The 126,234-nt window shown below is 43.1% G+C and overlaps 5 protein-coding genes across 10 annotated transcripts in view; 3 read left to right on the top strand and 2 right to left on the bottom strand.

Annotated features, from left to right (window-relative positions):
- Positions 1–10,663, top strand: part of LOC308476743 (lysosomal acid lipase/cholesteryl ester hydrolase-like) — a 17,898-nt gene extending 7,235 nt beyond the window's left edge. For all 3 annotated transcript variants that reach the window (XM_081004574.1, XM_081004576.1, XM_081004575.1), the window contains exons 3-10: positions 74–191; positions 1,931–2,129; positions 2,285–2,394; positions 3,581–3,717; positions 4,833–4,973; positions 6,446–6,517; positions 9,076–9,147; positions 10,120–10,663. In XM_081004574.1, the coding sequence (XP_080860700.1) occupies positions 74–191; positions 1,931–2,129; positions 2,285–2,394; positions 3,581–3,717; positions 4,833–4,973; positions 6,446–6,517; positions 9,076–9,147; positions 10,120–10,353 (1,083 nt within the window). In that variant the 3' untranslated portion in view covers positions 10,354–10,663. The remainder of the gene's footprint in view (positions 1–73; positions 192–1,930; positions 2,130–2,284; positions 2,395–3,580; positions 3,718–4,832; positions 4,974–6,445; positions 6,518–9,075; positions 9,148–10,119) is intronic.
- Positions 10,664–17,483: 6,820 nt separating this feature from the next.
- On the bottom strand, positions 17,484–34,457 carry ANKRD22 (ankyrin repeat domain 22). Its single transcript, XM_081004637.1, has 6 exons — positions 34,238–34,457; positions 25,756–25,951; positions 24,030–24,133; positions 22,351–22,428; positions 21,538–21,636; positions 17,484–17,903 (listed from the first exon to the last, which is right to left on the bottom strand). Exons 1-6 carry the CDS (start codon positions 34,256–34,258, stop codon positions 17,826–17,828), a joined length of 576 nt encoding a protein of 191 aa, XP_080860763.1. The 5' UTR covers positions 34,259–34,457; the 3' UTR covers positions 17,484–17,825.
- Positions 34,458–47,785: 13,328 nt separating this feature from the next.
- STAMBPL1 (STAM binding protein like 1) lies at positions 47,786–79,592 on the top strand. Of its 2 annotated transcripts, none has more exons than XM_081004571.1 (11): positions 47,786–48,042; positions 60,487–60,555; positions 61,977–62,194; positions 66,236–66,311; positions 66,817–66,912; positions 68,376–68,709; positions 70,473–70,597; positions 71,850–71,987; positions 74,160–74,272; positions 78,099–78,198; positions 79,272–79,592. In XM_081004571.1, exons 1-11 carry the CDS (start codon positions 48,040–48,042, stop codon positions 79,326–79,328), a joined length of 1,329 nt encoding a protein of 442 aa, XP_080860697.1. In that variant the 5' UTR covers positions 47,786–48,039; the 3' UTR covers positions 79,329–79,592. The 2 variants fall into 2 exon arrangements, with proteins under 2 accessions (XP_080860697.1, XP_080860696.1); XM_081004570.1 differs by having other exon boundaries at positions 60,487–60,567.
- Positions 79,593–79,714: 122 nt separating this feature from the next.
- On the bottom strand, positions 79,715–93,607 carry ACTA2 (actin alpha 2, smooth muscle). Its single transcript, XM_081004619.1, has 9 exons — positions 93,453–93,607; positions 88,196–88,366; positions 86,167–86,295; positions 84,557–84,667; positions 83,814–83,898; positions 83,561–83,722; positions 82,861–83,052; positions 80,790–80,971; positions 79,715–80,063 (listed from the first exon to the last, which is right to left on the bottom strand). Exons 2-9 carry the CDS (start codon positions 88,322–88,324, stop codon positions 79,920–79,922), a joined length of 1,134 nt encoding a protein of 377 aa, XP_080860745.1. The 5' UTR covers positions 88,325–88,366; positions 93,453–93,607; the 3' UTR covers positions 79,715–79,919.
- An 11,732-nt stretch (positions 93,608–105,339) lies between these two features.
- Positions 105,340–119,096, top strand: FAS (Fas cell surface death receptor). Of its 3 annotated transcripts, XM_081006583.1 has the most exons (10): positions 105,340–105,494; positions 107,543–107,717; positions 108,412–108,552; positions 109,578–109,689; positions 111,088–111,152; positions 111,668–111,760; positions 112,730–112,785; positions 114,546–114,582; positions 118,004–118,275; positions 119,017–119,096. In XM_081006583.1, the coding sequence occupies exons 1-10, from the start codon at positions 105,366–105,368 to the stop codon at positions 119,023–119,025; spliced, it is 1,089 nt and encodes a 362-aa protein (XP_080862709.1). In that variant the 5' UTR covers positions 105,340–105,365; the 3' UTR covers positions 119,026–119,096. The 3 variants fall into 3 exon arrangements, with proteins under 3 accessions (XP_080862709.1, XP_080862708.1, XP_080862710.1); XM_081006582.1 differs by having other exon boundaries at positions 118,004–119,096; XM_081006584.1 differs by lacking the exon at positions 111,668–111,760 and having other exon boundaries at positions 118,004–119,096.
- Positions 119,097–126,234: the final 7,138 nt, after the last annotated feature.

Raw genomic sequence — 126,234 nt, 5'->3', positions numbered from 1 at the left:
TGGACGGATGGATGGACAGCACTTAATTACAAACGAGATGCCTTCAAGCAAACCCATTCTGTTTTCTCCCCAGAGTGAGATTATCCATTATCATGGATACCCAAGTGAGGAACACCATGTTGAGACAGAAGACGGATATATACTTACAATCAACAGAATACCTTGTGGAAGATACTGTGATGCAGACAAAGGTAATGCCATGGGAAAGGGTAACACCATAACACTGACAAGCCCTACCCCATCCCACCCTCAGTTTTGCAATTTTTGGCCATAATCCTAATCCCAACTAATTAAGCACTGTTTAATTAAATAGGAATTAAGTGTTGAGTCCATTAATTAGTCCCTTCATTGATTATCTGGTAAGTGAAGGTTTGCAGCTCAATGCTAGAGTAATGTTGACATTTGCAAACAAGTTAATAATGGACATTGGTATGCAAGGGCAACACAGGAAAAATGCATTGTCGTGCCATATGTGAAGCAAAGCCTCTTGAACATTGTGATCTACACATTTCAAATGAAGTGTCTTGGGCAGAACAAGTAAAGATGTGAATTGGACTAACTTCTATTGACAGTTAATTGGATGATCCAGATCCATTTCAATCTGGTTTCAGGCCTGGTTATGGGACAAAAACAGCTTTGGTCATCTTAGTGGATGACTTACACCAGGAACTGGACAAAAGTAGTGTGTCCCTGTTGGTTCTGCTGGACCTCTCAGTGCCTTTCAGTCCCATTGACCATGATATCCTTCTGGGTTGCTTTGCAAGGATGAGATTGGGAGGCAATGTTTTACAATGGCTCTGTTCCTTCCTGAAGGGGCAAACCCAAGAGATGGTGCTGGGGATTCCTGTTTGACACGATGGCCATTGGCCTTCAGTGTCCCTCAGGGTTTTCTTCTGTCCCCCATGCTATTGAAACATTTACATGAAACTGCCAGGAGAGGGTGTCCGGCATTTGGGCGCTCAGTGTTACCAGTATGCTGATGACACCCAGCTCTATTTTGACTTTCCACCTAAATCCAAGGAAGCAATCTTGGTTCTAAACCAGTGTCTGTCATCAGTAATAGATGAGGGTGAACAAACTGAAACTTAATCCAGACAAAACAGGGGTACTTTTAGTCAGTCAGAAGGCAGAACAGGGAATAGGGATTCAACCTGTGAAGACACAGATTCGCAATTCGGGAATGCTCCTGGAAGCATGGATGCTCAGGTCTCTGTGGTGGCCAGGAGTGCATTTGCACAGTTAAAGCTAGTGCGCCAAGTGTGCCCATTCCTTGAGATGTCTGATTTGGCCTCAGTGACACACGCTAGCAGAAGGACAGCAATGCAATGTACTGTATATGACCTATAAAGCCCTACACAGCTTAGATCCAAGCTATCTGAAAAAAATGGTATTCCCTCATATTAACATGCCCAGGTTTTGAAATTTTTTGGAGGGGACTTTCTCTCCATCCCACCACCCTGACAGGCATGTTTGGTGGTGACCTGGGAGAGGGCCTTCTTGGTGACTGCTCCCAGACTCGAAACTCCCTAGGGAAGCTAGACTGGCTCCATCCTTGCTGTCCTTCTGCCAGCCGGTGAAGTTAATCTTGTTCCAACAGGCAATTGGGAATTGGCTGCTTTTAATGAAAGGGCTGGTGCCGTGCCATTTTTCTTGTAATGGCTGATATGTTTTAAACAGATTTTATATATTTATATAGTTTATAATTCTATCAATATTTAATTGTATAGTAATGGTTGATTTTTCTATGTTTTAAGCAGTTCTTGGTTTTATCTGTAAGTTGCCTTGAGACCCATCATGGGAAAAGGTGGGGTATAAATAAATAAGTTAATAAGAAGAATACATCAAATTGTTTCCTTCCCACACTGAAAATTGGAGTCCCTTATATAGAATATAACGGGCCATTAACAAAGCATCTCTTACTATTTTACAGGTCCACGGCCCAGTGTGTTTTTGCAACATGCTTTGCTTGGAGATGCTACCCACTGGATTTCGAACTTGCCCAGCAACAGTTTGGGTTTCATATTGGCAGACACTGGGTATGATGTTTGGCTTGGAAACAGCAGAGGAAATCCTTGGTCTTCAAATCATAAAAAAATGAGAAGAAACAAAAAGAAATTCTGGGAGTTTAGGTAAGAAAACAAAGATGGTGGATTATGTCATCACATTATCCATGTAGATATTTTTCTTTGGTTTGTGCTAATCCTTGCCTCTTGTTTATCCATTACTAATGCTAATACATCACCAATGCTTGCTCATGCATTATTGTGTGCATTTCTCTCTCTAGTTTTCATGAGATGGGATACTATGACCTTCCAGCTGTTATACACTTCATTCTGAATAAAACCGGGCAGGAACAACTATATTACATAGGCCATTCTCAAGGCTCCACAAGCGGTATGTTACAGAATGCAGGCTGTTTTCACATGAGCATCACAATGGGATGTGGAGATATTGTTCCAATGACACACTGAGAAAAACCAGGTCTAGAAAGAAACAAGGCTGTCAGGGGGAAGCACAGCATACAGCCAGCTTCTGCTATGATTTGGGTGTTTGTTTGTTTTTTGAATTGGGTGCCTTTTTCTGAGGCCAAAAAGGTGCCAGATTCAAAAAGTGCAGTCCTGGGATGGAAGAACCACTGCGCTTGGAAGGAACTCCCAGTTTGTTCTTTGAAGAAACTTGATTTCAAATTGTGGCTGCAAAGAGAGAATCTTCCCCTACAGCCATGGCTTGGTTTAAATGCAGGGCTGTAGAGGAAGAAAGCGAAAATCTGTGCTCCTGATTCTTCCTTTGCAGCTGCAGGTTTCAACTTGGTATCACTGGCATTCAAATGTGCCGTATCGGGGAGTGAGAATGTTGAGTCTCTAACTTGTCAGCAGAATCCACTTTCCCACCCCTGGTTCAGTAGGAAATTGCCTGATACAAACCGTGGATGCACATAGCTCAGTACTGTTCACACCAGGGATGGAGAACTTGTGGCCCTCATAATGTTTGTTGTTACACTGTCACTCCCATTATACTTGACCATTAGTCATCCAGGCTGGGGGTCCAACATGTTCTGGAAGGCAACAGGTTCCCTATCCCTAATCTATACTGGATAGGAGCTTCTCTCCACATTCTTGGACAGGTATCTCACATGGACCAATGTACATCATCCTAGTTAAAAAGGGCAGAGCAGCAAGTGGAACTGAGCTATCCACCCCCTTGCATTCAGCAAGGCTCCCCTTCTTTATTTAAAAGATTTATATTTTGCTTTACAATCAAAATGCTTCCCAAAGTGACTTACAAAAATGAACACAAATAAATCATAATACATTTTAAAAACCAGATTAAAAACAGGCATTGAATTCCATTTTAGACAGTACAAAATATTATGAAAACCAGCATAAACTAACATGACCATTCCAACCCCCCAAGACACCAACTAGCCATTGAAAGGCCCAACAGGAATGGAATATAAAGCTAAAGGCACTCAACACGAAGGAAGACAATTACATTTTTATCAACTGTAAGGGCTGTGAGTATTCTAGAAAGGTGAAGAAATTGACAGCTTGCTGATTTAGGATAAATTTTATTTTCTCAGGTTTCATAGGATTCTCTACTTGGCCAAAACTGGCTGAAAGAATCAAAGTATTTTTTGCTTTGGCACCTATAGCCACAGTGACATTTTCCACAACCCCACTCATAAAACTAGCGGATATTCCTGACATGTTCATGCACGTAAGTCTTTCTGGGCACTATTTATATGAGCACAGATTAGGCACAGAGTTGAGTAAAGATCTATATTCATAGTCCGTGTGTGTGTGTGTGTGTGTGTGTGTGTGTGCGCGCACACACACACACACACACACACACACGTATATGCTAGTGCCATCACCCTGCTCTCATTTGTTTGCCAAACTCAGCGTGCCCCGCTATTCTTCCCTAAGGCCCTAAGAGTGCTGTAACAGTTTCTTATAATTTACTAAGGAGTGTCCCATTAGATCTATGGTGGGGGGAGGCAAAGCAGGAAGTGGCACTGTCAGGTACGGGGGCTCTCTTGGGCCCCTTCAGCACTCTGGCCACTATCCCCAGTCACAGCAGTTATTCTCCTGTCCAACCCAACCTGCCATATTTGCTGGTCCTACTGCAGTCTCATTGACATTTGCAATGAAGAAAAAGGCATGCAGCCCGGTTTGTGTTGCATGTCGGGAGCTCTCCCCTATCCAGTGTGGGCAGGAGAGTTTGCATAGCAAATGCTCTTCCTCCCAAGCACAGTACCACTGAGGGAATTGTGAAGCAGCTCCAGCTGAGGTGTCATCTGGAAGCAGCGGAAATGCCCTGAGAGGAACCTGAGCTGGAGAGCAGGAGGTGCTTGAAGCACATCTGGGCTCTCCTTCGAGGGCTTTGGAGCTGCCTCCCTCCTTCCCTCCCTCCCTCTGCTCATTGGCAGCAGGACTGGACTTGTGGCATCAGGATTTTAAGCAGCCTTCTGTCTATTTGAAAATGATGCTAATAGAAAATAGGAAATGAGCTATACTACATAATGACATAGGAAGCAGGAAAGGCACTTAAGTGCTATGGAATGATGCAGCTTGGCTGGCTCCTCTTCCACATCCTGGCAGTGCCAGTTGCAAAATGGGCATCTACTGGCCACCCAGACTGCTGCTGCTGCTAGCTTAGAGGCAAAGGTAGATCTGCTGAGATTTTGGCGGGCGCAGCAGCCTGAGAAACCACTATAGACTTCCTTCCCTCCTGCCTCCATACACATTCCACAACAGTGGGACTCTGTGGGAATAGGGTGTTGATCTTTATTTGGTTTAGTGGTAGCTAATTTCAAATATATTATTTTTCAGGCAATATTTGGCCAGAAAAATATTTTTGATTACGCTATACGTTGGAAAAAGCCAGTCTCTTGGTTTTGCACTTATCAGCCTAAATATTGTGGCAAAGTTCTTTCCTTTGTGGCTGGATATAACACCCCCAATTTCAACCTGGTAAGTTATATTCTTGTCTTTGTAACACTTAATGGAAATTTTAGGGGAGCTTGTGTTTAAGTAGGTTAGGTATAAGGGAAAGAGACTGATGACCCTGGAAGTCAAGCTGGAACCATGACACATACCAAAAACAACAACAAAAGAGTTGCGGGCAGGGACAGCACCAGATTGCTCTTGGCTCAGTGTTATTGATGGTCCCCAGAACACACACAAAGCAATTTCATAGATTTATGGGAATTAAATTTTAGGTAAATCAAAATGGCAGGTGGCCACTGGGGGCGGGGGCAAAGCTTGGCTCCCATTCAAACGTGGCGCTACCACCCACTAACCACTAAAATGGGTTCGCAGTGAGCTGGGTAGATACCAGACAGACAACACGGACCTGGTTCTGGAGCTTTATGCACAGTCACTATACTGTTGTCATTGCTTATATGTTACACACCCAATCCCCTGAAGTGAGTTGTAGTCCAAATGGCAAGGGCAGGGCAAGACCTTCTGCCCCTGAAGGGTGATTCTTTCTCTTGAAAACTAGCCCTGCAATCCTAGGTGAGTTTATGATGAGCAAACATGCATAGGCTTAAGCTTGGGCACATGTGACTTTGAGGTACTTCCTGTTGTTGGATTAGAAACAACAACAACAACAACAACAACAACAAATAAATAAATAAAAATTTCTACCTCATCCTTCCTCCCTAGAGGGAGCACATCAATGGTAGAACAATAGAATTTAAAATAAATTAAAAGCATATTGTAAATAATTAAAAACATCTATAACATATAGATTGTTCGGGGTTGCTGGAGTTGAGGATATATTATATCTAAGCTTAATGAATGCTTAAGCTTTGTTATGTAAAAGCTTCCAGGTTGAAATTATTGAAATGTGGAAATGGATTACCAGTTCTCTCCTCTGTCTAGGGGTAGCAAAGAATTCCCATTCCACCTTTATGATGAACATTTGTTTCATCACACAAGTTCTCAGGAAGGAACACAGATCTGCATCACTTTCCCTCTAATTCTGTGCACAAAGTATTGTTACGTATTATGTATTCATGGAGAAGTCATGCAAATGCATCTAATCCAGGATGGCAATTTTGTTGACCCCTGTCAATCCAAGAGGCTTCCTGTAGGTACACATGCACTCTAGCGGTATGGATGAGAAGCTGAAATGGATAGGCAGGAAGTCCTAATGGACTGTGAGCTTCCTGCAGCATGTCTGAATCACTAGATTCCAACAAGTCCCCTTTGAATTCTAGTCCTACAGTCAGACTGGGCTGGCAAACCTGTGGTCCTCTAGTTGTTGTTGGACTCTATCTGTACCTCATCTTCAGACATCATGACTGTTGTATATTCATTTCTCTGGGAAAAAGAAAGGTCTTTGCATGCTGTTGAAAAGGGAAAAGTGCAAATATCAGGTGAGGCTTCCAGAACAGAGCATCATAGCAGCATAAGCCATGTAGACTGTTCTATTTCAGAGCCGAATGGACGTGTATGCAAGCCATTCTCCTGCTGGAACATCTATGCAAAATATATTTCATTGGAAACAGGTATATTGAATTTTCAAATATTATGTTTCTTCGATATTTATTAAAATGCCATTGAAGAAATTCATCATAGTGCTGTGTCAATTGATCTGGCAAGACAAGCATTTTGGTTTACCAGACAAAATGATCCCCACTCTCCTCCTCCCCCCAAGCGGTTCCATGGGTCCTCTTGACACACACACACACCCTGAGCCAACTTGAGAGGAAGGGGGAGGCATGCAGGGGGGAAATACCCCTGTTTGGGAGTTTCCTCCCCATGTGTAATTGAAATTTCAGAAAGGTAGTTCCATGCAAGGACTTTCGTGCTAGCCAGCTTTACAATTCCCTTCCCCCCCCCAAAAAAAGATTATATATTTTTTAATGACTGAAGCGCGCGCACGCACACACATACACACACACACGCATACACACAAAACTATGGGGTTGCAGCACTCATCTTGCTTTCAGGCCAAGGGAGCCGGCATTTATCCACAGACAGTTTTCCGAGTCATGTGGTCAGCATGACTAAACTGCTTCTGGCACAACGGGACACCGTGATGGAAGCCAGAGGGCACGGAAAGGCCGTTTAGCTTCCCGCTGCAGCAGTACCCATTTATCTACTTGCACTTTGATGTGCTTTCAAACTGCTAGGTTGGCAGGAGCTGGGACAGAGCAACAGGAGCTCACTCCGTTGTGGAGATTTGAACCACCAACCTTCTGATTGGCAAGCCCAAGGAGGCACAGTGGTTTAGATCACAGTGCCACCTGCACCCCTGTTCTGTTCTGTATATGTATTGGACTGTGTGCAGTTTGCTCACAAGACTTACTCACACATGCACAGTGGTGGAGGAAGGGGGTGCGGGGTGTGTGCACACCACCCTGGGTGTCATTACTGAGGGTGTGTGTGACAAAATGAGGGCTTTTTTGTTTTTAAAAATGGCCTCACGAAACTTTTAAGGAGTGACCATGGTGGCTTAGGTGCCTGCAGGTTCCACGCTGCCTGAAATGGCAGCGTGGGACTTGCTTCTGCCTACCGCCTCTCCCTCAGCTGCCCTACAGCTGAGGGGGAGGCGGTGGAGAGGCTCCATGCGGCGGAGAGGCTCGCCCCGCCCTTATGGGTGGATCGCCCCACCCCCGGCTGCAGGACACACACCCCTCACCAAGCACCCGAGCGGCTAGCTACACCGCTGCACATGCATGCATACAAGATAGAAGTACTAATAAGGAGAAGTACATGAAGCAGAATGCAGCTATAAATAAACCTTACCTTAAAAAGTAGGACCAAAATGAGGGATAGTCGTAAGGGAAGTGTGACACCACTTATGTAACCATAAGGCTAAGACAAACACATCAAACTTCGCATACACACAGACACAGGAATCTGGGATTAATTGGGAATGGGGGAGGAGAGAGAGAAATCAAAGGTTGGACAAAACAGAGGCTGGACCAACTTTTTCTAAGAAACAGTGTGAGCCCTGCAACTGGAGAGTGTTGCTGAGATTCTAGCCCTGCAGCTCTGTGTCAGCCAAGTCCAGATCCCCTCCTCCCACCATGGCATTTTCTTTATCTGATTGTCTTTTGCAACATTTTGGAGAAGGCTGTGTAGGGTCTTATGCATCAAACCAGCACCTTGAACTTAGCCTGGTAGCTAATTTGGCAGGTCAGTTCTTTGAAGTCTGGTTTTCTTATCTAACTTTTCTATTCCATGTTTCGAAACAGTTAACCCAACTCTTCCCCATTCACTTTCTGTATTTCTCCCATCTCACTTTCCCTTGGGCTCTGACTTTCCCACACACAATTAGAGTCTCTTATCTCTGTCATTTTTCAACCCATGCTTTCTACCTGTTTTAAACTGTGCCGAACATCCTATTCCACTTCCCTGCTGCCAATCATTCTAGCTTTTCTGTCACAGCAGGATGTTTATTATTTGTGTCTGCAGATTTTGTAGTTATCTACAGAATGGCTGGAAGCAGCTTCCTCCGATGTTTGGAATCAGGGAAAGGATCATGTGGCACATGAAATCTGACTCTATCTAGTACTTCCCAGAAAATAATGCAATGGGATTCCATCCATGTACTCATGTGGAAATAAAGCAACATTTTAAAGAAGCAGTGTATTAATCCATACAGTGGTACCTCGGGTTAAGAACTTAATTCGTTCTGGAGGTTTGTTCTTAACCTGAAACTGTTCTTAACCTGAAGCACCACTTTAGCTAATGGGGCCTCCTGCTCCCGCTGCGCCGCTGCTGCACGATTTCTGTACTCATCCTGAAGCAAAGTTCTTAACCCAAGGTAATATTTCTGGGTTAGCGGAGTCTGTAACCTGAAGCGTATGTAACCTGAAGCGTACGTAACCTGAGGTACCACTGTAGTTGATTTAAAAAATGTTTTCTGGAACTATTAAATGATTATAGACGGATATTCATAATGAGACCATTATAGCAATCTATCCAAAGAACAGGGATAAATAACAGCAGCCTATCTTACAGGGCTGTTTTGTCAAGATTGCTGAAATCCTACATATGACACTTTTTGCATCTTTGGAAATTATACATTTTACAAAAATGCACAATTTATTTCTAGCTGCGTCTGAGAAAACAATTTGAAGGATATGACCATCGTTCAGAGGAAAAGAATATGGAGAAGTACAATCAGGTAGGGCAGTGTTTGAAATCAGAATAACATCTCTGATAGGTATATTTCACATGGAAACTTTTTTGATACTATTTCCCACTTAATACAGGTTAGAGGGGGACCACATTAGATTTATGTTCAAAGGCATGCCTATGTCAGGGAGCTGAGCTCAGCCCCCATCCTCGCATATTTTTTACTGTTATCTAAAGTCCATTTTATTATCTTGGATGTGTTCAAATTTACACACTATTTTAGCAAACATTCTGTTGTGTGCAATTTGGAGGTATTTTACAGGGTTTTTTGTAGTTTGCTTGCTAGTTGACTGAATGTTTTTAAGTGTAGTTTAAAATAGGTTTCATTTCCCTAGTTTTTACATTACTATACATAATGTGGAATAACGTCTGGCTGGAATTGTAATTTACAAGTGTAATAATTGAGAGGTAGATTATGAAAAACTATATATGTTTTCAGAAATACAGTGTGCTGAGACACAGTTTATATGCCACTGACAAATGGATTTTGGTTGTGAAAATGGTTCAGTTACATATATAATACCCCAGTAATCTTGCCTTTGGATATATTATACTATATTGCACCGGTAGGCAAACTAAGGCCCGGGGGCCAGATCAGGCCCAATCACTTTATCAATCTGGCCCGCGGACAGACCAGGAATCAGCGTGTTTTTACATGAGTAGAATATGTCCTTTTATTTAAAATGCATCTCTTGGTTATTTGTGGGGCATAGGAATTCGCTCATTATTTTCCCCCCAAAATATAGTCCGGCCCCCCCAAAAGGTCTGAGAGACGGTAGACCGGCCCCCTGCTGCAAAAGTTTGCTGACCTCTGCTATATTGCTTCAAGATTCCTGGCCAGAGGGAAGTTATGAGCAACCTGTGTATAGTCCTATTTTGTTTTATAGGTTGCCTTGTTTTTTACATCATCTGCTTGGAAGGAAGTTTTTAGTGGTCATTACTGTTGTTGTTTTATCCTCAGACAACCCCTCCTGTATACAGGATAGAAGATATTCAAATACCGATCGCAATATGGACTGGAGGGCAAGACTTGTTTGCACACCCAAATGATGTAAAACTATTACGCCCACGGATTACTAACCTCATTTATGAAAAGTATATTCCCGAATGGAACCACCTAGATTTTATCTGGGGAATTGATGCAACTGAGCGCATGTATATGGAGATCATAGAGATAATGAAGAATTATCCATAGTGCTTGTCACTGATGTTCGGAAGTCTTAGGGAAGGAGGACATGTACACAGAAATCATGGATAAAGCAATTAGAACTGCTGTAATTGAGTTGACCACTGAGAATATTCATATTCTTGTTCAGGGGATATCCATAATCTTTGATGCAACTGTACATAGAAATAACTGAGATGATGATGAAGAAGAAAAATCTATATACTACACTCAATGCTGCTTTGGAGATGAAGAAATTAATCCCTCTTTCGCAACCTCTTTTCTTTGCAATACCTTTGTAATTTGGCAAGCGTTTAATAAAGGTGTGAGCTGAGAGATATTTAGTTAGTTTGTCCTTGATGCAACTATGTTGTTGTAACAAGTTACATATATGGCAAAACAGCACAGTGCTTCCCAAACTTGGTTTGCCTGCTGTTTTTTGGACTACAGTTCCCCTCATCCCTGACCACTGGGTTCTGCTAGCTAGGGATGATGGGAGTTGTAGTCCAAAACAGCTGGAGACCCAAGTTTGGGAAACACTGACATAAATAATCTTGGGATTTCTTTTTATTAGTGCTTTTCTTCTAGAAAAAAGGTTCTGGTACTACATACCCTTGAGTACCCCCAAGAGGGGAACCCACTGCTTTCTACTTTACTATTGTGTTGTTGGTCAGAGAAGAAAACAAACTTAATTAGCTGTTTCCTGGGTTTCTTCCCAAACTTGGGTTGCCTGCTGTTTTTTGGACTACAGTTCCCCTCATCCCTGACTACTGGTTCTGCTAGCTAGGGATAATGGGAGTTGTAGTACAGCTGTAGATGGGAAGATGTATCTGTTTGACATTTGAAATGCACAGGGAGAGAGAAAAAAATCCAAACAGCACAATCTAAATAATCTCTGGGCATCTAAAATTGCTCGCTTCTTGGCTCCTTCAGTCTTCCGAAGAAAAGAATGGCCTGTCAAGACAGCTAGCAGCAAATACTTCCCAGATTATCTTTTAATAAACATTGAAAAGAAAATGATATCTTCTATTATCATTTTGTAGATCTCTGCTGTTCAGTCTTCTGTCTACTTTCAACCTGTCAACCACCCTGTCTGCATTCCCTCTTCCTTTATCAGCCTACTTCCCAGGTCCTTATTTATTTATTTATTTACGGCTATTAGCCCATAAAATATGTACAAACATAAAAGCACAGAGGCATAAAGCTGGTATATTCGGCACCAGAAGGTGAAAGCCAGAAGGTGAACACCATGATGCAGGGGTGGGTCATTGAGCAGAGCCAGGTAACAGCTTGGGGCCCGGATAGCTCCAAGGGACGGATCCCAGAAAAAGGAAAACTGAAGACGAGATCCGACATGCACTCTCTTCAAAACTGTCCGATTAGTTTTTGATGTTGTTGTTGTTTTTGGTGGTTTTTGTGTGTGAGATAACCGCATTCAGGAATCTCGCCACCTGCAGAGTTACAGAAGGATCTGTATCCTGCAAAAGTAGTGCGGCATGTGACTCAACAGGCCTGCCAACCAAGCGTAGTAAAGCAGGACCCAGGAATTTAGTCCTGGCTATGCTATGTAGGGGGCAGTTGAACATTATATGTGGGAGAGAATCAACAGTTTTCCCGTCACACACGCATAGCGGAGACACCAAACCCTTGGAAAATCTGTGGCTCAGCAGGTTCGATGGAAGAACATTGAACCTTGCACGAATAAATGCAAGTCGGTGTGGTCCAGATGAAAGAGATGACATGTATGATGGAAGGCCAAGTGGTGGGGTTATTCCGTGATACCTGGGGGAGCAGACACCCCCACCCCCGGCGAGGTTGTGTTGGTTTTCAATGTCTGCTAATCTTTGCTCAATAAGGCTTTTGGCTGAGCGTAAGTTCATCTTTAAGGAGTCCGCTGGAGAAATTCCGATGCTCAGAAGTTTGGCATGGATTTTTCCTACCCACGGATTGACAAAGTCGTCCCGCCAGAGGCACTGAAAAAGGTAATGGTCGGGAAGCCTATGCCAGCTGGACAGCCAATAACCAAAGACTCGCTTCCAGATGACAGTCTCCAATGATGCAATCCTTAACTCCAGACGTATGGCTGCGTTGCTCACACACATGGGGAGTTTCAGGAGGCGACGGAGAAACTGATTCTGCAATGTCCCCAACGATGTTAAATTGGACCCTGGGGCCCAGAGCGGGGCAGCATAACAGAGGGTGGAAACCACTTTTGCATGGTACACCTTCAATGCAGAAGGGATGTGGGAGGCTCCGTCGGCCGCAAAAAATTGGAGTAGAGTATAAAGTATCGTTTTCCCTTTGTTTAGTAAATACTGTATCTGTGGCTTCCAGCTTAGGTTGTAGTGAAAAAAGACTCCCAGGTATTTAAATTTGAAAACCTGTTCTAATTGGACTCCATCTAACTTCCAGCTGTAAGTTTTCCGAGACCTGGTAAAGACCAGGACTTTAGATTTCCCATGATTAATTGTCAAATGGTTGAGTTTGCAATAAGCCGCAAAAATCTTTAGAGCTCTGCATAAACCGACTCTAGAGTAGGAAAGGATCGCTGCATCGTCGGCATATAGGAGCAGAGGGCAGCGAAAATCAGCTAGGCGGGGGGCATGAATGTTGGCTTGAGACTCATTCAGAAAGAGCTTCATATCGCTAATAAACAAGTTGAAGAGGAGTGGGGCCAAAATGCAGCCTTGGCGCACACCTCTATTTATTGGGACCTCGTTGGATAGGTTTCCCGCCGGTGTGAGTCTCACTCTAGCCGACGACCCATGGTGTAATTGGGTTATAAGCCATAACAGCCTTCTATCTATGCCCCATCTCTCTAATTTCTTCCATAGACAGTTTCTTGGGATACTGTCGAAGGCGGCCTTTAGGTCTATGAAAGCGACACATAGGCGCCCCCGACTCGGGGCAGAATATTTTCTGGCAAGATGATACATAATTACCATATGGTCAGTGGTCGAATAATTGTTCCTAAAGCCCGCTTGCTCGTGGCCAATCAAATTTGAGTCGTTTGCCCAATGGGACAGCTTAGACAGCAAAAATTTTGCATAGATTTTCCCGATGATAGACAAAAGGCTGATGTTCCGATAGTTCTCCGGGTCAGCAGGGGGACCCTTTTTATGGACTGGCACGATCACAGCCTCCTTCCATGACCTAGGGATAAGCCCCGTAGAATTAATTGCATCAAAGACTTTGGCCAGGATTTCAGCCCACCACCTCGGTTGCGCAACAATAGCCTCAGCAGGGACTAGATCCGGCCCAGGGGCTTTGCCCGTTTTCAGATCTAATATCAAGTTCATTATCAGGTCTGGGTCGGTAGAGGGCCACAAAGGTAGATGGTCGGCTCGGAATTCCGTGGATGAGTTGGATTCCTCTGCCAAGGAGAAATATTTACTCAAGAATTGTTCCCATGTGGGCGCAGGGATAATCATCAGTGGGTACTTCCTTCCTCTTTTGTTTATCAAAGCCCAAAATTCCTGTGGTCTGCGGGATCTAGAGGCCGCAATCAAGGCTCACCAACGCTTTAGATACCACTCACGTTTGGCCAGCTTTAAAGTCTGTTTGTATGCTTTTTTGGCTTGTAAATAGGAGGATGGTAGAGCCTGGGCATTAGAGTTTTTGTATTCATTATAGATGGAACGAAGAAGGGATCTTGCTTGTTTGCAAGAGGTGTTAAACCAAGGGGCCCCAGCACTGCAATGCGCCACTTTCGCCTTTTGGGGAGGTAATGTAAAAAAAGTGGTAAGGTTTGTTGTAAGAAGGTTAAAAAGTTTCAAAACCGAATTGGAATCTTGTAAATCAGTAGTTATTTGAGGTAGATAGGCAGTGATTTCCCTATGGAAAAAATCCTGGTATTTTTGGGCCACAGCCTCCGACCATTTGATCCCTCTTATTTTGGTCGCTGATGAGGTTTCCAGAGGGACTGAGTGTTTATAGTCCTTCTGGTACCGGAACAATGACAAAGTGGTCACTATTGGGAGGTGATCACTGAAATGTTGGTTTTCAACTTGGAAGGAAAGTACATTGACGGCCAAATTTGCGGAGATCAAGAAGTAATCGATAACACTGTTAGATGCTGGTCCCAGGTGAGTGAACTCCCCTGGTATATCGGGGGGGAAGGTGCCGTTCAAGAATACTAGATTCAGGCGAATGGCCATTTGGTAAAGGGTCACTCCAGCTTTGTTTACTCTGTTGTCCTTTGAAGTTCTAATTCTAGCATGTTCCAAGTCAAAGTTGTCCAAACATGGGGGAGTCCACCATTTGGACTTGGTTAGTAGGTCCCAATTTGTGGCAATTCGAGCATTAAAGTCTCCCCCAATTAAGGAGTACGAGTTAGGGCATTTGGTATGACATGACAATAGGTGATTTTCAAATGATTCCCATCTCCAATCAAGATCAGGTGCTGAGCCTTCGGGGGGGAGATAAACATTAGTAATTAGTAATGAGGACTTCCCTTCTGCGATCAGTCCAGAAAGAGCAAAAGGCGGGGAAGCCCGTAGCAGAGTCAATTTGGCGCAAAGTTGGAGTGAGATCCCAATCAAAAGACCCCCTTTGGGGCGACCACCTTTCAAGGAAGGGGAGGCCGGAAGTGTTAGAAGATCAAAGCCGTCTATGGTAATCTCTTCCTCATCCCATGTTTCTTGGAATAGGATGATGCTAAATGAATTTATGTACTTCCTGAATTCGGGGTCTGATTTTTTGGTTCTCCAACCAGCAATGTTCCAGTTAAGTATTGATAATGTCGGGTCCTTGTGCTGTCCCGGTAATTGTCACTTTGAGTTGTTTAATGGGTTCTTGGAGGTAGAACGAGGACCCATAAGGAAATCAGTAATTTTAGTTTGTGCGGATAAAGTCTTCTTCTGTGTTGATTGAATCCGTGATTTGGTAACATTAACAGGCAGGAAGGGCTTTGCCGGGGAGGAAGAATTAGGCAAAGTTGGTGAGGTCGGATGCTGTTCATTGAGGTGAGTAGTAGCAAGTCTTTGATGGGCTATACTAGTAGATCCATCAGAGTTATCAGTCTTAACCAGGGTAGCGCTAAGAGGTGTTCCAGTCATCACTTGTAGTTGCTGCGCAGCTGGAGAAGAATTATCACGCAGGTGTATAGAAAGACGTGAACGTGGGGATGGTACATGCATAGTCATTTCCTGGGGATCTTCAGACAGGGTAGATTCTAGCTCAGGCATTGAGGCAAAGGAATCATCAACTTCCATATTTTGATTGGACATAAGGTCTAAGACGGGAGTATTGAGTTTATCGACTTCCTCCACGGTAGAATAGTGCTGTTGGAGCTGTTGGTCAACAGGTGATTGCTGATTCAGATCAGTAGGGGGTAACAAAGTAGCAGGTTGAGAGATTATCAGGGCATTTGATGGAGACGCCTTGTGGGACGTGGAGCGCCTGCTCTCCTCTCTCATCGACATAGAGGGGTCCCCTTGCGATAAGAGTCTTTGTTTGAGTAGATCCAATCTATCGAGAATAGCCTGCTGTTCTTCTGAAGGGAGTTTTCCATAAGAGAAGATAAGGTTTCTCTCTTCAAGGATATTCCAATCTCCGCTTGCAATTGGATCATTCCTCAGTGTAGCTAGATGGGCACTTGAGGTCGCAGATGGAACAGGGGGTACCCGGCTAGGTGTTTTCCCCTTTATTATAGGAACAGAAGGAGGAAACGAGCGTTCATTGCCGGTTAAGATGTTGGCAAAAAGAGGTTTAACACTCGTGTCCTTAAAGACTCTTGTTGTTACAATCTCCCAGGGTGCCAGCCGATCTTTCTGTCTTGCAAGGAGATGTGGGATCCTTGCAGACTGGAAGGAGAGCATAAATTTCCTTGACCAGGGCGTGGCATTTAGGGGTACTACAGATATAAGATCTATCTGGAAAAAAGGAATATTTAACAAATCACGTAGGTACCCTTTAGCCATCCTCAGGTTATTCCACCTAAGTCTGGGGGCGTCACGGGAAAAAATAGCTAGACATATTTTATTAGGTTGAAAAATCAAGGACTGCCTATTCCTTTGGGACAGTGGCGGCCTGCATCTTGAGCTCTTAAGGTGAGATTTCTGGTCAGATTGTCTCTTTAAGGCACTTACAAGCTGCACAGGAGACTGATGCAAATTAGATAGCTCAGTTGAGGAAGGTAGATGAGCCAGAAGGGCCCGTGAAAGTTTATTCAATGACAAAGAAATCCCCTCCAATTCCTTGAAAATGAAGCTTAAAGTCCTGATTACCAGTTGTATTTGATCAGGTACTAATTCATGGGCAGTTTGCCCTAATGCGTCCCGTTTCAATGACGGAGGTGTAATTAGGGTGTCAGGGAGGAGGGCTTCCCTATGGCTTCCATCCCCCGCTGGATCAGCTAGCTTTTCCGGCTCTCCTTGATCATACAGAGGCCAAAAGCGGTTGTATGTTTCGACCGCAGAAACAATTACTTGCTCTGTTTTGCTGTTATTGTTAGTAAATGGTGGGGGAGATTCGAGCTTCGACTGCTTTACTCTTGGAGGTGAGCAACCTTTCTCAGCAGATCTTGGTCGCTTGCCATGACCCATTTGTCGCTGTCTCACTAACTACGGAGGTTCAAAGTAGAGATAAATGGAGATAAAAGAGAGAACTTATCTTTTATGGGCGCAACTCCTCTGCTACTCCTCCTCCACTTCTCAACATAACCCAGTCTTCAAGGTGGCGTTACTAATCAGCGGCAGGCTTTCTCAGCAGAGGGTTTGAATATCCTTGTTGATACGTATATTGGCCCCAACAGGCCAACCGTAGAAGTAAAACGATTAAAAACTTCTAACAGAAGTAAAATAATTTAAAAGTCTAATAAAACAGCTATAAAAACGGCAGTAAAAGGCTATAAAAGGCTATAAAAGGCTATAAAAGGTTTGTAATCTGGAGGGTTCACGAAGGAGAAGTTGTTACAGCCGCCATCTTCCTTCTTCAGCCTAGGCCTTCGTTCCCAGGTCCTTAGTGTGGTTTTGTTTCTACTGGGAGTGGGAACAGTACAATGTAGAAGAGACAGAGATATTCAGCTTCCCAAGCTTTCTGCTCCTGCCGAGGCATGCCCACACAGCCCTTTGTTCTGCCATTTATGATGCCCATGTCATAAATTGGCAGCTCTTTCTAATTCTATGTAGTTGAGAATGTACACCTTGTGTTAAAAAAAAAAAAAAGATCTTTACTGATTAATCTGTTTCCAGTTGCAACTGTTACAGATAGTATACATCAAATAAATAGTATTGTTCATACTCTTTACAAACATTCTTTGGTACAGGGGGAATGAAAATAATGAATAGCTCTTAATGTTCATAATGTTAACCGTGTGCTTCTGGTCAAGTCACATCAGCTATTCATACGGAGCGGCAGATTTTAACACAGTCCATCTATGCTGTATAAACTTGGTAGCTGCTGTAAACATGAGGTTACTATAACATGTCAGTGCTGTGGGACTTATTATTGCCCTCATAGATTCCTCCCCTGACTCGGGCTTGACAACATCACATTATGGGCTAAGTATCCTTCCTTAACATGTTTTCTATGTTGGTGAACTTTAATCTTCTTGCTATGTCAAGTGGAGTCTCTCCTTCCTGGAAAAAAAAGAGATAAAATAAGCAATGATTTGTATTTGTGTGTGTGTGTGTGTGTGTGTGTGTGTGTGTGTGTGTATTAATAGATATTGCTGGGCAACAGGGCTAATCTTTGAATATGGCTTCTTGTGTGAAATGCAATTCCTTCAGATTAGGGATGGAAAGATTTCCCCGTTTCAGTTCTCTCAAGTTTTTGAGTCTTGTATTCAGTTCTCCACATTGCTTGGCAATTTGTACATTTATTTGGAAAATCTTCATGAAACTCCACCAGCATTTCAGTACGAATCTCTCCTCATAAACACTTGTTTGTATGCAGCTTTGACTTAATATGCATATTTTTGCCAGCAATTTCTCCTAATATAATTCATTTTTGTATGTTATTTTCACTGGTATTAACTTTTAGGTACACTTTTAGATACACTTTCCCCTAATATATGCATCTCTGTAAATAATGGAGAATGAAATAATGAAAGATGGATTAGTGAGAATTTTGAAGGGTGGCTGTATTTCAGCTCTCACATTTTTTCAGAAAGTGCAGATTGGATAGATTTACCTTTAATAATGAACAGAATCAATCTTCTCCCCTATTCCTACTTCAGATTGTGCCAGCTGTCGCCAGCTGTGGGTTCTAGAGTGAAGGAGAATTTCTCCACTGAAATTAATGGGATTTCTCTTAATAATTGCCAATTGTTTATCCATTTTGAGATCAGTACAAAAGAATTGCCACTGGAGGAAGCAATTTTGACCAAAATATTCCCAGTCTTGCTAATATGAACACTTAATTCTTTGTGCAAAGGAATAAAATACTTCCGCTGTTACAAAAGCTAATGACAGAAACAACACACACAAAAAGGAAACAAGTCAAATGCTTTTCTTCAACAAAGGCACAGCTTAGTATTGTGGGTCTCTGAACATGGAAAAAGCATATTTGGTGTCTTCATACTGCAATGCAATATTGCTCACCTTGCAGAAGATTTGAGATTATTCATGGCCAAGAGAGAATGGTCATTTTTATGTGAATTTACAAAAGGATTTCTGAGGGCTCCAATTCAGCTGGTGCAGGTGCTCTTGAGAGCAGATACAGTGTGTGGAAAAAAAATCATTCAAAATGAATAGTATAATCCTGCATGGTCCAGCTCTTACATCTCTCCCATAATCAGCTGCACATTTCAGTTTACAGTGGAATGTTTTTAGATGGTAAAAATTAAATTAGAATGCCCAAGGGTTGAGATTGTTTGCAAGATGTAAATCAGGGATGAGAAACATAAAGCTCTCTAGATATTGTTGGACTTCAAGCTGCATAGCCAGTAGATAGGACTCAGGGGTGATGGGAGTCCAACAACTAGTGTGCTCGCTTCGGCAGCACATATACTAAAACCGTGGGACTCAGCGGGCACCTTTAGCGCCCCCCCCAATCCGCTAAGGAACCCACGAACGGGCTCCGAAGTGAGGAGGGGGAAGCGGCGTGGTGCTGTGAGTCAATCGCTATTTCCGTGGAGCAAAGCCGCATAGCTGCTGCCGGAGAACACTGCCTTCTTTCCTGGGACAATTTGGACTTTAAAACAAGCACCCGTGAGTACTTAGAATTTGAACAAATGGGATATCAAATAAAGATTTGTGAAAAGGACAGAATCGGACTATAAAAAAAAAATCTATTGAATTTGGTACGGAGCGGGAAGGGCTAAACAGGAAGTCACCCTTCCGTTCTTTTGTAAATAGAACAAAGCAAAGGCAATTTACACTAAAGCTCAGAAAATTGTCTTTGAAAGAGTGGATTTCAACATTTTAAATTGGGAATCCTTTTTTTTTTTTTTGGACTATTTGAAGCAATCGCAAAAGGAAGTTATTTTCCTCCGTCCTGATCCTGGAGCGGGGGTGTCAGGACTGACGTAAGTTTACCAAGATAATTGTTTTTTGACAGACAGCTAAAAGAAGAGAAACTTTGTGATTCCACTGTTCCCTTTCGCATTCTAAAGGAATATATATGGACAAAGTATCTTAAGTATTTTGGGGGGAAAAGGAAACTTTGTAGCAAAACTAAATATAAGTCTTCCCCGTAGGGGGAGCTTCCGAAACTGTAACTAACTCCAGGGAATTGACAGCTGTTATAAAATAACTGTGGGAAAGTGTTTGACTGTGCAGGACAATGTTTTCAGAAGCCTTGGTGTGTGTTCTTTACAAAACAAATGCTCTACTGGAAGAATTACACGATAAGGTGAACCGGATGGCCATTTCGACTAGAAATCTTAAACAGGCAGTGGAATGTTTAGACCAGATTGTGGGAAAACATGTGGAGCCCACTCAGGATTCAAACCAGGAGTGTGTTTTGACAGAACAGGAGTTTGTGGCATTAAATCAGGAGTGTGTTGTGACAGAACAGACCCAACAGGAGTATGATCCTTCGGACTGGACAAATGAATTTGGAAAAAGCCAGATCTGGAAAGGGAAAGTTCGGTGTGGCTTGGAAATGGGGGGTTGGATTGACCCCCTATGTTGGGATGTCTGGACTTTTTAAACATGGTAATGGGCTGCGATATGTTTGGGACTGTGGGGACTCTCAACTTTGGAGGGCCCTTGAAACATGCTTTTAAATACTACATGGAATGCAGCGATGAATACGGAAAAGGGTCTGATCTGACGAGAAGGGTTAAAAACATTACTAAGTTGGAGTTACCACGAGCAAGAGACATTGTTAAGCTGGAGTTATCACGAGGAGATAAGGGAAATTACAGCTACAAGTATGAAGAAGAGCCGCGGAAGGGCCATGGAAGTGACCTGAGGGCCTCGGACATAAGGTTACCGGGTTAGACTGATGGGAAAGGACTGACAAATCCCGGAACCAGGAGGAAGGGACGCTGGATAGAGATTAGACTTGTCTATATCTTGCTTTCTCTTTTTCTTTTTCTTTATTATTAGAATGTTTTACAAAGTTGACGAATGATAGAAAAATGTTGGAAGAAATTACCTGGCTCTAATAAAGATGCATAAAGAATTATGAAAGAATATTATGATTACAAGAAGCTGGTAAGGTTAAGACTTAAGTTTTAAACTTTAAGGTTTATTTTATTATAGAAAGATAGGATTAAATTAGTCGAGGGCAATGTAATGATAGAATTTTATGAAACATGGAAAGGAAAGGATTTGCTGGGATAATTAATAACTAGAATACAAAGGAAGGGAGGAGGAGGAGGTCTAAGAAAGAAGGCAATGACAGTTAAGGGTCTGAAAAGAATGAACTTGTTTTGTTTCTTTCTTTATTCTTTTTTCTGTATTTTCTATTTTCTTGTATTTTTACTTTTTTTATTTCTACTTTTTGTTTTTGTGTAATTTTTGTATCCTTTGAAATTTTAATAAATATTATTTTAAAAAAAACAACTAGTGATATACCTGATATATGGGGAACTATACAAACATCAAGGCTTTCCTCAATCAATTACATGAGAAACAAATGATGAACAGCCTGGGTCTTCCAGAGGGACAAAGCATTGCTGGCCTTCATTCTAGAAATGGACAACTACTTGGGACAGCAGGTTCTCCCTCAACGATAGTTGGTACCATCCAGAAGAGAGGATGAACCAGAAGCCTAGTCAAAGTCAGTCAAAACTATAGCTGTATTAAGCTCTGACTTTCTTACCTTGTCCTTTATAGAGAGATCAGAACCTGCTCCTACAAGCAGAGGAACAATGGATGGGTTCTTCATTTCACAGGCATAGTGGAGAGCTGTCCTTCCTGACTGAAAAGAACCAAACAATTACCCTTGGAAAGATATGCATTATTATAGAAGCAGACGTTTCAGTCATGTCCTAATGCTTCTCTGTTAACGCATCCTTTATTTCCAGAGGAAAGGAGAGCTGTGAGCCTTGTAACTTTGTAGCTGTGTTATGCTTCTAATGATTTGGTCTCCCCCCCCCCCCACACACAATAAACCCCTAACAGTTTACTCCAACCTCTGCAGTTTTCCCTGTGTCAAAGTTTATCCTTCAGCTTTCACAGGATGTGGACCTGTCCTCTTACACTTTCTAAAACAACTTGCACCCTGATGGAATGGTGGTGATGATTAGGAATGCATGTTACTGTCCTACAACTAGTAAGTGAGGGCTGCTGAAACAGAGTAGGGTGCCACAAGTGCTATAGAAAACAAATGATTTAAATTAATGGCCTCTGTGAGTCCAAACTACAAATTTGCAGAGGATGCCCCACATGTGTTTTTTCCTGCTCTGGATATTTCCACACACATCCCTCTCTTCTTTGGGTATGGTTATACTTTTGGCCTCCACAGTTGCTTACAGACACACCGTTAAGACCATATCCATAGAAGACAATCTTACTCAGCTACAAGTGATTGCCAAAAAAGAAGATGACTTTTTGATCACTCCCAATGCAAAGAGCTGGGGATTCCACTATATCATTGTCCTAGAACCCTCCAAAGATATCTATGTCCACTTACATCATCTGTAACATTAACATCGACACCAGCTCTAAGTAGCATCTTGATAAGATTTTCATTCTGCTTACTTCTGGATACCTGTTCCACAGATGGGCAATGGGGCATTGTTAGAATGACAGTTTATATTCACAATGAGAAAACTCTCATACTGGGTTGTACAACAAAGAAAACTTACTTCTATTCATGATGTGGAACTTTTTAAACATTTTATTGGCAAGATTGTATCAAAATGTTTGTTTTCCCCCTAGCCTTCACCACTGAAATAAGCAGTTACTTAGTGAATGCAGTCTGTAGTGATCAAAGTTTAATATGCAATGTCACCATCCTATGCAGGTATACTGTGAAGTGGGCTCCATTCATTTCTGTGCATTGTACTTGCAGTTACAAGAATGCACTACATCATGTTATATAAATTCTGTGTGAGAAGCATGCACATTTTTTTTTAAAAAAAATGTCATGTGCATGCCTATTTGCTAGGAAGCTGTAATTGGCTTTGTGGCTTTCTAGTATGCATAGGCAACCATAGAAAACAAGTTCTATTGTCACATGTGTGGTGTGGTGCCAGTGTGGTGTAGTGGTTAAGAGCTGTAGTCTCGTAATCTGGGGAACTGGGTTCGCGTCTCCGCTCCTCCACATGCAGCTGCTGGGTGACCTTGGGCCAGTCACACTTCTTTGAAGTCTCTCAGCCCCACTCACCTCACAGAGTGTTTGTTGTGGGGGAGGAAGGGAAAGGAGAATGTTAGCCGCTTTGAGACTCCTTAAAGGGAGTGAAAGGCGGGATATCAAATCCAAACTCTTCTTCTTCTTCTTCTTCTACATGTGACAATCACTCAAGGCCTATGGGTGCACACTGGCTTTTGGAAATATTTGAACGGGCCCTGGTATGCAAAGGATGAGGGTCACTTAGGTCAAGGTTGCTATCTTTGGCACACAAGCCAAGGTTGATATCTAATGGCTACAAACCAATATATGTATACAGTGGTACCTCGGGTTAAGTACTTAATTCGTTCTGAAGGTCCGTTCTTAACCTGAAACTGTTCTTAACTTTAAGCACCACTTTAGCTAATGGGGCCTCCTGCTGCTGCTGTGCTGCCAGAGCACGATTTCTGTTCTTATCCTGAAGCAAAGTTCTTAACCTGAAGCACTATTTCTGGGTTGGCCGAGTCTGTAACCTGAAGCGTATGTAACCTGAAGCGTATGTAACCCGAGGTACCACTGTACTTTCTGTTCTGAGAGTGAGACAATGGGATTACCCACTTGAGTTGATTTACCTTTTAGAGCAAGGGAGCACAAGTAATAGTTGGGCCCATAAAGTATGTTGTGAGAGAAAATATGTCCAGAAAATGGGGTGTGGGGCCAGTGAGGAACCTTGGCACCTCAAGTTTCAGTGGCACCATGTGCAATGCCAAAATCCAGCATTCTGCTTTTCGCCTTCTATTGGATGTCATAATTGTGGCAGCCCAGAAGTTCTGTGCCTGGTGTGACCAAACCCGTCATGCTTCCCTAGATCTGCTGATATCTTACAGATTTCACCAACCTGCTGTCCTCTAGATATTTTGGACTACAACTCTCATCAATCCCAGACAAGGTGGCCATGCTGCTTGAATGTCACCAGGTTGGTGAAGCTTTGTGAAGGCTGGTATATAAAGATGCTATTTTCATTCTTTTGCTGAACTTACCATGAGAAGATACCCAAGAAGCATAACAGGCATTAAGATGATAATGAGCAGGTAATCAAGGAAGCTGAACCGTTTTTTGACAGCGTAATGTAAACATGTTCGTTCTTTCTAGAGAGAAGCAGAAGAACTCGCATTATATTAGGCAAATAGCTCCAATTCCCTTCCATTTTATACACAGAGTATGTTAGACATGTTGGCACGCGGGTGGCACTGTGGGTAAAACCTCAGTGCCTAGGACTTGCCGATCGTATGGTCGGCGGTTCGAATCCCCGTGGCGGGGTGAGCTCCCATCATTCGGTCCCAGCTCCTGGCCACCTAGCAGTTCGAAAGCACCCCTAAGTGCAAGTAGATAAATAGGTACCGCTTTATAGCGGGAAGGTAAACGGCGTTTCTGTGCGCTGTGCTGGTGCTGGTGCTGGTTCGCCAGAGCAGCTTTGTCACGCTGGCCACGTGACCCAGAAGTGTCTTTGGACAGTGCTGGCTCCCAGCCTCTTAAGTGAGATGAGCACGCAATCCCAGAGTCGGTCACGACTGGCCCGTACGGGCAGGGGTACCTTTACCTTTACCTTTACCTTTATGTTAGACATATTTGGGGCACATTTTCCTTCTTTTTCTCTATTAGAAATTGCCTATGAGAAATATGCCTCAGTAATGGACTGAATGAGAGCCAACAAACTGAAACTCAATCCAGATAAGTGGTCCCCTAGACAAGTTGGGTGGGATTTAACCTGCTCTTGAAGGGATTACACTTCCTCTGAAGGTGCATGTTCGTAGCTTGGGGGTACTCCTGGATCTTTTGCTGTTGCTCGAGGCTCAGGTGGCCTCAGTGGCCTGGAGTGCCTTCCATCAGCTTCAGCTGGTGACCCAGCTACGCCCCTATCTGGCCAGGGATAGCCTAAATACTGTTGTCTATGCTCTGGTAACCTCAAGGTTAGATTACTGCAATGCATTATACGTGGGACTGCCTCTGAAGACAGTTCAGAAGCTTCAGCTAGTGCAGAATTCAGAGGCCAGGTTGCTCACCAGAGCAAGATGGTTTGAACAGATTACACGGATCCTGGTCTGATTGCACTGGCTACCAATTAGTTTCCGGGCCCAATTCAATGTGCTGGTTTTGACCTATAAAGCCTTAAAGGGTTCAGGACTGCAATACTTCAAGGACTGCCTCTTTCCATATGAACCTACCTGGACTCTGAGGTTGTCTTCTGAGACCCTTCTTCATGTGTCTCCTACTTGAGAGGTCCAGAGGATGGCAACACAAGAATGGGCCTTCTCTACAGTGGCTCCTTATCTGTGGAATGCTCTCCCCAGGGAAGTTTGCCTGGCGCCTTCATTATACACCTTTAGGCACCAGGCCTTTGGTTGATTTGATTGACATCCTATGCCCTTTTAAAATGTGGCTCTTTGTGGGGGGGTATTGGGTTGTTGTTATTTTGATTATATATTTTGTGGTTTTATAGTTTGATTTTATTCTGTGAATAAGAACTGTGCACGTGGGAAAGATTTTGCTGAGACATACCTTCTAAATGTCTAAGCTGTGTCTGGGCATAAAATTTTTATGTATGGGAAAAGTGAATAACAGCATCTATCTTTTTCTGGATATCTGAGGATTTTAAGCTAATCAAATAATGAGTGAGAAACTTACCCCCTCCACTTCAAAGTATAGATCACATTATGACTTTAGTAACATAAAGGAAGACCTCATTGGGTATACGTTTGCTAAAACTTGCCTTATTTTTTATGTTTACATCAGCATTCATTTTCAGAAGATAACTGACAATTCTGTTGTGCCCCTTTTTGCAGGCACAAATCAATGGTGTGTCTCCTCCAAAGCTGTCCTGGACATTCAAATAATTACTGTCTTCTTCCAGAAGGAGCTGCAGTTGATTGAAGTCATTATTATAAGCTGCCTGACAAATGGGCTGCAGAAGAATAAGAGGTGGGAAATGAAGACAGTTCAACAAAGTGTCTTAGGTTAACAAACTTAGACTTAGACTTGTGGTGTTTTGCTGACTAGACATGAGCATGCAGAGAGCTTTCCATCTACCCTAACCAGATTACTACAAAACCGCACATCTAGATCCTTCATAGAATTGAAGTGTTGGAAGGAACCCTGGGGGTCAACTAGTCCAACTCCCTGCAATGCAGGAATCTCAACTAGATCACACATGACAAATGATCATCCAGCCTCTTCTTAAAAACATCCAAGGAAGGAGAGTCCATCACCATGAATGTAGCTGCGTAAGATTTCCAACATGGCCAAGCTTAAGAGGAGTCTGGGTGTGCAGCAGAGTAGACAAATGAACACTTCACTGGCAGCTGAAACTCACCTTCACTACAGTGTAATAAAAAAAGGTAAAGGTAAAAGACCCCTGGGTGGTTAAGTTCAGTCAAAGGCGACTGTAGGGTGCAGCACTCATCTCGCTTTCAGGCCAAGGGAGCCAGCGTTTGTCCGGAGACAGTTTTCTGGGTCATGTGGCCAGCCTAGCTTAACCACTTCTGGTGCAATGGAACACCTTGACGGAAGCCAGAGCGCACGGAAATGCCGTTTACATTCCCGCTGCAGTGATACCTATTTGTCTACTTGCACTGGCATACTTTAGAACTGCTAGGTTAGCAGGAGCTGGGACCGAGCAACGGGAGCGCACCTTGTCACGGGGATTCCAACCACCGACCTTCTGATCGGCAAGCCCTAGGCTCAGTGGCTTAGACCACAGCGCCACAGTGTGAACTGCCCCACATGAAAGAAAATTGTTACAGAGCATACACCCTTACCACCACACAAGTTTTGGGAATGCAAGAAAACTTAAATATAGCGAGTAGAGAGCAAAACCAGATGAGAAACTGCTACCTTAGATTGCATAATCAATGCAAGTAAAGCAAAAACACAAATGCAACCCCACTACCACCACTTCTTGATAGAAATGTTTGGGCTAGATCTGCCCACACAGTTTAACTTGCAGTTGCAATTCAAATCCACAGAGTGGGGCTAGCAGATTACTCTTTATAGCCTCCGTTCAAAGGAAAAGTGACAGTCTCATTTGGGGATTTGGGGGATATGTGTCAGACTTGCTTCCTTCTGAATTCCTGTTTCAACAGCAATGCCCACCCCAAAAACAAATAGAGTTCTGTTGTTGTTTTTTGTGTCTGCCAAGGCTGTACACTGTACATTTAAAGCACATGTGCTAGTGAATGTGCCTATATCAGCAGATTTTGTACATTCTCTGGTCTTTAGGCATAATCCTCAACAGTTAATAGTAATAAACAACAACAACTATTTTGTTATTTATACCCCCTCCATCTGGCTGGGTTTTTCCCAGTCACTCTGGGCAGCTTCCCTCATATATAAAAACATAATAAAACGCCAAGCATCAAAAACGTCCCAATACAGGAGTGCCTTCGGATGTCTTCTAAAAGTCATGTAGTTCTTTATCTCCTTGACATCTGGTGGGAGGGCATTCCACATGAGGTACACAGTAATATTTATCTGGAGCCCCAACCCTTTGTTCTTGTTGCTTATCATGGAGGAGTCTGTGGTGTCTTTGTGAAATATGGCTTACTTCGTAAAGACTCCACATTTACATGTATTTACACCTGAGTTTTGATGGAGGGAGTGCAGAATATTCTGAGTGCCATGAAATCAGATGATACTGTATACTCAACTCCTATAAAGCAAAATATAAAGCAAAAGCCTCCCACCCTGCCTAATGTTTCTAAGTGAGGAGAAGCTAAAGAAAGAGTCACGTGGCATTCAAAATTGCAGTCACAGTTTAAATCCACAGAGTGGTGATAGCAGATTAGTCACCATTGGCTCAATCCAAAGGAAACGTGCAAGAGTCACAGCTGAAACACCTGACGCTAAAACATGCCGCGCGCTTCCTTGTTCATCTCACATACAAGAATTCTGGCACCCATGTGGCACCTGAAACAGACCTTTGTATGTAGCAGCAGGAAGAGGAGGAGTGCTGTGGCATTTTACAGACAAACTAGTTTATCATTAACTTTCACAAGCAGTAAGAAGACTGAGAAAGTAGTGAGAGAATGCATACTACGTATTCAGATGGACTGGATTCAAAAGCCACCTGAGCTCACCGTGCAAGCACAAAAACCATACATATGGAAGTCTGGAGAAAGAAGAATTGAGAGTAGCTCAGGGAATGGGGGCTGAAGTAGCATCAGTCTATTTTTTGTCTCTCTCGCTTTCACATCTATCCTCTGCCATGCCCTGTATTAAGCTGTGACATATTTTTTAAAATGCATTAAAGTGTTTATTTAAATCATTGTCTATTTGCAAATGTCTTTAATTATTATTATTATTATTATTATTATTATTATTATTTATTTATACCCCGTCCATCTGGCTGAGTTTCCCCAGCCACTCTGGGCGGCTCCCAATCAAATGTTAAAAACAGTACAGCATTAAATATTAAAAACGTCCCTAAACAAGGCTGCCTTCAGATGTCTTTTAAAGATAGGATAGCTTTAGGATAGTTTTGAAACACACATTTCAAAAGAAATTTTGAGATGAAAACTCTTTGGGAGACATTTGGGAATTCCAGAACCTCGTGGGGGGGGGGAGCCATTCCTGGCACATTAGTCTGGGACAAGGGTAGCCAATGTAGTGACCCTCCAAATGTGGTGAACTACAACTCCCATCATGCCTTATCATTGGGGCTTCTGGCTGGGGTTGATGGGAGCTGAAGTTCCAAGACAGCAGCCGAGCACTACACTGTCCCAGACTGGAATCAACTGAAAGTCATTTATACACTGGCTTTTGCAGATCCCAGATGTTCCAAATGGGCTGGGAGCTGAGACTCAGGCTTCCTTTCAGAATTTGCAGAGATCAGATTCCCCGATCACCCCTCATCTCTGTTCAGTGCTGTTCATGCTGTTCAGTAACAGCAACAGCAGCAGGACACCCTCTTTCCTCACATGTGTAATACATATTACACTCATGTCCAAATCTGGAAGGGCAGCAGGGTTGCATCAGAGAAGCAGTAAGGCCAGTGAACCAAAAGTAGTACAAGACCTTAGGCAACTCAACAGGCTTCACTGCTGGTCACTGACAAACTATGGAGTCATCTGTCTTCAATCTTAGTTGAAGGGAATTTACTAAAAGAGCATTTTTAAAGGATATTTATTACACTAGTCAGAGCTCAGACCCTCAACGTGTCCCTTTTTCCAGGGACAGTCCCAGATTTACAGAAACCGTCCCAGTTTCTTACTGATCCTGGAATGTCCCCCTTTTTCTTGGGACATCCCTATTTTCATTGGAGAATTGTTGGAGGGTATATAGCTATGCGAACCCCGAGCCAAGGAGATAAGTAACTGTACAACCTTTAGAAGACATCTGAAGGCAGTCCTGTTTGGGGGAAGAGTGTGTGTGTGTGTGTGTGTGTGTGTGTGTGTGTACTATATATATATAAAATGTTTTTATATATGTTGGAAGCCACCCAGAATGGCTGGGACTACCTAGTCAGATAGATGGGGTATAAATAATAAAATTATTATTATTACAATTATTATTACTATGGAATGGGATGTACCTATTTTCATTGAAAAAAATGTTGGAGGATATGAGAGTTGATTTGTAGCTCACTTGGAATCATTTAGCTGCCAGCAAGCTTCAATATTCTGCTCTTACATAGGTTTAAGATTAAAATACAAAAAAGGGCATTCTTATGAACATTTGTCATGGTCACTATTTTATATGCTATTGTAATGATTTAAACACTTTATGTGGGGTTGCCCCTACAGAGGTTTCCCTAAATGGCAGTGTGGCGCTGGCAGTCCATTTGAATGTGACATTGTGGGGCACTGGGGATGCGCCACTACTCAGCCTGATAAAGGATAAAGGTGGAGTGGATTATGCAAGATGGCAAGAATGACTGGGAAAATCAGAAACCAGGAGGACCAGAACTTCAGCAAAGAATGGGAGAAATTTATATTATATTTGACAGACCACTGTAAACACTTGAACTCTTTGGCAGGTCTTAAATAACTCTTGTAATGTTACATAGACTTTGGACATAATGGAGGACTGGAAAATTAGGAGGGCTTATAGTATGCAGTTGAAAAAGTTAACTAAAGAACCCACAAAGGGGCAGAGGTAAGTCTAGAGATTTGAAAGAATCTTGTGTAATTTTTATTATTTTTGATTTTGAGTGTGAATGAATTTGTAAAATCAAATAAAAATTATTTATTAAAAAAAAAGTGGGGTGAAAAACACAACGGGTGTAGGTCCCAACTACCAAGGAAGAAAAGGGGAAACTGGTGAACCAAAATACAGGCAAGGATGAGTCAGCAAAAGAGTCGGCAGCAGAAAGAATGAGGATGAATGGAAGCTCATGAGAGAGAAGAAAAGCAAAAGGCAGCATGTGAATGAAGTAGGGAAGTCAGACCATTCTGGTGAAAATGGAAAAGGGAGCTGAAATTGCTGCAGTTCGCATGTTCATCTGTGGTCATGAATGGAAATCAGCCAAGCAAATTATTTTTAGGAGATGTAATTCTTTTACACACTGTTTTGACATTTCCTTTACATTGAAATCAAGGTAAGTTACATAAGAGGTTATGTAACTTACATTGAATAGCGGATGGCAAGATGTTGTTGCTGGCATCCGTCTGTCTTGAGAGACAATGGAGTGTACCTCCAGGGGTGAAGTCAAACCACTGTGTTATATAGCAGCACCAAAGTGGCCTCCCTGTGACACAAGCCTGGGCAGTGTGTGTAGAGATCCTGGGCTTCCCAAACGACAAGACCCCCCCCCCCCCTCAGGCTTGCTGATGTGGTCCAAAGGAAAGCAGAGCAATACATTAGGCACCAGTTTGGCTGCAGGAGTCGCCAGATGGAAGTGTAGAAGGTGCCATCCAACTCTGTTAGGACTCCACTCCAGATTTGTTGAAATATACTCGGAGTCGAGTGTGGATTTCATGCTCTTTATTCAGCTCATAGTAGTGAGGAATGGGATTTCCCCCGAACTGTCTGCTTTATATACATTATTTACACAATGGGCCCCATGTGATTGGCTAATTCTGGGATTCTCCTGTAGGCCAATCAGGTTGCGGATTCACTTCCACCTGGAGTTGGATTGGGTGGCTCCTGCGGACCAATCAAACTCCTGCATTCTGAATCCTTTTGTTCTAGGACCAATCAGACTGCTGCAGTTTGGATCCTATTCAACTCAGTACATAACATTTGTATAGGTTTTACTCCTCAGCTTTTTCTTCTCCCGAAGATATCTGGCAAGGCAGCAGAGATTTAGAATCAGAACTTTCCTTCTCCTAGATGAGCTACCTTCCCAGGTTCAGGAGCCCCATCTGCCCATCACTTCCCTCTCCAGCACATGCAGAAACTGCCTTCTTGGTTGTTAGTCTTGGCCACTCAATCTGCCAGAGCTTGTCTTCGCATGCAGGGGAAGTCTCTAACTCACTGAGTGTTTGAGACCCATTGGCTACCCTCACCTGGTTGAGCTGGCCAGTCAAAGCAGTTTCCTAGGGAGTAGATGCTGTCGCATGCTGACAGCTTCAATAATAATAATAATAATAATAATAATAATAATAATAATAATAAATTTTATTATTTATACCCTGCCCATCTGACTGGGTTTCCCCAGCCACTCTGGGTGGCATACAGAATATATAAAACATACTAAAGCATCAAACATTAAAAACTTCCTGATAGGGTTGCCTTCAGATGTCTAGGAGTCACAGGTGAGAGCTGAGTTCAGAGTGGGAACCAAAGGTGGACAAACTACCTAAGAAGGAGCAGGACATGCCCCCCATCAGAGGTACTACCCCTCCCCTAACACTCCATGCACACTGTGAGATGAATAATGTAGTATTTTGTGGAAGCTGAACTGCAGTAGAAAGGAGACAGTGCTGATTGTGACAAATACAGGTCAGAATGGAAACTGCGGCCTTCTCACATCCCTAGTGTGAAGGTAGGGTCAGAGGCATACATAGGGTCCCTTGCACCCTTGGCAAGCAACTGTATTGGCACAGTCCCCTGGGAGGGGGGGAGAGAATCACTTCACCACAATAGCCACATTAGAAATTCCTACATTTTACATGGCCCAAGTACGCAAGGCATCCAGAGTAAGAGACAGGCAAGGAGGAAGAGTGAAAACATTCATATGCCTTTGGGCCATGGTGCAAGAAGGATGGGAAACTTCTCTCGTGTTTGATCTCACTGCAACAATGGCAGCACATCACCAAACATCACCAAACTCCTATATGTCAAACACTCCATAGTCTCCAGTGGTCTACCCTGCCATTTCACTTACTACTTAGCTCCCAGCTCTTGTCTAAACTCACAACCTTGCACAGACAACTGGAGACAGATTTCTGGGGTGATTTTTGCACCCTTACTGGGCCTGTACCCCCAGCAGGGACCAATTTCACCAATCCCTAGGTATGTCTCTGGGTAGAGTGGTAGTCTGACATGAAGGAGAGAATGAATACGAGAGTGCAAAAGTGGAAGAATGGAGGACAGAAAGGGAATGTGTGAAAGAGTGTGAAATGGAGAAGGTGGGGTGACAAGCAGAGGCAAAACAACAAACACCAACAACCCTAGAAAATTAACAAGAGACAGGCCCAAGGATTTGACTAAAAGCATGAATAAGGAGAAATACCATCAGCTGCAATGTTAAGAGGGGCAAGATTGTAGCTGGATAAAAGTGAAGGGTAAGCATTATCAAAGATGGAGGAAACAGATATGGGAAGAAGGAGGTTTGTAAAGTTGGGAGCAGGAGTCTAAACAAACAATAAGAGTGGATCTACTGATCAGAAGAGCTCTAACCTCACCAGCTGGTCCTGAACATAAGAGACACATGCTGGGGTTCTGAAGGCAGTTGTGACCCACAAGGAAGTAAGGCAGTAATGCCTTATACAGGAATGCATGCGTTATGCACCTCCAGCAAAAGCAAACAAACCTGGCCCTCTGCCTTTTGCATTGCAATAAAATGTGTGAGTAAAACAAAGAACACAGAGGCTAGATTAAAAAGACCCAGATCATTCCCTGAAATGGAATGCTATCCAACCAGACATGACAACTGGCTCATCTGTGTGTACGTCAGAAATGTCTTCTTCCCATTCCCATTTAACAAGTATTCACATTTTCTCCACATGCTGTACATTTAGATAATGATCCTTTAAAACATAGAAACAGGTTTTTCTTGAGCAGTGCAGTAGTGCTACACCCCAAAATCACAAACACCAAAAAGATTTCCTCTAAATCTCACACCCTCTAACAGGAATGCTTCGGTTCAGGGTCCCAGGCAGACAGGCATGCTCTCCTCCAGGATATTACAAGCTGAAAGAGGTTCAAGCAAGCCCATTCATTGCTGCTGCTCCACAGTTTTCTGGTTTTCTTTTCCAAATGATACTCAACATTCCAGGGCTCCTGGACGTCACTGAGCTTACTCAATCCCTGTCACTGAGTTTGCTGTTTGGGAGGGTTTCCCTCCTCTGATTTTTGTTTTAAACATTTAATGTCTCTGCATATTTTGGGGTTCTCCAAAGAATGCTGATACACCATCTGCTGTTTCTTAATGACACCCTGTTTATCAGCACTCAACTGTCTAAGTTCATTAATAGGGGAAAACATTTTTACAAATGTATACAGATAGTTGACGCAAAATTACACAATTGTTCAAATATATAGTTTGGTTTTTTAAAAACAACAACAGCGAATTCCCCCCTCCTAATCAAGCATTCTATACATTTTATAAAATAAAATAACTATAATTTATTACAGTTTTTTCTTCTTTTTTAAATAAGGGCAAATATTTTTTTTGTGTGTGGCTTGTTTCATTAAGGTTCACAGGCCAGGACTTGAACTAAGCTACAGGATGGGTCTAATGTGAGGTGCACATGAGGATAAAGCATTGCTTTTCACCATTTTTTGCCCCTCTCAGTAACAAACATCTACAGAAATATCCATGTTGAGGACTCTGGGAAAGAATGCCCAGTTCATGCTGTTTAGCTGCCATAAACCACAATATTCCTTCAAATACCTACCCTTGATATCCGTAATCTAATTCACTGTACGAAAAACTGGTTATTACATTTACTAAGATTATGCCTTAGACCCTCAGGTCACTTTTAAAGTTACACTTGAGGAGGTACTTAAATAAGATTTTGTAAATCCTTTGAAACAGACCTGCTAGACTTCTGATGTATTCTCGCAGACTAGGAAACGCCTTACCTACCTGTGAGTATAATATCCCCATGGCTTTTTTGTATATTGAGATTCTGGCTGGAATCCTCTGCTCCTTCGTGGATTAGCAGGTTCTTGACTTTGTATTGTCCTTCGATTTGATGAAAATGTAACCTGCAAAGTCCTTCAGCAGAGCACTCTGAGCAGCAAACAAACTCAAGTACTGTACTCAACTCCCAAGCACTTCCTACTGTTGGCTGCAAGTTGGCTTTCTTAATCAGTCACACCGAGAGCCAATGGTGTGCTTAGAGGCCCTGCCCAGTGAGGCAGAGGTGAGTGTTGCTTTGCAGAAAGAGTCCCACATCTCAGTAGTACAAGTTACAACAGAAAGAGAGTTGGCTCACTCTGTCAGTTTGGCAACATAAATTAGAGGTTTCCTTAAAGGAAGCTGTTGAAATAAAAGCAACAGAAACATTAAAAGCTCTTTCAGTTCATACAATGTGTCTTTAAAGAGGACCAAACTAGCAAAAGAGAATGAAACTGTAAAACCAGAAATGGCAGAATGATTACAATGTTATTTGAGGAGATACAAGCAGCTGCAGACAAAACGTAATGCACATGAATGCCAAACACAAATACACACACACACACACACACACACACACACACACCTGCCTAGGCACTCATTCAAAAATTGTGACTTCTGCACGAGAATTACCATATTTTCCCATGTATAAGACTAGGGTTTTTTCCTAAAAAATGATGTCAAAAATTAGGGGGCGTCTTATACACGGATACATCTCTACCCATTTTCTTAAATCTGAGTACCTCAAAATAGGGGGCATCTTATCCATGGGGGCATCTTTGTACTGTGCTAACAGGCATTTTACTTTTAGCCACCTGCATCCCCTAAATATTGTAGGAATAGCAATATAGTTCCCTCCAGGTGTTGCTGGAATACAAATCCATCAGCCCCATCCAACATTGATGATGGTTGGGAATTATGGGAGTTGTAGTCTACATCTAGAGGGTACTATCCTGACTATACTTTCTGAAAGTAACTTCAGCTTGACATTTCTGCATTGCAGGGAATTGGGCTAGATGACAGTTGGAGTCGCTTCCAACTCTGCAATTCAATGATGTGATGATTTCTTGTTGAGTTTGGCAAAGGTTCTGGTTACTCATTTTCACTGTGGAGTGAGCACGGATTTATTAATGCTACAACAAAACACTCTTAGCTCTTGCAAAACAAGTTCAGCAGTCCCACCCTGGTACTCTTGCATATTTATATGTACAAGATCATCTCTTGAGTGTGAGCCCAGTGAGGAGGAGCTGATCTGCCCCAAGGCTGCACTGACCAAAGGCCTTTCCACCTTCTCCTAGGGAACTACTATATGGAACTAAAAAGTTTTCAGTCATCACTCAGATGGGGTGGGGAAAACTTGGTGGGTTTTTTCGGCTTAGCAAAAAGGAATTGGTTGCTACTGCTTATATGGAAGGTGAGAACTGACACCTCCAGTCTAACCAAGCCAGTCTATAATTATGTCCTTTGTTTAGTACACAAGATTGGCAGATAGCTAGTAGCTCTGGCTTCAATTCCATTTACTGCTTTGGAACTTTGAAAGCACGTTTCAAACTTAAGCTGTATGGCCTTATGTAAGTTTTCTTAGTAGTTCATCCTATTGATTTCAGACACATGAACATGCATTAAATATTCTTAGGCTTGCAGCATATTCCTAACCAGGTTTATTCTGTAATAAATTTCACTGCTGCTAAGGTGACTTGCTATCCCAAAAATGATGGACTTTCTTTCCATCGGCCATCTGCCATGAATGTGTGAGTCGATATTCCTGCATTGCAGGGGGTTGGAATAGATGACCCCTGGGGTCCCTTCCAACTGTACAGTTCTGTGATTCTAAATAACACCCCGATCTAATACAGACTTATATGCATGTAAGCTCAATTCTTTCAGCTCCACCTACCAGCAAAATGTAGATCTATTCATGCAGCTTTAATGTTTAAAAGGTGGGGACTTCCGGGTTGGCGCCATCGCCGAATGGCGGACTCCCTCCGAGCTCCGGAGGGAGCCTGCTCGGCAGGGGCTGGGTCCTACCGCACCGGCGATGCGGGGACCCTTAAAAACCACGGCCACGAGGGTCGTGGACATGGAGACTCGGCTGGCACCGCTAGCGCCCTCCCGACTCGTGAAGGAGCCTTTTTAAAGGCTACGGATCGGGTGCCGGGGAGAAGCGTGGTGCTTTGAGTCCTCTGCTATCCCTGCCGAGCGCAGCCGCATGCCATCCGGCGGAGAGCGCTGACTTCTTCTATTGAAAATTCGGACTTTTAGACAACAACCCGTGAGTAATTTGGAAACTGGGTTTAAAAGGAGGAAAAAAAGAATTTCTTTTTGAATTGGATACGAGCGGGGGGGGATCCAAAAAGGAAGTCAGTCCCCCCCCCTATTGTAAACCTTTCAAGACAAGGACGGGGAAACCAAGGTCCAAAAAGATTGGTATTGCTGATAATCACTAAGAATTCCACGATGGGGAATCATAAGAACTGTGCTGGAGGATGAATTGAGGGAGAAGAAACGTAACCCCCCCCCCCTGGGAACCGGGGTGATTGAAGAGAGAGCCTGGTGAAAAGAGTCGGAGATTTTGACAGCTGTCAAAGTAGCTGTCAAAGTCGGAAAGCAGAGAGGATTTTATTATGAGAACTTTGCTGGCTAAATTTGTTACAATTTGCTACAACTCGTTAAAACTTGGATACAAAATGGCGAAAATATGGATAACAACCGGACTTTTGGACTAGAGAAGACAAAGTTATAACAATCCCCCTAGAGGAGTTTCGGGACATTACAAAGATGGTCGTAAGTGAAACAAACACCATTGGAATTTTACAGGACTGGTTATCTTCTGGGAAAGCTGCAAAACGGAAATAATATTTTGTCTACAGGGTGTTCAGCTAAAGGAGACAATAGAATTTTCTATTGAAGAAAGGAAGGGACTGAACGCAAGTTTTTGTTCCTGAATAACAATAATCCCTGCAGACTTACTAAGCTTCTGAATTAGAACGTTTCAGCAGCGGAACAAGAGGAAACTGGACTATAATTTGGAAAGAACAATGGGGGGAGCTTTATTAAAGATCTGAAGTTAAGTGTTCTAAAAATAATTATGAAAGGGAAAAAAAGGGAAAAAAAACCAGCAAGGAGTTGGGGGAAATAGGTGATTCATGGATTGTAAGAATTCCAGGCGGATAATATGGTTTGGTGGTCAGGGGGAAATTAAACCGGGGACAGGGGGGGGAGAACTAAAATCCAAAGGCTTGTCAACTTCTTTTTTTTGAACTGGCTTTGTCTCATCTTTTATACTCTTTATTTCTTATTTCTGATATTTTTATTATGTGGGGTGTTTCTGTTATTAAAAAAAAGGGAAATTGTGGAATGAAAATGGGGTGGGCCCTGGGAAAGAAGTTTTCTGTGTTTTATTAAGGGTATTGATGTGGAGCGTAGAAATTTTAAATTCGAATAATGGTTTAAACAAATTAAGTTTTTATTCAGAACTGAGAGCTTGTGGAGCCAACAATATGAAAAAGGAATATGGTAGGGGTGGGGGAAGGGGGGAGTCCCAGAAAGTGGATTTATGAAAATAAGGCTATGAACGTATTTTAATTATTGCTTTCTGTATTTTCTTCTTTTTTTTATGAAAATCTTAATAAACATTATTTAAAAAAAAAAAAAAATAATGTTTAAAAGGTGACTAGGATCAGCTCTTCAGCTGCAGAACATGTGGCTGAAATCACTGGCCTCAGTCCAGATGTGTGCAAATATAAAAATAACAGCTGCTCACACATTGTCCTTTAATGGAAGCTGCCTGTAGTCTAGGGAAACCAGAGCCAGCCTCCCTCTCTAATATTACTGACTCCAAGAATTCCAGCTTTCTTTTTTGGCTATTCATTTTGGTTGGCGATGTACATGTGCCGCACTCTTTTAATGCCATCCAGAAAGCAACATACCTAAGCAAAGATCCTTCTTTACATGCTTGGAACTTAGTGACTGGCAAAGTAACTATAAGTGGTGCATTTTACTTCTAACTCAATTTATTCCACATCTAAAGCAGTCTGTTGACATCTGTTTCTCTTTAGATTTAAAGAGTGTTGCTAAGGATCTTTAATGTTCGCAACTGACAAACACCTGCCTCACCATTTATTTAGAAGCCTGCCCACAATACAGTACTTGATGCCACAGAAAGTTTGAGGAAAGCTAGTTAAATCAGTTTTATTCGCCTTTTTCTCCAGTGTGGAGAACAAAAGGCTCTACAGACAAGTGACAGTGGCATGTGGAGTTTTGAAAGTCAGCAATCATATTTTCCTCGAAAGATGGGCAACACCCAAGGTATGTGTAGGTATGTGTAGACTCATAGCAATTTCTGCTTATCAGTAGAAGGGGCATAAACATGCATCAAATAATTTTATATTCACTGATTTGGATAATTGAATTCTATAAAAGTAGGGTATGCTAGCATGTAGGGCCGTAAAATGTCAGCTATCTAATTTTCCTATGCATATGTTCTAGGCGTTTGATCTAGGTTCTGCTAACTCATAATCATTCGTTGCATTGTATTTTTTCCTAATGTGGAAAAATACAATGCAATAGTTAATCGTTTCATCGAATCATAGAATTGTAGAGTTGGAAGGGACCACAAGGGTCATGTGAGGTTTCAAGTGACTGAGCTCATAGTATATCATTTTATTTTCACCAACACTGCAAATAAGATGATGTATGGCTCAAAAATGCTTCCCTGCAAGGCTTTCAGAAAGCTAAAAATTGTATTTTTGTTCTCCAGATCTAGAGAGTCTGGTTGTGCTGCAAATGGGCAATCTGTTTTACATACTTGTTGTTCCCATAATTGTGACACGGTCAATATGCATTATTTCATTTTGTCTGACATGGAGAACAAGATGGAACATGATGGGCCTGCTGTTGGCAGAAAGGGCTTTTGGAAATCAGTTGTTATCGTCCTGCAGGATTCCAGAATGGAATTTCCTCTTGGGTGCCAGGAAGGTGAGACTCAAGGCATGTGAGTAAAATACAGCAATTGCTAGCTCCCTGTAACAGTACCAAAAGCATAGAGCAAATCATCTCTAGAGTTGTCACTGAATCAGAAGCAAAATCAAAGCTTCTTTTGATGCTCTTTCAGGAGTGGATAAGCATCCTCCCTCCTCATCTGGCTGGATGTCATGTCATCTTATGGGTGGGAAAACATTAAGGAGCTAGGTTTTGTTTTGTTTTACGTTAGTCTGGTTTGAAGCTGGGAGCTGAAAAGAGACAGAGGTTTGACTTGCTCTCTGTGCTGAATCAAAAGCTATGAGTTTGGGACCCTCCTAGAAACCTAATGGGGAAGCAAGATCTGTTGGAGTGTTAATACTGTGAGCCTTTCTATCTTTTGCTCAGGTTGTATAGATGTCTAAGTAAAACCATATATCCTAAAGACATTGGAGTCCCCAATGACCTTCATTCCAAAGAAAGTGAACCCTGGGCAAGTGCTGGCACTCCTGGAGTCTCTCACTGCTCAGAGATTAGTGTGCACACAATGATATTAGAGGCAGGTCCCAAAACATATAGTAATGCTACTGAAATTCACATCATATAATACTGTTGGGGAAACCTTTGAAAAGAGGCCTGTAGGCTTAGGCTGCAGCCCTGGGCACACTTTCATGGGAGAAGATCCCAGGAAGCTTAATGGGGCTTACTTCTGAATAGACATGTATAGGATTACGCTGATAAAGCTTTCTTTGTATGAATCTGTTTATTTAAAAGTGTACAAATAGATCAGGCATTATGGGGGTGCAGCAGCAGCAGAAGAAGAACATGCCTCCCTGAGCACCTCAGTTCCCAAAGCAAGATCAGCTTGCTTCTCTCCTGCCAATCCACTCTCAATCTCAGGAAAACCTAGAGTGGCTAAGCTCATAAATCCATGAGCAAGTTTTGTTTTCAGCACCACCCATATCTTCTGATACGTTTGGGCAATTTCAAGTACGGTAGCTTAGGGAAGGGGTTTAGCTATACTTTAATGGTCTGGTCTGCTGACATAATCAGAGTATGAACTACAACCAAAGTGTGAAGGCCCAGCAGGGCCAGGTCCCAAGTGGTCCATTTTCAAGGTGTGTCTAGGGGTGCTGGGTGTGAGTCCAAGCTGAAGAGAAGACTTAGGGCATAAAAGGGGCCCCAGGACAAGCATGAAGTGAAGCTCCAAAGGAAGCAAGCAAAGGCCCAGAGGCAGGTGACATAAAATTTTACAGGTAGGCAGCGAGGTTTGGAAAGGCAGCAATGCTAGGAAATAAATGCTGCTGCTATTTAGTAATTGTCCTTTAGTTATCTGTTCTGTGTTTTAAAGGATGGTGGGGTTTTTCTTTTTTAATCTGTTGTAAAACACCCTGTGGGTTGTGCAAAGAATGGTATATACTGTATTTTTTGCTCTACAAGATGCACTTTTCCCCTCCTAAAAAGTAAGGGGAAATGTGTGTGCATCTTACGGAGCGAATGCAGGCTTCGCGGGCTATCCCAGAAGCCAGAACAGTGAGAGGGAGCACTGCGCAGTGCTCCCTCTCGCTGTTCTAGCTTCTGGCTTAGCCGCGCAAAGTCTCCACAGGGCAGCGGGGAGCCTTCATCCCGCTGCCCTGCAGAGGCTTCGCACAGCTATCCCTGGCTTTTGCGGAAGGTGGGGGAAGGGACACAGCGCGTGGCTCTGTCCCTTCCCCCACCTCCCAGAAAAGTCCCCAAGAGCCGCTCTCCCTTTAAAGAGTGGGAGGTCGAGGGAAAGCCAGGAGGCTTGCTTTCGCTGAAGCCAGGAGAGCAAGCGGGATCGGTGCGCACCAATCCCGCTTGCTCTCCTGGCTTCAGGGATAGCCTTGCAAAGCTTCCTGATTGAAGAGGGAGGAGCACTCCCTCTTCACTCAGGAGGCTTCTTATTTCTTGTTTTCCTCCCCTAAAAACTAGGTGCGTCTTATGGTCGGGTGCTGGTTGGGTGCATTTTATAGAGCGATAAATACGGTGAATCATCTAAATGCAGAGAATAAGGGCAGAGCTTCAGGCGTCATTAGTCAGCTCTTCTGACTGCCAAATTGCTCAGACTGGCAAGCCAACCTGGAGGACAGCTGTTATATTAACCTAGCTAGTCTTCTTAGCTAGGGTAGCACTGCAGAGTAGCAATGCTTGGGATCCTGTGAACAGGAACCTGTGGGCTGGACTGGAAGCACATAGAATGAGGTGTGTGGGTCCCACTATCAGATTTCTTGGTCCAAGCACACTAGCGTCTTACACAAAGAGGAGCTCCCAAAGGAACCGAGACCTATCACAGCGTTTTCTCAGGGAGAAGTCACCCTCCCCTCCTTTGTAAATGTAGCACAACTGCACAAAATGCATTTTTTTTCCAAAAACCAAGCCCAACCCCAAAAAACCCTTATTTCCCTTTTCTTGTCTGTGGTGTCACAAGCAGGAAGGGAGACAGCAGGCAAAGCATTCTCCAACCCTTCTCTTGGTTTCAAGTGGCAAAAGGTTGAACACCACCACCTAGTGTGAAGCTGAGAAATGACAATTTGTCATTTGGGGATGTTTAGATTTGAAATAGGAATGGAAAGCATACCACCACATCTTTTCCTCCCAAGGGATGGATATGGGCATATGTGGTGTGTCCTTTTACCATGCAACAAACTCATGAATGATCTGGAGTTGAGAATGAGCAGTGAGTTGGCCAGGTTTGTTGATGGCTCCCAATTATTCAGGGTGGTAAAGATGAAAGAGGATTGCAAAGAGCTCCATATTGGGAGAATGGGCATTAAAATGGCAGGTGCAGTTAAATGTAAGAGTAATGCACATGAGGGCAAAATGTAACTTCACACATACACTGATGGGGTCTGAACTGGTGGTGACAGACAACAAAAGGGATCATGAGGCCGCGGTGGATATAGCACATTGAAAATGCTGACCAACCAAATTGTAATGTTTGAGGCTGTGGAGAAACATGTAAGTTATGTAAGAGCAGAAGTTTGACTCGGTTATTTGGAAGAGAAGTGGTTTCTGCTTCGGGGTGGGTGTCCCTATGATAGTTCAGCACCAACTTCTGCAGAGTGGAATCATTGAATTGGACGGGACCCTGAGGATCATCAAGGAACATCAACTGTAGAAATATGCATTTGTCCCATAAAGGGATCAAACCTGCAACCTTGGCATTATCAGCACCACACCCTAACCACCTGAGCTATCCAACAGAGTATACTATTACTATTAGATTGATCTATTATAGTCATTAGTTGCTTTCCTTACAAAAGTGACCCAAAGCAATCTATATTAATTTATAATATGTGTCTGTTGACATAAAAACCCAGCTTTTTCTCCACAGAAATAGAGATTTCTTAAAAGAGGGAGAAAATGTCACATAAGTGTGGTCAGCAGTGTCATTATTTGTTGAGACAAAGTTTTATGAAGATGGTGTGATAGGTCAGCTTGTTCTTTTCCATTGAAAAATACATCATGGGGTTTAACGGCTAAATAAACATGACTACCAAGGAACTAAGTAAAAAACCAACATTTCAATAAACCCAGTACTTCAACAGTGAAAGGAAAAAAGAAGGCAGTTAAATTTTAACTCATGGGAAAGAAAAAGAAATTGTAAGAAATGAACATGGGAAAGCAGAAGTTAAAAACCATCAAGGTGAACTGGAACTAGAACAGGGTTTTGATTTGGGTTGGGGTTTTCTAAGTACCAACAAAAGTTTTAAAAAGATTTTGGTTCCTGTTATCCCAGTCAAGATACTGCTGATTCAGAAACATCAAGCTCTTTTTAAAAAAGCTATTTTTAGTAAAGCTTGAAAAACAAAGAGAGAGAAAACAATATAGAAATATCAAGTTCTGAATCATAGAATCATAGAGTTGGAAGAGACCACAAGGGCCATCGAGTCCAACCCCCTGCCAAGCAGGAAACACCATCAGAGCACTCCTGACATATGGTTGTCAAGCCTCTGCTTAAAGACCTCCAAAGAAGGAGACTCCACCACACTCCTTGGCAGCAAATTCCACTGTCAAACAGCTCTTACTGTCAGGAAGTTCTTCCTAATGTTTAGGTGGAATCTTCTTTCTTGTAGTTTGGATCCATAGCTCCGTGTCCGCTTCTCTGGAGCAGCAGAAAACAACCTTTCTCCCTCCTCTATGTGACATCCTTTTATATATTTGAACATGGCTATCATATCACCCCTTAACCTCCTCTTCTCCAGGCTAAACATGCCCAGCTCCCTTAACCGTTCCTCATAAGGCATCGTTTCCAGGCCTTTGACCATTTTGGTTGCCCTCCTCTGCACACGGTCCAGTTTGTCAGTGTCCTTCTTGAACTGTGGTGCCCAGAACTGGACACAGTACTCCAGGTGAGGTCTGACCACAGCAGAATACAGTGGTACTATTACTTCCCTTGATCTAGATGCTATACTTCTATTAATGCAGCCCAGAATTGCATTGACTTTTTTAGCTGCCGCGTCACACTGTTGGCTCATGCCAAGTTTGTGGTCAACCAAGACTCCTAGATCCTTTTCACATGTACTGCTCTCAAGCCAGGTTTCACCCATCTTGTATTTGTGCCTCTCATTTTTTTCCCCCCAAGTGCAATACTTTACCTTTCTCCCTGTTAAAATTCATCTTGTTTGTTTTGGCCCAGTTCTCTAATCTGTCAAGGTCGTTTTGAAGTGTGATCCTGTCCTCTGGGGTGTTAGCCACCCCTCCCAGTTTGGTGTCATCTGCAAATTTGATCAGGATGCCCTTGAGTCCATCATCCATCATCCAGGTCGTTGATAAAGATGTTGAATAAGACCGGGCCCAAGACAGAACCCTGTGGCACCCCACTAGTCACTCTTCTCCAGGATGAAGAGGAACCATTGATGAGCACCCTTTGAGTTCGGTCAGTCAGCCAGTTACAAATCCACTGAGTGGTAGCATAGTCAAGACCGCATTTTACCAGCTTCTTTACAAGAATATCATGGTAGGCTACATCCACTGCGTTCCCTTCATCTACCAGGCTTGTAATTCTGTCAAAAAACGAGATCAGGTTAGTCTGACATGACTTATTTTTCAGAAATCCATGCTGAAGGAACCAAACAGTCATTTCTGGGAGGAAAGATTACTTATTATCAAACCAAAATAACCCACTCAGAAGTGTCATATACTTTAGAGGAAGGATCATCTGTTAAAGGGAATAATAACAAAACAATGAATGCTCCTCTAAACTCGTTGACATTTATAGGACACCAATCTATTGAATAGAGGCATATATCTAGATATATTTATACAGATGTTCTTCCCCAAACTCACTAGGAAGCAGAAAGAGTTTATACTGGCCATTGTGAGGTATGCAACTAGATATCCATAAGCAGTTGCTTTGGTTTTCACAGATATAGGCAAAAGTCTTGTTAAACAACATTTTTCATATTAGAAGCAATTGTATGGGTATGGAACCAATTAAGACTGTGCATATGGGGCCATAAGCTTCTTTCTCTCACTGTTCATAGTGCATTAAAGTGGTTTTATATGCAGCATGAAAAACCAACTGAGAACTGTCTTCAACATATGCCAGTGCTTTTCTTCTAGGAAAAAAAAGGTGCTGGTACTGTGCACCCAGGAAAAAAGCACGGAACATTTCTATCAAGTACCTTCTGTCTACCTGAAACATCTGAATGGGATACATTTCAAGGAGCCATGTCTGATTGATCAGAATCTAAATGTGACCAAAAGACTGAGCCAGTCAATTATAAAATAAAGCCTGGAAACAGGCTAGTGAGTCACATAGTCTCCTCCACCTGATCCCATTGTAATTTGACTGCAAACAGATACAGTATATTGTTGTGAGTGATGCTCTGCTTCAGCATAGGATTTGTAGGTTACCTGGAGCTGTCCAGCCACATGTTCCTTTGCACATTCTGCTATGTAACCCAGCTGCCCAACTAACACAGGATCAGGAAAATCTATACTTGCCTTTGGTGGTTCCATTCTATTCTAGATCTGAAATGTACAGGGTTTAGGCCATTTCAATGTTTACTGTTGAGTCATACAAAGAAATGTGTACTTGTTTGTATGTATCTAGGTTGCCTCTGGCTGTATTTTCCGAACCAGATTGCGCCCACGTTGGCTTTGCATGGTTCAGCTGCTGGTTGTTCAGCTGACCTTCTTCAGAGGAGATGGAAGAACAGAGAAAGCTGAAAAGCAGAAGTAAATGCCCTCGGCTTAGGTCCTGTTCCGCAAAGCCTGGAATACTCACTTATATGAGTGGTTAGTTTTGACTTTTATTGGTCTAAAGTGTTTTTTAAAAAATAAAAATTCAATAGATTGCAGTACTATGAGTGTACACAAATTCCCTTCTAGTCTGGTCTCCTTTGTTCAGCAAAGTATCCAGAAAGGGACTTTAAAAACTGAAACATCACACCCCCCATGATAAGCACTCTAAAAGCTGATACACTTCAGGGTTGTTGAGGTTTATGATAGAGACATCTGCACAGCCCTGGACGTTGTTCTCAATTGTTTCAATTTGTTCAGCATAGCAAGCTAATGTATTCCCATTTACCTTGTATAGATCACTGTGGGAGCATCGGTGCATACAACAGCATGAACAATTGCAGGCCTGAGTCCATAGTATTCCTACTTAATGTAAGTTAAACATGGAACAAGTGATTCTGGAGTTGCAGATTTGGAGTGGTTTTCAAACTTAACTGCAAAGCATTGCATATAAGTGTGTATTTGAAGAAGTGTGCATGCACACGAAAGCTTATACCCAGAACAAACTTAGTTGGTCTCTAAGATGCTACTGGAAAAACATTTTTATTTATTTATTTACATTGTATATAAGTACACCTAATAATTTTATAGATGACAACCATTTTGAATTTTTTTAAAGTTATTAAAGTGATTTACACAAGCTTCTAAATAGAAAATAAACTTGTTATCTGCTGGCTTCTTCCATCAGCATTGCAACAATGGTGGCACTTGTGGAATGACATGATGCTGCCAGGGAGCTATTGAAAGCTTGCAAGGACATTATCATGGAGGCTACTTTTTAAAAAATAATAATGAATAGATGAATGGATACTGTAGTCTGCTTTTTGCCAAACATACCTGACCTATACATAATCATGCATGTCATTTATTACTGAATTCACAAAGGGGCATTAATTTGTTCCTGCGAACTGTACATACTACACCTGTAAAGAGATACCATAATTTCCCCTTTTCCCCACGCTCTTTGACTTCCTGTCAGAGCAGCACCACTGGGGGACACAATATTCTACCCACCATTATATTACAGTCAGTGAGGACAGGGTGAATGGGTTTTCCTCACAGCAATGGGAAATAAGACTTGGGTGAGGTATGTGCCTTAACTGTGCAAGGAAACTTAACCAGCAATAATATTCTACTGTTCAGAACACAGACCTGGTAAAGGGTTTCGCAGGAGCGAGCAGAAGAAGTGTGCTAGAGGCAAACAGCATGTGATCAAAAAAAGGTCGTTCAGTGCACCCATACATATGAGTCAGACTCTTCACTGCTTCAGCTTTGGTTTACTGTGACTGTAGCCAACAATAATTTCCACGGTAGTTCTTGCACCTGCCATGACACATGAATTACGAGGTTCTGCCCTCCCCTACTTCCTCCTCTGACTTCTGAGCCACACTAGAAACAGAATCATAGGATTGTAGAGTTGGAAGGTACCATGAGGGTCATCTAGCCCAACCCGCCTGCACTTCAGGAATCTTTCATGGGTTTGGAACGCATGACCCTGAGATTAAGACTCTCCTGCTCTTAACCCTAAACTTTCTTTTTCATTACTGCTGCTATTGTGAATCGACACGGTTGCAAACTGATCGCTCTGTTCCTTGAAAATAACAATAAAAACACATGCATCGGTTGGATAGCTCAGTTGGTTAGAGCATGGTGCTGATAAAGCCAAGGTTGCGGGTTCAATTCCATATAGGGCAGCTGCATATTCCTGCATTGCAGGTGGCTGGACTATCAGCCTTTCTCAACCTGTGGGTCCCCAGATGTTGTTGAACTACAACTCCCATCATGCCTAGCGAGCAAGGCCAGAGCTCAGGGATGATGGGAGTTGTAGTCCAACATCTGGGAACCCACAGGTTGAGAACCGCTGGATGACACTCAGGGTCCCTTCCAACTCTACAATTCTATGATTCTACATCTTCTTTAAAAAAAAAACCCAACAGCAACAACTGTGCAGGTGTCAGTGCAGCCTCACGAGGGCTCAGCCTCACCAAGGTCCTAACTGCTGCTCATACTACCAACCCGCCTCTCAACTACTCCCATTCCTGCCCGAGGCAGACTCCAAAGAGCTAAGCGAAGTCGGGGGCGGCGAGTCGGGGGCCTCGCTCTTTCGCGGGCGGCCGCTCAGCTTTACCGCGCCTTTCCTTTGCGCCCCGCCCAACCGCTGTCCATGTGAGCGCGCGCGCGGCGCCAGCCGGCTGTCTCCGCTGAGGGGAGCAACGGGCCCTTGGCTCAGCCACGGCGGCCGGAGCCCGCGCGGCGCTGCTGCTGCTGCTGCTGCTGCTGCTGCTGGCGGCATTGCGCTCGAGAGCGGCGCTCGCGGCGAGAGATTGGGGCGTGCGCCGCCCCCGGCGCGTGTCACGGATTAGGCGAGGCGAGCAGCGGCGGGCGGCGGCAGCAGCAGCAGCAGCGCCTGGGCTCGGCTCCGCTCATTGTTGGGCCATTGTGGCGGCGGCGGCGGCGGCGACCGGCGGCTGCCGCCACTTCTCTCTAGCCGAAGCCCTCAGGCGAGGCGGACTTGACGCGACTCTCCCGGCAGCCATGGCTTTATGGTAAGCTGGCGCGCTTTCTCCTCTTCGAAGGAGAGGTATCGAAACGGGGATGGCTTTGCTGCAGAGAGATGGAGGGCGGGGAAGGGGGCCGCGGGAAGGCAGCCGGAGGGGGGGGGCTGCCGCCCTCGTCGTGCCCCACGGCGTTCGCCAGGCGCATCTGGCCGACCCCTCCCGGAGGCGCAGGGCTGGGCTGCAGGCACCTTGCGCTCCCATTCCGAAAGGGCCCGCTCTGACGCGTTGACAAGGCGCCGACCCTCCGCCAGACAAACATGTGTGCCTCGAGGGGCGGGGGAAGAAGCCTCGAAGCCCTTGTCTTCCTAGTTCCGCCTCTTGCTGCCACAGCCGGCGAGGAATCTCGAGCTTAGGGAATCGGGAAGACGTGCTCTCTGGCTGAGGCTGATCTGACATATCTCTTTCCCTGGCCATTATTATATACCGCCTTTCCCTAGAGCATCGCCGCTCGGGAACAGGCTGTGCTGGAAAGGTGCTCTTTAGTTGTATGATCGGGGTGGAGTTGATCTGGACAACGGGGCGGGCGGCAGTTCCCACCCCCTTTGAAATGTGACAGCAGCTTCAGTCGTTTCCAGATGCCATTTGTTTTTAAAGGGATAATTGGAAAGGGAGTGCACATTTCAAAAACAACATTATAGATCTCCCCCCCCCCCTTTTTAAAAGCAGACTGCACAAACCCCTTAACAGGCCCACTGGGATTTGCAAATCCACATAAGGATTTGCTACCCCATCCCCGCCTCCAAGCACCCCCCTTTCCTGGTAAGTGGCATTTGCCCTAGGGATTTTATTGCATCTGTACCTCAGACTCATTCTTCACTTCAGAGCTGCAGTTTTCTCTTTGCCTGCCCTCAGCACTTTCGCAGCTATGTTATTGATTCCCCAAGGACTTGCAGGTTGCATCAAGATGGCCTTGAATGCAATACAAATACTGAGAAGCAATCAAGACAATAAGGTGGAACTGAGAAGATGCTCAGGGAGAATTTTCACCCTCTCTCTATCATAAATGGCTCTCCTTCTTTCCTTTGCCCTTTTTATTGTGAGTGCAGTATATGACCTTTATAATTTACCACACCATTATATATATTCGAGTTACTAATGTTAGGATTAACACAAGATTCTGTTCCTAGTTGGGTTCAACCGTAAATTGAACAGCAATTAGCACTCTACCAGGTTTTCGGCCTGGTAATTGCTCTTGTTCTAACAGGCACTTTCTCCAGGGACATGTTGAAATATTGCCCGTAAATAGCATTGCCAGAATATGAAAAATAAATGTCTTAAGAAAGTGAGAAAGGTGCAACAACTGTGTGAAATTGCGCTGTCTAGAATCTTGTATTGCCTTTCAATAGATAAAGGCTTGGCATAACCCTAACCTAGCTTGGTGTAATGTATTTTAGTAGGCCAACTAGATGTAAAATTGATTGTATTTTAAAATATTGCATAATGATGTCACATTTCTGGACTGGCTCTCCAGACAAAGGATAATTCATAAGATTAGCAATTAATAGGACTGATACGACTGTAAGAATAGATTAGGTCTTGAGAAATTCAGAAATCCAAGTTGAAAAGTGCTGTCAGATTCTAAATTGCTAAGAATGTGGCTAGACAGCCACAGTTACAGATGTCATAAACTGGGATTCTAGTGATAGAAGCTTTTTCTTCTTTTTCTTTTTTAAGAAAACATATACTGTATCTGAATGTGGAGTTTTTGTTGTTGGGGCTGTTGGTGTTTGGACTATATAAAGCTGAAAGGTTTGCCAATATTTGCTTATTTTTAGCAGCTATGCTAATGTTCAGTGTCAGGAAACATTTTAAGATCCTAACAAATTATATTCCATTGCTAAATGTGCTCACTCAAAAATGACCTATCTCAGTAGAGCCTAGGAGCAGTTTACACAGTGAATCAGTGCACTGAAATCATGAGTTTAGTGAATTCTGATGGGGTTTTGAATGTGACTGAAAGTTGAGTCACACAACCCTCTCAGCATGTTACCATCCTCAGAGAATACTCAGCCTACAATGAGTTGACTTGGGAGAGCAGTGTGACTGCTGCTGGCAAGCGCTGAGTTTGGTACAGTCGTTTTAGAGAGTTGGTAGCAGTCCTTTTTCTCCCCCTGGCCTAGTAACTTGTCCTCTTGTTTCTAAGTGGAACTTAATGCAGCTAGCACTGTCTGTTTTCTAATTGGAAGTAAAAAGTTTTTATTCTATTAAACAGTAGTTTATACAATTAATTCGTAATTGCATATATTTTCAATTTAACAAGGGTGGTGCATGTACAGAAGGAAACCTCATGTACGCATCCCTTGCATGGGTTGAAATTATGCGCTCAAAAGTATACAGTGTGCATGTTTTCTGGCTTTGGATCCCTCTGTTTAGATTCTGTGTAATTCTGGATGTGGAATTGGTTACTGTACAAAGCACTTACTGTACAAAGCACTTAACATTCATTTGGAGGAAGTGAACATAATTCATTTGCTACTTCCTGTGTTACCCATTGTGAAGAACAGGATCTGTGATTTAGGCCTCCCCTCCAAACCCGAGCAGGTGATCTGAGCTGTCAGGCTTTGCAAAGTGGCCATCTGTTGGGTGGTTTTGTTGTTGTTTAGTCGTTTAGTCGTGTCCGCCTCTTCGTGACCCCATGGACCAGAGCATGCCAGGCACTCCTGTCTTCCACTGCCTCCCACAGTTTGGTCAAACTCATGCTGGTAGCTTCGAGAACACTGTCCAACCACCTCATCCTCTGTCATCCCCTTCTCCTTGTGCCCTCAATACTTCCCAACATCAGGGTTAGATACATACAAAAGTGGAGAAAAGTACATGGGAAACATACTGCTGGCCATGCATATATCTAGACAGGGATCACATTCACATTTGGAACTTAGCTGCTAAAAGCAAATCATTTATGCACATAATATTTAATTTAAAAAGAGTTTGAAAAATAATACAAGACAAAGGCTGTGTTTGCATGGCACACTAAACCAGAGTTCTTATGCTCAGGTCTGGAGACCAAATGTGGCTCATCAGGCTCTTCTTTCTGGCCAGGCCACATCCCTCATTGTCTCTACCTCATACCTTAGCTTTGTGCTGATAACACCAAGGTTGCAGGTTCGATCCCCATATGGGACAGCTTTATATTCCTGCATTGCAGGGGGTTGAAGTAGTTGATCCTCAGGGTCCCTTCCAACTCTACAATTCTATTATTCTGTAAGTGCTTTTGTCATGTAGTTCAGACCTGCAAAATGGTTAACGCTATGGTTAGTTTCTTTTTTTAAAAAAATAAAAATTAAATTAAATTAATTTTCTTTTTCTCATAAGAAATATCCAGTATCAATAACATTCATTTTCCAATTTCCCCCCTCCCTATTGACTTCCCTCAGCTTCCATTTCTGGTTTATTCTGTCAAATGTTACATCCTGCTGTTTGTATGTAGTACTATGTTGTCACATTGTTAAATTTCTTGTTCTCTGTAAATAAAATTGTAAATGTTTGTTTAAAACCTGCCAGGGAGTCCATGTTTGTTTTTTCGTTTCTGCAAATACTGAATGTTGTAAAAGGTTCCCATTCTTTTTCAAAATCACTATTGTCCTTTTCACGCAATTTGTCCGTTAACTTTGCCAACTCTGCATAGTTCATCAACTTTTATTGCCATTGTTCTTTTGATGGTATTTCTCCAGTCTTCCAGTTTTGTGCTATTAAGATTCTTGCTGCTGTGGTGGCATACATGAATAATGTCCGTTTTTCTTTCAGTAGCTCTTAAATACCTAACAAACACTATTGTTAGTTTCAAACAGGCTGATTTCACACAATCATTGCTGAATGTTAGACTAAGTTTTTAGCTAAGAACAAAAAACCCAATCTCAGTTCCAGACTGCAAATGCAGCCTCAGGTTAAGCAAAAGCAAGCACTTTGGAACTTCTTCTCTTGGGTGCATGAGATGGGAGCAGGAGAGTATGTGAGCCCAGAGTTTGAGTCAGCTCATTATGGAGTGCATGCATAATTCTAACCTGTAATCTAACACCAAGGCTGCCAACCTTTTAGGGGCTGTGAGCACATTTGCAAGCTAGAGAAACACACACACACACACACACACACACACGGTGCATCCAAGCATACACCACAGCCTATTCTATCGGCTACAAGAGAGAAATCTGTGTGGAGAGGGGATAGGACCTGGTACACACCAGGGAAGGCCTTTATGGCTGCATAGGCACAACATTGGTGGTCCCTGGTTTCACGTGATGTCCTGATGTGCCCCAAATGTCAGTAACTGTTGACAGCCGGTGTATCAGAATGTTAGATTTTGATCAGGAAAATTTCTGGGTTCAATTTTCTGCTGACCCATGCAGTTCACTAGGTGACCTTGAGCTCTCTCCATCTAACCTACATCACAAGGTTGTTGTGAGGATGATATCAGTTAAGTCTTGGGCATGTTGCCTTGGGCTCCTTAGAAGAAGGATGGAATACAATCTAATAAATAAATTAGATGGTTTTTTTATGGACTAGTATCTACTGCATATATATATATTTGTTTCACAAACCAGAACTGCATATAAGCTGTTCCTTTTAAAAATGGGGGGAACTTCCCCCACCTCCCAAACGACATGTTACTTTTGTGTTGTAATAAGGGTATTGCCTACCAACAGGTCATTGGTTAAAATCCCATTGCTCACATGAGTGTCATTAGAGGATACACCAGTCTGCTAGCTATGAGCGGATTAGGAGCGTATTGAAGTAATGGGATGCTTAGAATAATCATGCCAGTTGACCTTAAAGAAGTTTGTAGCAAACAAGCATATGGAATGAACTCTTCTCCATGAGCTGAAGGTCACCTTCTTTTGATACCTTTGAGTCAAGTTTAAAAATCAATGGAATGGTTTACCTTGATACAGAGGCAGCATTCGTCAGTATCTTTTCTACACATAATAAACAACCAGGGTAACCTGAGATCTAACTACTTCCCTCTTGAAGTAGTTCCCTCTATATGATCTGTTTTATTATGATTTTGCTACACACACACACACACACACACACACAGCCCATAGTCACTTCTGAATAAGTATGCAGAGCATTGCATTGTAAAATCAACTAAACTGTTGTTAGAAAGCAGACATATTAAATGATTGTAATAAGATTTTACAGTACTTTCAACCGACAGAAGTGCTTATATATCTTAATCATGTTGTCATCTATAATGTAACTGCTTAAGCTTTCATGGAGCTAATCTTAGAGCTCACTTTGTACATTCAAATGCAGTTTGCTGCCATTTTAATGTTTGACATTTCTGCATAATCTGATGTGAATATGTATCAGTTGAATGTTTGTGTGCCTCTGTTTGCTTTGTGTTATTGATTTGGCTTGACATGTAGTCTACTTTCTTCAGTTACTAAGTTGCTGTTATTGTTATTATTATTAGCCAACCTTCCTACACATGCACTGTATCAGAAATTTGGTGTGCCCTGGCAGCATAAAAGGAAATAATTATCTCTGTTAGTCATTTGCCTAGTCATCAATGGGACTATTTACAAACTCAGAAGCTGCAACAGTGAAAAAATAAAAAAGTATCCCCAGTTCTGAACAACTTATATGGATACTTATATAGTTACTTATATAGATAACCTGTAGCCACCTAGTTGACATTGCTCAGGAATTCTGCAACAAATTGGTGCAGTTTTCAAAGGTTCAGTCTGCCATAATGACATCCATTTGTATCCAAACACAGATAAAAGCCTGCTACTTGATCACAGGAACCATCATGCAAAATTTGCTTATAACATTCATAGCAATCAGACAAACAAATTTCCACAATATAGGTTGGAAGATGAGGGATAGGCACTTGATCAAATATATTAACTATGTTAAGATACATTAACTGTTAAAACAATAAAGTCATGAGCAGATAGGAAACTTATACTAATTACAAAAACAAATTAGTTAACGTTATGATACAATTAAATTCACTTTTAAAAAAATATTTATTTATTCCATGTGTTTATATCCCTCTTTTTCTCTGTGATGGAACTCAAGACAGCATACATGGGCTTCCCAGGTAGACACTGACCAGGCACAGACCTGCGTAGCACAACCAAGGCAGCTGTCTCATGTGCCCTCAAATCATGCCTGGAATCATTAGACAACTTGCTATAAATTTGAACAGTGCTAGGTAGGGTTTCTATAAACCAGAGCTTTACAAACATTTCATGTTGGTGACACACTTTTTAGATGTGCATCATTTCGCGACACAGTAGTTCAGTTTTACTAGCAAACCAGAGGTTAAACCAGGCATAGGCAAACTCGGCCCTCCAGATGTTTTGGGACCACAACTCCCATCATCCCTAGCTAACAGGACCAGTGATCAGGGATGATGGGAGTTGTAGTCCTAAAACATCTGGAGGGCCGAGTTTGCCTATGCCTAGGTTAAACTAACCCCTTTCTAGCTCCGGGAGGAGCATAGGGAGTGTTCATGCGGCACATTAATGTGTTGCGACAAACGGTTTGGAAAGCTCTGCTATAAATGCTAACTATTCTGCAAATAGTTCTTCTTTTACTTTTATCCTGGAGCATCAGGGCCAGCCTTTATTTATTTAAAATAAAATAACAACAGATATCACAGAGGTAATTCTCATTCCTGCAGCAAGCAAGATAGAATAATAGGTATTCTTTGGCAGTGGTCTTTGCCACTGATAACTGACTGCTTTCCTGTTCAGATACACCAGTGGTTTTCAACCAATCTTCCATGGCACCCTGGGGTGCCTTGAGTGATGGTCAGGGATGCCAGGGGCAACACTGGTCTTTGTTCCTTTTTCCTTCCCTCCCTTCCTCTAATGCCCTCACACATCTTTACCTCTCAAAGGCTTGCACAGCTGTTTGTTGCAGCATCCCTGCCTACAAGCTCCCCAGGCAAATGGTGCCTCTGGGGCTGGTTAGGGGGTGCTTCCCAGGCCCCTGTGGGCAGTGTGAGGAGGCACCTCTCCTTGGGGCAGCAGCTGCTGCCTGGAGGACTCCCAAGGAGAGGGGAGAGGGAAGAGGGAGAGGATGCTGAGGGAACACTCCACAAGGTAGGGTGTTCGAAAAAGGGTGAGAGGCTGCCAGCTCTGCAGGCAAGGGCAGACATAACTGGGCTCTTGAGCTCCACAGGGGTGCCACAAAAAGAATGTAGTTGGTCAAGGGAACTGTGGACTCAAAAAGGCTGAAAACCACCCACAATTACTCTAGGTGGCCAGCTGGAAAAAACGTTCCTTTCCTTCAAGTTTGCCCCTAATTGCTGCAGGGCCAGGAGGAAGAATCTCCATTCCTGCAATTTCTATAACCTCTTTAATTTCATTATGGCATTAAGCTGACACCTGTGTGGTGGCATCCCTGACTTCATGGAATCTTTGATCATATTTGACTGCATCTTTCTCTTCTTCTTTGGTGATCACTTGCAGCCGAGTAAGATTGTCTTCTATAAACACGGTTTTAAAAGTGAGTCTCTAAGTGACTGTGGAGGCCATTTCTGGATCCACAGTTCTTTCCACAGTGGGGACATACAGTAGGTTTCTGGGCAGAAGTTGATCATGGTGAGGGCTTGCCAAGCGTGCCTTCCTCTTAGCACTTTTCTCCCTTTTGTCCTGAGTTCAAGCATCTTCAAAACCCATGACACCTTTTGTAAAGGCTGTTCTCCAATTGGAGCGCTCGCAGGCCAGTGTTTCCCAGTTGACTGCATCTAATAATGGACAGTTAGTTGACAATATTTGATCAGTCAATTGACCCAAGTGGCAATTCTATAAGTAAGCAAGGCTCCTCAGGTTTGTGGTGCTTGGGATGTCTGGGCTTCCTCTATGCATAAATCAGACGGATTAGGAAGATAAAATGGCCACTCTGAGTAATGACAGCTGTTGCAGGCAAAATTTGCAATGGTGCAAAGCAGAATAAAACTGGAGAAGTTAATAGAAACAGGGCCAAGAGTGCAGGGGACAATCAGCTTCAATAAAGACAGTTGAGAAAAATAATATGCTGGGACAGTAAATTTGTCCACTGCCAAGGGAACTCTCCCAAACCAGAATGCCAAAGCTAATTTGTGTATTCTGCTTAGGACAGGCGTGGGGGACAATTGACTGATCAAACAGTGGCTGTTGAACAGTCAATTAACTTCAATCAGTTACTTCATGCATGAAAATAATGCCTACCTTTTTATTGTATACTATGAGATTGTTTTGTAACAATGACAGAGAATAAAGGCTCTATTTCTGAGCCCTGCAAATGCTAAGTTGCAACTTGCCCTGTAATTCCTTCTAAATGCATTCCACGCTCTTACCTTCCTATTAACCACATGACCTAGCTCAAGGGTGGCTAACCATTTATTTTTTTTTCAGTCAAGGGCCACATTCACTCTTGACCAATCCTCTGGAACAGGTGTTGCTGCTCCACACACTTGTATGCACATCCAAAGGCACACTGCCTCCCTCCTCAGCTGATCCATGCAGTCTGATGATGAGGTGGCCTCCATACACCCCCATTTTTTTTTGCCACAGTCGCCAAAATCAGTAGAGTATTGGGGGGGGGGGATCAGAAACATTTTCTTAGAGGACCTGGATTAGAATGCCAAAGGGACAGTTAGCCACCCCATCCTAGCTTCTCCTACTACCTGGATGCTGCACTGCCAGCTCTGAACAGTACAGGTTTACAGTTCAATAGGGAGCAACACACACAAGCAATTTCACATAAGTCACAAGTTCCCATTTATCAGTGGACTATCACTAAATCCATTGCATTTGATGTGGTGAGGTTTTATCAAGTGCTCTGAAACAGTCAGCAATATAGTCAGCCTCCTGCAGGCTCTGTAGGCTCTGAGAGAACTTCGGTTTTCAGAATAGGTGATGAAATAATTATGAGAGATCTTTGGGGGCACTCTTTACCAACTCAGCTTTTTCTCTGCTATCAGATTATTTGGACACTGAGTGTTCAGTATTTTTATTATTTTGGAGGAAGATGGCACACGGTGAGATAATTGGATAATGTCAGCGTTGTGATAGCAGAATGACTTGAATTGTTATTTGGTTTTGAAAATAATGTGTCGATTTATAGACACAGATGTCTTCTGTTTAGGAGAGAGAGATGATGTAAATACATTCTACTGAAAGTATTGTTGAACAACCTATAAATAGCCTATCCTTCAACTCAGTTTGCCAAAGCCAGTTAGGCAGTCAGAGCAAGTTTTGTTGAAATGAAGGGGGCTGAGTGCTGGAGTTAGATACTCCAGTTCTATTAAAAGATGATAGAAGATGAATGCTTATTAAAAAGATTTTTCAGAAACTTTGCAGAGTTATTTTTGCATGGTCTACAGTTCCACCTTAGCCTGATCCTGTCAGATGCTATTTTGGAAAATAAGAATATAGGTTCATGTGCCTCGATTTCTGTGGCTCCTCAGAGTGAAGAGCATGGCACTGAGATTGCATCACAAGAATTCCGAAACATGATAGTACAGCAGCTTGATAGCACTGTGCTGATAACAACCAGTAAGCACCACTGCATACAACAAAGCAAAATATTTTTCAAGCCCACCCTCCAAAATTTTGGGAAGATTATTGAAGTGCATATGAATTGCTCAGTTGGAATAAACCTTACTTTCATCTTGGGATAATCAAGTGATAATGCTGTTTATGGCTGCAAGGCGAAATTACTGCTTAATGGTCCAGAACGGTTGATGGATTTTTCATTAATGGGAGCTAATTGTTAGGAGGTAGTTAGAGAACGCTGAGTGTTTTGACTAAGGGTTAGCAGAGCTGGGAGCATTACACCAGCCCTGCTAAGGGGGAAGACAGCTGATGCAAGAGGGGTATGTGCTGCTGTGTGTGCATGTGAAGAGAGAAAAAGAAACCACTTTTGGAACAGGGCAGGATACAAAGAGAGAAGCTGTGAATGAAAGGCTGGAAGCATCTTGAAGTGCCAGTGCCTTTCCAGGGATCTGGTGTGGCATAGTAGATATTGCCTCTTAGGACAACCACTGCTTTCATGTATGCTCTGCTTGCATATTTGTACATAAGCCAAACAGTATAAAAATCTCATCTCCAAAGGAAAGCAAAACCTGGGAGGTGATTTTCTTGGAACTTTTCACCTCTTAAAGAATATGGAACAATATCAGCATGTAGCTCACAGTCCTAGTAAATTTGAGTTAGCATTTTGCATATGCTTATTTTTACTGGCTAAGATATCTATAGATAGCATTTCCGATGTCTTGTTTTGTCACTTCTCTAAATCTACCAGGGTGCAGGTGGAAGAACCAATGAGGCTTGCAAACTTGCCTGTTGATGTTACTAATCATGTTGTTCCTTTTTCAAACCCTGTGTTTTGTTTCTTTGTCTTCAAAGGGTTCATGCGGCTGGGGGGGGTGTTGTTGCTGAGCTCACAGGGTTTTTTTTGCAGAATCAAGCTCCAACATGCTTGACATTTCCATGCTTGACATTCTGAGATAATGACCTTGGTTTATATGAAGAGAGATCTCAAGGGCTTTTCTGCTGAGTTAAGGTTATGTGAATCAGGTACAGGTATATTTCAGTAGAGCTGCGAACTGCTCCCCCAAAAGTAGTTAGTCCTACTGTTATACATATGGTGAAAGGGATATGTCAACAGACCTAAGGTATGGTGTATTAAAGACCGTCTACCAATGCATGATAACAGTGTATGTCTTGCCTGGAAAAAAGTAGAGAAGGAACAAATGCTTTCTTACACTTTACTTATTTACTTTGTGCAGTAAAACAAAGAACTTGGCTCTTGCTGTAGTGCATTGTCACATATGATATATTGCTAGGAAGGAGCCTACCATGAAAGTATAGTTGTTTTCTTTGTTTAGGGTGCATTCTTATGACCCCTGGGAGGGCTTGGGGCTCTGCTAGGGGAGGACCAGGAAATGGCTTGGATTTAAAACTATCCTAGTCCCCTGATGTGCCCCCAAAGCAGGGAAAGCTTGAGATCATAGAATCATAGAGTTGGAAGAGACCACAAGGGCCATTGAGTCCAACCCCCTGCCAAGCAGGAAACACCATCAGAGCACTCCTGACATATGGTTGTCAAACCTCTGCTTAAAGACCTCCAAAGAAGGAGACTCCACCACACTCCTTGGCAGCAAATGCCACTGTCGAACAGCTCTTACTGTCAGGAAGTTCTTCCTAATGTTTAGGTGGAATCTTCTTTCTTGTAGTTTGGATCCATTGCTCCGTGTCCGCTTCTCTAGAGCAGCAGAAAACAACCTTTCTCCCTCCTCTATGTGACATCCTTTTATATATTTGAACATGGCTATCATATCACCCCTTAACCTCCTCTTCTCCAGGCTAAACATGCCCAGCTCCCTTAGCCGTTCCTCATAAGTCATTGTTTCCAGGCCTTTGACCATTTTGGTTGCCCTCCTCTGGACACGGTCCAGTTTGTCAGTGTCCTTCTTGAACTGTGGTGCCCAGAACTGGACACAGTATTCCAGGTGAGGTCTGACCAGAGCAGAATACAGTGGCACTATTACTTCCCTTGATCTAGATGCTATACTTCTATTGATGCAGCCCAGAATTGCATTGGCTTTTTTAGCTGCCGCGTCACACTGTTGGCTCATGTCAAGTTTGTGGTCAACCAAGACTCCTAGATCCTTTTCACATGTACTGCTCTCAAGCCAGGTGTCACCCATCTTGTATTTGTGCCTCTCATTTTTTTTGCCCAAGTGCAATACTTTACATTTCTCCCTGTTAAAATTCATCTTGCTTGTTTTTGCCCAGTTCTCTAATCTGTCAAGGTCGTTTTGAAGTGTGATCCTGTCCTCTGGGGTGTTAGCCACCCCTCCCAGTTTGGTGTCATCTGCAAATTTGATCAGGATGCCCTTGAGTCCATCATCCAGGTCGTTGATAAAGATGTTGAATAAGACCGGGCCCAAGACAGAACCCTGTGGCACCCCACTAGTCACTCTTCTCCAGGATGAAGAGGAACCATTGATGAGCACCCTTTGGGTTCGGTCAGTCAGCCAGTTACAAATCCTCTGAGTGGTAGCATAGTCAAGACCGCATTTTACCAGCTTCTTTACAAGAATATCATGGGGCACCTTGTCAAATGCCTTGCTGAAATCACGACACCCCCCCCCAGCACTTTTTAGAGGGCAAGAGTGCAGTGTGAGAGTGCGGCACTCAAAATGGCCACCATGATCTCACATGAAACAATGTGATGTCCCAATTTTTCCAGTGCAGTTGGTAAGTATATATCCAGAAGATATGGCTACCTTTGAAATACAGGTCAGCAAAGCCATGGTGCTTTAAGTACCAATCTATGGATTCATGATTCATGATTCATATTTCAAGAGACAAATGCTGGTTAGTTACAGCATCGTCAGTATATTTCCTTGGAACTTTGTCATTGGCGTGAGATGTTGGATGAGACTGCTGTTGAGCACTGTATCTTTTCCCATTCTATTTTTGTGGCTAGATGGAAGGACTGGAGAGGAACAGTAAGCTTGGATTGCAAGCACAAAGTAACATGGAACAACCATTCACTGTAAGTTCATTGGTAAGTGCTAAGGGCTGATGCTTCATGATGCATGGAAAGCTGCTTATCAGACATGTCTGCTTGAATGGTGTGGATATTGGCTTGAGCCTGCTTTTTTGTGAAGCAAGCATCCCAATCAAGCTCAAAATACACACTGGAACATGTTGTCCATCTTTCCAAAATGTATTGAGTTGGCATAAAATAAAAATGTTTATGAATGCTACTTCTTACTCTCCATCTGGTCCATAACTTTTTACTTTTACTGAACTCCTCTGATAATCATATCATTGTTGATAAGTTATCCTAAACCACTCCTTTAAAGCCTTGGTAGGCCCAGACATAATTAAAAATCACAACTTTTAAGGCTTGAGGTAGACATGACAGAAGATGTGGGGCTGCTGCTAAAAATAGGACCATCCTCTCCTCTTTTCTCTCCCTCCATAATGTCTACTAATACATAATGTATGGTGAGACATCATCACAGTGAGAGAATATCTTTGCTACATTTAAGTGGCTGCCACTTGGGGACACAGGGAAACTCTCAGCATGGTGGCATGATGCCATGTGCTTAAATTGTGAGGAGGAGGCAGACATGCAGGACTGCTGTTTTCTTCAGCAGTCTTCCTTTCTCACTATGTCTTTGCTTAAGCCTGAATCATGTCTCAAACTTCCCATATTACATTCTTCCTGTTTATGAAAGAGGCTGAACAGAGTGGCTAAAGGTAAAGGGACCCCTGACAATTAAGTCCAGTCACAAATGACTCGGGGTTGCGGCGCTCATCTCGCTTTATTGGCCGAGGGAGCAGGCATACAGCTTCCGGGTCATGTGGCCAACATGACTAAGCCGCTTCTGGCGAACCAGAGTAGCGCATGGAAACGCCATTTACCTTCCCGCCAGAGCGGTACCTGTTTATCTACTTGCACTGTGTGCTTTCAAACTGCTAGGTTGCCAGGAGCTGGGACCGCCAACCAAGGCTCAGTGGTTTACACCACAGCGCCACCTGCATCCTGTTTATGAAAGAGGCTGAACAGAGTGGCTCCAGTTGGTTTAAAAAGTGGCGACTGAAAGCTTTATGATTCTGACTTGCATATATGCAAATGTGAAAGACAACATTTCAGAACAACAGCAGCTGTGAAAAATATATCATAATGGGCATAAAGTGCACATCTCTTGCATCATTAAGCAAAATGATTTTTGAAAAGTTGTGTGGTTTTGAAAGTGTGGTTGTGTGCATGTGCATGGAGTAGCTGGGGGTTGGTTTAATGGTATTTCCCCTCCACTATTTTGCAACAGCTCTGATGGAGCAAAATCGAACCTTGCTGAAACCGTAGGTTGCAACTGCTAATTGTGGCTCAAGATTTCAGCTTGAGTTCCTTGGATAAGTTCAGTAACCAAAGTGAAATGCAATTTGTGCTGTCTGTTTTAACAGAAAAGGCTAGCAGCTATACCTGACCACACAGATGTTTCACTGAGCCCAGAGGAGCGTGTACGTGCCTTAAGCAAACTTGGTTGTAACATCACAATAAATGAAGACATTACTCCACGGCGCTACTTCAGATCTGGAGTGGAGATGGAGCGCATGGCATCTGTATATCTGGAAGAAGGAAATCTTGAAAATGCCTTTGTTCTCTATAATAAGTTTATAACGTAAGGATTGGTCTGGAGTTATGGATATCAACCTGATCTTAATTTTTAGAAACAGAAATTTTAAGCCGGTGGAGTGCTAGCAAATGATTCCAAACGTTTCTGAAAAAGGGGTCTTGTTAAGCAATGACTTTGGAGCTCAACAAATATGCCCTCATTTGTTACAGGGCACACAGAAGGCTTTCCTAACTTCTGCTTCCAAAATTCTGTATTTTCCAAGCATGTGAACAGTAATTACAGTGGTACCCCGCAAGACGAACGCCTCGCAAGACGGAAAACCCGCTAGACGAAAGGGTTTTCCATTTTGGAGGCGCTTCGCAAAACGAATTTCCCTATGGGCTTGCTTCGCAAGACGAAAGCCCATAGGGAAATCTCCGGGGACCTCTTTTAAATGCTAGCAGTGGGGAGCAAAGCCTTCCCCCCCCCTCCGGCCTTCAGAAGAGGTCCAGGAAGGCTGGCGGGGGCCGAAAGGCTTTGCTCCCCACCGCCAGCATTTTAAAAGCAGTCCGGGATAGCAGGGAAGCGCTTCCCGCTATCCCGGACGGCTTTTGAAGGCAGGAGAGGTCCGCGAAGCCTGGGCGCGCTGATCTCAGCGCGCGCAGGCTTCGGCATGCCGGCAACTCTCCGCAAGCAGCGGCAGCGCTGCCGCTGCTCGCGGAGAGGTCCGCGAAGCCTGGGCGCGCTGATCTCAGCGCGCGCAGGCTTCGGCATGCCGGCAACTCTCCGCAAGCAGCGGCAGCGCTGCCGCTGCTCGCGGAGAGGTCCGTGAAGCCTGGGCGCGCTGATCTCAGCGCGCGCAGGCTTTGGCATGCCGGCAACTCTCCGCAAGCAGCGGCAGCGCTGCCGCTGCTCGCGGAGAGGTCCGCGAAGCCTGGGCGCGCTGATCTCAGCGCGCGCAGGCTTCGGCATGCCGGCAACTCTCCGCAAGCAGTGGCAGCGCTGCCGCTGCTCGCGGAGAGGTCCGCGAAGCCTGGGCGCGCTGATCTCAGCGCGCGCAGGCTTCGGCATGCCGGCAACTCTCCGCAAGCAGCGGCAGTGCTGCCGCTGCTTGCGGAGAGGTCCGCGAAGCCTTGGCCAGACAGCTTTTGAAGGCAGGCGGGGGGGACAAAGACTTTCGCCCCCCGCCAGCCTTCAGAAGAGGTCCAGGACCTCTTCTGAAGGCTGGCGGGGGGCAAAAGTCTTTGTCCCCCCTGCCTGCCTTCCCAGGGGCTTTTAAATCGCCCCGGACAGCGGAGAAGTCCTCCGCTGTCCCGGGGCGATTTTAAAATGCCGCCCGCCAGCATTTTAAGATCGCCCCGGACAGCGGAGAAGCCCTCCGCTGTCCCGGGGTTTTTTAAAATGCTGGGGTGGGTGGGAAGAAAAGCCCTTGTCCTCCCCCCCCAGCCTTCAGAAGAGGTCCGGGGACAGACTGTCCCCGGACCTGGTCTGAAGTCGGTTTCCCTAGGAACGCATTAATTGATTTTCAATGCATTCCTATGGGAAACCGTGCATCGCAAGACGAAAAACTCGCAAGAAGAAAAAACTTGCAGAACGAATTAATTTCGTCTTGCGAGGCACCACTGTACTTTTATACCTGGAAAATACATCTTTCTCCCAGCTAGCGTGTCAGTTGTGACGTGAATACTGCATGCAATGCAATTGCACTAGTGCCACAGAGCCTGGTAGAAAATGTATGTTAACATTAGTAGTGATAAACAACACAACCCTCACCTGGTGCTAGGGATTTTCACAGTTTTTGTTCACGCCATGTTTTAAGTGATGCAACCTGATTCACACTTCTTGGATTAATATGCAGATCAGAACATAGTTATTTTTCCGTTTTCACACTTCTCTGAATTTTGTGATATAGCTGTTAGCTCAAATGTGTATTCAACTGCCTCTTTTAGGCTAAAATGTGTATTTTAGGTAAAAAAAAAAAACCTATTGAAATTGTATTTTACGGTAAAATGTGTACAGAAAATGCACATTTTCCTATGATTTTTTTTTTTTTAAAAGAAATTGCAGAATCATGCAGAAATTGGACTGAATAGACTCGATGCAAAAATTACATGAACTGGAAATAGACATCCTTTCATCCTTACCTGATGCCTATACCATTGTGTTAATTTATGGGACAGACAGTTTTCCTTTTTTTAATGTTTAAAGATGGAGCACTCAAAAATCAGGAGTTAGATGTTACAGCAAACTTGAGGCCACCATCTTAAACATCAGCTTTGTGTCCCTTCTCCTGTCCATAATGATAAAGGATATTCAACATACAGAAGAATTTCATTACTGTGTAACCTTCCTTGACAATGATCTGCATGGATACAGAGAGTGATGATATAATATTATGCATGGAATATCACATGCAGGCTGGGATGTTGGGACTTGTAGCCTGGGAACATCTGGAGGGCACAGTGTTGGCTATCTGGCATTTGAGAAAGGGGATAGGGAAGAAACAAGACACAGGGTGCTGTTTTCATGGGTTGCCTCATGTTTGCCATACATCCCAGTTTCACAGTCAAAATTAAAGGAATCAGTCTGCAACCTTCCAGACCTTTTCAAATGCAGAAGAGTCTGATAGACTTTCCTTTAATTGAGATGAGACAGGCTCATCAGGCAGGACAGTAGGCCACCACTCATCAGAATGTGTGAGCTTTGGCTGCACTATGCATTGCTGGAGTTGACCCCTGCCTTCAGCTAGTATTTTGCTAAAACTGATGGTTGTAAAAACTCAGGGAAAGTGCAGAGATGAGGTACATATGAACTATGTGGCTGCTGTTGCTTCATCACAAAGCTAGGGCTCAAACTGAGATGAGGGATTTCTGCTGGGTGATTTAATCTTGCATGTTACATTTTGAATACAGCTGTGTTCCCACCCTACACACAAACACACAGCAGCTTTTTATTTAACTCTTGTCATGCATCTTCAGTACAAATAACCAATGCATACCTTAATAAGCAGCCAGCAATTACAATGGCCACTATCGCCATGCCAACGACTAATTTCATCCTAGCAAGCAACCTCCATTAACTAGAAACTGCAGTATTTTGCCAGTAAATGGGGATAGGGAGCCCTGCCAGTGTTTCCTATAGAGTCAATAAACTAGGCTGCCAGACCTGCTTCTGTTGCTGAGTCACTAATCCTGCCACACATCCATCGCCTAACCTGCGAGTGAGTGAGTGGAAGCTCGCTATTCCATTTTTGAATTCCTTTTGTGCACCTGTGCCTGCTTCTGGCACTCTCTTGGCAGAGTCTTTTTCCCTTCCTCAAGCCCAATTTTGTTCCCAGACTTACCTTAACACAATAGGCTGCATTATGGATGCAGACAAGCTGCTTTCCATGCTGCCTTCTCATTCACCCACCCCCACACTCACATCTGAGAAAAGGAAACAGAAGTCTTGCAGCAACTAGGTGTTCTGGGGAAAGCCATGTGAGAAGTTAAATGGGAAAGTCTTGAAGCTCAGTGGTGAGTCATAAGCTTTTCACTCAGAAGGTCCCAGCCTCAGTCCTTCAGTCTAAATGTTCACAACTATTCAGACTGGGACACCTGCCTAAGTTTTGAGAAGTTGTTTTCAGTTGAAGTATTGAAATATTCAGTCCTGGGCTAGTACCCCCGAGGAAAGAGGCAAGAAGAATTGAAATGGAGGGAAGAGAAGGATTGTAAAATTGCATTGTCAGTTACAACAAACAAAGGAGGTGCACTAAAGGATAGTTCTAGTGCTTTGTTTTATTCATTACCTATAGTTTACAAATATATTCTAAACATAGCATTGACTGCAATTGAGAAGCATTATTTTTCTGGAAGAGCTGCATGAGAATGAGTGGCACTACAGCATAGTAAATAGTAAACCAATTGTGCACTGAGAACCGACTGTGGAACTGCAGTGTTGTAATTTCAAATCCAAAGGTATAGAAAGTTGCTGTGAATCAAAAAAAGGAACACTAGGTCCAGCCTCATATTATTTATGCAGCCAGCTTTTGTCTCTGCAGGAGAACAATGGTGTTGTGGATATTTCTCAGACATGCAAGGTGGAAAATGTGTGTGTCTCGTTTTCTAGTTTGTTTGTAGAAAAGCTGCCCTGTCATCGAGACTACCAGCAATGTGCAGTTCCAGAAAAACAGGATATCATGAAGGTAGAGTTGCTTTTTAAAAAAATAAAAAAAAAATGAAATTGGGCATTTCAAAGGACTTCTTTTTCTTTTCATGAACCAATAACAACAGCACCACCAGCTCTGCTAAGGCATTTGGGCTCTAGAAGCTGATGTTTCCATCGGTGCTGAGGGCTACAGTATGAACTCTGGGCTTGGAAGCCATGTTCTCCTATGGAGACCAGACTTTATACATTTTCTCATGATTAAATTATGTTAGCCATTTTACCAAGGCAGCAGTGCCATCATGACCTTTGAAATCTATCAGTAGCAAACACAAGGGCAGTTAAGGCCATTGAACAGCCATGTCAATAGAGGCTGGTTCATCGTTCTGAACCTTAAATTTTTTGTATTTAATTTTAATTTTATACTAATAGATGAATTAGTTATGAGATCAAGATGGTGATCTGGAATGGGAGGAAAGCAAGTATTTATATGCATGCATGCACTTACCGTATTTATTTATTTATTTTAATTCTCTCTAACAAAGAAACTGAAGGACATAGCCTTTCCAAGAACTGATGAATTGAAGAAGGAGTTGTTAAAGAAATATAATGCAGAATATCGGGAATATATGCAAGACAAGGTAACTTCCACCAGAACATTTATATTGTATGTGTTTTTAATTATATGTGTACCCCATCATCAATATTCTGTATAACAAGGCTGGCAAATATATAAACCTTTAGTAAGGAACCCTATAGGTGAATGGCATAATTTATTTAGCTTTTAAACATTTTGTGGGTAGTGGTGGTAAGTAACACTATTACTATTGATGATGATGATGATGATAATAATAATAATAATAATGTTAAAAAAGAACAAAAAGTGAAACTGAACACTAACATATCAGCTATCGAGAAACCAAAGTCCTTTGTTACCTCTTGATCCACGAAAGTGTTCCACTGGATTGATGCAAACCCTTCCTCCATCCCCCGGCAACACAGACACACACAAGTAGGCAGCCATGCCCAAACAACATGGGTGCCAAGAACTATAAGGCCCACAGGCAATGCAGCCATATTCTGCACTGCACTATTCCTTGCCAAAGAGTTTGGCCAAGAATCATATCCAGCAATAAACGTGTGTCAGTTCCTTGACATTACAGTGGTGCCTCGCAAGACGAAATTAATCCGTTCCGCGAGTATCTTCGTCTAGCGGTTTTTTCGTCTTGTGAAGCAACCCTATTAGCGGTTTAGCGGATTAGCGCTATTAGCGGTTTAGCGGCTATTAAAGGCTTAGCGGCTTAGAAAAAGGGGGGGGGAGCGAAAAAAAATCTCAAGACTCGCAAGACATTTTCATCTTGCGAAGCAAGCCCATAGGGAAATTCGTCCTGCGAAGCACATTGAAAAACGGAAAATCCTTTCGTCTAGCGGGTTTTCCGTCTTGCGAGGCATTCGTCTTGCGGGGCACCACTGTATTTATTTTTGCCAGTATTCACTGCCTGTGCTCGTGCTCATAGAGGAAAGGATCCTTTCCGAAGCCCAGAATATGCATGATGGTGGCAGACCTATCACTTGCAAAACAAGTGTGGGTGGTGCAACTGAAAGGGTCAGAGAGCTATGCAGCCAGGAGCGAGGTATTGGACAGTTTACTCAGAAGTCTGTTTCTTAAGGTCCAGTACCAGAAGTAAGCTCTGCAGGGGGAAAGCTACAGGCTGAAGGTTTGTTCAATCATTCTCCCCATCCCCATACACTCTTGGCCATTAAATAGTACAGTGGTACCTCGGGTTAAGTACTTAATTCGTTCCGGAGGTCCATTCTTAACCTGAAACTGTTCTTAACCTGAAGCACCATTTTAGCTAATGGGGCCCCCAGTTTCTGTTCTCATCCTGAAGCAAAGTTCTTAACCCAAGGTACTATTTCTGGGTTAATGGAGTCTGTAACCTGAAGCGTATGTAACCTGAAGTGTATGTAACCCGAGGTACCACTGTACTCCACTTTATATGTGAATGGGACAAGTATTTAAACAATTGGATCTGCCATATCTAATGTGGTTTGAACCACTGTGGGCTGTACATTGGATTTTTTCATGTAATATATTTTTCAGGGCAAATGCAAAGCTGAATTACTCAAGAAGCTAGAGCAACAGAAACTGATAGAAGCAGAGAAGAAGCGGATTGCACAGATTCGTCAACAGCAGCTGGAAACAGAACAGTTTCAGTTCTTTGAAGATCAACTGAAGAAGCAAGAAAGAGCCCGTGATGAGAAAACTAAGGATAATTCAATTACATCTGAGCAGACTGATGGGAGCACGTTATCGTCGTGCACTGCAACACATCTGAATAATTCTTTCCCCACAACAATTGCAAACAAGAGTGATGGGCAGTCTCCTCCCATAAGTCGGGCCTTAAAGCCAGCTGCTACTCTAAGTGCTGTTCAGAGTAAGAGAGCAATTTTGTTGTTGTTGTCTTCTTCCCATGTTATTGCACTGTTAGACTCTATAGCCAACTGTGTGGCTAAGGTTCGCAACAGGTGGCATCCAATATAAATCGGAATACAGTGGTACCACGGGTTAAGTACTTAATTCATTCTGGAGGTCCGTTCTTAACCTGAAGCACCACATTTGCTAATGGGGCCTCCTGCTGCTGCTGCGTCGCCGGAGCACGATTTCTGTTCTCATCCTGAAGCAAAGTTCTTAACCCGAGGTACTATTTCTGGGTTAGCGGAGTCTGTAACCTGAAGCGTCTGTAACCTGAAGTGTATGTAACCCAAGGTACTAATGTACATGAAAGATTTCACCTAAAAATCTACACAATGCCAATGATTAAAATCTCAAACAGTTGAAATGTTACAGCATAGAGCATGTTCTGAAACTTCGATACACACATAGGTATCTTTTATCTGGTTAGAAATGTGTTTCCACGTTCTGGATGGGGAGCTCTGTAAAGGTTGCCCAGTTACTCGTTCAGACCTCCATTTGAACTGAGTGGTTTTTCCCTAAAAAGGAAAAGCCATGAATAAATAATTGGCAGTTCAACCTAACGAAGGTATCCAAGACAATACCTCACTCATGATATGGAAGTCAAGGTGTGCTTTAAGTTGTGTGTTTGTGACTGACTTCTAGTATACCCTATTCGTTGGTTTGCTCAAGAGAAATATTTGACTCTCAGATCTCCCTTCTTTCAGGCTTCCATTCACGTAGCTTGCATTCTTCCATGCCTCTAGTTTACCTTCATAAAGCTGTTTCTCTGTATTCCTCATCACTCCTTTCCCTTTAACTTTAGCTTTTTAATTCACTCAAACCTCTTTGAAACCCTGATTCTGGAACTATGCTTCCAAAAGTTCAATAAATTCTGTTTAATAACTGCTCATTCATCCTGGAATCTTGCCGAACGGCCCAAGGTCAGCTAATGACCTTCATGGTTGAGCAGGGATCCCAAACCAGCTTTTTCACTACATCACACTGGCACTCAAATCCTAAAATGCACACACCAAATAAGTGAGACTGCAGCAACTCTAGTAGCTGTCCAACCTATATAGCTTGTGATATTTTATAGAAATTTCAGCCTCTCTTTGTTGCATAAGCCATTTGCCATAAGTAGAGGGCAACAGAAACAGGCGCAGAAGAAAATCACTGCTAGAAATGGGACAGTCACTTGCAGTGTCTTTATATCTACCCTGAATTCTGACTGTAGCTAGGTAGTGTATAAATTTCCAAAATAAATGAATAAATGCAAAATAAATTATTAAAAAATTAGCCTCCGAATTTGTACATGTATTCAAGTCAGTCAAGCGCTTTTTAAATTGCATTGTATAAGAGCATTTTAATACTGTAGACTTCTGCATAAATGTAAAAAGGTAAAGGACCCCTGGACGGTTAAGTCCAGTCAAAGACGACTATGGGGTTGCAGCACTCATCTCACTTTCAGGCCGAGGGATGTTTGTCCATAGACAGCTTTCCAGGTCATGTGGCCAGCATGACTAAACTGCTTCTGGTGCAATGGAACACCGTGACAGAAACTGCTAGGTTGGCAGGAGCTGGGACTGAGCAACAGGAGCTCACCCCATCGTGGGGATTCAAACCACCGACCTTCCGATCAGCAAGCCCAAGAGGCTCAGTGGTTTAGACCACAGTGCCACCCGCATCCCTTACCTTACCTTTATCTCTGCATAAATGACACTCTTACTCTCCCTCTCTTTTTAGACAATGTGGCTGAAGGGCTGCGAAGTGTGGTTCTGCCCAAGGATCTTTGCCACAAATTTCTGCTGCTAGCAGAGGCAAATACAGTAAGAGGAATAGAGACATGTGGAATTCTCTGTGGAAAACTGGTACAGTTGAACCTTCACATTTGTATGGGGAAGGCACTTTTGATAGTACTGTATTTTCCTGTAATGAACTGATATCAGAGCAAAAGCAGATGTGGAGTGTAAGTGTGCTACATAATTGACTTTACTTCTCAGAAATTCTTACTGAACTGTGGTCTGCTGTTTGCCTTTTGGGGGAGGAGCATAAATCATTGATCTTAGGCAATGGGAAGCATGTAATGCTATTAAATCATTCTGCTGTGAAGTTAGACCTCCACTAAAGGATTTTTTGTAATGGTTTTCATGAAACACAAATGAGAATTTGTTGCAGGAAAACCAATATTAAATATAGTGGGAGCTAATGCTGTGGCATATCGGATTCTGAATATCAGATTTTGTGTGTATGTATGAGTGGAGAGAAATTATAGCAAATATCACTTAGCAATTATTGCTTGGATTTTGCTTCCTAGATAAATAATGCACACTGTTGCCTAATGTTCACTTTACACCAATAGTTAACTGCGAAATGGTATTTGAAATACGGCTGATATAGAAAGTACTCAACCTGGCACACAGGGGAAAACATACACAGATATTAAAATAATATATATTCTGGCTAGTAAGAAGATTAAAAAAAAAATACTGCATTGTGAAACCCAACCCTATCTATGTTTACTGAGAAGTAAATTCCATTCGCAAGTGAGTGTGAATAAGATTTCATACTAAGAAAAGGTAGCATTTCCTACCGTATCTTTACATAAGCATGGCACACACTGGCTGTAGCTCAGTGCTTTTAATGCAGAAGGTTCCATGTTCATTACCAGGCATTTGCAGGTAAGGGTTGTGGAAAAGTGCTGTCTGTATCCTTGGAGTCACTTCCAGTCATAGCTGTAAACTTTTCCCTTTTCTTGCGAGGAATCCTATTCGGAATAAGGGAATTTCCCTTTAAAAAAGGGAAACGTTGACAGCTATGCTTCCAGTCAGTGTAGAAAATGCCGAGCTAGATGGACTAAAGCTTTGACTCAGTTAATATGGCAACTTTCAATCTTCCCTTTAAATGCTTGTCCATGTATATAGTATTTTAATATCAATGTTGACCTCCGCCATTGCTGCTTTGTCTGTTACTGTGATGAACCTGAGTATCGCTTGGTGTAAATCAGCACAGCAACTATGATAAGAGCACTAAAAACTGATCCGGTTGGTAGTGGTGATGGTTCTGGGGGTCGACGTTCAGTGCTTGTTCCCAAAGCTATCTTGCCACACTTTTATTTTACAGACCCATAACGAATTCACTATTACTCATGTGATAGTGCCAAAACAGTCTGCGGGGCCAGATTATTGCGACATGGAGAATGTGGAAGAGCTGTTCAGTGTTCAAGACCAACACGATCTCCTCACTCTGGGCTGGATCCATGTACGTATATACATAAATATGCTGTGGATCTCAGTGAAGAAATAGGCAGAAGACATTCCTTACAGAAACAATATTTTTGGTAAACTATTCTAAGGGTGTGCAATGGGGGGGGGGGAATTGGTTTTGTTTTTAAGCCGACGTCCTTTTTGCTTTATCTTCATTTTAGTTGCATTGGTTTATTTCCATTTTACTCTGGTTTCCCATGGATTTCAGTGGAGACCCATCTTGTCTGCTACTGCCTGTAACATGACACATGCACTGACATTTGTTTTTCACATTCGTTATTGTTTTATGCTTGTCGTAATGGAAAGTGAAAGGTAGTGCATTCAGTTTGTTTTCAAAATGAAAGCACTATCCCTAGACTATTCCTCCTTAACCTTCCTGCTACCCACATGTACCAAGTGTTCTGTAGCCCCTTAGGGCACTGCAAATCTTTCAGCAAGTACAGGTCTGTCTACTTTTGTTGACTAGATCTTCAGATTTGTTATGCCTACACAGAAGTGCTTATGATAGCAGGGCATATTGTCATCCCATTTTTTTAACAAAAAAAATCTTGTGTGATAGAAAGAGGCAGATGCATCCTTTAGGAGACATTATAAGTACTACTACTACTACTGCTACTAATAATGATAATGATGCATTAAAAATATATATTCTACCAGTTTAATTAGGATACCATAAACCAGGGCACGTTTTGAGCTTTAATTCAATTAATTAAAACATTTGTTTAAAATATTTTTGCTTAGGCAACTCTATCCAGACACGGAGATGGTTATGTGTTTTAATCTTTCTTACTGTTAATTGTCATTATTTTAAACTGATTTACTGATGTACCTTGAAACCGTTTAGATGTTTTATTATAAATAAGTGGTATGCAACTGTTGTTAAATAGGCAAATTAACAAATAGGCAAATTAACAAATAAGTCATTAAATGCTGCAGCCATACAAAAAAAAAGGCATTGCAAGAATATATATAGCAACTCTAGGTAGGTATAGACACTGATCTTTTCAAAATTTAAATAGCAGTCACAGGGAAACAGTGACCAGGACTGTAGGGAGAGAAGACGTTAACTTTTCCCCCAACACAGCGTTCCTGATTAAAATGCTGGTGTTATTTTGCAAATGTACCCCCGCCCCCAATTGGCCCTGGTAAATACGACTAACTGGCATATACTTTCAATGTGCATTCCCATTCCATATGTCTCACTTTCCTTTGAGTAGAGGTGGGCGCACATGCTCCCAGACCTGTCGCTCAGCATTTTGGGGGTTTTTTTATATCATGCTATCAGTGTTCATACCTGCCCTTAGTGTTGCTGGCAAATGTTAGGCCTATATTTGAGTGCTGTGTGCTGCCTGAAGGGATCCATACAGAACAGAGCACATGCAGAAATCGAACTGTGACCGCTGAAGTATGTTCAGCTCATGCCACGTTCAACCTCAAAGCCAAAGAAATGTCCTGAACAGTGGCTCAGGTGAGCTTGCCAGTTGGACATGTGCCAAAGCAATTAAATAATCACTTCAGTATGTGCCAGGCATTGCCTCCCACATCCCCCAAGTGCCTTAAAAAGTTTTGCAAGAAAACATTTGCTTGGGGACTTCCCATCCCATTTTGGGGGTGAAGTTTAAACTTCAGTCAGTCAAGGGGGAAATTCCTCTGGGGAGGCTGTTTTGTGATTGTCATTGGAGTCAGGCAATTAGCACTGTGCACTGTTTTTTCAGCTACAAACAAGAAAGACAGATTACATCCCCGTCAATCGTTTGTATGTCTGACTAAAACAATGCAAATTATATACCTATACCTGCCAATTTAATTAAATTTTCCATGTAGTAGTTTGTCATTTTCTGCCCCTATTTCTTTGATATAGTTTCATGGTCAAAGGCTTTAGTTTTCTGTTCCTTTCAGTAATTTCCCTTTCCTTACCAGCCCACCTATGGTGAAGTGAGTAACTTACAACAGCTACCTTTGCTATGACTTTGAAGCACCCTCTTTTCTGATGAGAATTGTCATGCTGTCTGTTTGGGTGAAGGAAATAACATAAACGGTTGCTAGAAAATCATACAACAAGCCTTCAAATTAACTATGATTTCTCCTTGATTGTATTTGACCTTGATCTGTTAAAAAAAAAAAAAATCCATCCACTAAGTAGACATTTTCCTTTCTTTCTTTGTAGACACATCCGACACAGACGGCATTCTTATCCAGTGTTGATCTTCATACACATTGTTCTTATCAGCTAATGCTACCAGAGGCTATTGCAATTGTTTGTTCACCAAAACATAACGAGTAAGTTATTTCTCTCTCTCTCTCTCTCTGACTCCATCCATCAGCAATGTTCAGAAAGATGTCTCTGTAATCAGCAAACTACAGAACTACAGACAAAGTGAAGGATTGAAGTACAGGGTTGGACTGGAACTGTATTGTAACTTGGACTGTAACTTAGACTTATTTTTTTTTTAAATGATATTTATTGAGAATTTTAAAATTACGGGGGAAAAAACAAAGAGAAAAAGAAGGAAAAAACAAGAAAAAAACAAATAGCAATTAAACAATACAAATCGATAAAAATCAAAAGCAAAAAGCAAAAACAAAACACATATCGCATCAAAATCAAAAAGCAAAAATAAACCACAAAGATTTAAAAACAGATCCAATATTCCCAAATCCTTAACTGTCATTACCTTATTTCATCGACCTCCTCACACCTCCCTTTTTTGTGTTCTAGTTGTTGATTATCACAGCAAATCCTTTCCATTTTTCATAATATTCTGTCATTAAATTACCTTAATCTATTTTAACCTTATCTTACCATAAAAAATCCTAAAACTTAAAACTTAAATCTTATTTATACCAATTTCTCATAACCATAGCATATTCTTACATAGTTCTTTTTAACATTTCTGCTAAAGCCAAATAATTTTGTTCCAACATTTTTCTAATACTCATTAATTTTACAAAACATTCCTAAGTAGAATTTTAAAAACTTTCTTCCAATCCTCATCCAACGTCTCTTCCCTGGTCTCGGGTTTTGTCAGTCCTTTCTATCCCATCCATCTAGTTCATTAACCTGGTAACCTTATGTCCGAGGCCCTTAAGTCTCTTCCATGTCCCTTCCGCAGATCTTCTTCATATTTATACCTGTACTTTACTTTGTCTTCTACTCCTTTCACTCGTGGAGACTCCAGCTTGACAATATTTTTGTCCCTTCTCGACAGATCAGCCCATTTTCCATAGTCCACACTGGGCTCCATGTGGTATTTAAAAGCATGTTTCAAGGTCCCTCCAAAGTTGAGGACCCCCACAACTCCAAACTCCTCCCGGCCCAATGCCAGACTTGAAAAGTCAAAACATCCCTGCATAGGGGGGTCTATCCAGCCCCCCATCTCCAAGCCAAACAAGACTCTATCTCTCCAAATCTGGCTTTTTCCAGGTTCATTCGTCAGAGCCAACAACTCATGTTCCTGCTGGGCCACAGTTCCCTCCATCTCTGCCTCCCGAGGTCCAGCCACAACCTCCTCCCTCATCTGATCTGTCAGAGCACACTCCTGAATTGATTCCTGAGTGGGTTCTATATAGATACCCACTACCTGTCCAAAATTTCTGATCGCAACAGTCATCAAATCCGTCTTCTCATGTAACTGTTCCAATAAAGCACTTGTCTTGCAGAAAGCACGCACCAGAGCCTCCGAGTACATTGTTGTGCAAGGTCAAAGTCTGATCCCACGATCTTAATCTATTGCAGCTGCAAAGCTCCCCATTTCAAATTTAACAACAGTTTCACAAGCTCCCTCTAGGGGAAGAACTTCTATTTGTATCCACCCCTCTCTCTTTTTTTTAAAGCAGATCTAACAACGAAGTTTCCTTTTTCAGATATTTTGTCAATATTTTGTTCCTTTTAGCTGCGAAGGAGAACAATGGAATCACTATGTTTCTCTTCTTTTAACTGTCTGTCAAAAACGTTTGTCTATAGTTAATGAACTTCCCGAAAACGTCTGTCCTGACACCCCGCTCCCAGGTTCAAGACGGTGGAAAATTGCTTTTCTTTACCCTCTCTTCTGCAGGCTTAAACAGTCCAGAAAAAATTTCCCCTCATCTCCTGCTTCCAAAGGGGGTTCAGTAAATTTTAGATGATGAAAGTTGCTCCTTTACAAACGATTTTCTAAACTCTAGCTTGCCATGTCTTTGCTTTAATCTTTCTACAAAAAGCGGAAGGCTGACTTCCTGTTTAGACCTTCCCGCTTCAGTGCCAAATTAAAAAGAATTTCTTAGTCCAATTTTCCGTTCTACTCACGGGTCGTTGTTTAGAGTCCAATTGTCCAAATTTAACCTACTCACGGGTAGTTGTTTTTGTAGCCAGATTGTCACAGGAAAAAGGTAGCGCTCTCTGGTAACGGCTGTGCTGCTTCGCTCCATGGAAGAAGCAGTTGACTCTCAGCACCGCGCCGCTTGCCCCGCTTCGCTCCGGAGCCCGTAATTGGGTTCCTTTACAAATTGGGGGGGGCGCGAAAGGTGCCCGTCGAGTCCCACGGTCACAGGCTTCACTCGCCTGTGATTTTTTAAAGGGTCCCTGCTTCACCGTAGCGGAACAGACCCGATTTCCGTAGAGCCAGTCCCTCCAGATCAGAGGGAGTGCGCCATTACCGATGGCGCCACCCCGGAAGTCCCAACTTAGACTTAATTCTTATTGTTAATTCATATTGGCAATTTTAAGTGGCAATTTAATTTCAGAGTCCCTGTTTTCTTTTAAAGATTTTGATTACTGTATATACTTGTGTATAAGCTGACTTTTTCAGCACATTTTTAATGCTGAAAATGCCCCCCCTCAGCTTATACTTGGGTCCCACTTACTGTTTGCTGCCGCTGCTAGTGCCACTGCCGCTCTGCCAAGCGTGGCTCCTCTGCTTGCCCTTGCGAGCGGCAAAGGCTGTTACTGGCAGGGGAAGAGGAACGAGCAGCCCGAAGGCAGCCCTTTGGGGCTCCTCCTTCCTCCTCCGCCGCCTTTGCCGCTGTCGGCATTTCCCACCCCAGGCTTATACTCGAGTCAATAAGTTTTCCCAGTTTTTTTGTGGTAAAATTAGGTGCCTCGGTTTATATTCGGGTCTTCTTATACTCGAGTCCATAGAGGCCCACATGCATGCATATCCTCATCCACTCCTCACTGGAGGCAAGTTACTGCGTTGGGTAATTTTGTGCTATAGGCATTTGTTTTTTTAACTCAGTTTATTTGGTGGGAATGTTAATTTGTAGGCATATTTATTTTTTGGTGCAATTTTGCTTTACTGTTGTGGGGAATGGAAAAAGGGAAATAAGGAGATGAACTTTATTTCAAGTGTTGAGCATAAAACTTGAACATACAAAATACGGCATTGGACCATGTAGCCCAGTGTGATCTCGTGTGGTTGGCAGTGGCTTCTCCAGGGATAGGTTCCAAAGCAAGCATCTCTGCCAGCTTTGCTACTTGATATCCTTCTAGTTGGAGATTAAATTTGAGTCTTTTTAACATGTAATGTGCAGGTGCAGTCAACCTTGATGGATTAAGTTAAAAATTAAATGCTTAATCAATTGCAATTATTTTAGTCTGGTTTAGGCAAGTTCAGAATTTTCCACAGCAGGATCTACTTTTTGGATATTACTCTGCTCATGATGTCACACTGGATGCAGTGTGGCATCATTTGCATCATGTGTGTCCAATACTTGAGGCAGCAGTTACAATCCTACATATGTGATGCAAATGTGCTACAGAAATGACCCATTTCATCACTAGGAGAGAGGAAGTATCCTCTTCTCTGGTGAAGGAACCCGCTCTCCTGCTGGTGCATCATTTATAAATACAGTTGGGCAGAGCTGGATTAATCTTAAGCAACTTTTCTTTCATAGGAAACTGTTACAGTTGCTGTATATACATACCTCTTCTGCTACTGGTGCTGCATAGAATTGAGCTGTCCTTGTCTTAGTCCTCAGGTGTGAGCTTAAATTGAAATGCTCCTCTGGCAAACTCCCTAAAGTTGCTCATGCATCTGATTTTTCACACATTATTGAGACGTACATTTTTTTTTATTTTTTGCTCTGTTCTGTTTGCTTCCTTGGACATAATACTTTCTTTGCTTTCTAGCACGGGAGTCTTCAGACTTACTAATGCTGGCATGTTGGAAGTTTCTGCTTGTAAAAAGAAGGGCTTTCATCCCCATACCAAGGATCCTAGACTATTTAATGTAAGCATTACTTCTCAACAGTTTGGCTGAGTATGTCTGTCTGTCTGTGTGTTTGTTTGTCCAGCACAATGTCTTGCAGGAGTGAATTCCATAATTGTGTGAGGAAGCACTTCCTTTTTGTCTTCCTTGAATCTCCAAGAGGGAGAGAAGCTTCTCCCCATCCACTCTCTCCTATCATGCCCCTGTAACTCTTTTTCCAATTTAACAAGCCCCCAATTCTGTAACCTTTCCTCAAAAGAGAGTTGTGCTCTGTCATTCTGGGTGTTCTCTTTGTTTGTTTCTGGAGTATGCAGAACTCGTCTAGAAAGTGGGAGAGAGGAAATGTGAATTCTCCTTCTCCTTCCCCTTCACTGGAAATGTTTATTTTTGCCTGGTGAGGAAGAAGCGTAAACTGCATAGGTTTATATATGCAGCCCAGCTGCTCTGAACTAAAATACACTAATTTTAAATTTAACTAAGTTAAAGTGTACTCTCTTCCATTTCACCCCATTGTTCCTGCTTTTTGGTCACAATTAAAGCACTAATTTTCCAACATCACAGACACCAAACATCCACTTTCATAAGGCTGCAGGAAAAAAATGTGACTGGTCTTACATTGACCAAGATGTGATTTAGGCTGTATGCACAGCATTCAAAGCATATAAAATGTCCCCTCTCCCCCCACAAAAAAGCATCCTGGAAACTGTAGTTATTTAAGGGTGCTAGGCATTGTGCGTTGTGAAGGTTAAACTACAGTTCCCAGAATGCTTTGGGGGAAGTCATGTGCTTTAAATGTATGGAATGTAGGCAGCCTGAGACTGGGGAACTACTGCCTCCAATTTGATGTGTGAGTTACAAGAGATGGCAAGGCAAGGATGAGGAGGGAGAATGCTGCTTTATGGGCACCATGGTTCTTTTCCTCTGAGCCAGCACTAACCTCCAGGAGAAGTACCATATTTTCAAACAGAAACGTTTTCATGATCTGCTGTCTCTTAAACAGCATGTTCTCGATTGACTTCAGAGGCAGTTTGCCTCTTGCAGCAGATTCCTCACCGACGTATATCCGTGATTGATTTTGGCGACTTCTTTTGCAGATATGTAAACACGTCGTTGGGAAAGATGTAAAAATAACTGTATTGGACCTGAGGTGATGTGGATGGGAAAACAAACCACCTCAAAAACAGCTGCCCAAAGGAGAACATGGCTGCCAGATTTTCCTACAGTTCCAAAAGTTACTGACATTTTATATTTGTACATTTTAGATTTAATAATTTGATATTTATTGCCCTTTCCCATTTTGAGGTTATTTTGTTGTTCTGTCATGATAGAGTTCATGGTGGCATTCAATCAGGATATGTTATTATGCTGAAATACTATGAAAATAAAGTGGACTTGAAACAGTGACAGTGATGGAACATTTGCAGCGCATCTGAATTTTCTGTCTTAGATTCCATGACTTTTGTGAACTGCAGTTTTCCAGCTGAGTAAGAACAACTGGAGGTGTTTTTATTAAGAAAAATTGCAAGCACCCAACTGGTAGCATGTTTACAATTTATTCTATCCCCACCCCTACCCCCCAAAATACACAGAATCTAATTGGAAACATAGCCAGAGCCATTGTTATTAAGATAAGTGGAATGGAGTTATAAAAACATTGCTATTCCTGAATATATTCACAGTAATGTGCTCGGGGAGAGAGGAAAGGAGAGAGAGAGAAAAAAAATAGGAAAGAGAGAAGCAGTTTAAAAGCATTTGCGGTGAACAATAGATGGACCAGCTTCATCATATTCTTGTTTGCTGATCCACATTTGCTGGAAGGTGGAAAGAGAGGCAAGGATAGAACCACCAATCCAAACGGAGTACTTGCGTTCAGGGGGAGCAATAATCTGTACAAAAGAGAAATGGATGTAGCTAAAATGCTGTATGCAATGATAAAATGAACTGCATGAAGAAATTTAATTCAGTGGAGTGATGCAAGCCATTCCTATGGCAAAAATGGGTAAACAAAAGAGTTTTATCTGTCCATACTTGTGTATCTGACACAAGCAGGTAAGAGCTGCTTCTAAAGTCTTCCTATCTAAATAAGTGCTTATGCAATCATTTTTGACAGGAGAAAAGTAAACACTGGGTTTCGTTAACCTGGGGCAATTCAGTATTCTTGCAAAAGCACTCTTACGTGATCAGATTTATATTTTGCTCTGTTTTTAAAGGCAGTTTAAATTGGGTGGGTGATTTCCTGCAAAACCTTAGGGAAGATCACCAGGGTACTTACAGGAGCTTAACCATAGTATCATCAGGAAATAATCTAATTATATTTTCTTGCAAGATTTTTTTTTAAAATGGTGTAAACTCGCCCTAGAATCACTGTGCTGCTGGGAATCCCCTCTGCTTGGTCTTCTACTTTCTTCAGCCTTTCCCTATATTGGCTTGGGAGTGGGATAAATTGTTTAGTTAGCTTTAATCTTTTCCGCATCAAGAATTTATTAAGGGCTTTACATATCCCTGTCTGGCTTATCTTAGTTACATTAAAATATGTAAGCTAGCTAGTCACCTTAAAATATGCTGGCCTACTTTGCCACTATAAATTAGATAATAATCAAATAATGCAGTACCTTGATTTTCATAGTGCTGGGTGCCAGGGCAGTGATCTCCTTTTGCATTCGGTCTGCAATGCCAGGGTACATAGTGGTTCCACCAGATAGTACATTGTTTGCATAGAGGTCTTTTCTGATATCAATGTCACACTTCATGATGCTGTTATAGGTGGTTTCATGAATGCCAGCAGATTCCATGCCTGTGATGGTTGAGAAATTATTTATTTAAAATATATTTGCCTTGGCTTTCCAACTTTTGAGCTGCCTCTCCAAGTGTGGGTTATAGTCAAGTGTTAAAATACATCCATTATAATAATTAGGAAAATGGCAATCAGAAAGAAAACAGGACCAGAAACAATTGATAAACTTAAATACATGCAACAACAAAATAATAAATTCAAAATGCACCCACTGTCAAGGCCTCGGAGAATGAAATAGTTTTAAATTGGTGCCATATATGTTAAGTGGCAGATGGATCTGCCTGGGGAGGGCATCCTAAAATTCTAATCATGCCTTAGGATAGTAGAATTGTGGGTGCCACAACTGAGAAGACTGAACCCAGTAGCCACCAACCTGTGAAGGTGTGGACAAGATGTTAGAATGAACCTTAATGAAATACAGTAGAACCTCGGTTCTTGAATGTCTCCATTGGCGAACGTTTCGGAACCTTAATGCCAAAAACCCGGAAGTAACTGCTTCGGTTTTCAAATAATTTTTGGAAGCCGAACATACTACACAGCTTCCATTTTGAGTTTCCCTATTGAATTGAGGCTTCCGCTTTCAGTTTTCGAACGTTTCAGAAGTTGAACGGTCTTCCGGAACAGATTACGTTTGAAAACCAAGGTACCACTGTAGCCTTAAACTAATTCAAGGCTGAGAGAAATTGTTATTCAAAGCCTAGCATATAGAAGTCAATTAACTGTGTGCACACTTAACTAGAAAAAAATCCCCAATATCTTGTGGCAGGTTGAAGTCAGGCAAAAGTTATTTGAAGTGCAATAATTGGTTTCTTAAAATGTTTCTTATAAAGGGAATGACAGAGCTGAAAGAAGAATAGAGGCACCTTTACAATTTTCAGTGCAGGCTAAGAATTCCTAATACAGTTATTCAACATTTACATATCCAGCTAGAGTTGGGCTTTTCAAAACATGTCAATTCATAGGTATATGAATTGACATTCAGAGACCTGGTCTGAATAGAGATATTGGATTCTTGTCTCATTACACACGCTAAAGCTATTTTTGGTCATCTGCATACTATCCCTTGCTTTTTCCTTTAGGACTAATTGCAGTTATTAACAGTCGTCAACAGCTTTACCATTGAGTCAGTCACCCATCCCCTACTACCCTTCTGGAAAAAACCCCATCCCACCCTCCCACTATCTATAAGGGTCTGGTGACTTCTGTTTCAGTGTATCTCAAGAAGTGTGCATGCACACAAAAGCTTATACAGTACCCAGAACAAACTTAGTTGGTCTCTTAAGCTGCTACTGGACAATTTTTTAATTTATTTCTACTGTGACAGACCAACACGGCTACCTACCTGAATCTAGAATTCACAGGTATGTAACTGCTTGGACCATCTCCCTGGCAAGGAATGCTGCTACTATATCCAAATTTGATTCTCAAACAACTCTTCCCAAATGTTACAGCTGCCAACAATAACATGCATTTACCCTAAGGCAGCAAGTTCACTTTGCTGTCTTAAGCCTTAGTTTATGCTATTTTTGTACACTTGTCAGGGAGCCAGCTCCTGACAAACCATGTCCACATCACCTCTAGCATATAAAGCAAATCAGAAAGTGAAGTGAACTGAGGGATGGGTGTTCAAGGATCGTTGGTTGTGTTGGCGTAGAAGCAGTTATGGAAACCTATAGCCCCCGAGAGGAAGTTGGACTCCAACTTTCATCAGCTCAGCATCCATTATCATTACCAGGGATGATGGGAGTTGTAGTCTAATGACATCCCGAGGACCACTTGTTCTCCATTTTTATTAACCAAGTAGGTATAGCCATTTAGAGCGAGGTGACTGAATTTCTTGCAGGTGTATAATAATATAATTGGCCAATAAACAGTGCAAGTTATCTTACCAATGAAAGAGGGCTGGAAGAGTGTCTCTGGGCAGCGGAAACGTTCGTTCCCTATTGTGATCACCTGACCATCAGGCAGCTCATAGCTTTTTTCCAAGGATGATGAAGAAGCAGCCGTGGCCATCTCATTTTCAAAGTCCAGGGCAACATAGCAAAGCTTCTCCTTGATGTCACGGACAATTTCACGTTCAGCTGCAGATGGGATTCAAAGCAAAGATTTGTGTTTAAATTACAAACAGTACTGTGTAAATCACACTATTTCAGCAATCAAAGAATGATTGATTGATCTTACTCGGCTACGAGTGATCGCCAAAGAATTTTGGCAATCAAAGAAAGGAACTGCATTGCTTATCTTTAGTTCAGTATTATTCATGATAATGAAACAGGACTCTTGCTTTGCTTTTAAAATTGCAAATTTCTGCAAAATAAATAAATACACATCCCAGCAGGAAGCCCCCAAATGTTACGAATTTGCAAAACATTTTGGGCCAGATTGAACTAGTGGGAGCCAGCACTAGCAGAATAGGGCTTTCACCCGCCGCCCATCTGTCTCCACATCACATCCAGGGGGTCAGGAGACATAGCGCTAGGCAAGATGTGTTAATAGAAAAACTTGTTCACCATTACTGAAAGCAACCACGTGTCTGTAAAGCTCCTAAAAGTATGTTCAGCGAATCTCAATCCTAAGTATTTCTCTTACCAGTAGTAACGAATGAGTAGCCACGTTCTGTCAGGATTTTCATGAGGTAGTCGGTAAGGTCACGGCCGGCTAAGTCCAGGCGCATGATGGCATGAGGCAGTGCATAGCCTTCATAGATTGGCACATTGTGGGTGACACCATCCCCAGAATCAAGCACAATCCCTAGATACAACACAAAACGGGCAGAATTTATCCTGATATCTATGTACTCTTCTTCCTTTTCACAATCCAAAAACTCCCATCACTTTCTTACCTGTTGTACGCCCAGAAGCATAGAGGGACAAAACTGCCTGAATAGCAACATACATAGCTGGGACGTTGAAAGTCTCAAACATAATCTGAAAAGTAATTAAACACAAACAAAATGAAAGTATCGGGTTTGTGCTATCGTCTTTGTTACTCTGTGCAATAGGGTCGTAACCATTAATTACCAACAGCACATAATTTAAATGATTTCCACAATCCTAATCAATGCATCCAGAACCTGCAAATACAGCAGGTTCCACTAACTGGATCAATAGAACTCATGACTAACAACAGAAGTTTCCGTTAATTTAGAGAGGGTTAATGTATAACATGACATCTTTTCTAAGGAAATAAAAATCAGTACTATGCAGCTAGGGGATGTTTACAAACCTAAGCGGGATTAATAGTCACTTCCATTCCTCAGAAAATTACAATTCTCAGGAAACCAGGGTAGTTGAAATGGGTTTCACACCAATATATATGTGGTGCCATGAAATATTAACAACATGAACTGAAATCCCAACCATTCAATGAAAAGTAAGAGTTAATCCTTTTATTGTCCTGAAGTACAGAGTCCAATACGGATAAAGGTCACCTACAAACTCAGAAGAAAGAACCACCAAAACCAGTGTATAACCCACATCAACAATCAGAAATACAGCTGGCATCTACACCGTATAGAACTTTAACGGAGAAATACATAAATATATAGTAATTCAAGGACCTTAATGCTAAGAAGAGGCTGTTTACCTGTGTCATTTTCTCTCGGTTAGCTTTGGGGTTCAAAGGTGCTTCTGTAAGCAGAGTTGGATGTTCTTCGGGGGCAACGCGCAGCTCATTGTAGAAAGAGTGGTGCCAAATCTGTATTAATAAAAAGCAAAGTGAATTTTTATTATAATATTATAATAAACAGCCACAGGCCACCAACCCACCTTGACAATATTTCTGAAGCTCCAGTAGCTACAGAACACTTATGAGACATTAGAACTGAATGTTTTAGACTGCAAGTGCTATATCTCCATAGTTTCATCCATGTCAGCCCAGGTAACCTCTTCTACATCAAGGGTAGGCAGATTTTAGGCTTGGATAATTTACTGGACCCTCATGGCTCAAGAAGGCAGACATAGCACTGTGGACTGAAGTGTTCCTGAGCACTGTGGCATTTGCCCATTCCTTGTGATTATGTTTGTACAGGGGGATGGGAATGGTTAATGTAGATTGACCAGTGAGAAAGCTCAGAGGTGGAGCCTATCTGTTTTTGAGGCTCAGCCCAGGGGCTTTACCATTGGAAGATAGGAGAGTCAGAGTCAGACAGATCGAGTAAAAGATGAATATAGCGGTTGTGACAGAGAGAGACAGGGATAGAACTGAGAGAGAAGTGTGACAGTGTGAGATAGTGCCACATCTAGTTAAGGGCGCGCATTTGAGAAACTGTTCTGAACATATTTAAAACTTGTTTGTTCTTCAATAAACTTTAATCTTCATGTTGACTTTACAACCTGACTGAGACTCAGTATTTCACCAGAAGAAACCTGGTTGGTGGCAGCAGAAGAATAAAGCAGTGGTGTACAGGTCAATAGTCCGTGAAACGACTGGGGGCTCTGTACAAACGCCACAGGCACATGCTTTCAGTAACAAAACTGGAGCTTGCACACAAATCTGTTCTCACACAAATAATCCTACCCCCCCAAGCTTTCAGCAGCCTAATACAGGAGGTGGGGAAAACACTTTAATCGTCACAATTTTCAAACCATTGCAAATCCCAATCTACTCCTCTGCCCACTCTTGATCTATATCTTCTGCCCATGTGGCTAAGTGGACTGCATAATTCCATCCCAAACTAGCAATGTCTGATTCAGAACTATGAGAGGGGGTGGTGTCACCTATGTGAATGCAATATTCATTGCAGCTGCAATGACTGAGAGCAATGAGGAGAAACAGCTCCCAATAAGCACAATGTGAGTAAGGATAACCTCCATGGGCAGAAGATGTATACATTACCAGCAGTGGTGGAGAAGCACCCACGCCCACTCCAGATAAAGGAAGCCCTAGCCACCACTTTCCAGAACTTGTTAATTGCATTTTCTTTCTGTGACTTCTTAATTAGTCTTTATGTAGTTCCAAATCATAGCAGCAAATATGCATTCTTGTGAAGTCCTTACTGGAACACCAAACACCATGAACTTATTGGGGAAAAAATTAAAATCCCAGTAACAGAAGATATGCAGATTGTTCTCACCAAAAAGACACAGGCAAAACACAACCTTCCACCCCCCTCCGAAAAAAAGACAGCAAAAATCCCTGCTTCTGCTTATCATTCATTTTACATTATATTCTATTTTAATTTGTGGTTTAAATACCTTCTCCATATCATCCCAGTTTGTGATGATTCCATGCTCTATTGGATATTTCAAGGTCAGGATCCCTCTCTTGCTTTGGGCTTCGTCTCCTACATAGCTATCTTTCTGGCCCATCCCTACCATCACACCCTAAGTAAGAGAGGGAGAAAAGGTGATGATGACAACAGGCTCATAAGAAAGAAATGAAACAAAGCAAACAAGATGACCCATACCTTCTATCTTACTTTTAAATAAAAGGTTGAGGAAACAGCCTTCATTGTTTCCCCACGGAGCATAACTATAACAAACGTAATAGGAAAAAGTGGCCAATGGAATAGAAACATAGGAAAGCTGTTTTATTTTGGCTCAGATCATTGGTCCCTTTGGCTCAGCATCACCTACACAGATGGAGTGCAGCTTGCCAGAGTCTTGGGCAGGGATCTGACCCAATAATAGTGCTTCCTCAAACCCTTGCATCCAGAGACTGGACCTTCTGCATGCAAAGAATATGCCCCTCTAGTTCTGCATCTTGTTCTCACTGTGGCGAACAAGATATCTATGGGAAGCCTATAAGCAGGACCCAAGCTTAACAGCACTCTTCCCTCTTGTGATTTTCAGCAACCAGTATTCAGGGACATACCACCTCTGACAGCAGAGGTAGAACATAGGCATTGTGGCTAGCAGCTACTGGTAGCCTTATCCTCCATGAATTGGTCTAATCTTCTTTTGAAGTCATCCAGGTTGATGGCCATCTTTACTCCTGGTACATGCTATAAATATGAGTGAACAGCCATCTAGTGGCAAATATTGGACAGCACACTCTTCTCAAGTGCTCCACTTCCATGGCTCACATTTACAGCCTGATCCTCAGCCATGTTTACTTGGAAGTAAGCCTCAGGTATTTCAGTTGGATTTGCTTCCAGATAAATAGTATTGCAGTTTTAACCGGGGAATAAAAAGAGTCATTTTTTAGAAGTGTGTTACAATAGCTATCTTGATGGACTTGAATACGTGCATTTTCCATTCTTGTTGGGTCACAATAATTATTTGATACAAGCCACAGTTCCATTGACCTGACATGCAGAGACTGGACACACAAGGGCCTCCCAACTCAGGTCTATAGCTTATGGATATCTCAACAGTTTCAGGATCATTTTAGGCTGTGAATCTGAAGTTTAATGACATGGCTATTGAAAGTGCATTACTGATTAGCTTGTTTAGCTTGCTCTGTGATGCTTCCCCAGTGCTATCACATTATTGCTGTCTGGAGAGGCTATAGCGGAACAGAAGTGAAACAAAAGAAACCAGAACATTTGTGGTATAAAAAGTTACTAGATTTCAGCAGGAAGTTGTGGGATATACACTGACTGAAAAGGAAGAAGTGTGGCTACCCCAAAGCATGTAACGCTACAAACAGTATTAAAAGCAGGACTGTATATTATTGCCCTGATAAAATCATGAGCACAAATCATCATGAATGTGCAATAAAAATGACATCCTGAGGGGCCCTTAGTAAGAGGTATCTGACTAGTGATATTTGATTTGCTATGATTACTTGATATTTGTCACCCCCCCCGACTTTCTTAAAACTCATCTCTATAGCAATCTATGGTTAGTCTACCAACCTACAAGATGTTCTAAATCAGTCAACCGATTAGTCAATTTTATTAGTCAATTCTACTTGCTGATCATTCTCCCATTCTACCTCAGCAAACACAAAACCAAAAAGCACTGTTGAATGCACATTTTTCCAAATTAGAGAAATTGGCTGAGGAAATAGGGTTGCCAGCCTCTGGTGAAAGTTTACTCTCTTCCAATATGGCTGCTCAAGAGTTTAAACTGCATTTTAAATCGGACCACAACATGCTATATGGCAAAACTCTATTGACATCAACAGGAATGATCTAAAAGAAATTGGATAAGGACTGTGGCATTGTAAAGGGAGCGTGTGGGGGAAACAAAACTCTTCCTTTTGAGGTCCATGTTATTGCTAATGAATCCTTTGGCTTCTGTACCAATCAGTGTTTCAGTCGCTGAGCCAGTTATTCACCTGGTGCCTTGGACGTCCCACAATGGATGGAAAAACTGCTCTCGGAGCATCATCCCCAGCAAAGCCAGCCTTACACAGTCCTGAGCCATTGTCACAAACCAGTGCGGTGCTGTCCTCTTCCTCACACATCTTCTATAGCAACTTTCTCAGACCTTCCACACAAGTACAGACCTATAAATAGAACATGGAAGTATCAATTTAATAACAGAAAACATTCCCAGGAGTGGTGGTGGTGGTTGGGGGCAGGGGAAGGCTAGCTTCGAGAGTTAATGGGGTCTGGCTCCAATTAGAAGAAACTTTGTAAAAGTAGCAAAAGGGGAATCCCTGTCACCTCTCTCAATTGTCCTGACATGTAGCAGAGCAGCAATTCATGACTTAAAAAGTGGTGGCCTTTGGGACTTGTGGGCTTCCAAAGGGCCACTGTCATTGTAATTGCCTTGAAAGTAGCCCCAATGGCCAACACTCTTCTGCCCTGCAATGCTTCTGGATGACAAAGGGGTGAGAAGGAGGGAGATACTCTAATCCTCTCTGCTACCATCTCCATCCTTGATGGAGGAGGATGTCAGAGAAGATGCTGTGTGAGTGGCGCCCATACTGACTGTGTGCACCCTCAGCCACTCTACAGCTGGGGGGAGGCAGGGACCATCTTGTCACACACCCCCAGAGTGGTACCCAGGGTCACCCGTCCCTTCCGCCCCTACTTCGTATGCCTCTGCCTACTGAGCCAGAAGCGGCTTAGTCATGCTGGCCGCATAACCCGGAAAGCTGTCTGTGGACAAACGCCGGGTCCCTCGGCTTGAAGCGAGATGAGCGCCACAACCCCATAGTCGCCTTTGACTGGACTTAACCATCCAGGGGTCCTTTACCTTTACTATTTTACCCCCCGCTCCCCCATGATGCAGTGGGAGTGAAGATAAAGCGACAGAATGTGGCTGTTAGGTACAGAATTCACCCTCCTAAGAATCTGAGCTTACTTTTCTTAAAAAGCAAATGTTTCTTATCGTAATAGTGACAATATAATTCTTACTTAAATTTTTATCCCATCATTTCTCCAAGGGTTTCAGAAGGGGTGTGTGTGTGTGTGTGTGTGTAGGGTTTGGATGCGAGATTTCAGTTTGATTTAGTACAGGGTACAAGCAGTTCTGCTAGTCATGAGGAAACTCAAGTGTAACTTAACCCAACCTAATACTGTTATCCGGTTTCTTAATTAAGGCCTGAGGTGCTGGATTTTAACAAGGCAGATAAGATCAAGCACTGCAGGCCTTAATTAAGAAACTAGAAGCACTTGATGTTCTCATCATGAGAGCAGCAGCATGAAAGCTCAAACTGGTGAAGGTAAAAATGAGATGTCTAGCATGAATACAAAGAGCATAGGCTCTAAATGCCTCTTAGAAACAAAGAATGGCATTTCCTGTGCCTTTCCATTGGTATCTGCTGTCACTAATATTTAGTTCATTTTCTTCCAATGTGGAACTCAAGGTGAAGCATTTGGGATTCTCAGGTGGCCTCCCATCCAGTCCCAAACATACAAGATGGTGCCCTCAGAACACACCCTGGGACTCAGGAATGGGAACTGTGAGGCAGTGTTCAAAGGAAATGCTTTGTGAGCCAGTGAGCCTTTGCTTTGGGTGTGAGAGGGAACCGAATTCAAATGCCTTCTCAACCTGGGATAAGAGATCTTTAAGGAAATGTTTATACCAAAATATAAATATAGAGAGAGGCCACTTCTATACACATCACACAGGGGAAACCTGGGGTTGTCCCAAAATGAGTGAGCTCAGCAAAGAGCTCCTGCTAACCTTAGCTCTTCCCTGGGTGGTAATAAACCCACATTTGCAAATCTATATCTGTCACATTTACATTTTGCATTTGACACATCTTCGACACATCACCTCAAGGAACGTGATGTGTCAAATCACTCTTTGTCCAGGTTACTTCACATAAAAAGTGGATGAGGGTATAATATAGTTCTTCTGAAACGCTCAGGGAGGGGGTGGGAATTAAACCTTAAATTTAAAACAACAAGTAGAAGAAGACTTTTTATATTTAGTTTTACTGAAAAGAAATGTTTAATAGCACATATTTTGGGGAGCTAGTGGCTATATATACTTGAGCATTTTACTCCAAAGCACAGAGGAAACCTTACCTAACTTGAGTGCCTCTAGCTAGCCTGTTTGGAACAAACGATTTCCTAATTAGGAAACAAAGTCTTTCAAATGTCTGTTTTTGGAACAGAGCTGGAGAGGTCAAGGGTGGTTTGCTCAAACTCAAGCCAACTGAGCCAAAAATCCTAAGAGGGAGGGGGGGGAGGCGGAATGCTACATTTCTGCCTGAGCAGGGTGAACTCTAAATGAAAACCATATTTAGTAACTAGGATAAATTCAAGCAGATTTTAACATGTGCCTTCTAGTGACAGAGAAGCAAGCAGTGCTCTAAGGCCCCTGGGATGCTCCAGAGTGCTAAGGTGATAACTGCAGCTGCTAATGTAACCCAGAAACCTGCAACAAACCCATTGTGTGCATCTCTCATGAGCAATCCTATGCATGTTTACTAAGAAAATAAACCCCAGTACATCTAATGGAGTTTATACATAGGATTGTCTTTTAATAGTTTAATCCTATGGATGTCTATTGAGAAGTAAGCCCTGCTGAGTTCAAAGGGACTGCCTGCCAGCAAAAGCGTGACCAGGATTGCAGCCTGAGGCTGCCTTCCCCAACCTGGTACTCTCCAGCTGCTGGTGGACTACAGCTCCCATCATCCCTGACCATTGGTGATGCTAAGTGGGGCTGATGGGATTTGTATTCCAACATCATCTGGAGGGCAGTAGCACTTTGGGGAAAGCTGTCCTAAGATGTGCAATTGTCTGCTAATTCTTGCTTCTGGACAGAGCTAAAAGGCATCCCAGCATACCAGGTATGCTACAGGAAAGGCAAATCTCATTGAAATATACTGTCTGCAGATTATTGCTTATTTAGATATTAGGAGGAGGAGGAGGATCCTTCTATTTTTTCCCACTTTCCAAACAAACAGGCTCACAATATGTCAAAGCTGTGCAAGTAAATATCTATAGTAATTATAAGTTGAAATGACAGAAATCAACACAAGGAGAATTTAAACAACACAACTCTGAGTGAAGATTTACCATCGCTGTCCCTTGCAGGTGCTAGACTGGGCTATAAAGAGAAGAGTTGCCCTCTAGAAAACCATGGAAGGAGTGGGCCATATGAAGCTCTTTCGGAAGGGAATTCTGCAGGGACGGTGTCACGATGGAGAAGGCCCTGGGCTTTGCGCTCTTTTCTCCACTGGCCCCTCCTCACATACAAGCACTGGACTGCAGGTGGAAAGGGCACAAGCAGCTGGCCTGTCCTGATGACCTGCAGCCTCAATGCAGGCAAAGCTCAGGTGTGGGGGTGTCAGACACTGACAAAAGAAACCATGCAGGAAAAGCAAAAAATGGGCTTTCCCCAGTGAGTGAGTGGTGTGTGTGTGTGTTCTAATAATTAAATGTCCAAATATATTATCATAGGCAGAGTTCAGCAAGTACATTATATACATGAGAAGAATGGCAACTGTATCCTGAGGAAATGCTACAGTAAATATTGTGGTATGTCAACAAATGTTGGCCACTCCAGTTTGGATAGCTATGTGTTTGAGGCATGGAGAGGACCATGCTCAGAGCCAGTGTGACTGGAGGGATTCTAGTGCATGTACCCTCCACTGGCACAGGTCTACATATGAGCATTGGACTACCCACAAGCCCCAACTGGGTACAGGGCATCCATGAGAACCTAGGCTGCAGCTATTATTAGGAGAATAAGATGCAAAATGGGACAAAGAACAGAAAGAAGATAGGATTTCAACAGTTGTTTATTGCATGACAAGCCACACCTGTTGAATATCCCACTTCTATGCAACTTGCAGAACCATGTCCTCTTTTGCATCTAGCCACCCTGGATTATGCTTTTTTGCAGCATTTACATTCTATAATTTAATTTACCCTTGTTAGTTAACATCAACACTTACACAGAACAAGGGACAGAGTGAAGTTATGACTCACTAGAGTTTTAATTTTGTGCTTTTATGCTTGCATCTAAGTAATTTCCTCTAGGCACTACTTAGGAGTAATAGCAGCACGTGAAGTAGTAATAGTAATTTTATTTATGCAGCACTATCAATGTATATAAATGGCACTTTACACCACAACATAAGCAAAACACAAGTTTCTGCTACATATCTCCTCTTGCTCCGAACTTAAGGCCATGACTAGAAGTGAATGCATATGATTTCCATTTGGCAAAACAACCGAAGGGGTTCCATGTGAAAATGTGCACACACACACATTCAATTAGGTCTCAATCCACCAGTTCATTCCAAGCTTGAGAATCCCAGTGAGGGTGTGAAAAGAACCTGTCAAAAACCTGAAGTGGGAAACCCCTTCAGGTTCACAATGTACAGATTCATGCAAAGCCTAATATCCACACAGCTTCTAAAGAGCAAGAACACACTAGGAACAAATCTGAATCATAACAGAGAGAGAGAGAGAGAGAGAGAGAGAGAGAGAGAGAGAGAGAGAGAGAGAGACCCTTTCCCAGCAAGGATGGTGCTTAAAGAGCAATGCAGCAGGAGAAATAAATACTCTGGCAGAAAGGCTTACAGAGGCTTAGCTATAAATGACATTGCTTATAAACATCATACCAGCTTCATCTTAGAAATGGAAATGCAAAAGTGAGGGTCAGAGAATAAGACAATGGCACAATCGAGGCAAAATTATAGTATCCTTCTTTAAGCCCCACCAATTTCACTGGAAGAGTAAGGCATGTGCTTAAATCCTCTCATAAAAATAAATACTTAATTGGATCAGGACAAACAGCACAATCCAGTGCTTGTTTACTCAGAAATAAGTCCCACATCCAAGAATGTTTCCTTAGAATTGCAGCACAGTTACTTAGGATTAAACTCCACTGAGTTCAGACTGACTTACTTCCAAGTAAATGTGCAGTGCATCAGACAGCAGGAGCACGACCTATGAGTACATGGAACATCCCACTGAAGTAAAATAGCAAACACCAATTCAGCTCAATGGGCGTGGATTATTGCACATGTACTCATTTATTGTGTGATGAGCTCTCCTAGGCGCCACCAATATACTGGATTGAAACAGCAAAGAAAGTCTCTCTCTCTCCCCCCCCCCCTTCTTTCTTTATCTAAACTGATCAGGCAAATCCTGAAATCACTTCTTTGGTTCCCTGCCTCTTACCTGTCAGCGCTTGGCTGGGGAAGAGCTGTTCTGGGGTGGTGCACTCGCAAAGTGAACCTTTTCGGCTTATATAGCTCCTTGGCCTGTTCCCCTCCCACCAGCTTCCCAAACAAGGAGCAGAGCAGAGCTCCATCTCCATCTCTCTGTCAAACAGAGCCATATAGGGGCTTCTGCACAAAACTCTCTGATCTGGGTGGCCTCGCAGGGCCCTTGGTCTCCTCCAGTCTGCATTCCTTTCTGCTGTTCACAAAGCAGGAGGGAGGTTTCAGCAGCACGGTAATATAAACACAGCTAAATTTCAGGATAGCCGCTGAAAGACTACTGGGGTAGCACACAAGTGACAGGCAGCTTCTGGCAAGGAGTGCATGTTTCAGTCATGCACCCCACAGTGTCCTTGTTAGAAAGCAGGCAGCTGACAAACAGGGCGTGAGGAGAGCTGCTACTGCCTGGACAGGAAAACGCCCTGCCGAGTTCCCTTTTGTCGTGGGATTTGGATCAAGAAATTCTCAGCTTGAAGAAGCTGTGTGTATAGGACTGCACCCCAAAAAGAATATATTTCAGCATTTCAGGGTCTGCATGTCTAACGTTACACGAACTGCAGCTACCAAATGCTGCTTAGCTGCACGCATATTAATTACTCAGTCTCACCTACCTCACAGGGTTGTTGCAAAGATAGAAGGTAAGGTGAGGATGGGAAAGTACTCAGCGTCCACAAACCATGTAGAGAGAAATAAACATGCACAAAGCCAAGGAAATACCCCCACTCCAATTTCTTTAAATGCTTCATCAAATGCAAATGCGTGCCCTCTTCCACCACAATGTCATAAAATGACTTCCAGACTGAATATGAACTGGTGAAGCTTCCCCCAGAGTTGTATTTCCATATTAGATGTCACCTGCTGACATCTTCTTTGAGCCTCAGGTGAAAACTGAGTAAAGGGTGGGGTACCAAAGGTGAGCAATCTATCCCAGAAGGAGCAAAATGTGTCCCCCATCAGAGTTGATACCCATCCACCAACACCCCACAAAGCCCAGTGTGCAGTGTTATTATATCATTCTTCATCATCATCATCATCATCATCATCATCATCATACTGCAGCACTTTACATGGCTAAAATAATAGGCTTCTGTAGTAAAAAAAAACTTTTTTTTTTTAAAAAATGGCGTGCAGCTTTATGAAGCAAAAACAGCTGCACTCCTCCAAAGGAAAATACGCACATGCTTTTGCTTTATAAGGCAAGGAAGCCAGCTGTGTGCATGCAAGGATCATTTTTGTGCTGAAATTGGGTGGTCCTGTTAAAAATGTATTTGTCTCCCTTCTGATTTGGAAAGTGTCGTGTCATTTTGCTAGCTGACAGGATTTCCAAATGCAGCTGCCTCACCATAAGTCACCAAGGTTCTTATTAAAACATGGCTAGAAGAGACACAGAACAGTTTGGGAGGGAGAGAGGAAGAGACTCTCCTAACAGCTTGATTTATTGCAACTGTCGTATAGTTTAGCGTGTCTGCAAAGCACAAATGCAAGGTGTATAAACGGAAACGTAGACTCTCTGACAAAAAGGAAGGAAGCCCAAGCTGCACTGCAGACTAGATACACATCCAGAGGAAGGTGCGGGGAGGGAGGGAAAGAGACAAACAGAAGTTTGTCTCAGACTTCCTCACTCCCGTACCCTCCAACATTTCTCTGATGAAAATAGGGACGTCCCATTCCATAATGATAATTTCACTATTTCTGCCCCACACATCTTATTGGGTTGCCCCAGCACTCTGAGCAGCCTCCAACAATATAAAAAGCATAATAATACATTAAACATTAAAAAAAAACTTCCCTATACAGGATTTTCTTCAGACAGCTTAAGAGCTGGATAACTCCATACCCTCCAACATTTCTCCAATAAAAATAGGGACGTCCTAAGGAAACATTCCGGGATCAAATCAGAAACTGGGACTGCTTCTCTAAATCAGGGACATCCCTGGAAAATAGGGACACTTGGAGCGTCTGCATTTCACATACAGTAAATGCTCTTCCTTTATAGCAACTGGGAGGGGATACTTTTCAGTTGTTTTTCCCTATTAGGTGCTACAAAGAGAGCACAAACCATGCCAACAGTGGCATTTTCCCAGTGGTGGCAACGCTGTGCTCCTCTTGATGGGGCAGAGCAAGGCAGTAGTGGGGTTGGAGGAAGCTCTCGGACATCAGCGGTGACAACTCTGCCAGTGCCAACCTAGGGCTCCACAGACCTCACTGCCTCCTTATCTTGCAGTCTACAGAAATCAGAAGATGAAATTTCTTCTGACATTTATCACCAGCTAGCATCTGCTGATCAAACTGCCACTGAAGTCGTGAGCAATCCTAGCTCTTGGATGTATTTTTTGAAGGGCTTGTTATAGTTACTTATTAATATCTCAAAATTAAAAAAATTGTCCAGTAGGTAGTCGTGTTGGTCTGACGCAGATGAAATAAATAAATTAAAAATTGTCCAGTGGCACCTTAGAGTCCAACAAAGTTAGTTCTCGGTATAAGCTTTCGTGTGCATGCACACTTCTTCAGATACCTGAAGAAGAAATGAAGACTACCTACCTGAATCTATTAATATCTCATAAGAGATAATACAGAAGGCCTGGCTCATTTTTGGAGATTTAGGCTGCAGTCCTATGCACACTTACTTGGGAGCAAGTCCCATTGAATTCAGTGAGTCTTCTTGCTGAGTAGACATACATAGGACTGTGCCTTTAGGCTTTTTTTGTTTCGTTTTGGTGTTTTTGATGTTGTGCTTTAACAAATGATACAAACTACCCCAAGGATTAATGGAGGGTTGAAAAAGCAGAAAAAGGAAATGCTCCTTTGCTGTTCTTGTTAGGCTGTAATATTGTACACGAGAAGCAATACTAGCTTCTCAGTCACCACAACTTGCTAGCAGTATCTGCTTTTTTTTTTTTTTAAGAACTTTGTGCATTTCTTCCCCCCTCCCAACTGCACATCCTGTGATGAATTAGAAAAACAAGAGCATGATTTCAAAACTCAGCACCTACGTAGTTCAGTCATGTGGAGAACTGCAGTTGGATTTTGAAATACTACTCTCAGACAATAACTGCATACATCTGCTGGCTATAGATAGTGACACTGGTCGCCATTTTATTACTCCCAGCTGCCATCTTCTAAAAACTGTGGTCTGCCAGATGTCTAGGATGAATATTCCCCTCGTGTCACGTAGGATAAAAAGCAAGAACCAGCAAGGGACGATCACACTGGCCTGAGCTAGCTCAGAAGTCAGTGATCTGCTTTGCGTGCAGGAAGCCCCATGTTAAATCTCCAAGTAGGGTGGGGAGAGACCCTCTGCCTGACACCCTAAAGGGTCACTGCCCATCACTGTAGACAACAATGAGCTAGATGGGCCAGTAGTCTGACTCCATACAAGGCAGGGTCCTATGTTCCTAAATGTCCTCTTATTATATCCCTCTACTTTATCTTATCTATTTATTTCATAAACTTTATACCTCCTGATTGATTGATTGATTGATTGATTGATTGAAAGAAAGAAAGAAAAAACACCTCAAAGTGGTTTACAAAAAAAGATAAAACAATAAAATTATCACTAGGAAAAATTAACACCTCCTGACTGATAGAAAGAAAGAAAGAACACCTCAAAGTGGTTTACAAAAAAAGATAAAACAATAAAATTATCACTAGGAAAAATTAACAAGACTAATTTAAAATTTTCAGAATCCTAAAATAACAATAGACTAAGAACAGATGAAAACTGTTTGTGTTTTCTAATTATGTATGTCTTTCAGATCTCACATAAACCCTGTTTCAAAGCAGCTGCACTGGTTGCCAGTTTGTCCCAGGGTCCAATTCAAAGCTAACACTAGCGTTTAAAGCCCTAAACGACTGAGACTTCTGATAATACCCAATAAATCCCACTCCTTCCTTACAGACCCCCCTCAGATGCCAAGATCAGCATAGGGAGCCCTGTTGGTTGTCCCACAGCCCTCAGAAGCTCAGCATGATGGTGGCCAAGGACACAGCATTCTCTGGGGCAGCCCCTAAGTTGTGGAACTCCCTCTCCACAACGGTGCATCTGGCATCTTCTTAAATAGCTCTCATTAAAAAAAATACCTCTTTACCCTGCTTTTGACACTTGAGCTGTATATCTTCAAGATCCACCTTATTTCTGTGATTGTAATTTTTTTAAAAAAACTGTTTTGAACTATTGTGCTTTAATTCTTGTAATCTGCCCTGGAGTTTAAGGATGAAGGGTGGGGAAATTAATGATGATGATGATGATGATGTTTCAAATAAGTAAATAAACAACATATAAAACATTACATTTCTGATAGAAAATTACCTCAGAACTGACAACGGTGTAGTACAAAGCTCACACTAGGGAAAACCAGGAGGGGATTCTTTCTGTTAAGCTGAACGTTCATGGGAGCCTTGTGGCTAAAATAAAGACTCTGAGATGGAAAGGCATTTACATTTAAGGCTAACGTTGCAGTGATTGGCTGTGAGCACACTAAGGCATCAAGCCAAATTGTTGTTGTTTTTCCAGTCTAAGGGAATGCTTGGGCTATTTGAGGGGAAATGCTGGTTCTACTGTGAACAATGCAATGACAATTTTCAACATATGGTTTTATGGCTAAAACAAGATACATAATAATATGTGAAATATACTCAGAGTCGCAAAGTGATTTCATGCTCTTTATTCAGCTCATAGTGGTGAGGAGGAATGAATAAATGTCCCCTCACAGTATCTGCTTTATATACATTATTTACACAATGGGCTGCACATGATTGGCTAATTCTGGAATTCTACTGTAAGCCAATCAGGTTGTGGATTCACTTCTATCTGGAGCAGGATTGGGTGGTTCCTGCCAACCAATCATACTGCTGCATTGTTCTAGGACCAATCAGACTGCTGCATTCTGAATCCTATTGTTCTAGGACCAATCAGACTGCTGCCTTTTGGATCCTATTGTTCTAGGACCAATCAGACTGCTACAGTTTGGATCCTATTCAACTCAGTACATAACACCCCTCCCCTCTAAGTTCCAGTCCTGCCCGGGAGGTCGCATTCATAGTCCTCAAGGTATGCCGGCGGCCTACGTGTGCGTTGTGGCCTGGGGTGTTCCCTGGTCCGGGCTCCGGGTTCTGGCTCGTGTTCCAAGGATGCTGGCTGTGATGCGGCTGTTTGGTCTGGTGCAACCGGCTCGCTCAGTCGTGGTTCTGGTTCCGGTGTCCTTTCGGCCTCACGGGTCCTCTCTGTATTTACTGATTCTGCCTCTCCTGCTGGCCCCTCCTGCTCTATGGGCCTCACTGCCCCGCTGTTCCCTTGGGACTCCTCTGACCTGTCCTCCTCCTGGTTTTCTCCCGGGAATCGTCGCCGTATCTGGTCGCAGTGGCGGCGCCAGCATTGCCCCCCATCCGTTAGCACCTCGTACGACACGGGGCCAGTGACCCTGGTGATTGTGGCGGGTACCCATGCTGGGCCTGCCCCAAAATTCTTTGCGTACACTGGGTCCTGGGCCTCGAAGGTCCGGGGGTTCCTGCCTTCCCCCACCACTACCTCATCCTGAGCTCTATCGGGGTGAAGGCGGTCCAATCTGATTGCAAGGCGCCGACCCATTAGTAGTTCAGCGGGGCTCCGGCCAGTCGTTGAGCTGGGGGTGCTGTGCTGTGCTAGAAGGAATGTGGCAAGGCGGTACTCCCAGTCCCCTTGCGTCATGCGGCGAAGGGTGTCCTTGGTGGTCCGCACCATGCGTTCTGCTTGGCCATTGGTGGCAGGGTGGAACGGCGCCGAACGGATGTGGCGGATGGCGTTCTGCGCTGTGAAGGTTTGGAATTCTCCTGACGTAAATGCAGTCCCGTTGTCTGAGACGAGAGTGTCAGGGAGCCCGTGGGTTGCAAACAGCCTGCGTAGTACCCGGATGGCTGCGGACGTGGAAGTGGACGGTACCAGTGCGACTTCCAGCCATTTGGTGTAGGAGTCCACCACTATGAAGAATGTTTTCCCCTGAAAGGGGCCAGCGAAATCCACATGCAGGCGTGACCATGGTGCTCGGGCGGACTCCCAGGACTGGACTGGGGCCCTTGGGGGATCTGGGCGGGATTCTTGGCAGGCCTGGCAGTGTTTGACCCAGGCCTCTATCTCTCCATCGATCCCCGGCCACCATACATAACTCCTGGCAAGGGCCTTCATTCTTACTACCCCTGGATGTGTCTCGTGTAGGGCTGTGAGGACCCTTTTGCAGAGGGGCTGGGGAACAACGACTCTGCTTCCCCATAACAGGCACCCCTTGTGGGCCGACAGTTCATGTTTGCGGGTTGTGTAGCCGGCGAATTCTGGCCCGGGGCTGCTGCTGGGCCATCCCCTCCACACCCAGTCCAGGACCCGGGAGATGACCCTATCTTTCTTGGAATGGTGTGCAACTTCTTGTGCCTGAATGGGGCGGTCGGGAAGCAGCTCCAGGCTCATAACCTCTTGTGCAGGTGCTGGGTCAGGGCCTGTTTCCGGTAGTGGTAGCCTGCTGAGGGCGTCCGCATGGCCCATCGCCTTCCCAGGTCGGTGAATCAGTGCATACTGGTAGCTGGCAAGGAAAATTGACCACCTGAGGACGCGAGGAGACAGCACTTGGGGGGTCTGCTTTTCGGGGGCAAACAAGCCAAGCAACGGCTTGTGGTCAGTCACCACGGTGAAGGGCCGCCCGTACAAGAAATCATGGAATTTTTTTACTCCCTTTACGATTGCCAGACCCTCCTTGTCGATTTGCGAGTAGTTCCGCTCGGTTGTGTTGAGTGTCTGGGAAAAGTACGCCACCGGTACCTCTCTTCCATCCGGGAGTTGGTGCCCCAGGACAGCTCCAATGCCATAGGGTGAGGCGTCGCATGCTAGCACCACCGGCAGCCTCTCGTCGAAGTGTGCCAAGACCGAGTTTGAGACAAGCAAGTCCTTGACTGCCTGGAATGCGGCCTCCTGGCGCTGGCCCCACACCCAAGGGGCCCGCTTGTCCAGGAGTCTGTGTAGGGGCTCCGCTACCGCCGCCTTGTGGGGAAGGAAGGAATGGTAAAAGTTCAATAGTCCCAAGAAGGCCTGAAGTTCAGTCTTGCTCTTGGGCGCTGGGGCATCACAAATGGCCCGTACCTTGTCCCCAGTCGGGTGGACCCCTTCTGCGTCCACCATAAATCCCAGAAAGTCCACCTGAGGCACTCCTAGTAGACATTTTTCCCGCTTCACCTTGAGACCCGCCGTCTGGAAACGGTGCAGAACGGTGCGGAGGCGGTCCTCAAACTCCTCTGGTGTGGGGCCGGCAATCAACACATCATCGAAGAAGGGGGTGACGCCAGGAATCCCTTTAAGGAGAGAGTCCATTATATTCTGGAATATGCCTGGTGCCACGCTGACACCGAATTGCAGCCGCTTTACCCTGAACGCTCCTCTGTGCGTCACAATCGTCTGTGCCTCTGCTGTGGCCTCATCTACTGGCAGCTGTTGATATGCTTGGGCCAAGTCCAGCTTGCCAAAAATTTTCGACCCAGCCAGGGTGGCAAGGACATGGCTGACCACTGGCACTGGGTATGCGTGGGCCGTGAGGGCCTTGTTTATGGTACATTTGTAGTCTGCGCAGATGCGGACCGAACCATTAGGCTTGACGGGTGTGACGATTGGGGTTTCCCAGGGAGCATTAGGCACCGGCTCCAGCACTCCTTGCTCTACGAGTCGGTCCAATTCCTCGTCTATACGGGGTTTCAAGGCGAACGGGACCCGGCGGGCCTTGAGCCTGACCGGTCGTACTGCGGGGTCAAGCTGTAGCGCAATGGGGGGGCCCGTATACTGTCCCAATTTCCCATCGAAAACCCCTGGAAATTCCTTGCATATGGCGTCCACGTCCACTTGTAAGCTAGTGTGGTTCACCCCGGTGACAGCTAGCCCCAGTGGTCCAAACCATGCCAATCCCAGTAAGCTAATGTAGGGGCCCTTGACCACAAGCAAGTCCAGTTGCCGCGTCCGCCCTCGGTATTGCACCCTGAAGGTCCCCACCCCCATTGTGGGGACCTTACGTTTCTGGAAGTCCCGGAGGGTGAATGGGGCCGGCCTGAGTTTGGGACCCCCAGTGGGACACAGTTTCCTTAAGGTCCTTGCCGAGATTATGGATAGAGTTGAACCCGTGTCAAGCTCCATGCGGCATGGGGCCCCCTCTATCTGTACCTCTACATAAATTTTCTCTACGTTGGGGTGGGGCAACTGGTATACCTGGAAGTCCGTGAGCTCCGTCGAGTTGCCTTGGTGCGTTGGGCCCCGGGACCTGGGGCTCTTGGATTGGTCATCTGATGCCTGGTGTCGGGTGGGCCGAGCCCGACACACCCGGGCGATGTGTCCCGATTTTCTGCACTGCCTGCACTCTGCGTTGCGGAAACGGCAGGTCCTCCTCTCGTGACTCTCCCCGCAGCTTGCGCAGTTCCCTCCTTCTCGTCGAGGCAGCTGTGGTCTGTGCGCTGCTTGAGTGCGCTGCTGTACTCGGTGCACCTCCTCCCTGTCGGATCCTGAGTCGTCGGTGAGGTCTTCATGGTGGACCCTCGGTTGGGATGGCAGGCTCGGCCGTGCCTCTTGGGTCGACCTCTCGGCAGCTTCTGTTGCCAGGGCCTCCTCCAGAGCGACCTGGAACGTTAGGTCCTTCTTAGCGTAGAGGCGCCGTTGCAGCTTCTCATCCTTCAGGCCACCGACGAGGCGGTCACGAAGCATGTTCTCCAGCTCTGAGAAGTTGCAGAACCGGGCGGCTTGGCGGAGAGAGGTCACAAACCCAGTTATGGTTTCCCCAGGGGCTTGCCGCTTTGCGTAGAAGGCATTTCGACGAGCCACCACTGAGGGCTGCAGCGAAAAGTGCCCCTTCAGCTGTTCCATTATTGTTTTGTATGGAACAGTAGCGACGTCTTCAGGCGCAAGGAGAGCCCGGGCGATTTCAAACGTCTCCTCTCCGCAGACGCTGAAGAATATCGCCCTCTTCTTGGCGTCTTCTTCGTCGGTGACCCCTTTGGCTTCTAGGAGGAAGGTGAAACGGGAGGCGTACGCTTCCCAGTCTCCAGATGCTGGGTTGAATGGCGAGAAGCTGCTGTTGGCTGCCATTCTGAGTTCCTTGTGCCCCGGAGCTGAAGCCTGGATACACGGTGCGAGGCAGCGGTGCGGCAGTTGGCGGTGCTGCGGTGCTGTGTGTGGCAGTCAGCTCAGCGGGATCCCATCCTCGTCGCCAGTGAAATATACTCAGAGTCGCAAAGTGATTTCATGCTCTTTATTCAGCTCATAGTGGTGAGGAGGAATGAATAAATGTCCCCTCACAGTATCTGCTTTATATACATTATTTACACAATGGGCTGCACATGATTGGCTAATTCTGGAATTCTACTGTAAGCCAATCAGGTTGTGGATTCACTTCTATCTGGAGCAGGATTGGGTGGTTCCTGCCAACCAATCATACTGCTGCATTGTTCTAGGACCAATCAGACTGCTGCATTCTGAATCCTATTGTTCTAGGACCAATCAGACTGCTGCCTTTTGGATCCTATTGTTCTAGGACCAATCAGACTGCTACAGTTTGGATCCTATTCAACTCAGTACATAACAATATGTGAAACACATATTCCATTTAGTTTCTCTCCAGCTGCTGCAGTGTCATCGTGAGCAGGAGTCTTTCGACCTAATCACCTACTACTTACCCCCCCCAAAGGAACCATTTAAGGGCAAAATGGTTTTTGTGGTTTCTCAGCTGTGCTGGCTGCTTGGGTACTCAAACTGAGTGGCTTCAGATTACAGGAAGAGATTGGAGCTGTGTAGCTGAAGCCCAACTTACCTTAGAGACTTTGGGTGGTGTCTAGGGCTGAGCAATGTCTGGTTTTCAGTGTTGTGATATATCACCAGCTAAACATTGCAATACAGTGGTACCTCGGGTTAAGTACTTAATTCGTTCCAGAGGTCTGTTCTTAACCTGAAACGGTTCTTAACCTGAAGCACCACTTTAGCTAATGGGGCCTCCTGCTGCTGCCGCGCCGCCGGAGCACAATTTCGGTTCTCATCCTGAAGCAAAGTTCTTAACCCGAGGTAATATTTCTGGGTTAGCAGAGTCTGTAACCTGAAGCGTATGTAACTTGAAGCGTATGTAACCTGAGGTACCACTGTATACCGATATATCACAATATCTGAAATAAGGATGGAACTATGTAGAGGTGAACTGGGTAATGTTCTGGCAACTGCTACTACCTAGGGCAGGCACCCCCAAACTCGGCCCTCCAGATGTTTTGGGACTACAGTTCCCATCATCCCTGACCACTGGTCCTGTTAGCTAGGGATGATGGGAGTTGTGGTCCCAAAACATCTGGAGGGCCAAGTTTGGGGGTGCCTGACTTAGGGGGCTAAAACCGATACATTTTTACTTACCTTTAACTTATTGTTACAACTGTTATTTTATAGCACAGAGCAACTGGGGTAGCAGAAATCATGAGAGAAGGGATGACCGACTTCACAGTTTCTCCCACATCACAATTTTTTTACATAGCACATGCAAACATTGTTAGCAAGAAACAATAAACCCGAAGAGAGATATAACACTAACCAAACAAAAAGGCTGCTTTGTTAGATGATCTAGTCATATAGATCACAACACTCAACAAGAGTTTTATTAAGGCTAAGGAGTTAACACTGAAGCACTTTTGTGCATGTCTAGTCTCCCAAACCAACTCAGTTTGCCCTCACTCTGACTGATGGGGAGATCATACTGTCACACGCCATCCTTATCTCCAAGTGGTGAGAGATTCCAAGGGTTTCAGTCAATTAGCCAGGGTTCAATTCCCTTGTAATGAAGGTCAACAGAGACTGTGGTGTCTTTAGGACATATGGTTTTATTGACATATTGTTGCACTCGAAAAATCCACAGCAAGAGTAAACGACAGCAAAATCTGTGCAGCTTGATAATATATTGTTGCATGCCACTCCAATCTCTGAGAGATTCTATGGTTTCTGTGCTCTTTCCCAGGGTTCGTGTTTCCTTTTGGGAATTACGTACAGTGAAGACTGCAGTGTTTTTATATAATATGGTTTATTTACACATGTATACAACCTGAGCCTGTGATGGAGGGGTGCACAGCATTAACACCCCAAAAAGTTCTCAGTTCTTGTTTCTCCCATAGCCACAACCTTTGATTCAAACAGTCACTAAACTTCCTCTCAAATGTTGCTTTCTAGCTTGTTACTTCTAAGTCACATCACTACAAACTCAACTTTCTGGATTTATCTGTTGAGGGAGGGCCCCCCCAACCATTTGACGTCTTTCACCAAGCCTCTTAAGCCCCCTTAATGGCTCATCACCTTGGTTCTCACCTCATCAGAAGGCTGGCCTGGCTATTACAATAATTGGAAGCCACACCAAACACGCATAGGATCACAGGTTTGGAAGGGTATAAGGAATCATCCAGACTGACCACTCCCCCAAACTCATAACAATATTTTGCATTCTGAACCAGAGAGAACCTTTGTGGGGGAAAGATGCTCAGTGTGCGCTGCATCTCGAGCTGTACAAATTCTTATTCCTAAACAGGAAAACTTTGAGGGCCTTTGTACGCATTTGCCAGCTGGAGACACTATTTTGTGCACCTTGCGCACAGTGCAACCGCACACCCAGAATAAAGGAGCTTTCAAAAAGCCTTGTTCTTTCTACCATAATGGTCATTTGTTTGACAGTTGAGGTGTCAGGACACCTAGTGGCAAAGACACAAGTAACAGCAAATGCTTTAAAGATTCCTTTGGCTCACTGCAAGAATGACATGACAAAGTCCGTTTGACTTGAGCTGTTCACAGAAGGGTATTTCCTTATCTTGAAATAGCACGAGCTCTCCAAAGCAGAGTGTGTCACCGGCCCTTCAAGCCATGTTTACATTGCTGACGGTAAGGGGAAGGGAGTTTCTCAGAAGTGCTCTCCTTTCATTTTCTTTTTACATGCGCCGGCAAAACAACATGGCCAAGAAACTTGTTCTCTGCCTCTTAACCCTGTGTCTGGTAAGTATTATTTTCCCCCCACATATCACCTCCCTGTAATCATTGAAATACCTGTTACTAGCCACAACATTCTTATTCAGAAGCATTCTGTCAGTCTGTTGTTTTGAGAGTTTTTGCCAACAGTTCTGAAGGAAGGCTGCATGAGAAACGGTAGTCAGAGAGTGGCAGGATTTGAAACGGTATCCCAAATGATTGGTTTGGTTTAGTGTTTTGAACAGTGTGGTTAGCTGACCCAGAAACAGTTTGTTTTTCTCTTGTGTAGCAGAAAAGAAGGTACGTTGAGAAGCTTGCACCTCAATAAAGATTATTAAAGCCTTTTTTAAAAAACCACAAATTAAAAGCATTAATTCATAAACTATTGGATGCAGCCTGTACAGTAAATTCCTTTTCTTATCTGGCTATGCAACTATCACCAGCACATGATGGTGGTTTTTTCCTTCCCTCAAACGACTAGGTTAGGTAAGTTAAAATCTTTGGATACTTAGTTTATTATAATGCAATGCTGAGTTGTGTCAATAGGAAGTTGGTCGTTGTTGTCAACTGTTCGGGACTTCAGCTTTCTTCCTGAATGTATTATTCACAAATATATTTCAGAGAAGCAACAAATCTCTCGTTCTTATCACGATGCACTTTAATAGCTATGGTTGACTGAGTTATTTTACTTTACAAATTAATCAAAGGGAAGTCCCAAGAAAAACTTGAAGCAAAGAGGGAGATGATACGTGGTAACTGTCAAGTCTGGGCATATGCCGTTGAGCTCAAGTCAGTAAGAAAGTACCTATGAGTCATTAAGTGTTATTGTATTCATGTAATAGAATAATATAACAGAATTTTCCATCCTGTGGACCACCACCTCATGCTAGATATGGTATTTTTATGTGCTCTGTTCTGTAGAAAAAGTCCCTGTCTTTTCCCCCCTTTTTCTTTTAAACTAGCGCATTAGGGACAAGATTCTAGATCTTCCTGTCATGCTAACTTTCTAGACACATGGACACATTTCACTTGAGGAACCGTTTAAAGATGCAAATTTCTCATCTTTAGCAATTTGAAGGAGGGTAGTCTCAGCTGGACTCTATCGTGTGAATTTGCCCTGAACATGATGAAGATTAGAAATTCTGTTGTTTCACTCACCTTAGTACAATGCAGCATATTATTATCAGTTTCTTATTATTGTACTAAGCATTATGTAGTAGTTTTGCTACAGATAAGCTCAAGAGATAACAGAAACAGGAAATCTTGTTTTGGGGGAGGTATGGAAGCATGCCAGGTGCACTAGATTTCTAACACTGTATCTGGCAGAATTTAAACTGCAGTGGCACAGAAGCTGCACTGATTGTGACAAGGACAGGCCGGAACGGAAATTCCTGCCTTCTTAACTGCGTAATCAGGGATGATTGTAAAAGGTCCAGGATTCCTTTGCTTCCTTCACTACTCTGCTCAGGAGGGGAGAACTCCCTTGGTCACTGGTCATGTTCCTGGGGCTGATGGGAGATAGATTTTTAATGAAATGGCAACATTAACTTGCAAAGCAAGGACACTCAATATGATACCAGACAGGTTACTATGCTATAAAATAACATTTAAGACACAGCATGCCCTTAAAAACACCAAAGGAGCCACAGCTGAGAGTACTCTGGTTTCCAGACGGGGAAGGGCCTACAACATCCCAACAGCTGCTTCTTCTATTTTTCCTCACAGAAAGGAAAATTTAAGCTATGTCCTTGGGGTGCTTACATCTTCCTTGGGGTCACACCAGTAGCCAAGAGTGATTCTCAAAATTACCCACAAGGAAGCCTCCCCCCACAAACTCAGAACTTCCAGTCCCTTCTGTGCACCCTTCTGTCATCAGAGTATATCTGCTTTGTTCTTTATTTTCATATGAATAAAACTTGACAAGGAGCAAATTGGTTGTCTTTATTGCCTATCAGAATCCAAAGAGAACTATTGTCTTTTCGGAAAATGCCATAATGCATTGAAATGCAATATTTATATAGTCTCTCTCTCTCTCTCTCTCTCTCTCTCTCTCTCTCTCTCTCTCTCTCATATAGGCATTTGATTTTATTACTCCTGGACCATTGCATGAGAATGTGTCTATGTCTATAACGCCCAGAGCACATAAGAAACCTGGGCCAGTGAAAAGTATTTTTAAGCGGAATGTTATCGGGTGTCGGAATGATACACAATATCTGTTTCAAGATCTTTGCTGTGATAGTTGTAAGCCCGGTAGGTATGATTGTAAGATAACTGAGAAGCATTTCCATTTTCAATAGTGGAGAGCTGAAACACGGGCGCATTTTAGGAACATGCTCACCCCTATGGAACACTCAGCCTCTCCAGGCAGCTTTATACTTTGTTTTTGCATGAACCTGATTGCAAGGCAGTAAATGTTAGAGGGAAATGAATTAGGTTCTCATTGCCAAGGCAACCAGACTGATGCTCCCTCTCTCTCTCATCCAGTTAGAGCAGAATACAGATGGGGAAACACATTGAAGCCCTGTGCAGGCATTCTAGTCCCCATGAGGGAGTGGCTAGGGAAACCCAGCCAGATGGGTGGGGTATAAATAATAAAACTATTATTATTATTATTATTATTATTATTATTATTATTATTACAGCCGAGATAAGTGTGCTAACTCTGACCTCTGTTGCCATCACATTTCATGTGTCATTCTCATAAGGTTATCTAAAAGGAAAGCGTTTGAATATTTGTCTGTCAAGCTCCACTTAAGTCACATTATTAAATAGTTTGGAAATGGATACCTGTTTAACCTAATCACTATCTGGTTAGCATTGTTCCTGCAATGATTTGGCACTTAGGTGGTGCTGAACAAGAAAAAGTGATTCAGGAAATCTGAGACATTCAAGTGAATCACACCATCTTAATGTTTAAACTGCTTTTTTGTTTTTTTTAAAATAGGTTCCTTTGCTAAACGGAAAGGTTGCACAAAGGACAATCCTACAACTTTTTGTAAAAAATGCATAGATGGGGAAGAGTATATGGATAACTACAATTATCACCATGAATGTCTGCGATGTGGTCACTGTGACACTCTCCATGGTATGTTCGCAATCTAGAACTATTGGTTGTTATGCATATTGCATTAGAGAGAAATGTTTTAAGTGCATGTCTTTGCAGAAAGCCTAGCATGTGCATGATCCACCTACAACACAGAGAAAAGGCTTCTTGTTTCCCAACACGTATATGCATCAGATTGTATGCTGGGTAAGGTGGTGGTGACAGCCATTGCACACACTGACCTCTAGGGGATGGGAACCAAATAACAGAAGAGGACTCTTATTTATTAAAACAGCTAAACATTATGTGTTGCTGTGGTGAAGACATGTAGACACATGGAACAAAACAGAACACAATGGGTGCAATATAGAAGTTAAAACATGCTTATATCCTGATTTTCATCAACTGAAGACTCTTAAATATATGATCAAGCCTTTGGCTTTTCATTGAACTTCAAGAACATTTAGAATCACAGAGCTGAAGGGGCCTTGCCAATCATCTGTTTCCTTGCAGGGAATACAAGGCTACAGCAGCCCCTAACAGATGGCTGCCCAGCTTGAAGACCACCAGTACTTGGTTGCGTTGTTGACTTGCCCTTACCATTAAGAAGTGTCTCCTAATGTTCTCCAGAAAATCATTGGGCTGTAGGCCAGCATGCAGTTATTCCCTCCTATTTCCATGGAGGAACAGAAGCACACATACACATGAAAGATGGGAGGGTAGCAGCAAGTCTGATAAAGTCCACTGGTGTGAAAGAAATTTAGCACACCTTGGTGGCATAACACAATAGGTAATGCAGTGTAAACAGAACATTAGAAACTGGGGAAGAAGTACGAGCATTATAACCAGGAAACCTAACACAACAATCCCAATGGACCTCTTTTTTGTGACAGTCCTTCAGGAATCAGCTTTGTTTCTCTTCAGATTCAGTCCAATTCATCTGAGTCTTCAAAACCTGCCCACTATAAAAAGAACCAGTTCATTCATATATATATATGTGTGTGTGTGTGTGTGTGTGTGTGTGTGTGTGTGTGTATAATTTAATAAAATGTTTCTATTTATATTAGGTTTTGAAGTTGAAAAGAATTGTACCATCCACCAGAACATAAAATGTAGATGTAGGTCTGGCTACTTCTGCAATTCTTCTGAACCATGCCGCCACTGCGATCCATGCGATGAGTAAGTCTCCTGCACAGTTACTGACTAAAGGGCAATTTGAATGAAAAACAGGGACCGGAGACAGGATCTAAAGCATTTCTGAATTGTAGATCTTGCATTTGAACCTCTGAACCTGCTCCCAATATCTGTGGTCTCGGAAATATACAGTATCCACCCCATAGCTCTAAACATCTATTGCTTTGATGAGATAGGGTTGACTAGGGATGCACGAATCCTTTAAATTGAACACAGTTTTGTATGCGATATTCCCTGCAGTGCACATTTTGTACAGTTTACAACACTCTGCTCCTTAAATATGCATTTTTGTATGATTTTCTAGGCACTGCTCTTGAAACACACCTTTTGCACATCATATTTCCCCCTGCAAAATAGTTGTTTTTATGTATTTCCCCCATAAAATCTGCATTTTTTGTATGCACTTTCCCATAAAAGATACAGATCCCCGAATTTGAGCAATGCAAACCATCAACCTCTAGGGAGCCACAGATTTTGCACCCCTGCTCTGTATTCATAGGAATGCAACCCTCGATGGTCTGATTTGAAACTTTGTCCAAATCACAGGCTACTCATTATGGACTACCATAAAATAAATAAATCCAGAAGGAAGAGAATGCACAATAATTTCCAAACACTAGGTGGCATCTTTGCTCTTCTTCCATGTGTTTCCAACCATTCTCTGGGTGTGTTTTGGAGTGGAGCATAATCTGAAGCTTGGCCAATGGTGAGGGACGATGTACAACCATAACCACACTTTCCAGCTTCTCCGTAATGGACTCTAAGTTTCACCTAAACAGGGACCTGAACCTAGCCTAGAAAGCTACTGAGGAGTGCACATGCTTATGCTTCAAAGTCATTTTCTGGAGCAGAATGTAATAAGGGTGTGCATCATTAGCAATAAGTATTGGATACTCCAGGCATGGTATATAAATACCAAGAGCCCACTCTTTTGCTTTTGCATAGTTCAAGGATGGGAAATCAGTGGCTTTCCAGATGTTGGACTTCAACTCCCATCGTTCCTGGCTATTCTCTATGCTGGCAGGGGCTGATGGCAGTTGGAGTCCTGACAGCAGCTGGAGAGCTACTGATTCCATATCCTTGGCCTAGCCTGTGGAACAGTGCCTTCTACCGGTATTTGTTTCACATAAAGTTCTAGCTTCCAGCTCTGGCCATTGATATCAGAGACTCTGAGCTGGAAAGTCAAAAGATCTGGACTGCAGCTTCTGGGAGGTCCAGCTTGACAATGTCATTGGAGGATACATTCCTCCAAAAGGAACTTCAAAATTCCTATATCATAATAAGAAACTCAAAAAGCAATAACTTGAGGAAATTGACTATTTTGCTCTGTTCCCTTGACAGATGACCTAATCTTTCCATTGTTTTCAAATAATTTATTCACAGGTGTAAAGGTGGTAAAATTCTAGAAAATTGCACCCAAACCAATAACACCAGATGTGACAGAACAGGTAACTGTTGGGATCTTTGACTTAGCTCTGAAATATACCTTAAACAAGGGAATGATTACAAAAGAAGAGTTGGCTTTCGGTCTGCTGTTTCAGATGCATGACAACTTCAGTTTTCAGTCAGCCAAACTTTGGCCATCCTATCACTGGTCACTGGTTGGAGTGGGGTTGAGACCTCTCCTACATACAGCGCTCACCACTCTGCCTTGGGGTGGGTGGGAAGTGAAAGTCTGCATCGATTGCTCAAAAACTCAACAGCCACAGAGTGAAACAAACAGTTGTGTGAATGGGCTGTCAGTTGTTTTCAACCTGACTATATTTAAGGGGATGTTTGCATTTTGTACTGAGTGTGGTGGGGCTGGATTTCATTTGTTCATTATACCCATAAAATGTCTTTGTGTCAAAGCTGAGCCTCATGAAGCAGAGACCTGCCATGTGAGCCATATAAGTCTAAAATGCTTATTGGTGAAAAGTATCTGCATATTCTGTATGAAACTTTGCAATGTTCTACTTAACAGAGATTGCACAAGATAAAACAGCTTCAATTGTTGCACCCGTTGTAGTCATCATAGTCGTCGTGGCGGCGATTGTCATTGGGGTAATGTGGTGTGGTAAGTTGATGCACCTTTAAACTACCTTATTTATGTTCTAAAATATTCCACAACCTGCAATGCATGCTTGAGGGTTGTACTTAAGGCTTACGTAGCATAGACATGGGTCTTTTCATGCCCAGCCACATTTAAGAAAAGTTTGAGAGATTGTCTCAAGGTTCATGTGAACGTACTTCTAGAGAACTAAGGTAGCAAGCCTAACCCCTCTTACCTGGGAGTAAGCACCATTAAATTCTACATGATTTAGTTCTGAGCTGGTATTCCATCAATCTGCTTTTTGTCCCCAGCTTGAATCCAAGGGTGGATGGGGCTAGCAGGAAGTGTAGTCTTTGTACTTCAGGAAATGGGCTTCTAAACTCCACCCAACAACTTGTTTAATCAAGGTTTTAAAACCCTGATTAAGCATATAGTCAGGAGGGGGTGCGAGAAGGAGGTGCTGTGTCGCCTCACCTCCCACCCTGTCCCCACATGACTACAGATCTCTGCAGCAATCAGGATCCAACCACCCACTCATCTGGTGAGCAGAGGGTTCAGTACTGCTCAATTTGGCTGCACGGACCTGTTCACCTGATGGAAGCAGGTTACTGGGAACAGCGCAGTGCAGGGCTGTTTGAAAGCCCTTTTGCAGACAGCCTCATGCTATTGTTTTCAGGGGTTGCCTATCTCACCTTCTTTCCCCCTGTAATCCATCACTCCCCCTACCTTTTGACCATCTCAGATCACTGCAGGTGGGCCAACCCAACTCGAGACAATCTGGCACTGTCTCATCGCAATCCAGCCCAAACCTTGATCCACCCAAATAAGCCCGATACAATTTGGGATATGGACTTTGGTCAAATCTGGTTCACAGCCCTAATTGGTGCTTCTAGCCAGTGATGTAGAATTCTATGTCCCTTCCTATTGCTACTCCTGTTGTTTTATGAATGTAGTAAAACAAACAAACCATAGTTATTTTCTGTGTGGCTGCAGTGCGTAAAAAGAAGAAAACCGCAGAGTACAATGTCAAAGAGGAGCCAAACGGAATGGTGAGTATCCTTTCTTACTTTGAATACAGTGCATGGCATTTACAATAAAATGGTATATAAATTTTATGAAATAAATATATAAACATAACCCAAGGAATATTGTAAGAAAGAAAACAGGGGGCAATGTTTTTCCTTAGATGAAAAATAGTTTTGCTTATCTTTGGGACACCTATTATGTGCAGGCAATGATGAAATAGCCAAACTGGCCTAGACCAAAATCAGATCCCTGGTTATACAGTAAATTCAAAGCATATTACAGCTGGCCACATAACAAAGTCCTTTGATCTAGATATGTGTATGTCTTTTTCACATTCTTATTTTAATTGAGTTTTATAGTTAGTTGCAAAAAATAAAATAAAATGTACATTGAGTTGCGTATTGAAAACAAAAAAATAATGAACTGAACTGTGTCTTACTATGTTTTAATTTATTGGAAGCCACACAGAGTGGGTGGGGTAACCCAGTCAGATGGGTGACATTTAAATAAATTATTATTATTATTATTATTATTATTATTATTATTATCCCTCCCCCCCACTTTTACCCAACCTGAAGGCATAGTTCAGATCTAAATAATGATAGTAAAGTTCATACAAGCACTGAAATGAAGAGAGTCTGACATCAATATAAAGGAAGATATTAACATAACCATATATTACATAATGCGGCAGGTACAGTTTGTCCTGTAATAATCCTTGTTCTTGGGCTCGATAAGCATGCATGCCTTTTTGCAAACCTCATCACAAACTGACTATTAATCTAATTAGAAGATGGAACAATCAGATGGACCTCTGTGCATCATTTGGCCATAGATGTATTTAATTGCTTCTTTAGATCACATTGAAGTCAATGGTATTTAAATGCCATGAGTAACCTTGTGTTAGTTAGATGAGGGCTTGCCAATGTGGTGTTCCTCAGGTGTTCCTGGACTACAATTCCCATCATCCCTGACCATTTTGTCGTGTTTGTTGGGGCTGAAAGGAGGGTACTACATTGGCTATTCCTGTGTTAGATGATGTATCAATAAGACACAAGGTGCCTGGTCTTGTGTCCCTGCTACAAGGGGCCTTGCACCTGGCCTAGGTGGTGGGGCCCAGTCTCATCCTGAACAGCTAAAAGAGGCTCCTGGGAGGCCACTGGGACATTGCTGGAACAATTATTGGGTTGGGACAAATGGCAAAAAGGTTCTAAAATGTTTTAAACAGTTGTAATTTTGGTTCCTCTGTTTCGTTTTTGTCAGGTTGGTGTTGGTTAAATGTTTAGTTCCCCCCGACCCAAATTAATTACATTCTTTCCAGTAGCACTGTTTATTGTTGTTGTAGTTAGTGGTTTCTATTGATTTATTGGTTTGTTGCTTGTATAGGATATTTTGTTTTTGACAGTGTTTGAAAAAAGAAAAAAATTCTGACCTCCTTTTTACTCTTTTGCCTAGTGTTCAGACCTTAGTTGGCACAAAGAGTCTTTAAGAAAGAGTACTTTGCAGAATGCTGTTTTTATTCTTAAAAAGTCTCCTCCAACTACGATCGACAGCTTTACACACATCAAACACAACCAGCTTTCTACCATCCAACCAACCCAACACCACACTAACACTGACCACTCTATATATACAAGTACAATTTGGTGAAAGGTTGCATGAGTCACTGTAGGCCGCTGACACATGCTGACTTAGTTCTTTTAGCATTAAAGAAACAGCGGCCAATTTTTAGCCGTAACAGTTTTTAATGTTCAATGTTTTGTTTTTTTATATATGTTGTAAGCTGCCCTTAGAGGAAATGGAGCCTCTCCGTTATCCAGGTATGGAAATATATATATGATGATTTCATTATTATTATTATTATTATTATTATTATTATTATTATTATTATTTATTGAATTTATATACTGCCCTATACCCGGAGGTCTCAGAGTGGTTCACAGAATAAAATCAAAATATAAAAGCACAAAATACATAATCAAAATAAAAACAACCCAATAACCCCCCCCCCAAAAAAAACCACATTTTAAAAGGGCATAGGCATGTTGGCCTGTATACAGGGGTGGAGGAAGGGGGTGCTGTGGGGGCAGGATGCCCCGGGTGTCACCACTGAGGGGGGGTGACAAAACACCGGGTGGCACTCACCGCGGGGCCTGCAGCATGCCCGAGCCAAGCGTCTCTCCAGGGAGTGACACCAGCTTGGGCATCCGCTGGCTCCGTCTGCCCCAAACGGTCCGCCCGCTGCCTTCCTCCCAGCTGTAGGGCGACTATGTGGGAGGAGGCAGGCAGATTCCGGAGGCCTCACGGAGTGTTCTGGCCCGGCTCGTCCTGTCTTGTGGGTGGCTGGCCCCGCCCCTGGGTGCAGGGCACACGCAGCCCCAGGCGCCCGATCGGCTTGCTCCGCCACTGCCTGTATAGCACAGATTTGGCCATGGTATCTTCTTAGTTACAGCACAGACTTTTGCAGTATGCTCTACTTTTAGCAGAGTCTGGAAACTTCAGCTGGTTCCTAATGTGGCAGCTAAATTATAAACTGTAGCTGCCTTCTTAGGAGCATGTTAGGAACTGCACTGGTTTCCAATTGTTTCTGGACCTAATTCAAAGTGCTGTGGCGATCTTTAAAGCTCTTTATCATTTGGGACAAGTTTATCTGAAGGACCCCTTACAGGCAAACCTGCAATAACGCCTCCTATGTGTTTCATCTACATTGTCAGGAATAGGTAGAGGACCTTATTAGTAGTCATCATTTATGAAACTCCAGAGAGAAGAGGAAAGCAGGGGCTCTCTAATGGTCTTCCACTATATGGATAAGACCATTCTTTTTAGAATTGGACAGTTCAGTGGTTGTCAGGGACTGGACTGAGGAGGAATGCTGGAGACCGCCTCCCCGTCCTTCTGAACCTTCCAGAGAAGAGGAAGATAGTACTGATTTACAACAGTGGTTTGCAGAAGGTCACGGCTCAGAGACAGAAGAGGGACAAAGATGAGAAATAATGGGGGGGGGGGAGCAGAGCCAGAGCAGCTGGCTGACACGTTATCATTAGAAAGCATTCCAGACCCACCTTCTCCCAGAACCCAGCGAGCAGTGAAAGTGGGAGAGCAGAAAGCTAAGAGGCAAATGGCCTTAAGCAGCCACCATAAAGGGGGTGGTGCTGTTGACGATTAAGAAGGGAAGGGGGGGAGAGATTATTTGGAGCAATGCCATTACCCCAAGAGCCAACATTTCTAAGCTTCTCTCTGTGAACAATGATTAAAAGACATTGGTAAGAACTTATTATCTATCTATTACTGGCAGTCTGGTGTGAGGGGGAGAGATCGGATTCGCTGAAGCCTGATGGGTGGAGTGCAATAGGGCCAGCAATGGACCCTGTCTGGACTCTGTTGCCATCACATGATAGGAAGTGGCCCAATCTGGGAACTGGGGTAGCCAATGACATTTTTCCAACCGATCAGCACAAGTGCCAGGGCTGTTGATGCGGCACTGGCTTCCCTTCTCTATGAAGCCCACTCACTGTCAGCCAGGATTTAGTATTACATATTTAGATATGGATTCTAGTGAGACAGGTTTACATGTCTTGCTATATTTTGGTCACTTGATTGCTTTCTTTTTCATTTGTAAAGCTGTCTAGGGAGCTTCTATGAAATTTTCTATAGCACCCTTGTCAGCTTTTCTCTCATCTCACTTTGATTAAATTAATAATAAAACTCATGTAAAATTTTAATAAGTGAGCTAGATGTCGCATGGTAGACATATGTAACCATCTCCCCCCCCTTCTTTCTTTCTTTCTTTGGGGGGGGGGGATGAATAGCATTGCTGAATCAACCCAGGTTTTACAAAGGTAGTTGTTTGCTTTGAAAGAACACACTTCCGCAAGAGGAAAAAAATGTATCGCCTTGGAGAAAGCATCCTTGTTATAGGGACACTTTTAAGCAAGTGTAACTCACTATACGACATGGGTGGCACTGTGGTCTTAACCACAGAGCCTAGGGCTTGCCGCTGAGAAGGTTCGAATCCCCACGATGGGATGAGCTCCCGTTGCTCGGTCCCTGCTCCTGCTAACCTAGCAGTTCGAAAGTGCAAGTAGATAAATAGGCAGGAAGGTAAACAGCATTTCCGTGCGCTGCTCTGGTTCGCCAGAAGCGGCTTAGTCATGCTGGCCACATGACCCTGAAGCTGTACGCCGGCTCCCTCGGCCAGTAAAGCGAGATGAGCGCCGCAACTCCAGAGTCGTCCATGACTGGACCTAACAGTCAGGGGTCCCTTTACCTTTAACTCACTACCAAGCTGTGTAAAAATGGAGGTGGAGCAGTCACATGAGAAGACAGTACCTCCTTGGAATGACATATTTATGGCTTTACATAGGCGTCATATATGTAAACGACAGTAAAATTGAGGAAAATATTAAACAGGCAACTCTCAATTTATGTGGGGGTTACATTCTGGGGATAGCATGTAAAGCCAAAATCAAGTATAGTCAAAACACATTAGGTTCAATGGCAGGTGGGATTGACAAAGTCTTTTCCCCCAGAACCTGCCCCCTTTCTCCCTACTTTTTTTTTTTAAAAAAAGCAAACAAACAAACACAATTTTTTGGGTTAACACTTAAAGATGAATAAGTGCAAGTTAAATGTGCATAAGCTGCGAGTTACCTGTTTATGCAGATAATATGTTGTTGTGGGTTTAGGGGGTCAGCCTGGGTGTTACCCAAGTACCTTCTAATTCTTGGGTCCCCACACACAGTGAAGGCCAAAATCTGTTGCTGAACTCATTGGACAAGGTTCTTTGCAAGACAATGAGCTTCTCTGGCCAATTAAATGTCCTCAACAGCAACCCAAAAGAATGAGCTAGGTTGCAAGAACAAAAAATGTTGTGGTGCCCTCCTGACTAATGCACGAGCCTTTTTTCCACTCCCCTCACCTAGCTGCTATGTAGGAGAGAGATAGGGGGACAGTTGGGTGTGAGCTAAGCTAGAAGCAGGCTGGGAGCTGGAACATGCTTGCTCTGTGCTGGATCCAAATCTGTGATGAATGAAGAAGGAAGACCTTTGGGGTCAATAATGCTGTGAGCCCCTCCATATTATGACAAGGTTGTATATATGCATAAATAAAACCATATATCCTAAAGACACCTGACCTTCATTCCAAGAAAGCCAACCCTGGGAAGCACCTGGAACCCCTCGATTCTCTCTCTGCTTGGAGATTTGGATGGTGTGTAACATTTCCCCCATTTTTCCTTTCTAGATATTGATCTGCTCCCTCACATTCCTGTTATTGCAGAGGAGATGCGGCACGCAGAAATCATGACTTTTGTTCGGAGACTGAATGTGACGTCCAATCGCATAGATGTGATCATGAAGGATAATCCAAATGATGGTGCTGAGCAGAAAATAAAGCTGTTGGAATGTTGGTACCAAGAACATGGGATGAAAGATGCTTATAAGACTTTGATCACCACACTGAGAGACCTTCGCTTTCGTGCCGCTGCTGATAAGATTGAACAAAAAATAAATGGTGCAAGAAAATAGCAATCAGGCTCCTTCCTGATCACTGGTTTATATACATTCAGTTGATCTTCTGCTCACCTCATGCTTTCGTTGGTGTCATCAAATAGTGGATTGGCTACAAAGTGTATGACTTCTGTTTTCTTAATCCAGTGTCTCTCAATGAGGGGTGTATGAGGATCTAAAGGGAAGGAGGATATGAGTGCTTCCATGATATTTAAATTCTTTAGAAGTTCAAATGAAATAAAGGAGCCTCATTTGAAGAGGAGCATGAGATTTGTATAGCAGAGAAAAGGAGGCATGGATTAAAAAAAGATTGAGTTAATTCTTCATTGAATGGGATCACACTAATTCAGGGGAAAAAAACAAATAATCATGAAATCTTTCTTCTTTCGCTGGCGGAAAAAGAAAATCGATTTGTCAATCCAAAATTCAAAATTCGGGAATATTCAGCACAGCTCTCTTTCTAAAGTGCTGAAACGATACTGCTTGCAGACCAGCACCGTTTATGTGTTTGTTTATCACTGCAAGAGAGTGGGTTTTTTCAGTGGTGGCACCCTGGCTGTGGAATGCCCTGTCCAGAGTGGCTTAGCTGGTTGGTGCCTGCCTTGGAGTGAATTTAGTGCTAGTCAAAAACCTTAATATTATTTTCTAGGCCTTTTAATCTGTTTTAACTTTAAGCTACTTTTGCTTTCTGTTACTTCTTTGTTTTTATTGTTACTGAATTTCACATGGTTTTATTTCTCCTTGTAGGTCACTTGAGAATGCTGTTGCAGCCTATAAAATCGGTTCAGCCTGTAAATATGTAAATAAACAGTTTATTTAAAAAGGTATCACTATTCTCCAGTATTCTCTCCTCATGAAAAGATGGATCCTATATAAATTACCTGTGAAATTTCTTACCATTCAAAGAATATTATGATTTGTCCCAGCACCTTTATCTGAAACCCGCCTACAAATTTCTATATACCCATTCTGAACATCTTCCAAAGGCCAATTAGGCCTGGCAACAGAGATGTTTGAATGCAACTCACCCATTTTTACATATTTGCAAATAACAGCTGGGTGTGTGTGGTCCGTATTAGGACATGATGCAAGAACACTGTCGCTTTACTGCTGCACCATTTTCCAAAATGGAAATTGCAACCCCCCAAGTATATTTTGCCCCATTAAGAGGAGAGCAAGCGCGAGATCTACATATATACATTTTTTCCCCTAACAGTGCAAATAGTATGTTTTACCCTAGTGTATGTGGGACGCGGGTGGCGCTGTGGGTTAAACCACAGAGCCTAGGACTTGCTGATCAGAAGGTCGGCGGTTCGAATCCCCGTGACGGGGTGAGCTCCCATTGCTCGGTCCCTGCTCCTGCCAACCTAGCAGTTTGAAAGCATGTCAAAGTGCAAGTAGATAAATAGGTACCGCTCCGACGGGAAGGTAAACGGCGTTTCCGTGAGCTGCTCTGGTTCACCAGAAGTGGCTTAGTCATGCTGGCCAGATGACCCGGAAGCTGTACGCTGGCTCCCTTGGCCAATAAAGCGAGATGAGCGCTGCAACCCCAGAATTGGCCATGACTGGACCTAATGGTCAGGGGTCCCTTTACCTTTACCTTTATTCATTTTTGTACCCATTCCATGGCTGGAGAACTGCAATGCAAAATTTGAAGAAGCATGAGTTTTGAATGAGGACTGCATGTTTCAGTTCACCTATTGTTTCAGAAAGCACAAATGCTAACTGAATTGAATTTCTCCCCCATCCCTACTACGGGGCCAAACAGAAGTTCCCTGCCATTCCTTTCTAGAAATGGCCCTGCAGATGGGGGTCTCTAACTCCCAAACTATAGGCTCTAAGACTGGATGTGTTGGGTCAAGCAGGAAAAAAAGAAAAGGGGGGAGGAGGAGAAAATGACTCAAATATTTCAGGAGCCAGACCAAGCTCTCCTGCTCACAAAGGAGACATGAAGCTGATGTAGATTATGCCCTTTCCTTCCTAAAAGGTGCACAGACCTTGCATTTCCGTCTGGTGGCGAACTTTAGATAGAATGGAATTTCCCCAGCAGCTGTGGCTATTCAAACCTTTCTTCTTCTCTTCCTCTTTTTTATTTTTATTTTAAGAAAAGCACCTCAGGAATGAGTCATTCCCTCCCAAGAGAAATGTGTAGGCCTGGCCTATATATTAAATGAGGGCTGTAACAGTGGTTTCAAACTTTTCTCCATAATTCAAGAGGCAGAAGTCATTCCAATTCCCCCCCCCCAAAAAAAAAGAGAAAAAAACACCAAAAGGGGGAAGGAAGAGAAATTAAAACATTTGCACAAATAATAGCAATGCATGTGTTTATTAGGAGAAAGTTACACCCAAACACTGATGAATTGTCATGAGGATTTTAAAAAGAAATTAATCACAAATTGCTACAAAAATGTGTAGAGCCAAATTTGACATTGGCAAGAGGAGAAACAGAGAAAAACATTGACAGGTCCTTCCATGGCTTTTGAGAGTATTCTCATTGAAACCAGCCAGGCTTACGTCTAAGCAGACCCCATGAGCTCAGGGAGTCTGTGATAGGCATGGTGAAAGTTGAAGAAGGGCAGTCTGTTATTCCATATGCCTTAAATCTGAACTCTTTTTCCATACTGGCTTCACTGACTGCCAGTCTGTGGTCTCTGAGAGTACAGTGGTACCTTGGGTTACAGACGCTTCAGGTTACAGTGGCTTCAGGTTACAGAGTCCACTAACCCAGAAATAGTACTTCGGGTTAAGAATTTTGCTTCAGGATGAGAACAGAAATCGTGTGGCGGCAGCGAGAGGCCCCATTAGCTAAAGTGGTACCTCAGGTTCAGAACAGTTTCAGGTTAAGAACGGACCCAAGGTACCACTGTACTCCTGTCCTCCAAGTTAATGCAGTCCTCAGCAGGAAAAGAGGTTTCCTGAGTTGTTATGTGATATTCGTATGATGGGGAGAAAGTTACACATCCTTAACATAATCGCTCAACTGAATGGTTTTCCCTTTGTGGAAGTATCCACCAGATGGCAGCATTCTAATAATAAATAAATTCAGGAAGTTGGTGTCTTTTTTTTCCAGTAAAGAAAAAAAGAGTTCCAATTTTTAAACTTTTTTTTACTTTTTTTAAAAATGAGATTGAGCCCCAAAATCCTTCCAGCACCCAATTCTTGTCTGCCAGTTACAGAACTATTGGTGTTGAAAGTCCTCTATGCTGACTGCCCTAAGATCTTCCAGAGCGTGGAGCCAAACAACCACTATTTCGAAGAATGAGTCAGTCTGCAAGGCCTGCCATGGTGCTGGCAGCCGTTTCCCCCCCAGGAGGGAAATGAATGAATTGGATTGCTAAAAACAAACAAACTGCCAAACTCATTTCTGGAAATTACTGCCTTTCACACAGCCTGCCACAATTATTTTAGCATTATTAAAAGATATATAGCTATAAAATGATCTGTGCAAGTTATGTTGCTCAAGTTTCAGTTATACATGAAACCTTAAACTCAGGGCTGCAGCTTTGACTAACTTATCGGTTAGGCTAATCTCTCTGAAATCTACTGGTGGACCATAAAAGTGCCCCAATTAATTGTCAAGCAATTTTAAAAGAACTGCTTTTAATACATATATTTATAAAAGCTGCAGGTGGCAAGCATTATTATTTTTAAAGGCTCCCCCAATCTCTCCCACACAGGTGAGAATGCCTCTTTTAAGATTGTTACTTATATATAAATAAAAAACAAAGGGTCTACTCAGAAGTAAGTCTTTGAGTTCAATGGCACTTGCTTTTAGGTTAATGTGTGTTAGACTATAAGCTATGCCCATGTGATTACTTGACTTTTTCAATCCCAACCATGCCTACTCAGAATTAAAACGAACTTACTCCTAAGTAAGTGGCCATAGCATTGCAGCCGGCAGATTTTTAAATGCAAGAACAGCTCTACTTAAACTCTGCTGCTGCACACCTGTAGATTATAGTAAACTCCAAGATCATATTATCAAGAATGGAGGGAGCATATATTTTAAAATATGACAGGTTGATCCAAAATTGAAATTAGAACTTTTGTAGAAGCAGCAATGCAGACCTTTCTCTTCTTTGTTATTATTGGAAGTCATTAAAAAAATATATCATTATGGCTATCGAGTCAGCATCAGGTTAACACAAACCAATTCATCCATGCTATTTAGAAGTTTGGGACACGGGTGGCTCTGTGGTCTAAACCACTCAGCCTCTTGGGCTTGCGGATCAGAAGGTTGGTGGTTCAAATCCCCATGACGGGGTGAGCTCCCGTTGCTCGGTCCCAGCTCCTGCCAACCTAGCAGTTCGAAAGTACGCCAAAAAGTGCAAGTAGATAAATAGGTACTGCTCTGGCGGGAGGGTAAACGGCGTTTCCGTGCGCTGCTCTGGTTTTGCCAGAAACGGCTTAGTCATGCTGGCCACATGACCCGGAAAAACTGTCTGCAGACAAAGGCCAGCTCCCTCAGCCTGAAAGCGAGATGAGCGCCGCAACCCCAGAGTTGTCTGCAACTGGACTTAACTGTCAGGGTCCTTTACCTTTACCTTTTTATTTAGAAGTTTGTTTGTCATTGCATTGTCCCAAAGAATCTGTTTTCCAAAGCAGGAGGGTGAAAGCTTCGCCTGCAGCCATGGGACTGAGTGGTGGTTACGAGTAGCCACAAACGGAAATCATTTGGTGCCAGAGGTTCTCCATAAACTGGAATAAACTGTTCCTCATCAACCACAGATTGCATGAAGCGGATAAGCATGGTTTGCTAGCCTCAATTTTAATTGCTGGTAGGAGAGCAGTGAGCAAGCACAACATCTCAGATGCACTTGGGGAAGTGGCTTTGGGGTTCATAAATAATACTTTTAATTGCCACCAATGTATTTATGTTTTAGCCCAAAGGTCTGGCTTTCTTCCACACTTGCATGCTACTCCTATGAGCTACGTGACTCAAAACATGTGACAGAAATGGCCTCTTCATTGTACTTGTTCGGATTGTATAGTCAGCCCTCTACTCCACTTGAGTCTGTTTACCTTGAGACATTTCAAATTTCACCTGCCTATTGAAGCACAGGGCTGCTTTTCTCCTCCTCCTCCTCCTCCTCCTCCTCCTCCTCCTCCTCCTCCTCCTTCCAAGCTTGAAAAAAGAGGAACTACACAAATTTAGTTAGTTATTTTGTATAAAAGTACAGTGGCACCTCTGGTTACAAACAAACTTAATTCGTTCCAGAGGTCTGTTCTTAACCTGAAAATGTTCTTAACCTGAAGCACCACTTTAGCTAATGGGGCCTCCAGCTGCCACCATGCTGCCGCCACCCGATTTCTGTCCTCATCCTGGGGCAAAGTTCTTAACCTGAGGTACTACTTCTGGGTTAGCAGAGTCTGTAACCCGAAGTGTTTATATTCCGAGCTACCACTGGATTGGGACAGTGTACAACAGTAAAACATAAAACACAAACTATACAGTAATCATTAAAGTGCCTGCAATTTAAACAGCTGCAGACATCAGTCCACATGAAAAGGGCTTCAACAGATGCTTGTAAGTCAAGGCCAGCCCAAGTAGTTCAGTCGGTAGAGCACGAGACTCGTCATCTCAGAGTTGTGGGTTTGAGCCCCATGTTGGGCAGAATATTCCCACTGCCTTGCAGAGAGCTAGACTAGATGATCCTGGCGGTCCCTTCCAACTCTACAATTCTATGATTCTAAGACATGCGACAAACAACATAATGCACCATTCCCGGTCAGGGAAAAAGCGATGAGTGAAGGTCTTGCTGCCTGAGGCATTTGCCTCAACCTTGCCTCATGGGTGGGCTGGCCTGACTGAAAGTCAAATGTGAGCATACCTGCTGAATCTCTACTGGAACAATATTTCACAGCATGGATCCGTTGGCATAAAATGCCCAACTTCTAGTAGAGGCCAGTGGGGCCCCCTCTTGTAACATGGGGGACAACTAACAACTGCTCAGGCAGTTCTTAAGGTATCATGGAAACCAAGTTATTCAGGGCTTTGTATATCAGTATGAGAATCTTGATCCTGGCCTGGTGGCATATGGGCAGCCAATGTAGATATTTTAGCAGAGAGGTCCACCATCTCTCCCTACCCCCCCCCCCCATGGTCTAGGCACTGCATTCTGCACCAGCTGGAGCTTCTGGCCCAGGTCCAAGTGTAGTCCCACATAAAGAACATTACAGTCCATTCTCAATGTTACCAGTGCATGGAGTACAGTGGTCAAGTGATCCCAGTCCCAATAGAAACATGGTCGGCATAAAAAACAAAGCTGGTGATAGGGATCCCTAACCACCAAGGTCATGTGGACCTCTAATAACAAAGACTATCCCACAGTTTCCCCAAGCTATATAACTGTTCTTTTAGAGGGAGTGAAACCCCTTGAATAACAGGCTGCCGGCCTATATTCTGGACACCGGATCCACCTGCTCACAGTCGCCTTCTTCCTAGGTAATTAGTGTAATCCAGGAACACCCGAAGTTGCTCCATCACCGCCCTCCTCAAAACCTTTCCTACTTGAAGAAATCCTGAAGAAAAGATGAATACATCTCTGAAGCCAGCAGAGTGCAATTAATTGGGGAACATTTGATTCCCCTTAGGAATGAGGAAGAAATGGATTCATTTCACTTTCCAAGGTGAACCTCCCTAATTTGCAATCACACCAACCTAAGACTGATGTTCTCGAAGGAAGGGACTCACAAGTATGTTCCTTCCCCCCACACCAGATGTTTGATAAGTTTTAGGACTGCAGCCTTAGGAAACCCTTTCTACATGTGTCCATTTGCTAGAGAATGTCTTTGCATATGTATTGCGAAGGATACTGGCTATACCCACCAGCCTAGTTTAAGTATGATACTGAACAGGTAAACAGTTTGTAACTGTGTAGGGATCCACACCACCTGGATCATGTCTAGTTGTCACATCTGAGGTATCTGTTGAAATATCAATGGTACACTGTAGCACATTTTTATTTGTTAATGGCCATTGCGCTTAAATTGTCTGTTCTCTGGACTGCTTTGAGCACAACGTAGTTGTAGAAAATGCAGTATGTGAATTGTGAAAATGCAGTATATGATTATGCAGTCTACCTCCAGGCCACAGAACAACAACAACAACTCTGGGTTGCCCCATCCCAGATCGGCGACATACACAATCTGGCTCTTCAGAGAGGAACTCCTGATTAGCAATGGCTGAGGCATTCAGTTTTTGTGACTTCATATGTGAATTTCCACTTCTCAGACTAACATCCTGATAAGAACTTAGCTATCCAACAGATCTTGCACTTTTTTGAATGTCGCAGTGTAGTTCTCAGCAGTTTAAACACGTAAAATGTGGATGGAGATACATATTTTGAGAGAAAACACACATATAAATATATATTCAGATATGTATACAGTGGTACCTCGGGTTAAGAACTTAATTTGTTCCGGAGGTCCGTTCTTAACGTGAAACTGTTCTTAACCTGAGGTACCACTTTAGCTAATGGGGCCTCCCGCTGCCACTGTGGCCATCACGATTTCTGTTCTCATCCTGAGCAAAGTTCTTAACCCGAGGTACTATTTCTGGGTAAGCGGAGTCTGTAACCTGAAGTGTCTGTAACCTGAAGCGTCTGTAACCTAAGGTACCACTGTATGTAGTTTGAGAGGGTCCCCCTCCCCCCAAAAAAGAAAACCCTGCATATTAGTGCAGAAATGGGACAGACTGGACTTATGACTAAAAGCTTGTTTAAGTGACTCAAAGCAAAACCAGACTCCTCCATCCCTTCTCTTCATACAATTCCAAGAAGCAGAGTGTTACTTGGAACACACTTTAAAAACCGCTGTTCTAGACTCTCTCTTGCATATTTATTTATTTTTAAGCATTAGCTTTATCTTCAGCTGACCACACCCACAGAACAGCTTACACAAGATGAATGACAAATAAAACAGTCCCTCCAGCTGATTTACTGTCCTAATTGCAAGATGGGCCCG

The sequence above is a fragment of the Podarcis pityusensis genome (genome assembly GCF_964106645.2).
Source record: "Podarcis pityusensis genome assembly, chromosome: 5".
Classification (NCBI taxonomy): domain Eukaryota; kingdom Metazoa; phylum Chordata; class Lepidosauria; order Squamata; family Lacertidae; genus Podarcis; species Podarcis pityusensis.
Note: the sequence above shows the minus strand (reverse complement) of the source record. Positions and strands in the feature narration are given on the sequence as shown.

Bases quoted from the DNA above. Each gene is read 5' to 3' on its own strand.
- ACTA2 (XM_081004619.1), bottom strand. From the start codon at position 88,324: ATGTGTGAGGAAGAGGACAGCACCGCACTGGTTTGTGACAATGGCTCA. The intron at 83,723-83,813 runs GTAAGAAAGTGA...TGTTGTATCTAG, and splicing joins TGCTTCTGGGCGTACAACAG to GGATTGTGCTTGATTCTGGG. The intron at 83,053-83,560 runs GTAAGAGAAATA...TCCCATCTGCAG, and splicing joins CTACTCATTCGTTACTACTG to CTGAACGTGAAATTGTCCGT.
- ANKRD22 (XM_081004637.1), bottom strand. From the start codon at position 34,258: ATGGGGATATTATACTCACAG. The intron at 24,134-25,755 runs GTTTTAGCAAAC...CTCTCTAGAAAG, and splicing joins AAACATAAAAAATAAGGCAA to AACGAACATGTTTACATTAC. The intron at 22,429-24,029 runs GTAAGTTCAGCA...TCTGTGGAACAG, and splicing joins TTCTTGGGTATCTTCTCATG to GTATCCAGAAGTAAGCAGAA.
- STAMBPL1 (XM_081004570.1), top strand. The intron at 62,195-66,235 runs GTAAGGATTGGT...CTCGTTTTCTAG, and splicing joins CTCTATAATAAGTTTATAAC to TTTGTTTGTAGAAAAGCTGC. The intron at 70,598-71,849 runs GTACAGTTGAAC...TTTATTTTACAG, and splicing joins GAATTCTCTGTGGAAAACTG to ACCCATAACGAATTCACTAT.
- FAS (XM_081006582.1), top strand. From the start codon at position 105,366: ATGTTTACATTGCTGACGGTAAGGGGAAGGGAGTTTCTCAGAAGTGCT. The intron at 105,495-107,542 runs GTAAGTATTATT...TCTCTCATATAG, and splicing joins GCCTCTTAACCCTGTGTCTG to GCATTTGATTTTATTACTCC. The intron at 107,718-108,411 runs GTAGGTATGATT...TTTTTAAAATAG, and splicing joins CTGTGATAGTTGTAAGCCCG to GTTCCTTTGCTAAACGGAAA.